Here is a 144179-nt window from a genome sequence, read left to right on the forward strand (position 1 = left end):
TTCTCTCCACTAGCCCAAGTGATCCTGGCATCACCCAGAGAGAGCTTTCTGCAGGGTGACCTTCAACCAGGCAGTTACTCTGTCACTAGAAAGCTGATCTGCCATGAATAGGGGCATGTTCTCAGAGTCCATGGGCACTTCAGTAAAATAAAAAATGAGAATGTATAAATACTCATGTCTTCTGATGCAATGATTCCAGACCTGGCAATTTGTCCCAAGGGGAAAAAAGATTATTTTGGCTCCGCCATGTGGCATGCAGGATCTTAGTTCCCTGACCAGACATTGAACCTGTGCCCCCTGCAGTGGAAGCAAAGAGTCAACCTACTGGACTGCCAGGGATGTCTCAAAATAACTTTTTTAGATATATACACTTAGGGCTATTTGTTGCAGAGGAAAAGAAGGAATCAATCTAATAATAGAAAATATCAAATCAGCAGGTATCAGCTCAGCAGACTCATGTGTTCGTGGGCTTTGATGCCACTGATATGATCACGTTTTTGCTCTGGGTAGTGGACACTGGAAGGCTGCCTTCACTCCCACTTCCCCAAAGCACTCTGATTTCCACCTGGGTGATCATTTTCCCGCAAAACATGGCGTCTCGGTAGAATGCGTGTGCCTACTTCATACCAGGAAACCCAAAGAGAGCTGTGGAGGTTCCTGCTGATCTCTCCTCTCAGGCCTGCCACTGCCAAAGGCTGGGCACGCGACTGCCCTTAGCCAACCACACTCTCTTTTCCAGGACTTTGACTCTTGAGCCTAGTGAAACACAGACCGGCTTTACTGTCTGTCCAGCCAAGAGTGTCGAAAGAGACCTGCTGCCTGGCAGGCTACCCAGCTTCTTATTCCCAGGATGGTTCTTCAGTCTTCCTTTAGCACCCCACATACTTTGCTTAAGTTGCCAAAATCAGGGTGTTTTTTTGTTTTGTTTTGTTTTTTTGCAACCCAGGAAGAATGGTATTTACCTACATTGGCAGTAGAAGACAATGGACCTTCAGGGAAATTGTAGGGCACTTGGAATTGGTTATCTGGCTGAGCTAGAATAGAAAACTGTTTGTTGTTTACTTGCTAAGTTGTGTCCTACTCTTTTTGCAACTCCATGGACTGTAGCCTCCCAGGCTCCTCTGTCCATGGGATATTTCCAGCAAGAATACTGGAGTGGGTTGCCATTTCCTCCACCAGGGGATCTTACCAGCACGGGGACAGAATTCTGGTCTCCTGCATTGCAGACGAATCCTTTACGGACTGAGCCATCAGGGAAGCCCGGTTATCTATTGGAGCATTTAATTCCTGGCGCAAGGCTCCACTGCACTTTCTTGCTCTGCCTTGTTATCCACAAAGCCCTCATATTCCAAAATGTGAAGCAATGAGATGACTGGGCCTCCACTAGCCTGAACCTCTGAAAGACTAGGAGAAGCAGATACACTCATTGACTTGCATAGATTAAGTAACTTGAGTAAGAAATAAACTCTTGTGGGGTAAGCAACAAGATTTGGGAGTTGACTGTTACCATGGTATAGCCTGTCCTATCCTAACACAGAAGAATTCCAAGATCCTAGGAAGGGGGAAGAATGTTGCTAATAGCATTGAATAATATATGCAAGAGAAGGCCAATTGTCAAAACATTTAGTTTTCCTTATTTAATGGGTACAGAGATTTGTTTGGGATGATGACAGAATTCTGGCAATAGTGATGATGGTTGAGCGAAATTGTGAATGCTCTCAATGCTACTGATTTGTACACTTTAAATGGTTTCAGTGATAAATTTTATGTTTTGTATATTTTGCCACAATTAGAAAATAACCCAAAATTTTTTCTTTCAAAATCTTCCAGTAATGCTATGGGTTGGAAATATAGGCATTCATATATTGTTATTGAGAAAATAATAGGTACTTCTTTCTGGATGAAATTTTGGTGATAAAAACAAGGCCTTTGATAGGAAGCCCTTTGATTCATTTATTCCTTTTCTGCAAATTTGACCTAAAATTAAAAAAATAACTTACAAAGTTTTATATAAAATTATCATGGCCCCAGCACAGTTTTTAAAAGTTAAAAATGTGAAACAGTGGGCCACAGGGAATTGGTCATATAATTTAAGGTATATTCATATAATTGAACATCTATTTCTGCTTTATTGACTATGCCAAAGCCTTTGACTGTGTGGATCACAGTAAACTGTGGAAAATTCTGAAAGAGATGGGAATACCAGACCACCTGACCTACCTCTTGAGAAACCTATATACAAGTCAGGAAGCAACAGTTAGAACTGGACATGGAACAACAGACTGGTTCCAAATAGGAAAAGGAGGACGTCAAGGCTGTATATTGTCACCCTGCTTATTTAACTTATATGCAGAGTACATCATGAGAAACGCTGGGCTGGAAGAAGCACAAGCTGGAATCAAGATTGCTGAGAGAAATATCAATAACCTCAGATATGCAGATGACACCACCCTTATGGCAGAAAGTGAAGAGGAACTAAAGAGCCTCTTGATGAAAGTGAAAGAGGAGAGTGAAAAAGTTGGCCTAAAGCTCAACATTCAGAAAACGAAGATCATGGCATCCGGTCCCATCACTTCATGGGAAATAGATGGGGAAACAGTGTCAGACTTTATTTTTCGGGGCTCCAAAATCACTGCAGATGGTGATTGCAGCCATGAAATTAAAAAACTCTTACTCCTTGGGAGAAAAGTTATGACCAACCTTCATAGCATATTAAAAAGCAGAGATGTTACTTTGCCAACAAAGGTCCGTCTAGTCAAGGCTATGGTTTTTCCAGTGGTCATGTATGGATGTGAGAGTTGGACTGTGAAGAAAGCTGAGCACCGAAGAATTGATGCTTTTGAACTGTGATATTGGAGAAGACTATTGAGAGTCCCTTGGACTGCAAGGAGATCCAACCAGTCCATTCTAAAGGAGATCAGTCCTGGGTGTTCATTGGAAGGACTGACACTAAAGATGAAACTCCAATACTCTGGCCACCTCACAAGAAGAGTTGACTCATTGGAAAAGACTCTGATGCTGGGAGGGATTGGGGGCAGGAGGAGAAGGGGATGACAGAGGATGAGATGGCTAGACAGCATCACCGGCTCAATGGACATGAGTTTGAGTAAATTCCGGGAGTTGGTGATGGACAGGAAGGCCTGGCGTGCTGCGATTCATGGGGTTGCAAAGAGTCGGACATGACTGAGCGACTGACCAGAACTGAACTGATATACCTATTTAGAACTGTAGTACAGACGAATGTTTAATGAGGAATACTGGAGAACTGCTCCAATATAATATTAAGTGAAAAAAATACAAATCTTTGTTCTTGAGCAGTGAGTTCCTAAATATAAGTTTAGTTTGACAGTATTGATTTTTGTTTGTTTTAATTTTATTTATGTATGTGGTTGTCTAGGGTCTCTATTGTGGCATGCGGGCTTCCATAATTACATGCAAACTCTTAGTTGTGGCATGTGGAATCTTAGTTCCCCAACGAGGGATTGAACCTGAGTTCCCTCCATTGCATGGTGATTCTTACCCAGTGGACCATCAGGGAAGTCCCAGTATTTATTTTTAATGAACGTATGCTGACTTTCTGTTCATGAAATTATTTTCCAAGATTGTTACCCATGGTAGCATGATTACAATTAAAAGTTCTCTAAATATCTCAGGATACAATTTATCTGGGAATAAAAACAAACTCATTAAAATACATTTTAAGAAGATCTCCTCCTATTTCCTACCTTTCTTGCGTTTTGGTTCTGTCCTGCCATAACTCGTTTTCCTCTTTCCATCTGAAGGTAATTATTAGAGAAGAATGGAGAAAAAGAGTGTTTCGTTAGTTCTCCTTCTCTGTTATCTTTTTCACATTACATCATCTTTCCCCAGAGTCTTCATGTTTTTGTTATTGCTATGAACATGACCTTAAAAGGACCCTTTCTGTTTTTCTGCTATTTTTCACATCTTTAGAGATGAAATGAGCTTAGGCTCATTCTGGATCTGCTTTTTCAGATATTGCTAGTTAAGGGTCGTGCTTAAATAACATACTGCTCACTGGTATTTAGATAAATGTACACATCTATCCATTATCTCCTATTTTTGGCGCAGTAGAGGAATGCGTCTGCACACACTCCTGGTTTTTTGAAGATATTGCTCTTTCTTTCCTGTTGCAGTTATTATGTTTTTAAGTATTCATTTATTTGGCTGTGCCCAGTCTTAACTGTGGCACGGGAACTCTAAGTTGTGTCATATGGGGACTGGTTCCCTGACGAGGGGTGGGACCTAGGCCCCCTGCACTGGGAGTGCAGAGTCTTACCCATGGGTCCACCAGGGAAATCCCCCTACTGGAATTATTTAAGGCAATCATCTTCAACTTGACTTACAGGAACCCCAAAAGTATGTAAAATTTTCCCAAAAATTACTTTTGGCAGGGAAAATTTTATTTCCAGGTCCGCAATTTCCATTTGGTCTTTTGCCTAAAATTGATCTGTTTGAAAAGCTATCTTACAAGTTCTTCTGCCCACCTCCCCATTCACTATAATCCTTTTCCCAAAGAAAAAGAGAAGGTATAAAATCATACTGCAAGTTCGTTCATCTGCATCCTTGTTCTGAGATGTAAGATTCTCCATGATAGCTGGGGAAATTTTCAAATATATTTTCTGGAAGCCTTCTGTAATGATTAACCCACCATAGTGCTTTTGTTTTTCCCTGTCTTTTGCACATTTCTGTTCAAAGTAACAGTGGCCTTAGAAACTGTCCCATTGAGATATTCTGAATATGTTGAGGTGAGGGGGTAGGAATGATGACAATTTTCCTTTATCAACTTGCCTCTCCCATCTTCAAATATAATTAGGGAATGCATGATCCTTGAGGGAGAAACACATGAATGCAAAGAAAATATACATAAGAAATACTGAACACTGGGACTTCCCTGGTAGTCCAGTGGCTGGGACTCTACTCCACTGCAGGAGGTGGGGGTTTATGCCTGGTGGGAGAACTAGGATCCTGTATGCTAGAAGGTGCAGCCAAAAATTAATAACAAAACAAAAAGAGAAAGAAATGTTGGGCAGTAAAAATGATTCTCCTCTTTGAACAGAAGCTTTTTTTTTCTCTCCTTTCGATCTCTCAATATTCCACTCTAGAATGTGTTGTCAGCTGGAAAGAATGGAAAGAAAAGCACCTTTGAGCAGATTAGTCATGCTGATTCTTTAAAGTATAACTGGAATGTATAATTGCTAAGATTTCTGAGACAAGATGAAAAAAGCCTGTGCAGAAAAAGTTCACATGATTTATTTCAAAATGTTTGCATTATTTAAAAAGGTAGTTAAAACTTATTTCATCAGTTCATAATAGGAAATAGTTATTGATTTACTGACTCAATCTTTCTGGACCTCAAGATTCCTCTTCTGTAAAATGGGGATAATAATCATATCCCTTCGCTGAGGTTTTTTTTTGAGATTAAATGAGTCACCCTGTAATCTCTGCAAAACACGGAGAAAAGTGCCCGGTGCAGAAGAAGGGCTCCCATGCTGCCCCACTCCCCTTCACCAGTCTGTACTTCCTCTTCTCTTGGTCTGTACTCACTCCCTTGGTCATCTCACCCACTCTCCTGGCTTTTAATATCATTTATGTGCCAATGATTCCCAATATATATTTTCAGCACCTGCTCACCCTGGAACTCCAGATTCATACTCAACAGCCTACTGGACCTCTCCACCTGGCTATGTACTAGACATCTCAAACTCACTCTCTCCAAATGGACTCCTCACACCTTTCCCCTGTTACTCGACATCTACATCATCCTTCCAGGTGTTCAGACCACCAGAACGTGGAGTTAACCTGCACTGCTTTCTTTCTCTCGTCCTCCACGTACCGTCTGTGTTCCTGCAGAGAGATCCAGAATCTGACCACCGTTCACTCCCCCAGCGCTGCCCCTTGCCTCAAGCCACTGCGGCCTCTCTCCGGGGTCACTGCCACAGACTCCACCTGGGTTCTGCCTCTGCTTTGGCTCTCTGATGGTCGGTCTTTAACAGGTCAGCCAGATTGCTCCTTCTGAAGAGAAAACCAGGAATTCCCTGGTGGTCCAGTGGTTAGGTCTCAGCGCTTTCACTGCCAGGGCTGGGGTTCAATCCACGGTTGGAGAATTAAGATTCTGCAAGCCACATGGAGTGGCCAAAAGAAAAAAAAATCAAGTTGTATCTTTCCCCTGCTTAAAATTCTTGAGTAGGTCCCCTCCCGTACAGAACACAATAACAACTTTTCAGAAACTACATATGTATTCCTGCACATACATATTCATTTTTTGAAAGACTGTATAAATATGCATCAAATTGTTGCCAGGGGTTATCTTAGGGTGGTAATATTACATGTGATGATTTAAAACTATTTGCCTTTTGACCCAACAATATTACTGTTAGTAATTTGTCTACAGGAAATATTAGGATATGCCCAAAGATACATGTTCAAGAATGCTAGTCACAACAATATTTACACTAGGTAAAAATTGGAAATAGTTTAAGTGGCTAACAATAGGAAAGTACAGTTGACCTTGACTAATTATGGGGTTAGGATTGCTGACCCTCCTTGCAGTAGAAAATCCGAATAAAACTTACTGTTGACCCCCCTCTCATGTGGTTTCTCCACATCCACGGTTCCTCTGTATCCATAGTTCGGTATCCTCAGAGTCAACCAACAGTGGATCAGGTAGTACTGTGGTACTTCCTGTTTGAAAAATTCTGCATATAAGTGAACCTGCACCATTCAAATCTGTGTTAGTCAAGGGTCAAGTGTAGCCTAATCAGTTCAGTTCAGTTCAGTTCAGTCGCTCAGTCGTGTCCGACTCTTTGTGACCCCATGAATTGCAGCACGCCAGGCCTCCCTGTCCATCACCAACTCCCAGAATTCACTCAGACTCACGTCCATCGAGTCAGTGATGCCATCCAGCCATCTCATCCTCTGTCGTCCCCTTCTCCTCCTGCCCCCAATCCCTCCCAGCATCAGAGTCTTTTCCAATGAGTCAACTCTTCTCATGAGGTGGCCAAAGTACTGGAGTTTTAGTTTTGGCATCAGTCCCTCCAAAGAAATCCCAGGGCTGATCTCCTTCAGAATGGACTGGTTGGATCTCCTTGCAGTCCAAGGGACTCTCAAGAGTCTTCTCCAACACCACAGTTCAAAAGCATCAATTCTTTGGCACTCAGCCTTCTTCACAGTCCAACTCTCACATTCATACATGACCACTGGAAAAACCATAGCCTTGACTAGATGGACCTTAGTCGGCAAAGTAATGTCTCTGCTTTTCAATATGCTGTCTAGGTTGGTCATAACTTTTCTTCCAAGGAGTAAGAGTCTTTTAATATCATGGCTGCAGTCACCATCTGCAGTGATTTTGGAGCCCAAAAAAGTAAAGTCTGACACTGTTTCCACTGTTTCCCATCTATTTGCCATGAAGTGATGGGACCAAATGCCATGATCTTCGTTTTCTGAATGTTGAACTTTAGGCCAACTTTTTCACTCTCCTCTTTCACTTTCATCAAGAGGCTCTTTAGTTCCTCTTCACCTTCTGCCATAAGGGTGGTGTCATCTTCATATTTGAAGTTATTGATATTTCTCCCGGCAATCTTGATTCCAGCTTGTGTTTCTTCCAGCCCAGCATTTCCCATGATGTACTCTGCATAGAAGTTAAATAAGCAGGGTGACAACATACAGCCTTGACGTCCTCCTTTTCCTATTTGGAACCAGTCTGTTGTTCCATGTCCAGTTCTAACTGTTGCAACTGTTGCTTCCTGACCTGCATACAGATTTATTATAGCAAATGATGGGTTAGCTGGCATGGCTAACCTTGTCTTTTAAATTTTAAATTTATCTGTCTATTATGTATCTGGCTGTGCCGGGTTGTAGTTGAGGCACGTGGGGTCTCTGATGCGTCATGTGGGATTTTCCACTGCAGGGTCTTTTTCGTGGCACCCGAGCTCAGTAGCCAAGGTGTGATCTCAATTAGTGACTCCACAGCAGGTGGGACCAGGGATCGAACCTCCGTCGCTTACATTTCCAGGTGGACTCTTAACCTCAGGACCACCAGGAAATCCCTGACCATATATATATATATTTTTTTTTTTTTAATTAGTAACACACTATTAATGAAAAAAGATAATGAACTAACAGTACAGTCTGAGATTAACTTTGCAAATTAAAAAATGTCTATGAAAAGAGAGAAAAAGACACTAAGGATATGCACCAAAATATCAAAGGGCATCATCCATGGGAAACAGACACAGGTGGTGGCCGTGATCTAGAGCTACACAGCCATGGAAGGACTGCTACTTCCTATTAGCAAGCCTGCTTGGAATTCACAAACTCAGAGCAAATGTGCAAATTCTAATCAGCACTTCCTGTACATTCTACTGTATCAGCTTAAGCAACCATCTCTTTTATGGCCTCTGCTGCTGCTAAGTTGCTTCAGTCGTGTCCAACTCTGTGCGACCCCATAGACGGCAGCCCACCAGGCTCCTCCGTCCCTGGGATTCTCCAGGCAAGAACACTGGAGTGGGTTGCCATTTCCTTCTCCAATGCATGAAAGTGAAAAGTGAAAGTGAAGTTGCTCAGTCATTTCCGACTCTTAGCGACCCCATGGTCTGCAGTCTACCAAGGCTCCTCCGTCCATGGGATTTTCCAGGCAAGGCTACTGGAGTGGGGTGCCATTGCCTTCTCTGTTTATAGCCTCTAGATGCATTCATACAGTATATCACATAAATAAGATATTTAAATCTGAATTTATGGTAACAAAAATGATTCTTATACTGCATACTTAGCAAGTAGAAAAAATAAATAAATAAATCCCCTAATACTTCAAGGAATTTAGGCCTTTTAAGTCTTGCCAGATTAGAACGGGTTAAACTTTTTTTTTTTTTTTGCAATGACTGATAAGAGTTTCCTAAGCTTCTTATCAGTTTTTAACCTGTTTGAAAAAACTAGTTGCAAGTGCAGGAAGTAAGATGCTTGGCAAGCTCGGTGACTAATATCCAGTTTCTAATTAAGGTGACTTTTAAACGTTGAGCTTAAAAGTTAGTTCTTAGAATTTTACGTTTCATGTGTCTTGTTAGTTATGGAATGAAGTGATCAAAGGAAAAGAAATTCTACATTCATAACTGCATTTCTTTTCTATTCAGCCTCAGAGATCTTCACCCAAGAACACATTGATACCATTCAGAAGTTTAAGAAGTCATCTCTCTTTCTTCTTTACATAACTGAAGCATAGGTACTATTCAAGTTACCAACGCATTTTCACTGAAAAGGAAAACAAACAAGTGAAAAGCAGAATACGAAGTTCCTAAGTAGCAGAAGAAACCACAAGGCGATCAGAAATGACCCGAAAGCCAAGCTTGCAATTTTTTTCGTGAATTAAGTAATAAGGTCAACCACAAAAGGTGTCAGGTATGCAATAAAATTGGCTGGCTTCAGCACATTCCTTTGTTTTAACACTTGGTTTCGACATTATGGCAAGGAGACTGCCCTTAAAAACCCACATATTGAATACTGAGAACATGACATTTCACCAGACTTTGTTGCAAAACTAGAATTGTGTGAGAACATTGCCACTTTGTTCTTTTGGAACATAAAGCAGAAATTTACCAAACAACCGTCTGCATGAAAGGCAGGAAGATCTGATTATGTGCTTATGAGCTTAAGGCTTTCTTCTTCTTTTTATTTTTTTTTTTCATCTGGCATTCTTTGAGAACAAACTAAAATTCTCTTGTTCTCTGGAGAGAAAGAGGGAGGTAGAAATTACCTAATGTAAAATATGAGCTTCTACCTGTATCAAAACAAGGAAATCCGCTCCAGGCTTAGCTGGAGTGAAGGTGTTCAGTAGGCTAAGGGTGCCCGTTTTGCTCATCTGCATGGGCGGGTTGAGTCTGTATACCACATTTGTTGCTTTTGCTGTTGTTTAGTCACTCAGTCATGGCCGACTCTTCGCAACCCCATGGACTGTCGCCCACCAGGGTCCTCTGTGCATGGGATTTACCAGGCAATAATGCTGGGGTGGGTTGCTATTGCCTTCTCCAGGGGATCTTCCCGACCCTGGGACTGAACCCACGTTTGCTGCATTGCAGGTGGATTCCTTAATGCTGAGCCACCTGGGTGTATCTAGCAAATAAAAAAATTAAAATGGTAATGACATCAATAAAAAAACCTCTCTAAGGGTATGAACAAAGAGAAAATCATTTGCTCCTAGCTGCTGCTGCTGCTGCTGCTAAGTTGCTTCAGTCGTGTCCGACTCTGTGTGACCCCACAGACGGCAGCCCACCAGGCTCCCCCCGTCCCTGGGATTCTCCAGGCAAGAATAGTGGAGTGGGCTGCCATTTCCTTCTCCAATGCATGAAAGTGAAAAGTGAAAGTGAAGTCGCTCAGTTGTGTCTGACTCTTAGTGACCCCATGGACTGCAGCCCACCAGGCTCCTCCGTCCATGGGATTCTCCAGGCAAGAGTACTGGAGTGGGGTGCCATTGCCTTCTCCAATTTGCTCCTAGATATTTAGTCAAATCTAAGGTGGAATTTCTCTCCCTGAATTTACTATGGTTCTCAGTTAGGAATTATAATGCTTTGGAGGGTGTTACAAGAAAGCTATCCTAAAGTCTAAGTTGCTTGTTTTCTTCATGACAGTTAATTTTATTTGCTTTTAAAATGTAAACAGTATTTACTTGTTTAATTTACCTGTGCCAAGTATTTTGTCCTGACATTTGAACTCTTAGTTGTGGCATGTGGGATCTAATTCCCTGACCAGGGACTGAACCTAGACACTGGAAGCTCAGAGTCTTAGCTGCTGGACCACCAGGGAAGTCCCAACACTTAATTTTAAAATTAAGCTTTGCACAAAATAGAGAATAAATATTTCACTGATTAAAAAATGAACAAATTCCAGCTCAAGTCTCTCATCCATTGATAATGGCAAAATTAACAGATCTGCACCCTCTGTGTAGGTAGGGGCTACTTCAGTGATATTTACAATCACAGAGGAGTAAAAGGAGCACCCGTCTGCCAATATACAGTCATCAAAGCCACACAAATAATCAACCCTAAACGAACTGAATAACTCTTATTTGGCCCCTAGATACATCCTGAAATTAAAAAGGCTTACTGTTGTCAAGTCGCTGAGTTGTGTCTGACACTTTGCCATCCCATGGACTGCAGCACCCTAGGCTCCTCTGTCCTCCACTATCTCCTGGACTTTGCTCAAATTCATGTTCCCTGATGCATGGACATGAATAGATAGAATCAGTGATGCTATCTAACAATCTCATCCTCTGCCACTCCCTTCTCCTTTTGCCTTCAATCTTTCCCAGCATCCCCTTTTCCAATAAGTACGCTCTTCGAATCAAGTGGCCAAAATATTGGAGCTTCACCTTCAGCATCAGTCCTTTCAATGAAAACCCAGGACTGATTTCCTTTAGGATTGACTGGTTTGTGCTCTGTACAGTCCAAGGGACTCTCAAGAGTCTTCTCCAGCACCACAATTCTAAAGCATCAATTCTTCAGTGCTCAGCCTTTTTTATGATCCAACTCTCACATCTATACAGGACTACTGGAAAAACCATAGCTTTGACTGTATGTACCTTTGTCAGCAAAGTGATGTTTCTACTTGTAATACAATGTCTAGTTTTGTCATAGCTTTCCTTCCAAGGAGCACTATAGCAGCAGCTTCTTTTAGGATTTTAAATAACTCAGCTAGAATTCCATCACCTTCACTAGCTTTGATCATAGTAAATGATTCCTAAGGCCAACTTGTCTTCACACCCCAGGATGTCCAGCTCTAGGTGAGTGACCACATCATTGCGGTTATCCAGGTCATTAAGACATTTTTGTACAGTTCTTTGGTGTATTCTTGCCACCTCTTCTTAATCTCTTTAGCTTCTGTTAGGCCCTTGCCATTTCTGTCCTTTATTGTGCCCATCTTTGCATGAAATGTTCCCTTGATATCTCCAGTTTTCTTGAAGAGATCACTATTCTCATTCTATTGTTTTCCTCAATATCTTTGCATTGTTCATTTAAGAAGGCCTTCTTATCTCTCCTTGCTAGTCTCTGGAATATTCACTAATGTATTGAAAATAAATTTCTTGGGGGCGGGGGGGCGCTTCACTGGCATGTCAGTGGTTAGGGCTCTGCACTTTAACTGCAGAGGGTATGGGTTCTATTCCTGATTGGGGAATTAAGATCCCGCATGCTACACTGGCAAAGAAAATAGAGAGAGAGAATTTCTTGGACTCTGTCCTTATTACTGCACTTAGTTGCTGAGTCCCCTTTCCACTTAAAAGCCTAAAACTTAACCTTTTGTGTGAACTTTGCAATTTACAGATTAAACTCAGTCAATCCAGGGCTTCTCCCCCTCTCCATTTTCCTTCTCTTTTCCAGGGATTTACATGTTGTTCTGACCTCAGAGGCCCCTGGTCCAGGATCTGCTGAGCTGGGTGATTCCCTGGTCTGGTCGCCAGCTCCCATCTTTGCTGCCCCATGTCTCCACCCACCTCTGCCAAGTTTGCCCTGAGTACAGGGCCCCTCCTGTTCTGCCATCCCTCTCTCAGCCACTCCTGGGTGCTTTGGGGAGCTCAGGAAACTGCTGGATGCTCACTGTCCTGCAGGGTGCGGGGAAATGTCTTAGTCATCCACGGAGGTCTGCTAGAAGCAAGCTGAGGATCCTCTCTACCCTCTGTATTCCTGCAGGGGATTTCTTGTCTTCTCAGTTGACTGAGGAGAGTGGACAGAGGGTACAATCTTTTCTTAGGCACCTAAGTATAAGTGTTAGTCACTTCAGTTGTGCCCCCATGGACTGTAGCCCATCAGGCTCCTCTGTCCATGGGGATTCTTCAGGCAAGAATGCTGGGTTGACATTTCCTTCTCCAGAGGATCTTCCTGACCCAGGGATTGAACCTGGGACTCCTGCCTTGCAGGCAGATTCTTTACCATCTGAGCCACCAGGGAAGCCCCTATCAGCTTCTAAATTCTAGTCACTTGCCCTCAGATTTTCTTCTTTTTGTTTCCTTTCCATAGCCAACTTCATACTTCCTCTTTGATTTATGATGTAAACGTCCTGAGTCCTCCCAAGTGTTTATTCATGTAGAACTCAAAAAACACGTTTCCTCTTTCAAGAAACCTGCCCTATAAGAAAAGCCTACTATTTCAGCTTTGATGTTAAAATCCTATTCTGAAACTTAGTTGTTCTCTTCATTCTGGGCTATGCGCACTCATTCTGGAGTGATGACTGCTATTGATTAAGTAAAGGGGGAAACGGTAATCAGGAGTGATAGGAGCCCCCTAGTGGGCATTTGGAAACGTGCAGGACATTTTTAGCGGTCACAGTGACTTAGGGATTTGGGGGGTGAGTGGGGTAAGGGCGGTAAATATCCTGCAATTGCAGGACAATGCCATGCAAAATACCAATAGTTCCCTGCTGAAAAATGCCAAGGACATTCTTTGGGGGCTTTTCCAGCCTAGGGCCCCATCTCTCTTACTCTACAGGAAGGCTCAGGGCCCTCTTTGCTCACCTCTGAGATCCTGACTCCTTTCCTGCCCACAGTCCATGGGACAAGCTTGAGTCCTCAGGTAGTCCTTGCATCTCTCCGACCTGAGCTGTTTGGGGGAGGAGCAAGACGCTGGATGGGAGGTCCATTTAGCTATCTCACCCTTTAATTTCCCGTTCCTCTTCCACCTGCGTAGTGCTTTGAGTTTTTGCCTCTGAGCTTGCTTCACCAGTCTCCTACACGTAAAATTTACCAACGTTCTTCTCTTGCTTCTCATCCCCACTCCTATTATTGCTATGTGCAAGAGAAAATGTGAAACAGCCTATATTTTAGTCTCGTTGCTAAGCATGATTTTGGGCCAGTCTTTTAACCCCACAGCTTAGTTTTCTCATTTGTAAAAAATGAAAGCATGAGGCTAAATGATCTCTAACGGCATGTCAGCTCTGTGCTTCTACAGAAAAAAAAAAAAATAGCATTTGTTCTGCATTTCGGACACCCTTTACATTTCTTTCTTGACAAAGGTCCTTTAGCCTCTTTTGTTCATAATTTAGAAGTAAGTGGACTCTTCAGAGGAAATGGCAATAATGAAACTAGATTACCATGTCATTTTGTGGCAAGTGTTGGTTAATTATTGAGCTATATATAGTAAAATATATACACATATATTTTGTTATTCTGTTTTTCACAAAGGATCAATCTCTCATTTTTCCTTGCTTCATTAATACATTCAGGAAATATTTATAATCATCTATTGTGTGTCAGGCGTTATTCTAGATACAACAGTGTTGAAAACATAACAGTAAACAAAATAAACTCAATGTTTTCACAGAGCTCACATTCTAGATTATCAGTTCTCAACATGTGGCCCCTGAAAAATATCTCAGTATCCAAAAGGTCAAAACATTCTATTAATAATACTAAAGCATTATTTGACTTTTTCGGTGTGTTCACATTTGCACTGATGGTAACAAAAAAATGGTGGGTTAAATTAAGTGCCTTAGTATGAATCATGGAGAAAGCAATGGCACCCCATTCCAGTACCCTTGCCTGGAAAATCCCATGGACGGAGGAGCCTGGTGGGCTGCAGTCCGTGGGGTCGCTGAGAGTCGAACACGACGGAGCAACTTCACTTTCACTTTTCACTTTCATGCATTGGAGAAGGAAATGGCAACCCACTCCAGTGTTCTTGCCTGGAGAATCCCAGGGACGGGGGGAGCCCGTTGGGCTGCCGTCTATGGGGTCGCTCAGAGTCGGACACGACTGAAGCGACTTAGTAGTAGTAATAGTTGTATGAATCAAGGTTGTGGTGCCAATTGCTAGAAGTTACTGTATTCTCCCCCACTGCACACTTGAAAGAAAAAAGAAAAGCCAGTTTCCTTTAAGCAGTCATTTACAGAGCAATACAGTTTATTATTTGTATTATTATATAATAATATATTTTATTATTATTATTATTATTATTATTGAGCTTCCCTGGTAGCTCAGATGGTAAAGCGTTTGCCTACAATGCGGGAGACGTGGGTTCAGTCCCTGGGTCGGGAAGATCCCCTGGAGAAGGAAATGGCAACCCACTCCAGTACTCTTGCCTGGAAAATCCCACGGACCTAGGAGCCTGGTGGGCTACAGTCCATGGGGTTGCAAAGAGTCGGACACGACTGAGCAACTTCACTTCACTTCACAAATTATTAACTTTTATATACAATGGTTGTCTTGAGGAAATCACATGTGATTATTTGAAATTGTATGCTAAACTAGTCAATTTTTTAAATGAAATCTCATCTTTTCTTGAAAGAACAGCTGAAAGATGAACTACGGTTTCCTAGACTTGAAAACAGGCAGACTTTTTTTTGGAAATGAGCCAAGTAATTCTGATACTTCCAGGAAAATAACTGGCAGTATTTGTTGCCAGTGATAAAATTCAAACTTTCAAGCAAAAAATAGAATTTTGAAAAAATCTGTTAGTTTGATAGCTTCCCAAAACACAAAAATTCTGATGAGATTGGTGGCAATATTAGCAAATGTGATTTTTCAATGTTGTGTAATGAAGTGTGCCAACATTTGGAAGATCTATATAGCTCAGTGAACTGTCTTCCAAATGACCAATGCATGATGCTACAAAATCATGTATATGTTAAAGATCCGTTAAAGTTGTGAGACAGACATGAAATTTTAATGTAACAGTATGAAAAGAACTTTTCAACATGTTTCAAATGTTCCAGTAACTTGATACTTCAGGCTTGGTTTTTTTTCAGAAAATAAACTTAGTAGTTCTCTGCCAAATAAAGAAACACATCCCCAGTTCTCATGTTTGGTAATTATAAGATTTTTAGTGAATATGAATACTAAGGTTTGTGTTGTGAGAAGTGAAGTGTTTCCTCTATTTTAAAATGTATTTGGTTAAGTGAAATTTAGTAAGCTTGTGCTTACCTGAAATTTTTTTTTTTTTTTTTTTGAATGTAGACTATTAAGAAACAATCCTGAGTGACGTAGAGACCAGAGAGAAGTAAAGCACCAACTGCAGACTTTCTTCAAATATTTAGAATGTAGGACTGGGTGAAGCACAGGCTGGAAGCAAGATTGCTGGCAGAAATATCAACAACCTCAAATATGCAGATGACACCACTCTAATGGCAGAAAGTAAAGAGGAACTAGAGAGCCTCTTGATGAGGGTGAAAGAGGGGGGTGAAAAAGCTGGCTTAAAACTCAACATTCAAAAACTAAGATCATGGCATCCAGCCCCATCACTTCATGGCAAATAGAAGGGGAAAAAGTGGAAATGGAGGCAGATTTTATTTTCTTGGACTCCAAAATCACTGTGGATTATGACTACAGCCATGAAATTATAAGACATTTGCTCCTTGGAAGGAAAGCTTTGACAAACCTAGACAGCGTGTTAAAAAGCAGACATCATCTTGCCAACAAAGGTCTGTATAGTCAAAGCTATGACTTTTCTGGGCTTCCCTGGTGACTTAGATGGTAAAGAATCCACCTGCAGTACAGGAGACCCAGGGTTGATCCCTGGGTCGGGAGGATCCCCCAAAGAAGGGAATGGCTACCCACTCCAGTATTCTTGCCTGGAGAATGCCCTGGACAGAGGAGCCTGCTGGGCTACAGTCCCTGGGATAGCAAAGAGCTGGACACGACTGAGCGACTGACACTTTCACTGTCATGTAGTTTCCAGTAGTCAGGTACAGACGTGAGTGTGGACCATAAGGAAGGCTGAGCACTGAAGAATTAGATGCTTTTGAATTGTGGTGCTGGAGAAGACTCTTGAGAGTCTCTTGGACTGTAAGGAGATCCAACCAGTCAATCCTAAACAAAATCAACTGTGAATATTCACTGGAAAGGCTCATGCTGAAGCTCCAGTACACTGGCTACCTGATGCAAAGTGCCAACTCATTGGAAAAGACCCTGACACTGACTGAGGGCAGGGGGAGAAGGGTGCAACAGAGGATGAGATGGCTGGACAGCATCACCAACTCAACAGGAATGAACCTAAGCAAACGCCTGGAGACAGTGAAGGGCAGGGAAGCCTGGCGTGCTTCAGTCCAGAGTCAGACACAACTTAGTGACCGAACAACAACAACTTGTATAACTGTGGTGAGCCAGTGAGAGGGGCCTGGCTGTCTGGAAACAAAAAAGTCATTGCTCTTTTTACATTTGTCCACTGACCTTATCAAAAACATTGAGCAGAAAACACAGACATAGGTGATTCATTCTTCCAGTGTTCCTTCTCAATGCTCTTTTTATAATACAGATGTGGTCACGTTTGGTTTCTCATGGTCTGACATTGTTTGGACAGTCCAGAATGTTAATCATATGGAGAATTCCTGATGTACATAATATATCCACAGTCCTGGATACATAATATATATATGTGTAAATTTTATTTCTGAATCTTCTAGAACAAAATAGTCAAAACTTTTCTCGGGATACATATTCAAAACATGAAAACTGTATTTTCAAGTATACAAATGGTGTATTTATCATTGCTGAATTTTTGGAAATACTTTATAGAATACATACTTGTTTTTCTCCTCTCTTTAAGCTTTGATGTTTTTATCAAAGAGCCTGTCTGTGGGACCTCCTTGGTGGTCCAGGGGTGAAGACTCTGTGTTCCCAGTGCAAGGGGCCCAGGTTCAATCCTGGTCAGGAAACTAGATCCCACATGTTAGTAACTAAGATCTGGCACAGCCAAATAAGTAAATAAATAAAAATAAATATTGTTTGTGGCTTATATTTGAGATTTTGAAAGCAGTTTTTAATTCTAAGAATTAGTTTCTTGTGTTCCTTCTCAGACTAAGCACCAAAGTGTTAGTTGCTCATCATGGCAACCTATTCCAGTATTCCTGCCTGGAGAATCCCATGGACAGAGAAGCCTGGCAGGCTCCTAAGTCACACAGAGTCGTACACGACGGAAGCCACTTTACACGCACACACGCAAGTACACACACATCCAGCTCTTTGTGACCCTGTGGACTGTAGTCCATCAAGCTCCTCTGTCCATGGGATTCTACAGGCAAGAATACCAGAGTGAGTTGCCATTCCCTTCTCTAGTGGTTCCCGACCCAGGTATTGAACCCAGGTCTCCTGCATTGCTGGCAGATTCTTTATTGCCAAGAGCCAGCGTGAGGAACCCCACCCATGGCAAAGGTCATGAGGAAGGAAGCCTGACAAAACGCAAGGGCGTGATCAGGCTTCAGGGGGAACCCCTGAAAATTCCTGAGCATCCACCCCCAAAACCAGAGTCTGCCTGCCATACTACATTATGCTTTTCATCCACTCTTCTAACATTAACAGGGGACCTATCCCCCCACCACATTTTTCTGGGAAAGGTTAATTTAGAGCTTTTAGATAATAAGTCTCCCAGACATAATACGAGTGTTTCAATCCAAAAACCCATCTGATGGCTTTCTAGCCTGTCTGCAGGACTCTTACAGCTGTGCATGTGATTATTTACAGTCTCCCAACCCCAAGAGGCACAGGAAGCTTAAAACATCCTAGGAATGCAGGGGCTTCAGAGGTGTCAAGATCATTAGAATAAAACTGATTAAGCATTTCATTGTTGAGCCAATACTTGCTGCCAAATTGTCATATCTTTTATTTGTTGATATAGTTGGTATACAGAAAAAACAAGTAGCAACATTAGATCTTTGAGTTAAGTACCTTCTTTGTTATAACGCACTGCGCCTTTGTTCTATAGAGATGTAACTTTAGTGCTCTAAGGAGATGCAGATTAAAGAAAAACACTTCAGGGGAAACGAGATTAACATTCATTAAGGAAGAGAGCCAAAAAGTGTTAGCAAGCCTCTTGGCCAGAAGATAAAGTAAATCTCCTGAGACCTTTTGTATACAAAAAGATATACAGAAAGGGTCAGGACTGCTGCCCCTGCATGACTCTGTATCTTCCATTATGTAAAATTTAGGGTATATAAACACTTTTTAAATAATAAAGTTGGAGGGGTTTTTGCACAAGCCTGGCCTCCCCCATGTCAATTCTTTCTCTTGCTCCCTCTTCTTCCCTCTCCTTTTCAGGCTGATCCCTTGGAACATGGAGGCTCACCGAGTCTACTTACTTGTCCGGGCTTCTGAGACCCAAGCAAGAGGGAGCCCAAGGCAGGGCACCCTCCGCTATTCACGTGGGCGCCTGTGGCCCAACGTAGACGGTGCAAGTTCCTTGTCTGGAACTTTATTGGTTTTCCATGTAAACCAAGTTAATCAGCCTCTTTTCTCCACTCATTTTCCTACTACACTATTTCTTCCTAATCTAATCTTATATTTCTAATTAAATAAATAAATAAGTTTTTCCTCGCCCATCCGTCCACCTTTTGAATCACCCTGGATCCACCGGGGCTGGACCCCGGCACTTTACCATGTGAGCAACCAGGGAAGCCTAAACAGGAAGGCAAAACTAGGCTTTCTTCATCAACTATACCAATAAAAAATGTAATGGGGAAAAATTTTCTTCACAGTTTTCCTTGGCAGAGTTTTCCTTTTCTCCTGTGTAGACCATTACTTAACTCTCTTGTGACATTTGTAAGTTTTTTGATGCAGAAGAATTATTTGTGTAAGTTCTTGATGAATAAAATAAATGTGTATGATTATTGAGATGATGACTGTTGCTTCTGACAGATATTTATTATAGTAATCCAGATATAACTATGCTAGTCACCTCAAATTACATAGTATGCTTATTTCTGAAATGATAATGGTTCTAGCCAGATGATTTTGTTTTTAAAGTTCATTGATCTATTTTCAGACTTCATGCTGTAACTAGCCTTAAGAAACTATTCCTTGTTGAATACTGTTTCAAAGAAAAATATCCTCAAATATACAAAAATGTTATTACTCTTCACTTTTATAGCAACATATTTATGTCAGACTGGGTTTTCTTTACAAAACTCTACTAAAGCAACATATTGCATTCATAAAATAGGAAGATATGAGAATGTTTGATTATATTAGATATTAATGAGATTTGAAAATGTGAAACAGGGACTTCCTTGGCAGTTCAGTGGTTAAACTCTGCCATTCCACTGTAGGGGGTGCGGGTTTGATCTTTGGTGGGGGAACTGAGATCCTGCATGCTTCACAGCAAGGCCAAAAGTTAGGGGGAAAAAAGTAAAACAATGCCACTGTTTTTGCAATTTCTTTGAAAATACAATTATTTTTCATAAAAATATGTTATACATGGTGATATTTAATGAATTTATCAGTTACCTTAAATGCATTAGTAAGTAACAGCATTTAATCCTGTATACATGTATATCCTGTATACATATATATATGTATATATAATCTGATTTCTTTGGTTTCATCCATTTTTACTAAAAATTTCATTATGGAATATAAATATTACTTTTTATACTTTAAAATATTTACTATTTTTAGGAGCAAAATGGACATGATGGGTTATCAAACAAAGCTCTATACTTTCTTTTTTATTTTTACTTAAAAAAATTATTTTTTTAAATTAGCAGATAATTGCTTTACAATATTGTGTTGGTTTCTGCCACATATCAACATGAATCAGCCAAAGGTATATGTATGTCCCCTCCCTCTTGAAACTCCTTCCCACTTTCTACCTCACCCCACCCCATAGGTTGTTTTTTTAATCGCCTCTTTCAGAGGGACAACTGTTATAGCTCTGTTTATATATATTTATAGTTTTTAATATTTTTCTAAAATTTTATTTGTATACCACATTCACACTCAAAGGTAATTTGATAGTTTTATACATCTGAACATCCAATAAAAATTTCAGATTCATATATATTAATATATTTATTTTATGCCATTGGAGAAGGAAATGTCAACCCACTCTAGTGTTCTTGCCTGGGAAATCCCATGGACTGAGGAGCCTGGAGAGCAGCAGTCCATGACAGTCACAAAAGTCAGACATGGCTCAGGGACTAAACAACAAAAAACAAATATGCCATAGAGAAAGAGAAAGACTCACTATTAAGCTATTCTTCTTACTGTATTTCCATTTGCTGCGAAGAACAGTCTGGAGTCTCTCTACTCCTTCCTTCTGTCAGTGTCCTCAAACATATGGCTTGAAACCAAACATGTTGGACTAAGAAGGAAACTTTTAAACCAAAATTAAACATAATTGATTCCTCTGTCTTTTTCTCCTCTTCTTTTATCAAAAAGCTAGATAAAGTATCCCATGAAGTTGTATCCCATCCCCTATTCCTTCTCTCTATCCCTTGGGACAGCACCAAGTGGTCTCATTATTTTTCACTGGGATAAAAACCACTCTAGAATTATCTCACCCTACACCACTAAATTATGCAACTAAAACAGCTCAAAAGGGAAAAAAGCACACTAAAATAATATAAAGTAATAATCACTTTCTGTGTGCCAGGTGCTTTATAAGAACACCTCATAAGAACACACAAAGTAGGGTTTATTATATTATCCATTTGTCAGATGAGGAAAGTGTTAGATGAGGAAAGTGTTAGTTGAGGAAAGTGTTAGATGAGGAAAGTGTTAGTTGCTCAGTCATGTCCAACTCTTTGAGACGCTATGGACTACAGCCCACCAGGCTCCTTTGTCCAAGAAATTCTCCAGGCAAGAATACTGGAGTGGGTTGCCATTCCCTTCTTCAGGAAATCTGGAAACCAAGTTTCAAAATTCTGCTTGAGTTCAGATTACTAATAAGTGGTAGACGTGGAATTCAAGCCCAGGACTCATATATCAGGTAAGGGATTAATATTCAGAATATATAAAGAACTCTAAAACTCATTAAAAAAAAATCCCCCCAAACAATCTGATACAATAATCAGCAAAGGACTTGAATAGATATTTCTCCAAAGAAGATAAATAAATGGCCAATAAGCACATTAAAAAAAGATCAACAACATTAATCATTAGGGAAGAGCAAATTAAAACTAAAATGAGATACCATTTCTCCCCCAATAGAACAGTTACTATCAAAAAACTAGAAAATAAAAAGTGCTAGGAAGGATTTGGAGAGATTGGAACTCTTGGGTGCTGTTGGTGACAAAGTAAAGTGGTACAGCTGCTGTGGAAAACATATGGTAGTTCCCCACAAAATTAAAAATAGAATTACCATATGATCTAGCAATTCCATTTCTGGTTATGTACGCAGAAGGACCGCAAGCAGGGTCTCAAAGAGATGTTTTGTATCCATTTTCATAGCAGCATTATTCAAAACAGCTAAAACATGAAAGAAACCCAAGTGTCCAGTAATGGATGAATACATTCTATGTGAAATATACATACAATAGAGTATTATTCAGCCCTAACACGGAAGAAAATTCTGACATATCCTACAACGTGGATTAATCTGGACAATATTATGCTAAAGACACACACGCAAAAACAAATATTGTATGATTCTACTTCCATGAGGTACTTAGAGCAGCTGAACTCAGAGAAGCAGAGAGAGAACAGTGGTTGCCAGCAGCTGAGGGGAGAGTGGAATTGGGTGTTATAGAGTTTAAAGAAGAAACAGAATTTTCTTTGTTCACTGATGACATGATTGTTTATACAGATCTGAAATAATTACAAAAAACATCTTTCCGGGACTAATAAGCAATTGTAGTAAAGCTGCAGGATATAAGGTTAACATACAGAAGTATATATGTACTAATAATGAACAAGTGGAATTTAAAATTTATAAAAATAGCACATATATTAGCATACCTCTAAAATGAAATACTTAGGTATAAATCTAACAAAATATGTGCAACATCTAGTTAAAAAAACTACAAATCTTTGATGAAAGAACTCAAAGACCTAAACACATGGAGAGATATTCTATATACATGGACAGGAAGACTCAACATTGATCTATAGAGTCAATGCAATCCTAATAAGATCTTAGGAAGTTCCTTTGTGGATATCAACAATTGATTATAAATGTACACAGAGGCCATCCATGGTGGTCCGGTGGATAAGAATCGTCCTGCCAGTGCAGGGGATCTCTGCTGCAGGAAGATTCCACATGCTGCGGGGCTGCTAAGCCCTGTGTGCTGCACGGCCGCCTGTGTGCCTAGAACTTGTGCTCTGCAACAAGAGAAGCCGCCACAATGAGAAGCCCATGTACCACAGCGAGAGAGTGGTACCTGCTCCCCAAAACTAGAGAAAGACTGCTTGCAGCAACGAAGACCCAGTGTAGCCAAAATAAATAAATGAAATAAAATTTAAGAAACTTAAATAAGTAAATGAATGTACACAGATAAAAGATCCAGAATAGCCAACACAATATTGAAGGAAAAGAAAAAAAAATCAGAGGGCTGACACAACTTGAACTTAAAGCTTAGTACAAACTACAGTAATCAAGATAGTGTGGTGTTGGTAAAAGGAAAGACGTGTAGATTGATGGAAGAGCCGAGAGGGCTCAGAATTAGATCTGTATAAATACAAGCAACTGGTCTTTGACAAAGAAGCAAAGACAGCACAATGGAGTAAAGATGAACTTTTCCACAGATGGTGCTGAAATAACTGGACATCGATATATAAAAATATGAATCTAGACACAGACATTATACATTTTATGGAAATTAACTAAAGTATATATATCACAGACCTAACAGTAAAACACAAAACTGCAAAACTCCTAGAAGATAACACTGGAAAAAATCTGTGTTACCTTAGGTATGGTGAGGACTTTTTAGATATAACACCTAAGGCGAACTCCATGAAAGAACTGATAAGCTGGCCTTCATTAAAATTAAAAGCTTCTCCTCTGCAAAAGACACTGTGAAGAGGAGGAGACAAGCCATAGAGTGGGAGAAAATATTTGTAAAAGGCAACTCTGTTAAAGGTCTTTTATCCAAAATATACGAAGAACTCTTACAACCCAACAACAATACAAAACTTGATTATAAATGGGCCAAAGATATGAAAAGATACCTTACTAAAGAAGATATACAGTTACCAAACAATCATATGAAAAGATGGTCAACATCATATTTCATCGGGAACTTGAAAATTAAAACAAGATATCACTATACATCTATTAGAATAGTTAAAATTCAAAATACTGAGAACAACAAAACATATCGAGGATATGGAGCAACAAGAACTCTCATATATTGCTTGCCTGTGTGCTAAGTCACTTCAATCATGTCCAGCTCTTTGCAAGCCCACGAGCCCATCAGGATGCTCTGTCCATGGGGTTATCCTGACAAGCATACTGGAGTGGGCTGCCATTTCTTCCTCCAGGGGATCTTCCTGACCCACGTCTCTTATGCCTCCTGCATTGGCAGGTGGGTTCTTTACCACTAGTGCCACCTGGAAAGCCCCATACATTACTTGCATGAATGAAAAATAGTACAGGCACTCTGGAAACATTTGGTGGTGTCTTAAAAACTAAACATAATTTTACCACAAAATCTAGGAATCATGCTTTTGATATTTAGCCAAAGGAGTTAAAAACTCACATTAACACAAAACCTGCACATGGATGTTTATATCAACTTTATTCATAATTGCCAAAACTTGGGAGCATCCAGTATGCCCTTTAGTTGGTAAACAAATAAATAAACTGGTACATCCAGAAAATGGAATCTTATTTAGCACTGAAAAGGAGTTATCAAACCAGGATAAGACAGAGAGGAAACTATCACATATTACTAAGTGAGAAAGGCTAATCTGGAACAGCTATATCTTATATGATTTCAACTATATGGCCTTCTAGAAAAGGCAAAAGTACGGAGACAGTAAAGAGATGAGCGACTGCCTGGGGTTAGAGGGAGGAAAGTTTGCATAGGCAGAGTGCAGAGGAATTTTAGGGCCATTCTGTACAATACTGTAATTTTAGATACATGTCATCATACATTAGTCAAAACTTATAGAATGTACAACACCAGGAATTAATCTTACTGTAAAGTATAGACTTTGGATGATAATAATTGTGTTAATTCTCCATTCCCTAGGATTTTTTGCTGTTGCTGCTTATTGTAGTTGCTATTGGTTAGTGACTTTTCTAAACAGACTAATTCTATAGTCTGTTCTTTGCTTTATGTGGCCCCTGGAGTCTCCGTTATATTATCTTAGTGGTCAGCTAATGATTGGGCAGAGCTTCCATGAATATATACACACCTTACAGATACTGCAGCTTTGGTTCCAGATCACTGCAATAAAGCAGATATCTCAACAGAACTAGTCACAGACTTTTTGATTTCCAGCACATATAAAAGTCATGTTTACACTACCCTGTAGTCTATTAATTATGCAATAGCATTATGTCTAAAAAAACAAAAATGTACATACCTTAATTAAAAACCTTTACTGCTAAAAAATGCTAACCATCATCTGAACCTTCAGGAAGTTGTAATATTTTCGCTGGTGCAGGGTCTTACCTCAGTGTTGGTGGCTGCTGACCTTTCAGAGAGGTGGTTGCTGAAGGCTGAGGTGGTTGTGGCAAAGTCTTAAAACAGGACCACAATGAAGTTTGCTACATTGATTGACTTTTCCTTTCATGAACATGCTCTGTAGCATGTAACGCTGTTTGATAGGATTTTACCCACAGCAGAACTTAAAAAATGAATCGAGCTTCTCAAACCCTGCTATTGTCTTATCATCAATGAAGTTTATATAATATTCTAAATCTTGTTGTTCAACAAACTTCATAGTTTGTTGTTCAAACAACATTTTCACTTGGAGGAGACTCCATCTCAAGAAAACTTGCTTTGTACATCTTTAGGAAGCAACTCCTCATTCGTTAAAGTTTTGTTGTGAGTTTGCAGTATTCAGTCACATCTTCGGGCTCCACTTCTAATTCTAGTTCTCTTGCTATTTCTACCACATTTGCAGTTACTTCCTCCAGTGAAGTCTTGAATCCCTCAGAGTTACCCATGACGATTGGAATCAACTTCTTTTATCTTCCTATTAATGTTGGCATCAAGACCTCTTCCCATGAATCACAAATGTTCTTAATGGCATCTAGAACTGTGAATCATTCCAAAAGTTTTCCAGTTTACTTTGCCCAGATCAATCAGAGGAATCAGTATCTATGACAGCTATAGCCTTACAAAATGTATTTCTAAAATAAGACTTAAAAGCCAAAATTAATCCTTGATTCATGGACAGCAGAATAAATGTGTTAGTAAGCACATTGTTGAAATCAATATTAATCTTTCCTGGTGGCCCAGTGGTTAAGACGTTTTTGCTCCTTATGCAGGGAGCCTGGGTTTGATCCCTGGTCAGGGAACTAGTTCCCACATTGCACAACTAAAGATTCTAAGTGCCAGCTAAGAACCATCACAGCCAAATAAATAATGGGTGGTGGTGCTCAGTCATGTCCAACTCTTTGTGACCCCGTGAACTGTAGCCCGAAAGCTCTTCTGTCTATGGGATTTCCCAGGCGAAAATACTGGGGTGGGTTGCCATTTCCTTCTCTAGGGGACTTTTCCTACCCAGGGGTCGTACCTGAGTCTCTTGTATCTCCTGCATTGGCAAGCAGATTCTTTACCACTGCACCACCTGGGAAGCTCATAAAAGTAAATTTAAATAAATTATAAGAATAAATAAATAATTTTAGGAATTTGTTGAAAAAGAAAGAAAATAACATTAATCTCATTGTAAATCCATACCAGAGACTCTTGGATGACCAGGTTCATTGTCAATGAATGGAATATTTTCAAAGGAAACTCTTTTCTGAGCAGTAGCTCTTACTTAACATTGGGCTTAAAATATTCAGTAAACCATGTAGTAAACAGATAGGCTGTCATCCAGGCTTCGTGGTTCCATTTACAGAGTACAGGCAGAGTAGGTTTAACATAATTCTTAAAGGTCCTAGGAGTTTCAGAATAGTAAGTGAGCATTGGCTTCAGCTTAAAGTCACCAGCTGTGCTGGCCCCAGGAAAAGAGTCAGCCTGTCCTTTGAAGTTTTGAAGGCAGACATTGACTTCTCTCTAGCTGTGATAGTCCTCGATGGCATCTTCCTCCAATTTAAGGTTTTTTCTTCTACATTGGGAAAAGGCAATGGCACCCCACTCCAGTGTTCTTGCCTGGAGAATCCCACGGACGGGGGAGCCTGGTGGGCTGCAGTCTGTGGGGTCACTAGAGTCAGACACGACTGAGCAACTTCACTTTCACCTTTCACTTTCATGCATTGGAGAAGGAAATGGCAACCCACTCCAGTGTTCTTGCCTGGAGAATCCCAGGGACGGGGGAGCCTGGTGGGCTGCCGTCTATGGGGTCGCACAGAGTCGGACAAGACTGAAGCGACTTAGCAGCAGCAGCAGCAGCATCTACATTGAAAGCCTGTTATTTAGTGTAACTACCTTCATTAATTATCTTAGATCTTGATGACTTGCTATAGCTTCTAGAACAGTCCTTGCTACTTCACCTTGCACTTTTATGTTATAGAGATGGCTTCTTTTTTAAAACCTTATGAACCAACCTCGGCTAGCTTCAAACTTTTCTTCTGCAGCTTCCGTGCCTCTCTCAACCTCCATAGAGCTGAAGACTTAGGGTGTGCTCTGCATTAGGCTTTGGCTTAAGGGGACGTTGTGGATGGTTTGATTCACTCACACTTTCTCCATATCAGCAATAAGGCTGTTTTGCTTTCTTATCATTCATATATTCACTGGAGTAGCACTTTTAATTTCCTTATAAGAACTTTTCCTTTGTATTCACAGCTTGGGCAACTGGTTCAAGAGGCCTAGCTTTCACCCTGGCATGATTTCCTCACTAAGCTTAATCATTTCTAACTTTTTATTTAAATTGAGAGGCATGTGAGGCTTCCTGGGTGGTGCAGTGGTAAAGAATCTGCCTACCAAGGCAGGGGCTGCAGAAGGCACGTGTTCAATCCTGGGTTGGGACAACCCCTGAAGGAGGGAATGGCAGCCCGATCCCTTATTCTTATCTGGGAAATCCCATGGTCAGAGGAGCCTAGCGGGCTACAGTCCACGGGGTTGCAAAAAGTCAGACAGGACTTAGTGACACAGCCTTCCTTTCACTTGAAAACTTAGATGCCATCGTAGGGTCATTCACTGTCCTAATTTTAAAATTGTTGTGTCTCAGGGAAAAGGGAGGCCCTAGGAAAGGGAGAAAGACAGGGAACAGCTGGCTGATGGGACAGTCAAAACACACACAGCATTTATTGATTATGTTCTCTGCCTTATATGGGCCTGGTTCATGGAGCCCCAAAACAATTAAAATAATAACATCAAAGATCACTGGTCACAGCTCACTATAAGAAGCATAATAATAATGAGACGGTTTGAAAAATGGTGAGATTACTAAAATGTGACATCAGGGTGCCTTGTGCTCAGTCATGTCCGACTCTTTGTGACCCCATGAACTGTAACCTGTCCACGGGATTTCTCAGGCAAGAGTACTGGAGTGGGTTGCCATTCCCTTCCCCAAGGGATCTTCCTGATACACAGAGACATGAAATGAGCAAAAGCTATTGGAAAAATGGTGCTGGTAGACTTGCTTGATGGAGGGTTGCCACAAACCTTCCATTTGCAAAGAATGTAATGTCTGCAAAGTGCAATAAAGTGAAACATAATAAGGTATGCCTGTACCTGGAACCAAACAATCTTCCAGCCTTTGCAGAGGACCCATAGGTGTTTATTGTGGCCTACTTTCAACACTAGCCTTAGAGCTGTAAAGTCAGTAGGAAGTGAGAGTTTCAGAGTTTTGTGGGGGTCTTCCTGAGCATGCAATCTTACGCATGCATTTGGCCTTTGACCTTCTCAAGACTTTGTCCTTACAGGACACTCATTCTCCTCACAAGCTTTTTGTTTGGCCTACTGTTTGCCCCAGTTATTTAATGATCACCTTGGCAGCAGCAACCTAAGACAGTAGACTATAAGGATTTTCAACAAATACCCCTGGGAAGGAGCTTTAGTACTAGGCTAGTTGCTGTTGTTCTTTAGTCACTAAGTTGTGTCTGACTCTTTTGCGACCCCATGGACTGTACCCCACCAGGCTCCTCTGTCTGTGGGATTTCCCAGGCAAGAATACTAGAATGGGTTGCCATTTTCTTTTCCAAGGGATCTTTCTGACCCAGGGATCGAGCCTGTGTCTACTGCATTGGCAGGTGGATTCTTTACCACTGAGCCACGAGGGAAGTTGTAGTTAGGCAGAATAGATATATGCCTTTGAGTCACCATTCTAGGGAGCCACCAGGCAGATCAGAACAAATAACTAATAACAACTTTTTACTCACTCTGGTACCAGAAATGCAGGCTATCATTTTCCCAACTATCGCTGATATAAGGAGTGGGTGATGGGACTGGAATCCCATTAGTACTTACTAGGAACTAGCTATTTTCCTTGAATAAATATTTTTGCCAGGTTGTTGCAGGCCTTTGGCTAATTTCCAGAGTTCAAAGAAAGTTGATTCTGACAGTCTTTTGTCTAGTTTTCGTTGTTCTTATGGAGGGGTGGAATTTGGAGTTCCTCATTTTACTATTTTCACTGATGTCACCTCAGCCCATTTTAAACCTTGATAACAGCTAATCTAGAGACAAAAAGCACTGTAGGAAACTAATAATTAAAAAAAAATCTTTGTTGTGATACAGCTGACTAGAGAGTTCAATTTTGTGGCTAGGACTCAATTGTTGATGGAACCTCTATCTTTGACATCTTAAGGAATCTTAGTTTATGGCAGCTGTGCAGCTAAGATGTCTAGAAAGAGTTTGTACAAGTGTTCTAGGCAAAACCAGTCCCTAAGAAGGTTTAGTCTAATATGACCCTCAACTTTTCGGATTCTTAAACTCTAAAGCATTACGTCCAATTCTCAGAAATGATTCATACTAACCAAACTCATAATAACCTAATTTATAAATAATAATATCAACAAATTATTTCATAATGTGAACTGTTACTGGCAAGACAATCAACATCTGATCATTTTGGAGTCACTGTTTCCCAGTGTGTTTGTACCTTTGGAAGAGAGCAAGCTGAAAAATTGCTTGGCAAGCAGGATAGGTAGAATAATGTTGTTGCTGTCGTTTAGTTGCTAAGTTGTGTCAGACTCTTTGCAACCCCATGGACTGAGGCATGCCAGGCTTCCCTGTCCTTCACCATCTCCTGGAGTTCGCTCACACTAATGTCCATTGAGTTGGCTGTGCCATCCAGCCACCTCATCCTCTGCTGCCCCTTCTCTTTTCGCCTTCAATCTTTCCCAGCAACAGGGTCTTTTCCAAAGTGTCGGCTCCACATCAGGTGGCCAAAGCATTGGAACTTCAGCTTCAGTTTCATTGTTAGTCCTTCCAATGACCATTCAGGACTGATTCCCTTTAGGATTGACTGGTTTGATTTCTTTGCCATTCACGGGGCTCTCAAGCATCTTCTCCAGCACCACAATTTGAAAGCATCAATTTTTTGGCACTCAGCCTTCCTAGGTGGCTTAGATGGTAGAGAATCTGCCTGCAATGCAGGAGACCCAGGGTTGATCCCTGGGTCAGGAAGATCCCCTGGAGAAGGGAATGGCAGTCCATTCCAGTATTCTTGCCTAGAGAATTCTGTGGACAGAGGAGCCTGGTGGGCTACAGTCCAGGGGGCTGCAAAGAGTTGGACATGACTGAGTGACTACATTTTTTTTTTCAGCCTTCTTTATGGTCCAACTCTCATATCCATACATGACTACTGGAAAAACCATAGCTTTGACTATATGCACATTTGTCAGCAAAGTGATGTTTCTGCTTTTTATTTATAATATGCTATCTAAGTTTGTCATAGCTTTCCTTCTAAGGAGCAAGTGTCTTTTAGTTTCATGGCTATAGTCACTGCCCACAGTGATTTTGGAGCCCAAGAAAAATGTCTGTCACTGCTTCTACTTTTTCCTCTTCTAATTGCTTCAAGTTATGAGACTGCATGCCATGATCTTAGTTTATTGAATGTCGAGTTTCAAATCAGCAGTTTCACTCTCCTCTTTCACCCTCATCAAAAGTCTCTTTAGTTCCTCTTCACTTTTTGCCATTAGAGTAGTATCATCTGCATATCTGAGGTTACTGATATTTCTCCCAGCAATCTTGATTCCAGCTTGTCATTCATCCAGCCCAGCAATTCACACGATGTGCTCTGCATAGAAGTTAAATAAGTAGGGTGACAATATATACCCTTGTCATACTCCTTTCCCAATTTGGAACCAGTCAGTAGTTCCATGTCTGGTTCTAATTATTGCTTCTTGACTTGCATACAGATTTCTTAGGAGACAAGTTAGGTGTTCTGGTATTCGTATCTCTTTGGGAATTTTCCACAGTTTGCTATGATCCACACAGTCAAAAGGCTTTAGCGTAGCCAATGAAGCAGAAGTAGATATTTTTCTGGAATTCCCTTGCTTTCTCCATGATCCAACAAATGTTGGCCATTTAATCTCTTGTTCCTCCGCTTTTTCTAAACCCAGATTACACATCTGGAAGTTGTTGGTTCGTGTACTATTGAAGCCTAACTTGAAGGATTTTGAGCATAATCTTACTAGCATGTGAAATAGGTGTAACTGCATGGAAGTCAGAATAATCTTTGGCATTGCCCCTCTTTGGAACTGGAATGAAAACTGTCCTTTTCCAGTCCTGTGGCCACTGCTGAGTTTTCCATATTTGTTGACATATTGAGTGAAACACTTTTAACAGGATTGTCTTTTAGGATTTTAAATAGCTCAGCAGGAATTCCATCACCTCCCCTAACTTTATTCATAGTAATGCTTTCTGAGGCCCATTTGACATCATATCCCAGAATGTCTGGCTCTAGTTGAGTGACCACACCATCGTGGTTATTCAGGTCAAGACCTCTTTTGTACAGTTCTTCTGCGTATTCTTGCCACCTCTTCTTAATCTGTTAGGTCCTCACCATTTCTGTCCTTTATCGTGCCCATTCTTGCATGAAATATTCCCTTGATATCTCCAATTTTCTTGAAGAGATCTCTAGTTATTCCTATGCTATTTTTTTTAATTTAATTTTTATTTATTTATTTATTTTTTATTTTACTTTACAATTCTGTATTGGTTTTGCCATACATTGACATGAATCCACCACGGGTGTCCTCTATTCCTTTCACCATTTATTTAAGAAGCCCTTCTTATCTCTCCTTGCTATTCTCTGGAACTCTTTATTCAGTTGGGTATATCTTTCCCTTTCTCCTTTGTCTTTCTCTTATTTTCTCAGCTATTTGTAAAGGCTCCTCAGACAAGCACTTTACCTTCTTGCATTACTTTTTCTGTGGGATGGTTTTGGTCACTGCTTCCTGTACACTGTTATGAGCCTCTGCTAATAGTTCTTTAGGCACTCTGTCTACCAGATCCAATCCCCTGAATCTATTTGTCACCTCTACTGTATAATCATATGGGATTTGATTTAGGTCATACCTGAATGGCAACCCATTCCAGTATTCTTGCTGGAAAAATCCCATGGACAGAGGAGACTGACAGGCTATAGTCCATGGGTTTGCAAAGAGTTGGACATGATTGAGCATGCACATTGTTGTTGTTGTTGAATAGCCTAGTGGTTTCCCCTACTTTCTTCAACTTAAGCATGAATTTTGCAATAAGGAGCTGATGGTCTGAGAATAATGTAGTTGGGTGTTATTGTAAAATATTTCTTCAAGATAGGGTACCAGGGAGAACATCCATCTCTAACTCTGGGACTCATTTGTAAAATGTCAATTATGGTCACTGCTTAAAAGTATTGGTGTTAGGATTAAATGGAATTACACAGGTGCATGAATCATGATTTCATTACAAATAACAGAAACAAATTCAGCTTTAGCTTAGACACAAAGGAAAACTTCATGATTCACAGGATCCAAGGAATGACTGAACAACCAACCCATAATGCCTTCCTCTTTGTCCCTGTTCAGCTTTACTCTGTTAGCTCTGTCCCCTGCAACTGTAGCCTAGTTTCCTCCATGTGATGAGGAACATGGGCAATGATAACTCCCAGGTTTTACATCTTAGAAGTTGGCTATCAGAGTCTACTTTTTTCCCCTTTCATTCTTACTTCCTATTAGAAAATGTTTGGGTTATACCCTCAAGCCTGAAGAAATCAATTATGGCCAAAGGATTGGGAACTTGAAAGAACATGCAATTTTCCCACAGGATCTACGGGGCTTAAGACAATAGAAGAAAGTGAAAGTGAAAGCCGCTCAGTTGTGTCCAACTCATTGCGACATGAATTCTCCAGGCCATAATACTGCCAACTCATTGCGACATGAATTCTCCAGGCCATAATACTGGAAAGATTCCCTTTCCCTTCTCTAGGGGATCTTCCCAACCCAGGGATCAAACCCAGGTCTCCCACATTGCAGGTGGATTCTTCACCAGCTGAGCTACCAGGGAAGCAAGACAATAGAAGAAAAGTGTGGTAAATTGTATTGTTGTCGCTTAGTCACTAAGTTGTGTCCAAGTCTTTTGAAACCCTATGGACTGTAGCCCACCAGGCTCCTCTGTCCATGGAATTCCCCAGGCAAGAATACTGGAGTGGAGTGCCATGCCCTCCTCCAGGGGATCTTCTCTACTGAGGAACTGAACCTGAGTCTCTTGCATCTCCAGGATTGGCAGGCGGATTCTTTACCACTGAGCCACCTGGGAAACCCAATAACCTGGTGAAAGCTAACACAGGTCCCAGAAAAAGAGAGGGAAGATGCTGATTGATGAAACATTAAATTATTTAAAACAGTCCCTACAATATAGAATGCATTCAATACAGACACCCCTGAGAAACATCAATAAATCCTAACTTTCTGGACTTTCCTGGTGGTCCAGTGGTTAAGAATCCACTTGCTAATGCAGGGGACACGGGTTTAATCCCTGGTCTGGGAGGATCCCACACAACATGGTCAAAAGCCCATGGGCCATGACTCTTGAGCTCAAGGTCTAGAACCTGTGCTCTGCAACAAGAGAAGTCATCACAATGAGAAGCCCTCACACCACAAGGAAGAGTAGCTCCCATTCACTGAAACTAGATAAAGTCCACATAGCAATAAAGACCCAGTGCAGCCAGGAAAAAAAATTCTAACTGTCCAACTCCCACTTTCAGTGAGTCACAAAAATTTCTCATTATAAAAGTAAATTACAATATACTGAGAAAACATAATTTATTCATATTCCTCGGATTCTATTTATTCTGTATGCTGCTACCCTAATTGGATTTAGGTGAGTCTCTGGCAGATAGGGTAGAACCAAGACTTTCTGGTCCAGGTATCTTTTCAGAGAAAATGCCTGCCAGCTCTTCCTGTGCTGTGTTTCTGTGCTGCTTTATTTGAGGTTGCAAGTACCTGGAAAGGAGAAGCAGATGTTTTTTAAGAATATTTATGAAACTTCTGTTTTTAAGGTACACATTAATGGGACCCAAACTCTCTTGCATTTGAAGCTCACTTCTTGAAATTATGTACATGTCCTCTAGAATCTGCTTGGGCAAATCTTTATCCATGGGTATTGGAAACCCCTTGGTTTCTGCATTGAAGCCATTCCAGTTTTGTCAATGGCAACCCACTCCAGTGTTCTTGCCTGGAGAATCCCAGGGACAGGGGAGGCTGGTGGGCTGCCATCTATGGGGATGCGCAGAGTTGGACACGACTGAAGCAACTTAGCAGTAGCAGCTGGTCCTGACAACTCATTGGAAGTACAGTCTTAGCCACTGGGCCACCAGGATAGTCCCTATCAGACATTTAATGACTTTATTAATTCTAGCTGTTATTCAGAATGCTTCAGATAAAGAATGAATAACGCATACTTCCCGAGTCCCAGGAACTCACTTTCTAGTCAACAGGATAAACACGTCACTTCATTCATACAATTGGGGCTTCCCTGGGTGGCTCAGTGGTAAAGAATCCAGCTGCCAATGCAGGAGACTCAGGAGATTGGGAAGAGCCCCTGGTGAAGGGAATGGCAATGGTATTCTTGCCTGGAAAATTCTATGGACAGAGGAGCCTGGAAGGCTAGAGTCCATGGGGTTGCAGAAGAATTGGACACAACTTAGCGACTAAAACCAAAACCAAATGTGCTAAAATTGAGTTATGGGTAGATGACTATGAGAAATCAGAGAAAGAATACTTTGCCTGAATTAGCAATTTGGAGAAGTGGAGAATTTTGCACTAAGTAAAGATGATATGGAGTGAGCAGAGTATACTAAGATGGAACACATTATATAAAGGCGTGGGGTGCGGGGGTGGGGGAGAACTACCTTAGCAAAAATGTGAATGAGGACAGTGAAGAAGGAAATGTAGGAGACAGGCTAGAGGGGTTAAGCGGGAGCCAAATCATGTAGCCTGGGCTTACTTAAGGAGCTTAGACTTAACCTTACAGGCGAGTGGCTTCAAACTGGGCTCAACAAAGCCCCTCAGGCTTTGGAAAAGGGCATGGAAGGCCAACTGGGCGTCATGGCTTCGGTTCTGACGTCTATTTCAATGGGACCAGCTCAGTTAAGCTTTATCCCTCTGCTGCTCTGCTCAGTTGCTTAGTCATTTCCGACTCTTTATGACTCCTCTGTCCATGGGATTTTACAGGCAAGAATACTGGAGCAGATTGCCATTCCCTTCTCCAGGGAATATTCCTGACCCAGGGATGGAACTCGACTCTCTTGAGTCTCCTGCATTGGTAGGCAGAGTCTTTACCACTAGCACCACGTGGGAAGCCTCCTAACCATTATCCCATCATATGCAAAATAGTTCCCTAAAGGTGTTGGGTGTTGATCAATATCTTACACATAAGGGGGATGGAGAGGGTATCTTTGGCTTGGAAAGCATGAGTCCTGAATGGTTTAAGCCAACTGCTCTGAAGACAGATCACAAGATGAGTTACTGTTTCCCCAGAGCCTGTAATAATCTGGTTCACAACCAGTGAGTACCTTGCACAAACACTAGGTTTTCCGTCACAGAAAACGGAATCTTCTGTGATCATTACTTTCCACCAAGTTAAAAAAACCTGTGGGTTTGTCACCACAATTTAAGATCTATCCTTTATATTGCACCAAGAAAAACACTGTATTTGCTTCCTTTCCTAAACTCAATCGTGGGAGAGAACTGAATTAAGCACTTACTGCTCTTAAGGCAGATGTCAGTTTATTTGGGAGGCAGTAGGAAGAGGAGGAAAGACTTCTTGTCTCCTTTCCCTTCTCCCCCAACCCCTGTTATAGGTCTCCAGGTCCAAGTAAGACTCAGGTAACTGGCAGGTGCTACAGCTCCTCTTGGATGGAAGCCTTGCTCCTCTGAGAACCATGAGTTCCCCTCCAGAGGAAGCTGGAGTAAGAACAAGTAACTCTTACTGAGGGCTTAACATGATCTGGGTACTATAACTGTGGGCTTCCCTGGTGGCTCAGAGAGTAAAGAATCTGCCCGTGATGGGGAGACTCGGGTTCAATCCTTGAGTCGGGAAGATGCCCCTGGACAAGGGAATGGCTATCCACTCCAGTATTCTTGCCTGGAGAATTCCATGGACAGAGGAGCCTGGTGGGCTACAATCCGTGGGGTCACAAAGAGTCAGGCCTGACTTAGAGACTAACATTACTACTACTACTATTAACTTATTTAATCGTTACAACAAAGCTAAGAAATAGGTACAGGATGATCCTCATTTTACGTATAAGGAAATTCAGGTCTAGAAGTTAAGTAACTTAACTTGTTCAAGATGCCTCAGTGGTAAACGGCAAGGCTAGGATTCAGATTCAGACAATAGCCTCCTGTTACGTGCCCTGACAATCACTGAGCTAAAATGCCTCCTTACAGAGAGCCTTTTGATGTAAAGGGTATAAAAAGCCAACACCAGAAAGCCTAGCCTGGGACCTGGGGTTGGCCTTTTTTTGCTCATGGGCTTTTCTCTAGTTGTGGCGAGTGGAGGCTACTCTTTACTTGCAGCGCATGGGCTTTTCACTGTGGTGCCTTCTCTCTTTCAGTCAGTGGTTGCAGCTCCTGGGCTCTAGAAGAAGTGAAGAGAAATCGCTCAGTCATGTTCAACTCTTGTGTTCAACTCTTCACGACCCCATGGACTGTAGCCTCCCAGGCTCTTCCATCCATGGGATTCTCCAGGCAAGAATACTGGACTGGATTGCTATTTTCTTCTCCAAGGTTGCTACAAAAAGAAGTCGAAACTGTGCCCTTATCAACTCATTTACTTCCACAGGTCTAAACTCTAATTGGGTCAACTATTTTATTTTGCTCAGGGAGGACACTATAAGTAGACATTCTTGGGGCTTTTAGCTACAAAGGAACCCCAGATCTTTAATGCATTTCCAAATAGTACATTCTGAGTGTGGAATGTACAATCCACACTTAGTACAATCTAGTACAATCTCAGTGTGGAAAGTTACACACTCAACATGACTCTTGCCTTTCCTCTCCTGAGGGAAACTTTTGATTAGCATTTAGAATTATTCTCCACACAACTTATTTGCTTAAAAAGTTTATAACACACAGCTCTAGGTGTTGGGGAGCCAATGAATTGTGAAATTTGCTTTCTAGATCATTTCAGATACAGCAATGAAGATGAAAGATGAATTTAAGAGGTGCATGACTGAAGCCTGGGGAATGAGAGGCCATTATAACAGACAAAGGGAAAGATTAAAAAGATGAATGCAGGCAAGGGCAGCAAGCAATCAGAGGAGGGGGGAGGTTTTTTTTAAATTTAGGAAGTCAAGAGGTAAAACTTGGTAATTTCACTGATTATCCTCCATTTGCTACAGAACCATTTTCTACCTTTCTTTGTCCTTCTCTGTGCCCTGGAGGGTGACTGACTCTCTGGACTGTGTCATCTAAGATTCTATACTATCTCGGTTTGGATTGGGTTTTGCTAGTAGGAGGCATCACTAAGAGATTGGTAGGTAGGGGGAGAAAAAGGTCAGGGAATTCTCTCCTCTGCTGACGGTGATACTTCCAGTTAGGTGGCCTCTGTTCCATACTTACAACTCTTCCTGGATTCGGGTAATGTGGTCCTCTCCTTCTGCTTCTTCAGGACAAAGGATGGCAGTAGCTTCCAGGTGTTGCTGGTCTCTGGACACCTCACAAGCTTTGCTGATTCCCTGAACCTCCCTGACCCTCTGTCAACAGTCCTTTGATTAAACTCTCTTTAATTGATAAGCCCTCTGAGTTTGCTCCTGCTGGGACCTGGACAAGTCATGACTGATGGGGAAGAGGGAGAGGAGTGCAAAGAGTTGAGGTGACTCCCAGGTTTAGATTTTTTCCTGTAAGTGGATTTTTAGCATTTTTCTGAATGCTTTGTCAGGACATGCTCTATTCAGATTACTTGGAATCCATCTCTGGCACCAGCATTTTGGTTAGTATTTCCAGCAGGAGACTCAGGCAGATTCTCCAGAACCAAGCATGGCTGATACATGGATTTTCTCTTTCACCGCCTCTGAACAATGTTGTCACACTACTATAGGCCCCTGTACACTCAGATTTTCAACTCAGCATTGGTTTTGCTGTTGTTAGTTTTACATCTAACTTTGAGTTCTAGATTTTGAAATGTACAGGGAACAATTAGAAAGGGTTATGTAAAACAACAGCAACAAGAATCCTAATTACAGTAAAAGCTTTTTAAAAAATGGAAGAAACTGGGAATATTTAGTGAGAATCCATTAATGCAAATTTTAATAGCCAAGCAGTTGTACTATGGCTGTAGTGTTTTGTTGATTCAATTATAAAATTTTCTCTCCAACAAATAATTCAATATGATGAACATTTTGTTTTTCATCATACAACAATCACTTCAACTTCAAAGAATTTAGTTGGCTCTTCACAATTCATGTTAAGCCATAAACAAATTATTTCCCACTCCCCAAACTGCATTTATGCCTATACTGCCTACACCACGTACTTCAAACACACCAGCAACCCTATAGAAGCCTTCCGCAAGGAACAGGAGAGTGAGATGAACTGGGAGAGTAAGACTGACATCTATACACTGCTGCTGCTGCTGCCACTAAGTCGCCTCAGTCATGTCCGACTCTGTGCGATCCCATAGATAGCAACCCACCAGGCTCTGTCATCCCTGGGATTCTCCAGGCAAGAACACTGGAATGGGTTGCCATTTCCTTCTCCAGTGCATGAAAGTGAAAAGTGAAAGTGAAGTCGCTCAGTTGTGTCTGACTCTTCGAGACCCCGTGGATTGCAGCCTACCAGGCTTCTCCGTCCATGGGATTTTCCAGGCAAGAGTACTGGAGCGGGGTGCCATTGCCTTCTCTGATCTATACACTACCATATGTAAAACAGATAGCTTGCAGGAAGCCAGTGCACAGTACAAGGAGCTCAGTTCGGTGCCCTGTCTCAGAGGTGTGGGATGGGGGTGGTTGGGAGGGAGGTTCAAGAGGGAGCGGATATATGTATATATATATAGTTGATTCACTTCGGTTTACAGCAGAAACTAACACAACATTGTAAAGCAATTATACTCCAATTTAAAAAAAGAAGACAACCTGCCCCATACCCTGCATTCCTGGTATGCACATTAGCCTCTCCAGGGAGCTCTTAAAAAGACTCATTCCCAGACTCCACTCCAGGCCAATTAAATCAGCATCTTTGGAAATGAGGCCCAGGTGTGGGTATTGTTTAAAAGCTGCCAAAATGACCCTAAAATGCACAGAGCTGAGAACAAGACTCCAAATCATAGAACATACAAGATCGTGCGAAAAACATACGAGTCTCCTCTGAAGATATAAACCCAAGATACCTTGTGTCCAGTTAACTGTTTAATCCCTTGTAAATGAAGTTCCTGTGAGCTTTCTTCCCTCTGTTAACCTTCAACTTCTGCACACTGGAAAGCTGAGAGCCCTTCAGTTGGTTTTGCTTCCTTGTTTGGCATATGTGGTTTGTTGACAAGCTGCCTAGAACATGGTGAAAGATAACCACAATTAAACCTGCTTCTGAGTCAGCAGTGGTTTTCCCCATCAGTGAGGTTTTTCTTAGAACCTTAAAAGAGGGTGCAAAAAAGAACATATAAATGAAGGAATCAGACTCTTAAGAGTCGTTAAAGATTACAGTTTTGGTTGGAGAGGAGGAAGGCTATTGTGAATAAAGGAATGATGCTTTCAATATTTTCAAAGAAACCTTTGACTAAGGACCAAGAAGTAAAATGTACATTGCGCATATGATTCACATCATACTTCAGGGTTCTTTGTGATCAAACATAGATTGTTCTTTCAAACTATGTTTCATAGTTCTTTCAGTTCTCTCAAAACAACTGAAAAGTAATTTCAATAAATATAGTTAGCCTTCAATAAACATATATCGCCTTGAGGAATTCTAACTCTCATGAATGAGGTAATAAAGGAAGAAAAAATAGCACTTAAAATATGGTTTCTATCTCAGTTTCTTGTGGTGAGCAAATGCCCCATGCGATTTGTGTCAGCTCCATTTCTTTCAAGTGACTTTCCCTAGTGTCTAAGAGAGTGTCTGAGTTAAAGATAAACTACAAAGAAATGCAAATAACCTGTGATTTCTCTATCTAGAACATTCAGTGTAAGTTGGACTTCAGTTCAGTTTAGTTCAGTCGCTCAGTCCGCAGCACGCCAGGCCTCCCTGTCCATCACCAACTCCCAGAATTCACTCAAACCCATGTCCATCGAGTCTGTGATGCCATCCAGCCATCTCATCCTCTGTCGTCCCCTTCTCCTCCTGCCTCCAATCCCTCCCAGCATCAGAGTCTTTTCCAATGAGTCAACTCTTCGCATGAGGTGCCCAAAGTACTGGAGTTTCAGCTTCAGCATCAGTCCTTCCAATGAACACCCAGGGCTGATCTCCTTCAGAATGGACTGGTTGGATCTCCTTGCAGTCCAAGGGACTCTCAAGTCTTCTCCAACACCACAGTTCAAAAGCATCAGTTCTTCAGTGCTCAGCTTTCTTCACAGCCCAACTCTCACATCCATACGTGACCACTGGAAAATCCATAGCTCTGACTAGATGGACCTTTGTTGGCAAAGTAACGTCTCTGCTTTTCAATATGCTATCTAGGTTGGTCATAACTTTCCTTCCAAGGAGTAAGTGTCTTAGTAGCTCAGAAAGTTATCTGAAGTTTTTCAGAAGGGACAGGAAGCATCCTTGCTATTTTTTTTTTTTTTTTAGCAGTAGTCACTGCCCACAGGTTGATACTATAGGAGATGACGAAACAACTGAAGTTGGCTTTTTTCTTTTCTGCCCTTTCTCACTTCCTGTCAAGTTTTCCCTCCATCTCAGCCTATATTGACTTGGTAATAATATGTCCACTTTGAGTTTCATGTGGTCTAAATGTTTTAAGTAGTTTGGTTATCTTAAAAAGCCAAACAGACCAAAAAAACAAAACAAGGCAAAACAAGAGAAAAGAAATCTTGCCCTGTGGAATGGGAAAGCATACCCTGGGGTACAAGATCATCTGTAAAATGAAGTCCTGCCTAATTCAGCAGAAGCAGGGACTCACGGAGCTGACAGAATGATAAAGTCTAAAGTGATTCCCCCAAACCAAAATCTCTGAAGAGAACAGTTAGGAGGTCTCCCTCTGCTTTCTGGAGAGAGAGTCCGGCCAATTATATTTGACTTTTTTTTTTTTTTAACCTGTGACACTTTTCTTAGTTTTAGCAATCATTTTTAAGCTTCAAGTGCTCTTTTTTTAAATTAATTTTTTGGCCATGCTGAGTCTTTGTCGCTGCAAGTGGGCTTTCTCTAGTTGTGGTGAGTGGGGGTTACTCCGTAGTGGTGGTGCAAGGGCTTCTCATCATGATGGTTTCTCCTGTTGCAGAGCACGGGCTCTAGAGCATGGTCCCAGTAGTCTAGTACAATGGTCTCTTAAAAGACATGAGTTGTCTAGACTTCTGATCAAATGCTCAAAGGTATTAGTGATCTAATTTTTAATAACCCAGCTTTGTTTTAAATGAGTCTATATAAGAATAATAATGCATAGCATTAAATGTATGTTATACACATAATACTGATACATATACCATCTCATTTGATGGTCCAGTCCATCTTGTGTGCAAAGCAGAAGCAGTTTTGTTAGGTCTTTTTTCAAATACTCTTAAGGAATGGTTCTTGAATGGGCCAGGAAGGACCAAGCTTGGACTAGAATGTACTTTTTTTTTTCAGTTTAGTAGTCTTTTCATCTTCTACCACATCCTGCTGGGACAAAAGAGCCCTTAGCATTTCAGTTGCATGAAGTGATGAAGGAAAAAATGTTCACATACTGAGGTATGGGGAAGTCATTCTTGCTTATACATGATTTAACTTAAACTTTGTGCTAACCAGAACAGCCTGCTTTCTGGCCTATTTAAACATACATTGTACATTTGCTGTAACCATTAAAGAAAAGGGGCCATTGTCCAGAAGAAAAATGTCCATTTTAAAGATAGAAATGCCTCTCTTCCTGGAACATCAATGGTCAGTATTTGTACTCTATTGATTATAAGGCTTCCTTCCCCGAGCACAAGGCCATACTGATTCACTGTGTATGTGCTGCTCTGTCTCTTTTGAAACCTGAAAGAATGCAGCTCTGTCATGTTTGATACTCTTTGTTCTGACAATATATAAAACTGTGCTGAAACCATGTTTCCATGAAACAGTTCCTCAGAGCTATCCAACAGCCTATTTGCCAGGCAGTTAATTCTCAGTTTGGTTCAAAAGAAAATCTCGTCTATTCTTATTATAGATCAGTTACGGATGATTCCCCCCATACACTGAAATAAATACAGTTCGATCTTAAATATAGTACAGAAAAGTAGCAATTGAGATTGAGAGAGAAATAAAGACTTTAAATGGTTGGTAAAGTCTTAAAGTGCAAAACCGAGGAGTAGGGTGATGTAGTTTCCACCAAAATTTTAAAAAATCTAATTCCTTACTTTGAGGCAGACCCTGCCAGGTACAAAGTTAAAAAATTATTAAAAGTAATCCTGTCCTTGAGGAATTTTCTGACTACCGCAGCAGGCCACAATCTAGTGACCTGGATTTTGAAGAATTGATTAGAATTTACCTGTGTGCTGTGAGGAAGGGTGGTTCAGACACCCAGGTTAAAAGAGAAGGCAAAAAGGCAAGTAAATGATGTATTTCTGAGAACTGGAGTCCCCAAAGTCTGTCAGTTTGTCATGTAAAATGCTTCCTTTTTTTGTTCAAGTAATCATTCACCATCTGCATGTATGAAACTAGGGGAAAAAATGGCTTTTTTTCAGCTATAATTCCTATGCATCACCCCCTCCGTTAAGGATGGATGTGAAAGTTGGACTATAAAGAAAGCTGAGCGCCGAAGAATTGATGCTTTTGAACTGTGGTGTTGGAGAAGACTCTTCAGAGTCCGTTGGACTGCAAGGAAATCCAACCAGTCCATCCTAAAGGAGATCAGTCCTGGAAGTTCATTGGAAGGACTGATGTTGAAGCTGAAACTCTAATACTTTGGCTACCTGATACGGAGAGCTGACTCATTTGAAAAGACCCTGATGCTGGGAAAGATTGAGGGCAGGAGGAGAAGGGGACGACAGAGAATGAGATGGTTGGATGGCATTACCAACTCAATGGACGTGATGGACAGGGAGGCCTGGCGTGCTGCAGTCCATAGGGTCGCAAAGAGTCGGACAGGAGTGAGCGAATGAACTGAAGTGAACTGACCCCCTTGGGTTTAAAAGTTCTGAATTTACCCCTTAGGGTCCACACTTGAATGCAGAAAAACTTTTAAAATGTAATAACGTACCCAGTATACAGTAGTGATAACTCCGAAGAGTTGAGATAAATCCTAAAATTGGTTTTAGAGAAAACTGAACAGGAAGCCAGGGACTTGAATTTGAGCCCTGCATGTGTGTGATTTTCTTGGGCAAATACTGTCTCAGGATATCCCTCCCAGTCTGTAAGACGAGAATAATCCAGAGGTACAGTTCACAAGGTTCTGTGAGGATGATTTTAAAAACGTCGGTGAAAGCATTTCCTCTACCCCATTTGGGGTGCTTTTGCTATTTCCGAGTTCTTTTCACTTTCGCCACTTCGCGATCTGGTGATTACAACTCAAAGGCCTTACACATCACCATAAACGCCTGACCGCTCTCCTTATACGTTATCACCTCCCTCGCGGGAAGGTGCAGCTTCGGCTTGGTTGGGTCGGCCGAGTTGGGGTGTCCCAGCTGAAGTCACGCACTCCTGAAGTCAGAAAAGAGGGAGAGAGCTATTATTGTTTCTCGTCAGACGCCCGAACAAGAAAGAAGTTATAAATGAAGGTCCCCTAAGCGCACGCGCGGTGGACGCCTCGCGCCTTATCGCCTACACGGGGGAGGGGGCGACGTGCTCACGTCGGGCGTGCTGACGTTCGCGCAGCGTGCGCCGCCAGCCAATGGGACCCGCCCTTCCAGGGCTTCTGCCTGGCGAAGGTGGGCGATCTTGTGGTGGCCCGGGAATAGGTTACCTGCGCAGGTGCTGGCGCTCCGGTTAGTTACGTGGAAGTGGTGTCATCGAGACTGTTTGCGCCTTCCGTTAACCAGAGCATCTTCCCTTTGGTGATACTGGCGCAGGTTTCGGTCGGTGACTCTGTCATGCCGAACTCGCGGCCCAGGCCCCGCCGGGGCGCCGGGAGTGGCGCCGGGGCACCTGGGCGGGACGAGCTGGTGTCGCGGTCCTTGCAGAGCGCAGAGCACTGCCTGGGTTCCCAGGACTTCGGCACCGCCTATGCCCACTACCTCCTCGTGCTCAGCCTGGCGCCGGAGTTGAAAGACGATGTAAAGGTGAGGAGGGCCCTTCTCTCGCAGGTCGATCCTCTGTTCTGTATAAGTAAATAAATACGTAAGTAGTTGGAGGAGGGAGTGTGGTCTCTAAGTGCCTGGTGGTGGTTATTGTTTACTGTTCACCGTTGACTCTTTTATTCGCAACCACAACCAGCCTATTAGAAAATGTTGTTTGCTCACCCTCGAAATGTACATCCAGAATCGTATTTCTTTTCACCACCTTCTTTTTTACTACTCTGATTCAAGCCTCAATCATCTCCTGTTGACTTTTGCAGTACGCTTTGGCTCGGGAGACTAGACTGTCTTCTGCAACACAGCCAACTGTGAACATTTCATAACAAAAGCCGGATGGTGTCGTTCCTCTATTTCAAAACTTTCACTTCATTCAAATTCCAAAGGTTATATTGCACATGAGGCCTTCAGTGATCTTCAGTCATCTCCTGTATCTAATTCTAGCAAGTTCCTGCCCCAGGGCATTTGCACTTGTCTTTCCTTTCTACTGTTGGATGGAGAGAATGCTGAATTAAATTTGGAATTAGCCTGAAGTAATCATTTGGTGATGCATTCTTTTAAGTTTCAATTATTAGATTATTTATGAGAGTTACTCTGTTGAAGTTGTGTACGTTCCCCACCCCCCCAGGTTATTTTAGAAAAATTTCAAAAAATGATTTAGCTTAATTTTGCATTCAGTTTTCAACCTGAAGCTACTTCACTTTATTTCATGCAAGGTTTCTCAACCTCAAGACTGTTGATATTTTGGATAGGATCCTAGAATCCCTGACTTCTTCCCAATAGATGTCAATGTTATAGAGACATTTATAGTTCACAAAAACTTAGTGTAAATTTCAGGACCAGGTAGCCTCAAGGAGGAGAAGTGTTACCTTAAGATTGAGTTTGCTCTTCTAGGTAGGCAGATGTAAAATAATGGATCCATCCAAGTGCTTTTTTCCTCAGTTCTTTGTTCCTTAGTTTCCTCTTGTAAAACAGGGACAGTGTGTTTTAAAAATATATATCAAGTTTGTATTTCAATTCCTGATGTTCAGTAGGGTTAAGTAACTAGCTCTATTTCCTGCAAAACAAAGCCCCATATTTCTTTTCATGGGCCTCTGTGAAAGATCTATTTCTTTAGTCTTATTTCCTTCTACTTCCCATCCTCACACTTCAGCCATACCAAGCTGCTTACCTATAAATTCCCCAATCCATTTAGTATAATCTGTGTTTTTTTTTCTCCCACTCCCTAGAGTCTTCATCCTATCCTTGTCTCTCTAGTGAATCCCAGTAAAATTCTGTTTCAGGTTTAACTCTCCTGTAGAAAATATGTGAAGACGATATAAATGTTGTCAGTGATAAAGCTGGAATGACTGCAGGCTTCTCTGTCTGCACTGGGTTGCAGCGTGGAGAATGTTGGGAGGGAGATGCAACTGGAGTGAGGGTGTCTGTGGGAAGGCGATTGCTGTTGTTGCACAAGTGGTCATAAGTCCCACATTGTATTGGGTGCAAAGGGGCATGAAGTATGAGTGAAAGGCCCCCACAGTGTGGGGAGAGGTGGTGATAGATTTAAAGATAATGAGAGAGAATTGGCTGGGTTTGAAATTAATTGTTTTGGAGTTAAGGTAGCATAATAAGGTGACTTCATGGTCTGAGGTTGGGTGGTACCTTAACCTTTGTGAGAAGAATGTTATGGCTTCAGTTTAGAACATTTTGAATTTTTTTCAAAATTGTATGTTGAATTTCTCTCTGGGAGGCCTCTGTTGGGATAGGAACAGGATTGATGTTCAGTGCTCTTCTCTGTGCACTCGTCAGGAAATGTTTTGGGTTGAGCTGAGTTTGAGATTGGGTAGGGGTGCAGCCCCTGGTTGAGATGACTACTAGGGAGCAGTATCTGTGGGCCTGAGGTTCAGAAGAGAGGGTCTTGATTTGAGATGTAGATGTGGCATCCATCAACATGTAGGTGGTGCCTTGGGGATGAATGAGAAGAAAAGAGGGTCAAGGCCTTACTCCTAAACTTGGGAATCTGCAAAAAAAAGGGGTCAGTGGAGAATATGATGAGGAGGCCAAGTATGGAGAGAGTTTGCAGAGTGTTCAAACTGTCTTAATTTTGCCTTTACTACCATGTAGGTGATAAAATTTGCTCATTTATGCATTTGTTTATTCCGCAAACAGGGTCTATTAAAGCCAAATAAGACTTTAGGTGATTTTCAATTGTCATTAAGTTTTATTTTCTGGGGACTCTTCAACCCATGTTGAATATTCTTTCATCATTTATGTTGTTGACTAATTTATGTTCTCTTTTGTGAAGGAAACTTTTCAGTATACGCTCTTCAGATGGGCTGAAGAACTTGATGCTCTCAGTCGAACACAAGACCTACTTGGCTGCTATGAGCAAGCCTTGGAACTGTTTCCTGATGATGAAGTGATTTGCAACAGTATGGGGGAGCATCTCTTCAGGTATGCAGTGGTTTCAGTATTACAAGTTCAGAACTACTCTGGATCTGTCTGGATTGGATAAATGTATAGTACAGTAATTTGAGCAGGGAAAGTTTACTCCAAAGAATTATTAACTTTAAAGGGATCAGACTAGAGAGTTGGCTAGTAAGAAGTAAAGAGAACTCAAAAGCATATAGAAGTAGTAGATATATTATATAATAATTTTACATCATATACTGTGTAATAGCTGCTGCCCTTGGGGCTGAGATCAGGTATCCATGAAAGAGTTCCTTTCCCTGGGCTGAGATATACAGAACTTTTTGGAGAGGACATAGCCTGATTCCCAGGGTGGCAGAGAAGTCACTGTGGTCCCTTGCTGGGGAAACTTCTTGTAAACCTGTTCTCCAGAGCTTCCTGGAAACTTGCCATTTCCTTTCATAAGAGTGCCATTCACTGTTTGGGTTCTAGAATGTTTTTTTTGCTTATACCATAAATGAATAGTCTGATTCCGTTTCTTTAAAATTGGTGGAATGCTTAGAGGTGCTTGCAAGGAAGTATGAGTATGAAAGGGTTCTACTAACTCAGTTCTCTTCATCATGTGGACCATACACAAGTGTGGTGTGTAAATTACCAGTCAGCTCAACATTCAGAAAACTAAGATCATGGCATCCAATCCCATCACTTCATGGCAAATAGATGGGGAAACAGTGGAAACAGTGGCTAACTTTATTTTTCTGGACTCCAAAATCACTGCAGATGGTGATTGCAGCCGTGAAATTAAAAGACATTTACTCCTTGGAAGGAAAGTTATGACCAACCTAGATAGCGTATTAAAAAGCAGAGACGTTACTTTCAACAAAGGTCCATCTAGTCAAGGCTGTTTTTCCAGTAGTCATGTATGGATGTGAGAGTTGGACCATAAAGAAAGCTGAGCGCTGAAGAATTGATGCTTTTGAACTGTGGTATTGGAGAAGACTCTTGAGAGTCCCTTGGACTTCAAGGAGATCCAACCAGTCCATCCTAAAGGAGATGAGTCCTGGGTGTTCATTGGAAGAACTGATGTTGAAGCGGAAACTCCAATACTTTGGCCTCCTGATGTGGAGAGCTGACTCATTTGAAAACACCCTGATGCTGGGAAAGATTGAGGGCAGGAGGAGAAGGGGACAACAGAGGATGAGATGGTTGGATGGCATCACCGACTCAATGGACGTGGGTTTGGGTGGACTCTGGGAGTTGGTGATGGACAGGGAGGCCTGGCATGCTGTGGTTCATGGGGTCGCAAAGAGTCAGACACGACTGAGCGTCTGAACTGAACTGAACAGTGAGGTATAGAAATAGAAAATGTGAGTCAACATTTAGAAGTTTGAATAGCAGTTTGCGGTAAATCCAAGCATGTGGTCGGGTAACTCACTCGTTGAGGAGAGTATGGGCCACTGTGAAATCTGGTGTGGGAGTAGCAGCTAACTCTGTGCAGTACAAGTGTATTGGTCTACAGATGGGGAGCTATTTTACAAAGAGAGGGAGTTTTTGGATGGTTTAAGAAGCAGGGTGGTTTGATAGTTTTTTCCTTCCTTCTTTTATTGTTGATTTGCTCACATACAATTCAGTAGTAATTTTTGGGTGACTCACCTTTGATTTTTATTCCTTCGGACACAATGACTCTCTTTTTGCAGTCATATTCACTTGGTTTCAGTTATTTTTAATTAAAATATATAATTTTAGTAACAAGTACAACAAAATATATAATTTTAGTAACAAGTGTAAATTGGTCTGGTTGCAAATATGGCTGACTCTTGATGACCATTCTGCTCAGTTGAAAGCACAGTAGAGAGGTGCTAGCCATAGGCATTAGTGTCTTTTACAGTGGAAGTGGTTTTTAGAATCCTGGTGTTCTAGAAAGTTGTTTAAATGGAAGATGACTAGGAGAGCTTCTACTACACGATAGTAAAGTAGTATTTCATAGTCAGGTCCTTGTTAATGTCCTGGAATGCATAAATATAATAGGGATTCAGAAAGGAAAGAAGTAAATGAGACTCAGTCCTCCCCGAAGACTTCCCAAGGAGACAACACTCGGGTTGGGTAGGATTTGGGGTGCTGGAGAGGGGTTCTCAGGCTAGATGAGTGACATGAACCAAGGCATTGATGGTGTAGAGTTGAATGTTTCATTTGTCATTTTTCATTCTAGAATGGGCTTTAGAGATGAAGCAGCTGGGTATTTTCATAAAGCAGTGAAGCTAAACCCTGATTTCAGTGATGCAAAGGAGAATTTTTATCGTGTTGCAAACTGGTTGGTGGAACGCTGGCACTTTATCATGCTTAATGACACCAAAAGGAATACGATTTATAACGCAGCAATCCAAAAGGCAGTGTGTTCGGGCTCCAAAAGTGTTTTGGATATTGGAGCAGGAACTGGAATACTAAGGTTTGTTGGAATTGTGTTTTAATTACATATAGATGTATTACTAATGTAAATTAAAGATTTTATCAAATGTGGAAAATTTTGACAGTGAAATTTAAAAATAGAGATTATTTCTCATAATCCTGTTATGATTATTCATGCAACTATTATTATTGTCATTTTCACTGTAACTTTTACTTTGTTAAGAACTTGACATAGCCACCAAGAAACATTTGGAGTTATTGAAATTTTGCATAATACTTTTACGAGTAGGTTTTACATTAACATTCTGGTTGAGTCTAGTTTTTAAAAGTCTGTTAGCATTCTGCATGACAGTTGTCTTAATAAGGTGGATGTTATGATTTATTGTCTTATTTGTTTCTTGGTGAGAATATTAGAGCTCTTTTTTTTTTTCAAACGCAGAGTGAATAATGGTTGTGGTAACGAATAAAAGGAAAACCCCATGTTTCACAATTTCACTGAAATTTGGAAGCAGTAGATTTTGATGGAGCACTTTTTCCCCTTGCAGCATGTTTGCTAGGAAAGCTGGAGCACATTCTGTGTATGCCTGTGAGTTGTCCAAGACCATGTATGAACTGGCCTGTGATGTAGTGGCAGCAAACAAGATGGAAGAAGGGGTCAAACTCTTACACATGAAGTCGCTTGACATAAAAATTCCAAAACACATTCCTGAAAGGTATTACGCCATGAACTTATTTTACTGTTTATAATCCACTATTTTATTTCTTAAGAATTAAGATGTTCATATTTCTAGCTTCCGGTCCAAATAGAAATGCTGAAACCTTTATATTGTGAAGGTACAGGTATAGGATAGTTCAGCATAAGATGGATTTTCATAATAAGGTCATATTCTTGACAAGATTTAAAGATCTTGAGAAAAATATGCAGCAAGGGATTTAATCAATAAACTTCAGCTTTAGCAGGTTACTTTATCTTTGTTCATGCTAGCATTTTAGTTGTGAAAATGGATCATACCTCCTGTGTGGTCCATAGCTGTTTAAAAATTGTAAACGTAATGCGTGAGTAGATTAAGCTTGATGGACTTAATCACATTCTTGGCTAAAATGAAAGCTTTGGAAGCATCAGCTGTCAATTATTTTGACTTCCCCTCTTCAGTTGCTTTGAATATTATGTTGTAAGTCTCAGCCTTTTAGTGTTACTCGTTTTGATCCATATCACAAGGGGATGGAATTTTAGAGCTAGAGGGGATTTAAACATCGTCTGGTCCAACAAACTATCATTCTTAGGCACAGTTTTCTCTGTGTAGCACTTGTGTTACTACTGCCCCTGGGTCGTCTCTCTTTCCATCTCACTGAGATTCAGTTCACGTCGAAACGGGGCCTGTTTACACTCTGTCATGCGTGGGACTATGATTTTGAAAAGTCTTCTTCCATGTATGTATAAGAATATTTAGATTTGCGTGATGGTTACGCTTTTCAGTTGTCTCTGGCTTTGTTTTCGTGAAGTCCTATTGGATTGTTTAGGCAGGTATTAAATACATTTTATAGAATTAGTGTCCTCAATTGTCTTAGACTGATCAGGCTGCCGTTAACAAAATACCACAGACTAGGTGGCTGGAACTACAGACGTTTATCTTCTCACAGCTCTGGAGGCTGGAAGTCCATGATCGTGGGTGCTGGCAGATTTGGTTTCCGGCAGGAGCTCTCTTCCTGGCTTTACAGATGGCCGTCCTGCTCTGTCCTTACGTGGCCTTTCCTCTGTAGCTGTGAGGAGAGAGAGATCACTGCTGTGATCACTTCCACTTTTATTAGGACACAGGTCCCGTCAGATTAGGACATGACCTCACTGAACCTTAATTAACCTCGTAAAGATCTATCTCCAGATACAGTCATACTGGAGGTTAGAGCTTCAGTGTGATTTTTGGTCGGTACCCAATTCAGTACATAGTGTTAATCAAAGTTTCATTACCGTAATCCACTTTTTTCTCACACATAGTATTATAGAAAGGATGTATTGGATTTGAATGAAGAGATATGGTTATAATAATAATTTGTTGTTGTTTAGTCACTGAGTTGTGTCCAACTCTTTGCGACCCTGTGGACTGTAGCCTGCTAGGGTCCTCTCTTCTTGGGGTTTCTTAGGCAAGAATACTGGAGCGGGTTCCCATTTCCTTTTCCAGAGGGTCTGCCGACCCAGTGATCGAACTCATGTCTCCCGCATTGCAGGCGGATTCTTTACTGCTGAGCCACCAGTGAAGCCCGATAATAATAATTAATAATGATTTATTTTTACCTTGGGCAAATCTAGAGACTTGAAGATATCAGATGATTTGAGATGCTTTTTGCATTCTAAATATTTGCAATCATAAATACTGAAAATCTTGTGTATGGATATACAATACTGGGTTTAAGCACAGTGCCATATTGTGCTTCAGTCGTGTCCAGCTGAAGTCGTGGCCCCATGGACCACAGCCTGCCAGCCTCCTCTGTCCATGGGATTCTCCAGGCAAGAATACTGGAGTGGGTTGCCATTCCCTTCTCCAGGGGATCTTCCCGACCCAGGGATTGAACCTACGTGTCTTATGTCTAACCTGCATTGGCAAGTGGTTCTTAACCGCTAGTGCCACTTGGGAAGCCCACGGGCACAGCAGAGGATACTAAAGTTGCTTTCTGTTATCAAGGCAGCTGTGGTCAAGATAGGAAGATAAGGATTATTCTTGAAAATATCTTTTTCTTGTAACTACAGAAATGAATGATACTGGCAGTGAATACTAAAGAAGTTTGACAAAGGGAGAGATTTTTTTTTTGGTGTGTTTTTGAGTGGATTTTATAGAAAGAATGCACAGAGACCAGAACCCTGTGGGTTAGGCTTTGGAGAAAACTCCAGGTGTGGGTAAAGCACGAGAGGTGACAGGAGAGGGACAATGAACATATAAGAGATAAACACGGATAATGGAAGTGGAGGAAGGGTTTGGAGGGGTAGGCTTTCTCACTGCACTACCTGTTGTCTGTAGGGAGTCATTGATGGTAGAAAGTATTTTCACAGAATATTGGGGATAGATGTCCAGTTACTCAGGGTTAAGGAGGGGGCTGGTAAAAGTAATGGATATGAACCAATCCTTAGGGTTTAGGCAATGAAAGAATAACCCAGGAGGCAGCAGGTAAAGTGAAGGTTGTCTGTGACCCCTGCCGTCCCCGCCAGGAAGCTGCCAGTGGAGAACAGAGGGGCCTTAGGGAACATCAGAGTTCCTTAGGATCCAAGGGTAGATGTTAAACATGAAATGTATGTGAAAATTTTATATTTGTGCTGTGTCTATAATATATTCTTCCTTCTCTCAGCTTTGACATCTTTTACATAAATAGCATGATATTTTACTTACATATATCTTTAAAAAATCATTCTATAGAGTGTCCCTAGTTGTAACAGAAACTGTCGATGCAGGTTTATTTGGAGAAGGAATTGTGGAGAGTTTGATTCATGCATGGGAGCATTTACTTTTGCAGCCAAAGGTAAGCAGCATGAAAACACTTAAATTTGATTAAGAATTCATTATTCAGTAGATGGCTCATTGAGCCCCTAGCATAGTTGCAAAGCAATGGGAGATGCGTCTCACTATTGAGGTACATACTATTTAGCTGGCAAGAAATCTGCGTGAATAAAAACCATTTAATAACATAGTGCAATGTATTCTTGTGTGCCCAAATGGGGTATACAGGCAAAAAATACTCCAGGAAGGAGTTCTTAGGAATTGACATTATGTGATGAAGGGATTGACTCTGGAATTCTTGAGTGAGGTTGAGAAATGGAAATATTTTGAGCTTTACAGCTTTACTGCTCATATTGTATATTTGGCAAATTTACCAAAAGGGAATGTAGTGGGTTAACTGGTGTGTTATGATTTTAAGGTACCACTTGGACCTAGGCTGGACATAATTGACTCTTATAATTGCCAAGTTGTATTTTACATTGAAATCCTCTACTTTTGGCCCATAAACTGTAGCTTTCATGTATATATTGATATATGTATTATGAAAGAAAGGATTTTAACATGTAATAAGAATCGACTACTTACAGAAAATTATTTGGATTTAAAATAGCTAATGAAAGGTTGAAAGAAGAGCAGTTTGTTTTTCAAGCAGGTAATGGTGATTTTGGCCTCTTCATTAAAGTCATACTCAAAGATCTTTTCTTGCGTGCAAACTTAGAGGCTTCTAGCTCCCACCTCCCTCCCTCCCTTTCTTCCTACTAGTACTTAAAAAAAGAAAAAAATTTATACGTATATATACACACACATGCACGTATATATGATATATGTATACTTACACATATACATTCATATATATATATAAATAAACTTTTTAAAGGAAAAAAAACCTTAATCTGCTTGTCATTAACTATTGTTTTTCTAAGCTTTCTGATAAATTTTCATAGCTTGCCATCATACACACATATTTTGACAAAAATATTTTGACATCAGTGTAGCAGAATATAATTTTTACTGTTATATTTTTAGACCAAAGGTGAAAACGGTAATTGTGAAAAATATGGGAAAGTTATACCAGCAAGTGCTGTTATATTTGGGATGGCAGTAGAATGTGCAGAGATAAGAAGACATCATAGGTAAGTGATTATTTAAATAGTAAATATTAAAAAATATTTCAGTAATTTTGAGGAGTTGCCTGTACTTAAAAGGTTATTTAGTGGACATTTGGATGAGAATGTATCATCTTCTGACCTTTAAATTCATGATATTTATTCCAGTCTTAATTTAATTTTTGCCTTTTTTTTTTTTTGGTTTTTGTGTCTTTAAAACTTTCTTCAAAAATAAGACTCTTGGATTAACAATCAGCTTTCAATTTTCTAGTGGAAAATTTAATTTTGATACAACATAGTATCCTTTTGATGTGTGATAGATTCCTGAGAAAAATACTAAGTTCAGACTAATTTTAGAGTGAAATAAAAATTTCCATGTGAAAATAATTTTACTTCTCCCAGTTTTCTGTTCTTAATAACTGTTGACATTGTAATGTTTTGTTGGTAGGTGGGATGAAATTTCATAATCTTTATACCCTTGAGATTCTGAGATTTATGCAGTGTGATACAGGTGAAAATTTTTTTTAGTTAGAAAAACTTATTGGTTACTTCTTTTTCTTGAACATTAATGAATTTTTTATTTTACTAAAGTATTGATCCATATTGTTTCAGGACTTTTTAAGGAGGCCCTCCATCTGATAACTCAGTAGTAGTAAATGTAACACATAAATATTTTAGGAAATACTGGTGATGGAAAGAAGAAAATAATCATCCTGAACGCCTCACTGGTAGATAACTAATGTTCATCTTTATAGTATATCTTCTTACACTCCTCAATGAATGTTACAGGGTGATAAACAAAAGTAGTTAGTGATTGGTAGGGCACAGGATGGAGAAGGCAATGGCACCCCACTCCAGTACTCTTGCCTGGAAAATCCCATGGACAGAGGAGCCTGGTTGGCTGCAGTCCATGGGGTCGCTAAGAGTCCGATATGACTGAGCAACTTCACGTTCACTTTTCACTTTCATGCATCGGGGAAGGAAATGGCAACCCATTCCAGTGTTCTTGCCTGGAGAATCCGAGAGATGGCGGAGCCTGGTGGGCTGCCGTCTATGGGGCTGCACAGAGTCGGACACGACTGAAGCGAGTTAGCAGCAGCAGGGCACAGGCACTAACCAAAAAGTGGCCTTTGCCAGCAGATTGGGTGAATTAGGGCAAGCTAGTTGGTTGGCAGCTCTGTGTAAGTAAATGTGTGTGTGTATAAATTTAATTTTGCTTCAGTAAAAATGATCAGTAGCAGTAAATATATTAAAATATCAGTAAATATATTAACTTTAGTGAGCCTCTTCATGTTAATAGATGTGCTTCATGATTTCTTAAAGTCACTTTCCTAGTGTTACAGTTCCCAGAGTTTAGAGGTTTTAAGTTTTAAGAAACTTGGTTTATTAGCTATAAAAACTAGAAATAAAAAAAATAGTAATTTATTGATGCAAAAATAGAAAACATAGATCAGTATAACACAATAAAGACTCTAGATACACCTTTGAATGTATAGGGATTTAGTATGTGATACAGATGAGGTATTTCAGATGAGTGGAGAAAGGATAAACTATTCAGGAAGCGGAGATGAAGCGCTTCACTGGGGTAATGCTGTTCTTCAGTTGCTCAGTTGTGTCTGACTTTTTGTAACCCTATGGACTGCAGCACACCAGCCTCCCTGTCCTTCAAATAGTTAAAGTTAGATCCTTACTTTTAATTCCAAGATGAATTAAGTATATAAGTGTAAAAAAATCCATTAAGTGGTGAAGGCTTTCCAAGCAAAACAGAGGGAGGATCTAGAAGCCACAAAAGATTGACAAATTTAACACATTAAAAAAAAAAATTGAGTATCTGGTGAAAGTATAAAGTTAAAAGGCAGATGACAATCTGAGGTAAAATTTCCAACTTTTAGAATAAAGGTAAGTTGGAGAAGACTCTTGAGAGTCCCTTGGGCTGCAAGGAGATCCAACCAGTCCATCCTAAAGGAGATCAGTCCTGGGTGTTCATTGGAAGGACTGATGTTAAAGCTGAAACTCCAATACTTTGGCCACCTGATGCGAAGAGCTGACTCATTTGAAAAGACCCTGATGCTGGGAAAGATTGAGGGCAGGAGCAGAAGGGGACAACAGAGGATGAGATGGTTGGATGGCATCACTGACTCCATGGAGTTGACTTTGGGTAAACTCTGGGGGTCAGTGATGGACAGGGAGGCCTGGCGTGTTGCAGTCCACGGGTTTGCAAAGAGTCTGATATGACTGATCGACTGAACTGAACTGAAACATATTTGCAATTGTCTATTAATGAGAGAAATGGAAATTAAATCAATAGGATAACATTTTTAACTGTTTACATTCTGAAACATTAAAAATGATTGATAAGGGGAATTCCCTGGTGGCCCAGTGGTTGAGACTCCACACTTACACTGCTGAGGTGCCAGGTTTGATCCCTGGTCGGGAAAGTGAGATCCTGCAAGCCCCACAGTGTGACCAAAAAAAGAGATAAGATCCTACTTTCTCATGTTGTTGTTTAGTCGCTGAGTTGTGTCCGACTATTTTGAGACCCCATGAACTGTAGCCCACCAGGTTCCTTGTTGGTGGGATTTCCCAGGCAAGAATACTGGAGTGGGTTGCCATTCCCTTCTCCAGGGGATCTGCCTGGCCCAGGCATTGAACCTGGGTCTCCTGCATTGGCAGATGGATTCTTTACCACTGAGCCACCAGGGAAGCCTGTTTTCTCTTAGATATTGGAGACTGTATACCCTGTTGGTGCAACATTTTAGTAGCTCAATTTGGCATTATCTAACAAAACTAAAGGTGTGCATAGTCTTTTATGTGATGTTTCTTCTTCTGATAATTTGTCCTAATAATAAACGTGTACAGGGATGCTTACTATAACACTGTAATTGGAAAAACCAAAACAAAAAACTATCTGCATACTTACTGCAGTCTGATAAAACATTCACCCAGTGCAGTACTTTGCAGGTGGCAAAAGGAAACAGTCAAGGTGCATATGTAGAGAGGGAAGGAAGTTAATGACCTTTAGCGAAAAAGACAGGCCATAATTCTGGGAGCAGTGAGCATACCTAGCCCTCAAATCTTGGCTCTTAAATACCATTCCTCACCACGTGGAACTATAACTCTGGAGAAATGGCTGCTTCCCAGACTGGGACAGAACAGACTGAAGATGGCTGTGAAATAACTTGGGGCAGAAATTTAAGGAGCTGCCGAAGAAAATGATGTGGGTGGTTAAAGGTCACAGGATCATGTTTGGAAATGTCTCCCGCTGGCCAAATCTTGGACAGTTTCAGCACCAAGATCTGTAAGGGCAGTTCCATTGAATAAAGAAAGAATCCATAAATCCCTATTTATAACAAATAGATTAATAAATGGAACTAAGATCCTGCAAGCAACATGGTATGGCCAAAACAAAATAAAACTCTCAGCATCATGAGAGACAAAGATTGAAGAGAATTAAAGGATAGGACAGCTAAATTGAAATCATGATCCTGTATTGGGACTGGTGGGCAGAAGTTAGTTTTGATTTATTGATTCAGTTAATATAGAATATGAACTATATTCTGATATGAAGATGAAATAACACTGCATTTGATAACTTATGATTAAGAAAATATCCTTGTTTATAATAAAGATACACTGAAGTATATCTATGAAAGGATAAATGGGTATGATGAATGCAATTTTCTCTCAAATGGTTCAGAAGAAAGAATATATGTGGAGAGAGAGAGAATGTGATAAAAATAATGTGGTAGACTATTAAAAACTTGATGAATGTGGGTAAAGAATGTGAGAGTTCTTTAGACGACACTGGAAGCCTTTCTATAAATTTGAAATCATTTTCAAAATAAAGAGTTAAGAGCAGAGGAAAATAAGTACAGTGGGTCTGAGGCAGTATACACAGATATTGCAAACGTAAAGAAAATGGTGGGAGGGGATAGACACCAAACTTCTAACAGGGAGGAGATGGATGCTGTGAAGGTGGACTTTCACTTTTTACTACTTTCACTTTTTTACTACATTGTTTGAAGTTTTGACAGTAAGTTTATATTCATGTATTTGGTAAGAAATTGAAAGGGAACTTGTCACATTCTTTTTGTTTCTGTAACTTGTGATTTCTCATTTAGTTATTGTTAAACTTGTTAATACTTCCATTTGGTAATCCATCTTTTTAGAATATAACAAAATAATTTCTAGTAGTAGACTGTTTAAAGTCCTGTAAAGACAGATAGGCTAATAAATGAGTGTGTATGAGAGGAAGTCGGAAGTGTTTCTTGTTACAAGATGGTGTTTCTAAAATACTCATGAAGTGTTTTTTTCCAGTGTAAATTTTTACTGACATCAAACATTGTTAGAGCAAGCACAATAAACCAATCCTTTATGATGGATTCATGAAGTTGATACACTGTGTCCCAGTGCTCAGATCAAGGTCCAGAACACCACCCCCACCCCAGCAGGTCCTTAGGAAGAAACCCCTTCCAGTTACCAGCGCCCCACACCCCCAAAGAGTATCTACTGTCTTGACTTCTGACACCATAGATTATTTTGCCTGTTTTGAATTTCATGCAAATGGTATCATACAGGATGAATGCTCATGCTTGCCTCCTCCTTTCAATACATCTGTGTTCTTGTGTGTAGTTTGTTGGTTCTCGTTGCTGTGGAGTCTGCCTGTTGTATGAATACTCCACAGTGCCTTCCTCCATTCTGCTGCTGATGGATGTTTAGGTCATATCCAGTTTGGGGAGTATTGTGTTTATAGCACAGCTGTAGTAAACATTCTTAAACATTCTTTTGGTGGTTGTGTGTATGAATTTCCCTTGGCCATGTTTCTGGAAGTGCAAATGCCAGACACCTTGAGGTTCCCATATTAAGACTGAATCTAAAATAATAGTCATGTTCCACTTGAATAGGAACTATGAAACTCTTCCAAAGTGGTCTTTTTAATTTTATATTCTTACCAGTAGTATATAAGACTGTATTCTTTTCAGTACTTGATATGGACTGTTTATTTTCCCCGTTCTGTTCATTGGGTAGCATGGCTTTAACTTCATTTCCCTCTTGACTGACTCTTCATATTGGCTATGTGTTCTTTTGTGAAGTGTCCGAGTCTTTTGCCCATTTTTGGATTTCTTTTATTGTGGGGACTAAAAAATATATTTTGGATATTTGTCCTTTGTTGAGTAGATGTATTACAAATCTCTTTTACTCAGTGGCTTGCCTTTAACATTCTTCCTGGGTGTCTTTTGATGAGTGGAGTTCTTAATTTTAATGTACACTTGTTATTTGTTTTCGTTTATAGTTAGTGATTTTGTATGTCAGTGTGTTTAAGAAACCTTTGTCTATGATGTTTTATTGTATTTTTATGCTTATTTTTGCTGGATTCAGTATTAGACGGTGTTACTTGATTTTTTTTAAAAGAAAGAAAGAAACAGAAACCAACCCACCTTTTTCCCTTTCCCTTTTCCCTTTCCTCTCTCATTCTCCTCACCAGGGTGGGTGTTAAGGACGTTGCTGGAATCTGTTTGCCAACCAATGTGAAATTTCAGAGCCCAGCATATTCTTCTGTAGATGGAGAAGAAACAATTGAACCTTATACAACTGAAAAGATGAGTCGAGTTCCTGGAGGATATTTGGCTTTGACAGAGTGCTTTGAAATTATGACAGTAGATTTCAACAATCTTCAGGTAAAAATAAAAATTTAGTTACTGGTTTTAAGTGTTAAATTTCCTGCATTGTTTAAAATAGTTAATACATAGGACAGTCTTATGCGTAGGCATGGAATTCCACTTCCTGTATGTAAGGAAAATGATTATTTGCTTTACTTTTAAATACAGAGGAAAAAAAATCCCTAAGGTTTTTGGGACTGTACAATGTACCTGGTGCTTTCGTATTCTTAGGTGGCTCGCTTATTTATTTGTTTGTTTTTTGGTTGTACTGGGCCTTCATTGCTGTGCGTGGACGTTTTCTAGTTGTGGTGAGTGGAGGCTACTCTCTGTTGCAGAGCATGGGCTTCTCATTGCTGTGTCTTCTTTTGTTGCAGAGCACAGGCCCTAGGACTTGGAGGCTTCAGTAGTTGCCGCGTGAGAGCTTAGCTGTCCCGCGGCATGTGGGATCTTCCTAGACCAGGGATCAAACCTGTTTCCCCTGCATTGGCAGGCGGATTCTTATCCACTGCAACATCAAGGAAGTCCTGAGGTTGCCCTTAAAACAGCATTGCAATACAGTTAGAATTATCCTTGTGCTGTTAACGTTAATTCCCCCCCCCCCAGATATGAATGCAAGGGCAGGAATTATAACCTAGGTCTTCCAGCCTTTCTCTGTGTCTTTCATCTCAGATTAGCAATATTCCTTGAAATTAAACATAACTCAGATCTCTAGGTTGTCTGTGTGTTAGGGTGACCAGCCACCTTGGCTTGAGCAGGACTGAGAGGCTCCTGAGAAACAATCTTGGGCAAAACAGGACAAGCTGGTATCATCCTGATGTATCTATGTGTGTGTGAGGGCCCTGCGCTGAGCAAAGAAAGAGCCCAGGGAGTTGGAGAAAATTACATTGAGTCCTTCTCTGCTGATCTTCTCTGATCATCTCTGGTGATCTGCTGCTGCTGCTGCTGAGTCGCTTCAGTCGTGTCCGACTCTATGCGACCCCGTAGGACGGCAGCCCACCAGGCTCCCCTGTCCCTGGGATTCTCCAGGCAAGAACACTGGAGTGGGTTGCCATTTCCTTCTCCTTCTGATCTAAGTAAGGCTGAATGTTTAAGTATATTAACCTTAAGTACATTAAGATTTTGAGGTAAAACTTGCCAGGGGACAGAAGACTTTGTGAGTGTCATTTTCGCCTATCTTTATAATTTAATAAAAGCTTTCCCCTATTAGTTGTTAATAGGTTTTTTTGTTTTGTTTTGTTTTGTTTTGAGGTGATTGGAACTAAATTAATACTTTGACATTGCTGAGGCTGAGCTTTGCCAGTATTTCTTTTCTGATGTAACAGTGTTACAGTTTTTTTTTGTTGTTCTTTTTAAGTCCTCATCCCTGCATGACTACACACCTCCCTTCCTCAGTCCTTAGCCCTCCCCCATCCCATCTCAGTCTCCAGACACAAACCCAGGTTAACATCTGTGCCTCAAAGTGAGTGAAAGTCAGTCATGTCTGACTCTTTGTGACCCCATGGACTGTGTTGTCCATGGAATTCTCTAGGCCAGAATACCGGAGTGGGTAGTCCTTCCCTTTTCCAGGGGATCTTCCCAACCCAGGGATTGAACTCAGGTCTCCCCCATTGCAGGTGGATTCTTTACCAGCTGAGCCACAAGGGAAGCCGAAGAATACCAGAGTGGGTAGCCTATCCCTTCTCCGGTGGATCTCCCCAACCCAGGAATTGACCTCTCCCGAACCGGGGTCTCCTGCATTGCAGGCGGATTCTTTACTAAGTGATAGTCCATAAATTGTTAAGTTCCAATGATCTGAGTTCTATTGATTTACTAGAGTGGCTCACAGAATCAGGGAAGCATTTTACTTATTAGGCTCTTAAGTGTTACTTATTACGCATTTTACTTATTAGGCTTATTAGACAAGGATGTAACTTGGGAACAGTCACATGGAGGAGATGCGTAGGCATAGGGGTAAGCGAAGGCGAGCAGGGCTCCCGTGCTGTCCCTAAGAGCATCATGCTCCTCGAATCTCCACGTGTTCCAATATTTTAATGTTTCTTCTCTGCAACAGCCCCCCGCCCCCCCCCAAAACACCTTATTAAGACCTTAAATTTGAAAGTAATATCTGCCTGTTTAGCATTTTCAAGTAATACATTAAAGAGGAAGAAGAAAAAGGGATACGTCTTGCTTTTTAAATCTAGGTCCTTCTTTCCCCGGGTCACCAGCTTGAAATATATCTTTTCGGACTTGCTTTTCTAATCACATACACACACGCGCACACACATGAATGCACACACACATTTTTTAGGATAGAATAATCCCAATTGCTTCACCACTTGCTGCCTTCATTCAACAGTATGTCATGGACTTTTTCTACATCAGTAATATGTATCTGCCTCATTGTAATAAGTCACGGTATTCACTACCATATACTGTATATCACGTTTTCCCATTCAGTATGCTTAGTTGGTTGCAGTTGTGCTGTGATATTGATCCCCTGAGGGTTCTGGGCAGGGCTGATGGGAAGTGATATGACACTGTGGCAGGCATGTATTAAATGTCTAAAATCCTCTTATTCCTTCTACATTTTTGTCAGGAACTAAAAAGCCTTGCAACTAAAAAGCCTGATAAGATTGGTGTCCCCGTTATTAAAGAAGGCATACTTGATGCCATCGTGGTTTGGTTTGTACTCCAGCTTGATGACGAACACAGTTTATCCACAAGTCCTAGTGAGGAAACGTGCTGGGAACAGGCTGTATACCCTGTTCATGATCTTGCAGGTATATCTTGTCTAATCTTTTGTTGTTTTTCTTTTTTTTTTTAAATGTTGTCTTAATCCTCTAAGCATTTGAGTCAGTGTCAAAAATTCACTTTGAATAGGAAGTTTCTAGTCAAGGGAGATTGGTTAAATCTTTCAGAATTTTCTCTTTGTTTTTTAAAAGTAGTTTAAAGTAATATGTATGGTTAAGAAGAGAGACTAAAATCGACATGTACAGACTGCTCTGAACTAGATACCCGACAGGGATCCACTGTAGTGCACAGGGAACTCTGCTGCATGCTCTGTAATAATCTAAATGGGAAAAGAACGTGAAACAGAACAGATAGGTGCATATGTATAACTGCTGTACACTTGAAACTAACACAGCATTGTTAATCAACTATACTCCAATATTTTTTAAAAAAAGGTGAAAACACAAATCTGCTGCATACCACTCAAAAATATCTATCATTAAATCATTTCTTCAGCTCTGATTATCTTGTTATGAGTAGATGAGAGAAATGCTAGTCCACTTTTTCAGAACACAGTGGAGAAATATTGCTTACAGAGCAGAATTTCTTATCGGTCACAGAATCTAACGGCATCTGTGGAGCCCCAGGCCCTAAAAATATGCACACTCATATAAAATACAAAATCTTGCAGTTTAGAGTTCATGAATCCATCGACTTACCTAGGGAAGTCTTATGTTAAAGATACTTTTTATTTACTTATTTAAAAAAATATTTTTTATCATGTGGGATCTCCTAGTTGTGGCATATGGGATCTGGTTCTCTGAACAGGGATCGAACCTGGGCCCCCTGCATTGGGAGCATGGAGTCTTAGTCTCTGGACCACCAGGGGACGTCCCAAAGATAACTTTTTTATAAAGAAAGTTTTTACTAGTAATTTGATGTGGTTCAATATAGTTTACAGCAGCTGTATTACATAGAAAAATTCTACTGTTTTATAACTGGAAGGTAATATTTACTTCTGTATAGTCTCTCAATCAAGGATCTAATTTGGCAAGGCTATTAAGTCATGGAATCAGTATAGTGTTGTGGCAGAGTATGGTTCTAGAGTCAATCGGGTAAATTTGAAATCAGATCTTTGCTAATACTGACTCCTTCGCTGGTCTTGCTGGTTATTTCTTAGAGCTTTTGTTATGTGATTTATAAAAATCGAAGGGTGCTGGGAATTCCCTGGTGGTCCAGGGGTTAGGACTCCCAGCTTTCGTCGTGGAGGAGCCGGTTTCAATCCCTGGTCAGGGAACTAGGATCCTGTAAGCTGTGTTGCAGTCGTGCTAAAAAAGAAAAAGAAAAGTGAGGGGGGGTGCCAGTGCTGTCTACTTTGCAGGATTGTTGTAGGAATTATTAGATATACCGCATGTAAAATGCCTAGTGCTAGGAAACTTCATGGACATACTGCGTGTAAAATGCCTACCGTGGTGACCAGCACTGAGTAAGTAACATTTAAACATTTTGTTTGTTTATTCTAACTCTCAGTAACTTAAGTGGCAAAACACAAGAATAGCAACTTGTATTTTCAGCTGGCTTTATGGCTGAGAAGGAAGAGCAAGTATATGTTTACACTTTAAAGTTTTGCCACGTGTGAAAGCTGATGGACAATACAGTCTTTCTATTATTATTACTTCTATTTATTTATTTTTGGTGGCACTGGGTCCTCGCTACTAGTTGTGGTGAGAGGGGGCTACTCTTTTTTGGCAGTGCCCAGGCTTCTCGTTTAAGTGGCTGCTTTTGTTATAGAGCACAGGCGCGAGACGCACAGGCTGCGGGAGTTGCATCCTGTGGGCTTAGTGGCTGCAGTTCACAGGCTCTAGAGCGTGGGCTCAGTAGTGGTGGACTTTAGAGCCGGCGGCATGTGGAATCTTCCCGGTTCAGGGATCGAACCTGTGTCCCCTGCATGGGCAGGCAGATTCCTAACCACTGTACCACCAGGGAAGTCCACGATATAGTTTTTATTGTAGGACTTAGTCCTTCCTTACATTTTCAAATTTCTAAACGTTCGAGGGTATCTAAATACTTACAGTTAAGAAATATTACTGATAAGGTGCTATTGAAGGCTGCCTTGTTCTTTCAGAAATTTCTCTAGAGAAAAGAATGTCCCTTTAAGCTAAAGTGAGGTTTGGCATTCATTTCTGAATTTTATTTATCTTTGTTATTTCTGGCTTCATTAACAAAGAAGATTGGGAGTCTCTTGTAGTCCTTCCCCCACCCTCTGTTTTGGGGTCATTGATGATATGTGGTGATTACAGTAAAAGCACAATAATGCTGTTCAGTTCAGTTCAGTCGCTCAGTCGTGTCCGACTCTTTGCGACCCCATGAATCGCAGCACGCCAGGCCTCCCTGTCCATCACCATCTCCCGGAGTTCACTCAGACTCACATCCATCGAGTCTGCGATGCCATCCAGCCATCTCATCCTCTGTCGTCCCCTTCTCCTCCTGCCCCCAATCCCTCCCAGCAGCAGAGTCTTTTCCAATGAGTCAACTCTTTGCATGAGGTGGTCAAAGTACTGGAGTTTCAGCTTCAGCATCATTCCCTCCAAAGAAATCCCAGGGCTGATCTCCTTTAGGATGGACTGGTTGGATCTCCTTGCAGTCCAAGGGACTCTCAAGAGTCTTCTCCAGCACCACAGTTCAAAAGCATAAATTCTTTGTTAGTTAGGGTCAAATGATGAGCTGTGGAATCTGTTTTGCTGTAAGTTAATTGGCTCTTCAAACCTCACTTTTTCCTTGTGTAAAGCTGAAGGTGTTTCCCTAGGTTTTTTTTTTTTTTAAACATAGATTAATTCACTTAATTGTAATTAAGTCCATAAATGTAGTCTTTCCTGTAGTTGTTAAAAAATGGGGGGAGGACCAAGGTGTTTGTGTGATCCTCGGGCTTATAAACACTCATAGTCATCGATTACATTTTTTTCTTTCTCTTTCTTCCTGTTTTACAAAGACTACTGGATAAAGCCTGGGGACCAGGTGATGATGGAAGTGTCCTGTCAAGATTGTTACTTAAGAATCCAGAGTATCAGTGTCTGCCATTCAGAACATGAGATGGAGGTCGGGAAAAGTTTTACCAGGAATAAAGACTTGCTGTCTTTCGGAAACGAGGCTGAACTCTGTAGTGCTCTGGCCAACCTTCAGACCAGTAAGCCAGATGTTGTGGAGCAGATATGTGTATTGGAATCCACAGAAATTGCTTTGCTTAATAACATCCCATACCACGAAGGCTTTAAAATGGCAATGGAGAAAGTGTTGTCTTCACTGACTCCGGAGAAGCTGGGTCAGGCCATGGACACTCGGCGTCAGAGTAACGAGATGAGCTGTGAAAGTGGACTGAGTAATTCTCACCAGAGCACCCCTGAGCCTTTGTATGTGTTAGATGTGTCTGAGGGCTTCTCTCTTCTGCCTGTAATTGCTGGCACCCTCGGGCGGGTTAAACCTTACAGTTCTGTGGAGAAAGACCAGCATCGTGCGACCCTGGACCTCATATGTGAAGCCAGTCACTTTCCTAAAGACACACTTGAGTTTTGGTTGAGACATGTGGAAGATGAATCTGCTGTGTTGCAAAGGCCAAAATCAGACAAGTTGTGGAGTATAATTATATTGGATGTCATCGAGCCATCTGGACTCATTCAGCAGGAAATAATGGAAAAGGCTGCCATATCCAGGTAAAACACCGAACTACAACCTATGGGTTATGTGAGCTCAGACTTCATGTGAACTCTTTTAGTTCCTTAATGGCGTAACTGCCATTAAGGAATGAGTCATGATCACTGCGTGTTCCTGAAGCTTTGCTTTTCATGACCTGTGACTTCATGTCTGTCTTTTTCTGTGCATGTTACTATTGAGTTTTTTTTTTTCCCGCCCTAAAGGAATCCCCCCCTGAATTTATAGGTTTTAACTTTTGTGTTATATAAATAGTATAGGAGCACTGGTGAGAATACAGACCAAATTGTGGCAGCAGAAGGCAGATTGTTAGGAAAAAAGCACTTGCTTATATAGTTAACTATATTTTAGGTTTCATATACATTTTCTTTCGTTAACCACACTTACCTTTTCATGTGAGGTAACCAGTAAAAATCACTACCATTCTCTATTCTTTAAAACAAACTTGTGCATACCCTAGATTATGGGGATATAGAGGTCTGACATACATGCACACAGAAATAGACACTCATTCTCTCTCGCTCAAAATTTTAAACAGGTGTACTTTAGATGGATGGTAGAACAAGGAGCTGAATGGGCTATAGGCTCGAATTTGTCCCTGAATTCCTAAAGTAGTAAAATTTTCTGTAAGCCATTTAATACCTCTTGTCTTCAGTTATAAAATGAGGGGTGCTGGACTAGATGCCTTTGAAGGCATTTTAGCTCTCTGAATTTGTCACACAAATGAGGTTTGACTTATTTGGCAGAATCACTGTGGAATCACTGTACTGTTTACCTAACGGTTTATTTTTAGTTTTGATTCTTTTTCTGATTTTTTTAAATTGTGGTAAAATGAACATAACATGAAATTTTTCATCTTAGCCATCTCTAAGTTCAATGGTATTATTATGAATATTTTAGTAATATTGTGCAGTCATTAGCTCCAGTCATTCTTGTAACTCTTTCCATCTTGTAAAACTGAAACTTTATACCCATTGAACAATAATTCATTCCACCCTCCCCCCAGCTGCTTACAACCACCATTCTACTCTCTGCTTCTGTGAGTTCGACTACTGTACATCATATGACTAGAATCATGCAGTTTTTGGTGTGTGTGTGTGTGTGTGACTGTCTTATTTCACTTAGCATAATATTCTCCAGGTTCATCCATATTGTAGTAGATATAAGAATTTCCGTCCTTGTTAAGGTCGAATAATGTTCCTTTGTATGTATTGTTGCATTTTGCTTATCCACGCATAGATGGACTGATGAGTTATTTTAGTGGGAAACAACTTATATGCTGCCTACAATTCCTGTTCGGTATGTCTCTCAGTAGAGGGAGGGGTCCTACTAGTGGTTTGGGTGGGATGGCTTTTTGGGAGAGGTGGGATGGGGACAGTGTGTTGGAGCAAGTTTGGCACCTCTGGTAACTGAGTGCCAGGAGTGAGCTTCCCTGGTGGTTCAGTGGCCAGGACTCCGCCTGCCAGTGCAGGAGACACGGGTTCAATCCCTGGTCAGGGAAGACCCCACATGCAGCAGAGCATCTGGGCCCTTGTGCCACAACTGCTGAGCCTGTGCTCGAGAGCCTGCGAGCCTGAGAGCTCATCCTCGGCAAAAAGAGAAGCCCGTTCACTGCAGCTAGAGAGCAGCCCCCACTGTCTGCAACTAGAGAGAAGCTTGTGCCGAAGACCCAGCACAGCCAAGAATAAATAAATCAATTAAAAAAAAGCTCGTAGCCCTTTGATCAGCGTGTTAGCCAATGTTCCCGCTCTTCCCTCGGGACACCTGAGTAGCAGGGCAGAGAACCAGTGCTCCACCCCTTTAGCCTAAGCTTGTGCACAGGTTCCTTACCAGCTCCTCTGGAGGTGGACATGGCTTCCCTTAGTCCTGGGGCCAGTGGTGTGCACACTCGGCCCCAGGCCTTTCATTATCATCTTTAGTTACTGACAGCAGAGAGGCCTCAGGACCGGGCAAAGAGAATGAAGTTCAGGGTTGGGAGGAGAGATTGTTTTTAGGATAAGGATAAAAGGCGTCTGTCACATCACTGTATACCAACCCTCCGGAAGAAAGGTCAAGGAGAAAACAAGCCATTTCACAAACTGTTAAGTTCCTTTGTTGTTACTGTTTTAAAATGTTTATTTATTTATTTTTTTTCAGTCCCACTAGATTAAAATACAGGAGACAGTTTAAAAGCTTGGTGAACTTTTTTAAAATTTAAACCCGTTTTAAAACACTTTTGTGTTGGATCACAAGGAAACAGTGAAGAGTGTCTTCAGAATTTTTGCCATTTATGGTTAGACTTTTGAGTTGGAACAATTTTTATTTTTTTCTTTGAAGGCACAGATGGTTCAGAAATATTATTGGCTTTGCAGAGGATTCCGTTGAGGAGTCTGGCAGCTGCCTTGGTGTGACGACAAAACAGTGTCAGTAAAGCCAAGCAGAGCTTCAGGGAGTTACTGTTTATCTACACATAACTAAGACACATTCCAGTTAGTAATGGCAACACTGAGTTAAGAAGGATTTGTACATGATTTTAGATTAAAATAGTGTGAACATGGCCTTTTACAATAATTTGCATACTTGCTTCCGTGGAGTCTTTATCCCTGGCGTGGCTTTTAGTACATGATCCAGCCTTTCTTTTTAGGTGTCGCCTGATGTATTTTTTACTTTGTTTAGCCTGGTTTTTTGGTTACTCCCCAAGTGATTTAACTGTATTACCCTCCCTCCTGTTCTCTCTCTTACAGATTTTATGGCTAGAAGGCTGGCTGTTATTAACCTGTGTGCTTTTTGTTTACTGATTTCATCGAACACTACCCTCTTGAGGCTGTATAAGGGGTGGAGGGAGTTAGTCAAGCATCGAGCAGTGCTGTGGCTTAGTATCTCATTTAAGACTTGGTGATCTTAAGAAAAATTAGATCTGGTTTCCTTTAAGTGGATCACAATTAGCACATAACTTCAGTTCAGAAAATTTAGTACTGTGAGTTGTCAGGATTAAACTTGATGCATTTGAGGGAAATGGGTAAGTTTTTTCAGTTCTTTAGGGAGATGTTAAAATTGTATATGATTTGGTAAAGGCATAGATTGGAATTTTGTTGTGAGCTGTGAGATTTTGTTGAGGTATGTATGTAATTTTACTAATTGTGTGAGATTTAGTTTCTACTAGACTTTAACCAAAATGCTAAAAAAAGTTGGTAGGACAGGAATAATGAAAATGAGTAAAGCATTGGGGTCAGTGGGGGCCACTTTTAGGCTAATTTATGTAAGAACTTATCACAACTTAAATGATCATGTACTTATTTATATTTAGTGAAGACAGATCTTCCTGATTTCTGATGAAGACTTGTCTCAGTCAGTCTGATGCCATTACACTCAGGATTCCTCTTTGCTGATTCTTTGCTCATGAAATGACCTAGTTATGACTTGACTCCCTATCAGCTAGTCTTTAGGGAAAGTTATTATGAGAGCAGCCTGTTTAACTTTTGTAAACTTCTGTCAATTTTTTACTTTGAAAAATTTCAAACATAAGGAAAATTGCAAGAAAAGGAACAGCAAACACAAGACTGTTTTCTCTGTTGAACCATATGATGGTTATTGGCCTCCTAACCTTCCCCCTTAATTTTAACACTTCAGCACATGGCCTCCTTAGAACACGGGCTTTCCCCTACCTATCATAGTAAGATGATCATACTCAGGAAGCTTAACATGGATCAAATACTGTTATTTAACAGATAGTCTGTATTAAAATTTCCCCTGCTTATGCCAATAATACTCTTTATTGCTTTTTTCCTCCCCAGTCGAGTTCTAATCAAAGGGTCTGTATTACATTTAGTTGCCATGTCTTTTGACTGTTATTTAGTTGATATTCTGGTTTTAGATCATTTTAAATGGTTGAGATAATCAGTTTAGTAAAAACAGAATATTAAAATAATTTTAAACTAAGAGCTGAAGTGCCAAAGTGTTTTTGAGGAATGTGATATTTTATAGTTTGTCAAGATTTTAATGATCTATTCAGGAAAACTGCATAGCAAACAATTTTAGAAACTTACAGGAACTAATTTTTTAGGTTTGCACAAATGTATTGGTCAAAAACTTTGTCCTGTATTTTTATAAATAGATCCTTGCTGACTAGAAATATTTAAGAGTAAAAGCTTACTACGAAAGGTATATATGATAGTATGAAGTCCAGCTGTCTGCAGTAGCAGCCTGTCTAGAAGTTCAAATGGAAACCAATTTGGATTGTTCAGTAAGAATGAGGGATTTAACGTTTGATTTCAAATGTGGCAAATGATTAAAGTGCCTTAAACCATCCTCCATGTCTGTTTCATTTGAGGGCAGGAGGTGACCACCCCCTCCCCACCCCTGGGCCCCCCCCCTGCCCCAGACCCCACCCCACACTGCTCTCACACCTCCCACAGAGCTCAGGGCTTGGAAACAAGACTGTATATGTGGGCGTGGGAGCTGCCTTGGCCTAAGAGCCTCCTATTTCAGATGGGAACTTCTCCACAGGCATAGCTTCCAAGCTCTAGCCATAAGAACATGTAGTTACAAGTTACCCCCCACTCAGGGAAGCCCAGAGGTGGTATCCTTCCCATCAGGCATCTGTAGTTTACAGTTTTCTTAGTCCACATGCATCTAACCATTAATAAACATGTAAAAACTTTTTAATCATAAGCAGTGTTTTAATAACTCAGCTGACATTCCACCTTTATAGAATTTCCAGGGAAACAGAAAGTGAATCCAAGATAAGTATAGGAAGAGAAGGTGTTTTGTTAGCCCTTTATTCATACACGTTACTCTAGAGTATTTGGATTTTTAATCACATTTTCCTTTCAGAGTGTTTAACTTTTTATTCTGAAATAATTTCAAGCTTACAGAGAAGTTAGAGCATAGTACAAAAAACCACACATGAACCTTACATCCAGGGTCACAGATTGTTACTACATTGCCACATACGCTTTAGTATTCTCTCTGAACACTTTAAGCTTCAGATACCGTATTCCTGTACCCCTCAATACTTCTGTGTGTATTTTACACTTACCAAAACGAGGAAATCTCTATGGACATAGTACTGATATCTAAGGGAAACAGTCTTACTCAGATATTCCACCATCTGTGGCAGGAATGCCCTTCATAGGTCCAGAATTCAGTCCAGGATCACACATTGCATTTAGTCTCCTTTATTCTGCAACAGTGCCTCAGTCTTTCATGACATTTACAATTTCTAAAAGTGGAGGTCTTTTATTTTGTGGAATGTTCCTCATGTTTCTTACTAGAGTCAGACTATTCATTTGAGAGACCACAGAAGTTTGGTCACATTAGGAGGCATATATGTTGCTTTATCCTAGATCTGTGGATGTGAATTTAGATCAGTTGGTTTAAGTTGTATCCATCAGGTTTTTTCCACTCTTAAGTTGCTATTTTTCCTTTGTAATAAGTCGTTCATGGGGGTGAAACTTTGAGACTCTTAAATATCCTTGTCCTAATTAAACTTCCAGCCTCTAGTTTTAATAGCCACTGATGACTCTTCCCGAACCTGAAAGCTTGTACTCATCCAGCTCACTGGTTACTTTTCAGGGGGTCTACCAGTCTGCCATTGTGAACTACCAGCCAACTACCAGTCTAAAGACCATTACACTGTATACTGTCTTAGATCCCCAATGATTTAGTTACTGATATAAAATGTAGGGCATCAAGATACTTTTTAAAGCGTTTGTCCTTCCTCCAGGTGTTTGCTACAGTCTGGAGGCAAGATTTTTCCCCAGTATGTGCTGATGTTTGGGTTGCTCGTGGAATCGCAGACTCTGATGGAGGAGAGTGCCGTGCAGGGCGCAGAACGAACTCTTGGCTTCAACATAGCGCCTTTCATTAACCAGTTTCAGGTGAGCCTTTAGAACAGAAGTTCAGCGCGGTGGCTGTCACCCACAGTCTCTCTCTCTATAGGTTTATAGTCACTGTGTTTAACTGGATTGCTCTGGTACTCAGTTTTCTAGAGCCAAGGAACTTACTAGTGGTAAAAATCAAACCTTGGGGTTAGTATAGCCAAGATTTCTGTTGTTCCTGACAGAAGTCTGTGACTCTTGTTCTGAACCACTGTTGTAAATGAAAAATAAGGTAGCGGGTTGAGTCTTATGAAAAATTATGATCCTTGTCTGAAAAAGCAGCCACCAGGAGACTTCTGTTCTCAACAGGAGCCCTTAATCACAGAGGCTGGAGGCTGGCAGGAAAAGGTGGGAGCAGCTCATCTCCGGGCATTCAGACCGCAGGGAGCAGGAGTGAGTGTAGGAGCGCAAGGAAAAGGGGTTACGCACTGTTTGGAAAACAAGGATATAGTGCTGGCAAAAGTACCAGCAGCAAGTAGAATTTGTCAGTTCTAACTGGAACAGATGGAATGTCTAGGGAAGAGGCTTGGGGTTGGAAAGAGGTGGAATCTGCTGAGTAAGCCAGAACAGCACTTTGGGAAGTGGGGTGTTGAGTACTGAATTAAAGGAGTGATATCTAGAGCCTGTAGGTGGTAGCAAGCTCTTGAATATGCATTATTAGATCTTCCATGAACAGTATTTGCTCAACAAATATAATTTTTTTGAGGAAATGATTTTTTTCAGAGCAGGCTAAAGTTTTGGAGTTTATTTAGTAATCTCAGTTTTTTGGAGAGTTTAATAAAGAAAATGTACTTACCAGAAGACATGTTTGTAGTCCAGAAATACCACCTTCTACTGTCTGTCTAGCTTTTCTTTGATCCTGATGTCAACAGTTCTTTGATTCCATCACAATCTACAATATTTTAATCCTGCCATCTTTTCCCCCTACCCCCCACCTCATATCCTCCTTTCCTGAACAGCTTATATTCCACAGTCGATATGTTTTTCATGTATCTTTCCCTGCTGTTTTTCTGCTGGCCTGGGGGCAGTCCCACCTTGGTTAAACCCAGCTTTTTGCCTTCTCTACACCGGTACCCCTGCAGCTGAGCATGTTGACGGTGGCCTCACTTCAGCGTATGACCAGGCATCTCAAGAGGCTCCATGAACTCGCTGGGCAGTTTTACCTTTCCTAGTCCACTCACTCATTTTCTGAGCTGTTGTCTCATCTTCTCCTCTGTGGTGTGCTCAGTCACTCAGGCTTTTCCCATTCTTTGCAACCCGTGGACTAGAGCCCATCAGACTCCTCTGTCCATGGGATTTTCCCGCCAAGAGTTCTGGAGTGGGTTGCCACTTCCGCCACCAGGGGATCTTCTCGACCCAAGGATCGAATCCACATCTCTTGCATTGGCAGGTGGACTCTTTTCCACTGAGCCACCTGGAAAGCCCCACTTACTCTATGAATGCGTTAGTCACTCAGTCGTGTCTGACTCCGTGACCCCATGGACAGTAGTCCGCCAAGCTCCTCTGTCCACGGAATTCTCCAGGCAAGAACTGGAGTGGGTTGCCATGCCCTTCTCCAGTCTGATGTGGTGATTAGCTGACGACTACACTGACAACCGAGTGAACCAATGAGACAAAATGAGAGGTTGTTAAAAAAAAGTGTTATACAGAAAACAGCAGAAATCTATTCATTCAATAGATGTCTTCTCTATGTGCTTTTTTAGGTTTGGGGAATATAGTCATGAAATTAAAGAGAGAAGTTTCTGCCCTCATGAAGCTAGTATTCAAATTGACTGTAAATAAACAAGAGACAGACAATAAACAAAGGAGTGAAAAGATTAGTATGATAGGTAATGAGAAGTGAGGTTAGAGGATAATGGGGTTGGAGGTATGGGATGTTCCATTTATGTAATGCCTAAGGAAAGGACTCATGGGTAATTAGTGATATCTAAGCAATGGCACCCCACTCCAGTACTCTTGCCTGGAAAATCCCATGGATGAAGGAGCCTAGAAGGCTACAGTCCATGGGGTCGCTGAGGGTCGGACACGACTGAGCAACTTCACATTCATTTCATGCATTGGGGAGGGAAATGCCAACCCACTCCAGTGTTCTTGCCTGGAGAATCCCAGGGACGGGGGAGCCTGGTGGGCTGCCGTCTTATGGGGTCACACAGAGTCAGACACGACTGAAGCGACTTAGCAGCAAGCAGAGATCAGAGAGAAATCAGGAAACAAACATTATAAAAGTCCAAAGATCTGCAAGTGCAAAGATCTGAGGCCAGAGCATGATTGGAGTTCTCAAAAATGGCAGAAAGCATGAGGAAGAGTCAGGTGAAGGATGTGGTAAGAAGAGTATCAGGAGCCCGGTCCTGTGGCGCCTCCTATAGGGATCGTGGGGTTTTGGCTTCTGCTGTGAAAGGGGTGGGGAAAAACTGGAGAGTACTGGCCAGAGGAGGGATAAGGTGTGACTTGTTTTGAAAGGCTTGCTGTGGTTGCTGTGTTGGAGACCACTGTACCCACCAGGCAAAGGCATGAGGTTACTGCCGTAATCCAGGGGAGAGGTGGGAGTGGCGAGTGGTAGCAGTGGGTGTGGTGTATAGTTCCGACTGCTGGCGTACTCTGAAGGTAGGTTTTGTGACAGACTGGACCTGGGGTATGAGAAGGCGCCTGGAAGGACAGTTAACGTATACTGATAAGGGGAAAACAGCAGGAGGGTCAGGCTGTGCTTGTGTTTTTATGGGGTCATTAGACAGTCGGGATAAGAATTCAGAGAGATAGCTAGCCTAGAGATGATGTTTAAAGCCATAAGACTGGGATGAAATCACTTTGGGGATGTGTAGAAAGACAGTATAGAGTCGAGAACTAAGTTCTAGAGAACTCACAGAGTGATGAGCTCTGGATTGGAAACCTAGGGCAGGAGTCCTGGCAAGGGCATGGGATTGCTGTGTGTTTTCACGGGTAGGGAAGGTGGGTGGATCTGTGTCCTGTTTCCCTGCAAACAGCTGTTCTCTAATATATTACTCAAAGCACACAGGGCCCTTTTATTTATTTGGCTGCACTGGGTCTTCATTGCTGTGCTGGAGAGTGGGGGTTACTCTGTAGTTGCAGGGTGTGGGATTCTCATTGTGGTGGCTTCTCTGGGTGCAGAGCGTGGGCTCCAGGGTGCCTGGATTTCAACAGCTGCTGCATGTAGGCTTAACAGCTGTGGCACACAGGCTCTAGAGCAAAGGCTCAGTAGTTGGGGGACACAGGCTTAGTTACTCCACAGCATGTGTGATCTTCCCGGATCAGGGATTGAACCTGTGTTCCCTATATTGGCAGGCGGATTCCTTACCCCTGAACCACCAGGGAACCCCTAAGAGGGCACTTTTAAAACAAGTTTCCTTTCTATTTCAAGTGCTACTGCTGCTGCTAAGTTGTTTCAGTCGTGCCCGACTCTGTGCAGCCCCATAGACGGCAGCCCACCAGGCTCCCCGGCCCTGGGATTCTCCAGGCAAGAACACTGGAATGGGTTGCCATTTCCTTCTCCAATGCATGAAAGTGAAAAGCGAAAGTGAAGTTGCTCAGTCGGGCCCGACTCTTCCTGACCCCATGGACTGCAGCCTACCAGGCTCCTCTTGTCCATGGGATTTTCCAGGCAAGAGTACTGGAGTGGGGTGCCATCGCCTTCTCTATTTCAAATGAGAAGGCTAAAAGTTAATAGGAAGGTTTCATTGTTACTAAGGGCTTCCCTGATAGCTCAGTTGGTAAAGAATCTGCCTGCAATGCAGGAGACCCTGGTTCGATTCCTGGGTCAGGAAGATCCACTGGAGAAGGGGTAGACTACCCACTCCAGTATTCTTGGGCTTCCCCTGTGGCTCAGCTGGTAAAGAATCCGACTACAGTGCAGGAGACCTGGGTTCGATTCCTGGGTTGGGAAGATCCCCTGGAGAAGGGAAAGGCTACCCACTCAGTATTCTGGCCTAGAGAATTCCATGGATTGTATAGTCCATAGAGTCACAAAGAGTTGGACATGACTGAGCAACTTTCACTTTCTCAGTTGTTACTAAAACTGATGCAAGATTTTATCGTAGTGTTAGTTGCTCAGTCATGTCTGGCTATTTGTGACCCCATGGACTGTAGCCTGCCAGACTTCTCTGTCTGTAGAATTTTCTAGGCAAGAATACTGGAGTGGGTTGCCATTCCCTCCTCTAGGGGATCTTGACTCAGGGATAGAACCCGGGTCTCCTGCGTTGTGGGCAGATTCTTTACTGTCTGAGCCACTAAGGAAGTGATTGATTTTTTTTTTAAATCATAATTTGCAAAGTTGAGAACCACTGTCTTCTAGATAATAAACAATTTTCAAAATGAAATCTATTAATTCAGTAGAATTTGGCATATTTTCTTTTTTTTGGCATATTTTCTTAAATACTACAATAATTAATGTTGTGCTGTTTGCTTATTAGTTCATCTTCACACATAAGCGCATCCTTGTTTAACAATTTTGGGAGCTGTTTAATCTGCTTTTATCCAAGCAAAGAATCTACAGATAACTGAAATCATAGAAAATTATTTAACAAACCTAAAACTTGGTTTGTTCATTCTTCCTGTAAAACTGGAATCATGGAAGTCTTTTTTTTTTGCTTTAAGGTTGATATGGCAATTAAGTGAGGTAATTGATATAAAAAGCACCGTATCGAGCTAAGTACAAAGCAAGAAACTTGGGTCACAAAAAGGACTGAATTAAAAGCAAAAATGTTATACTTTCTTTAGGTACCTATACGTGTATTTTTGGACCTGTCCTCATTGCCTTGTATACCTTTAAGCAAACCAGTGGAACTCTTAAGACTAGACTTAATGACGCCCTATCTGAACACCTCTAACAGAGAAGTAAAGGTAAAATGATTAATCTTGTCATATTCAGAACTATCAAATTATGTAATACTTTACATACTTAAAATAGCTTTAGCCACTTTCTTTGAATTTAAATGTTACTTTCTAAACAGTATCCAGACCTGAACTGGCGTAAATATCAGTTTCTAGAATAGGTTGGTATTAATCTGAATTGGGTGATTAAATGTATTTCTTTATATAATTTGGATCTAAAACTTACTAAAAAGAGAAAGACTTATTATCCAAGTCTACTCCATCTGATGAAATGCTTGCAATTTCTTAATTTTCATAGGTACGCATTTGTAAATCTGGACAAGTGACTGCCATTCCATTTTGGTATCATATGTACCTCGATGATGAGATTAGGTTAGATACTTCGAGTGAAGCCTCTCACTGGAAACAGGCTGCAGTTGTTTTAGATAATCCCATCCAAGTGGAAATGGGAGACGAACTTGTACTCAACATCCAGCACCACAAAAGCAACGTCAGCATCACCATAAAGCAATGAAGAGCAGATTTCTAATGAAAGAATGTGGAAGTAGAGCAGTGGTTTTCCAGTTCTAGGCTGAATTAGTAGTGGGATTGCAACCATAAGATGGAGGTGTATTTAAGTCCTTGAAATGGTCAAATATTTTTAAAACATTGATATTAATAAAGTGTATTTAAAGACCCTAACTTTAAAGAGTAGCGTTATTACAAAAACTTGCCGTAGACTTCCTTTCTGGCAAAGGCTGTCATTAATTTTTCAAATTAGGAACTTTTTATTGCTTGTTTTTACTTATTATAATTAAAATTTGCCAAAATTGTTAGTCTGTACTCCAGAACTGTAAAGATAAGGAATTTTGAGTCTCCTATTCATTTTTTAGACATTTTGGCTATTTTCCTTAAATCTGAACTTTTGGTGAGGATACCTCAAAAAGTTGGTTTCCACTGAAGATTGAGGGTTTATGTTTACCTGTAAATTCTAAGCTTGTTTCTTGTAACTGTTGAAATACTTCTGAACCACCTTCTCAGTTTTGTGTTTTGGGAATGCAAATCTGAATAAGATGTTTAAGCTACAGACTAAATGTAATTAAAGAGTAAAAGAAGGACAAAAAAAAATCTTGGGAGGCAGCATTTTTCCTGGTCTGCCTTTGGCAAAGAAAAATTTTAAAGCTGATAAATTCAGAAAGAGTTAAACCTAAACCAGTATTTTTCAAAGTTTTGATGTGAATACATAGTAAGAAAAAAAAAGTTAATCCAGACCTGAAATAGGGAGATTAATAAAGATTATCATGCCTTGTATATACTGTGTGCTCTGTAGGTGAGCCACGCAGAAAATAAGATGTACCTTCTCTCCACACTGCCTGTTCTCCTTGCCTTTAGGATTATGCTGCCCAACTTTACTTTCAGTAGAAACATTTCATTTATAATAAGACAATAAAAACTTTGTACCTAATTACTGTGTACCAGTGTGTGTGTGTGTGTGTGTGTGTGTGTGCGTGCTTAAATATATACAGCATAGATTTTGAGAAATAAATACTTAACCCTTGCTATTTGCCACATACTGCTCTGGCACTTTCTATATTTATTTTCAGTGTAAAATGTTAGGTGCAAGGGGTTGTGATTAACAATTAGAGGAACTCTATCTAACCTAAGCAGTAAATTTCTCCCAGAGAGTATCTGCAAATCTTGTGACTGTGGTTTGATAAATAGTTAGGACTACTCAGCCCAGATTTACATTTGCTGACACCTTTAGTCGCCCTAAAGAAAAGCAGACTCTGTTTCTATCACAAGTTTCTTATTCTTCCACTCTTGTCCAGTTTATTCTTTTCATCTCCAAGTCCTAGATAACCTATTAATCTGTTCGCTTTGGTGCAGATGATTTTTTAGACAGTAGTTGTTTTAAGACTAGTAGATTAGGTCCTAGACATTTCTCCTAGTAGGAATGTTAAGACACATGCATCTCTCACTGTAGGTATATGATTTTCAACCCTTTAATTTTGGGGGCTTAAGTTTTTCTGCTGTGCCTCTAATCACAAGAGACATAAAAGGTTGCAGAAAATAAATGATAAATTCTCATTTATTGAAAGACATTCATTTGAGAAATAGAGAAATAATTGTTAGGTAAGCATATATGGCACATGATTATGATTGAGGTCCACTAATTCGCATTTCTGAATTATACGTTCTGCTAGTTCCAGAGCATTATATTCATGCAGCAGTGGTAGGAAGCACTGATTTTTAAAAATGTCCTCCTCTTGATAAAGTACTGTAATGTCAGGAATGGTTAGTAGTCATTGTCTACCATTTGAGTGTGTGATACTCTGTAGTGTTAAGAAGTCAAGTCTAAGTCTAGGATATTTAGACTGATTATTTGTGGTATACAAAACCTAGTTGTATAAATCTGGTGGTTGTACCTGGTTTTTGCCGTTGTGTTCAGATTTTCCATCATTAATGGCTTGTCCTAAGCACACAATCCTGAGCAACGGGACACCAGGTAATGAAGTAACACGGCGGCAGCACAGTCTGCTTCTGCACACTGCTCAGGAGGCCGCGGACTCCTCTGATGGCTCTTCTCTCGCTCCTGCAGCATCGTGCCCTGGGTCGGCAGGTGCGTTAGCTGTGGTCGGTGTAGTCTGGGGGGTCACAGTGTGTCCAAACCCTTGATAGTGGCCCACGGGTGAGGGCGGCACTGAAGAGGCAACCGAGAGTGCGTCTTGTGATGATGATGATAACAAGCTTGTGTGTTCATTTTGATCTTGATCCTCAGGAAAAAACTTTTTCCTAGGATGTCCCATGACTGTCCTTCCTTTAAAGTAGAGTAAAAGTGTCCGAGTTAGCCAAAAGTTAGGTTATTTTTAAATTTACTATGATGTTGCCATGCTAAACGTTAAGCTCTTTTCCCCCCTCCCAATTTGGAGAGCCTTATTGTGGTACCGTTTTATACAAAATCTTTTCAAAAACTTCTTCTACAGACTGGACAGGAGAACTACAATAGGCTGTTCGAATAAATAAAATGGCTGGTACTTACCAACATGCCTTACTTGTTCAGAAATATCATCCCTAATGTCTGAAACGTCCCACATAGCAAGAAAGGAATCAAAGCATGAGCCCTCTTCTGCTTCTTGGACATACGGTTTATATGAGAAAGTGTAGTGATGAGCGATAGCAGCAAGGAACATCTCAATACAGATAATAAAGTCCTACAACAACAACATCAACATCATCATCAGCCATATTGGATTTTAAATCTAGTTTTGCAGGCAAAAGCACTATGTCTCTCTTCAAAAATACTTGAGTATCAACAGCTGTTTGTTCCCTCACAAGACTGTCCTCATATTTTCATTTTCCAAAATAATGATTTTTTACCTCTTCATAAAAACACAAAATGCCAGAAGTTCAACTCAATTTTGTACTACTTCAATCACCACAAGTATTTCTTGGCCAAGTACAATGTATTCTCTTCCACTATCCAAGGACTTAGAGGAGAAATGCAGAAAAGAGAAATTGGGTAGGAATAACAAAATCTAGGTTCTGTTACTAATTTGTAGAAGACCCAGGAAGTATGGCCAATTTTTGTGGGGTTCTCCGTTTCCTCACGTGTAAAGTGAGGTAACAGTAGCCCCACAGCCTGCATATGCCCATGCCGTCAGGCTCAGGAGATAAAATGTAAAAACACTGAACAAACAACAAAGTTCTGTTGGGAGTCAGAGAGCACTGCTTACCTGGAGTCCTGTGGCCACAGCTTCTACCGTTTGCCATTCCCATGTATGCTTTTCAGAAATAACGCCAACTTTTACCAACAAAGCAATAACTACTGCTTGCCTATATGTTAGGAAAAGGTAAACGCCAAATCTATATCAAGCATAAAACCAGCAGTTGTTTAAAAAATATGCCATTTAAAAAGTGAAACCCCAGCACAACCTGTGGACCATGACCACCCTGCCTTTACAGCATATTCCCGAAGAGACTGTATAACTGTATTAGATACGTCTGCTTTACACACTGACTCGTCCAGTACAGTTTCATCATACGAATTTTGATTATGTATTCTTAGCACTTCGGTACTTGGTTTATAGTCTTTTTTTGTTTTGAAAGTGTGCACAAGTCATTATATTTTAAGTTGGTCCCATACACAGACCATGCCTAACATCTTACACAATAGGAATTTAAAATGAAATAAAAGATACTTAAATGTTAATTTATACACATATTAATTGGTTATTTAGATTATTTTAAAGAACATTTTGGAACCAATCTTTTTTTTTTTTTTTTTTGGAACCAGTCTTGTTAAACAGCTAAAATGAGATAAGTTTTCATATATCTATATACAATAATATTCACTTCCATATTACTTGTAATCATAAAAAAAAAATTAGGAACAACCTAAATGTCAATAAGAAACTGATTAAAAAATTGTATCCATACATTAGAATACGGTGTGTGGCAAAAGCAAAAAACCCAGTAACAACAAAATTACATTCTCACTGTATTTACAAAGAACTATAACTACAGTATACTAAACATTGAGTTCTACAAGTTTTTATAGTATGACGCTCTTTCTGTGGTTTTATAAATGATGTGGACCACAATGTCATTCATTTTGGGTGATGGGATTGCAAGGATTTCCCCCTGACCTTTGTATTATTTGTATATTGGTATATTTGTTTCCAGGCCCCTATCACCCACCCACCCTTTACTAAACTGGGACCATGTACAGTTTTGTCGTCTGTTTAAAAATTTTTACTAGTGAATATTTTCTCACATTATTAAGTATTCTATATCATGTGTATCTTCCAAACTGTACTATATGAAAAAACCATGATTTATTTTAATGATTCCCTTAGTGTTGACATTTAGTGTCTCAAATTATTTTCTTCTTATAAATGTTATGTGGCCATTTGATTATTTCTTTATGAAAAACCAAGGATGGCTAAAAGAATGAACTTTTTAAAAGGGAAGCAGACATTTTAATTCCTCTTCCACATTAAGACTTACAAATTTTCATTAAACTGCCCTTTAGAAAATGGCAACATGCAAGAGAAAGCAACACTTACCAAAAAGAAACAAACACCACCAGCTTTACACAAAGAAATTTGCCAACAGGTTGGATTGGACTCAGCTCTTCCTTCAGCACTTTATAAAAGAGCAGGAGACAGTACATGGCAAACTGGAAACAATCAACCGACCAAGCATATTCAGTAAGGATAAATACGGTAACAGGGATGCCAAAGGCACAGAGTGATTTTTCAGGCAAAATTTTCTAGGCTTTATTATGCTCCTTTTAGATAAACAAGAGGCTTTAAACAGTTTACTATGGATGAAAATATCCAATATGAAACTTCTCAGAAGAGACATGTCACATCATCTCTGAAAATGATTTTAATTGTTCATTTACAGGGCCCACAAAAAACAGTAAGAACTGACTGCTGTGAATGGAAGAAAAGGCTCATTAAAGCAAAATAAAACATCTGTCTGCTCATTAACAGCTTTTATATACAAGTTACCATTCATTTTATAAGGGTCGAGCTTACTACTAACTGTACATGTATTATTTGTAAGTCAACACATTAAATAAGTACTATTTCAGTAAAACTATGCCCATGAAATCAGAAAGTAAGGAATCAGGGAGACCATTTTTCTTGAGGGCAGTATGTTAATCCTGCTGAATTTACTTTTTAAAGGTATGTGCTCAAGATAGTAATTATTTTTATTTTATTTTAAAATTTTTTAAAATTTATTTATTTATTTATTTTTAATTTTTACTTTACAATTCTGTATTGGTTTTGGCATAGATTGACATGAATCCACCACAGGTGTACATGCGTTCCCAAACATCGACCCCCCCTCCCACCCCCCTCCCCACAACATCTCTCTGGGTCATCCCCGCGCGTCAGCCCCAAGCGTGTCATATCCTGCATCAGACATAGACTGGCATTTTGATTCTTACACGATATTATACATGTTTCAATGCCATTCTCCCAAATCATCATAATTATTTTTAAAAATCAGTTGCAATTAGCATTGCACAGCAATAAACATTTTTCTAAATGTTTACATTTCCCCACTATAAAATGCTCATTTAAAATATTTTAGAATATGAAAGCAGTAAAGTATAAAGTTGTTCATAGTCCCATCATCCAACCATTCCTTTCTACACATAATATGGTTTTTAACAGGTAGACTTTGGAGTGTTTCCAGGCTTTTGCAAACAATAGGCCTTCTATACAAACATACTGAAAGCAAAAGTACTTCTGGCCATTTCTTGAGGCATTCCCCAAAATGGAATTATTGGTTCCAGAAATTACAAACGTGGAAAAGCTTTGAATATGCAAACATTTAATTTTTATTATAAATCTCTAATAACTCACGTGTGCCACTGTACCTAAACTATTATTTTGGAGAAAGCACTAAAGATTTTCAGCACACCTCACACCAATCAGAATGGCCATCATCAAAAAAACTACAGGCAATATATGCTGGAGAGGATGTGGGAAAATGGGAATCCTACTGCACTGTTGATGGGAATGTAAACTGATACAGCCACTACGGAGAACAGTATAGAGAATGCTTAACAAACTAGGAATAAAACTACCACATGACCCAGCAAATCCCACTCCTGGGCATACCCTGAGAAAAACCACAATTCAAAAAGACAAATGTATCCCAATGGTCACTGCAGCACTATTTACAAAAGCCAGGACATGGAAGCGACTTAGACATCCATCGACAGATAAATGGATAAAGATGTGACACATATATACAATGGAACATAACTCAACAATAAAAACGAAAGAATTTAAGTCAGTCGTAGTGAGCTGAATGAACCCAGAGTCGGTTATACAGAGTGAAGTAAGTCAGAGAAAAATGACTATCGTATATTAATGCATATATGTGGAATCTAGAAAAAGTACTGATGAACCTATTTGTAGGGAGGGAATGGAGACTCAGATGTCGAGAACTGACTTGTGGACACAGCAGGGGAAGGAGAGGGTAGGACGAACTGAGAAAGCAGCACTGACATGTATACATAACCATGTGTAAAATAATGAGCCAGTGGGAAGCTGCTGGGTAACACAGGGAGCACAGTATGGTGTCCTGTGATGGCCTAGGGGTGGGATAGGAGGGGGAGGGAGGCTCTAGAGAGAGGGAAGGTGTGTGTGTGCATCTAAACCTTACAGCGGATTCGTGTTGATGTATGGCAGAAACCAGCACAACACTGTAAAGCAATTATCCTCCAATTTAAAAAATCTCAATATTTACATGAATAGATTTTCAATAAAGTGCACATTCTTAAATTGAAAGGATTCATTTCATTTCAGTTTTTATAACATTTTAAAAAACTTGGCATTCTCAATTTTCAATTCCAAATATGAGAGAATTTTACTCTCCCACTTTTATTAAAACCCTATGCTCTCATATACCTAAGTAAGACATTTTTTTATTGAATATACTAGGATTTTTAAGGAGAGGCATTATGCTTTTATTAATGACATATCCATAGAACTATGCAATGAATACCAGAATCAATGAAAAAATACAATCAACAATTCAGTGCAGTTTGGGGGAGAATGTACACATGCATATGTATGGCTGAGTCCCTTCACCATTCACCTGAAACTATCACAAGACTGTTAACTGACTATACCCAAATACAAAATGTTTTTGGTGTTTAAAAAAAAACCACTGTGCCCTTGAGCCACGTTACATAAACAATTCAATATATAAGTCTCAAGATAATTAACATATTATATCTTTACATATGTATAAAGATTTATATGAAAGTTTCTTCAAGTTCTTCCTACAAATCAAATTCAGTATTAAAGTTACAATTAAACTTTATTCCAGAAGAAACTTTCCCTAAAAAATTTTAGTTATAGATGTAAATGAAGTACAATTAAGATGAATATTTACTTACCAACTGAGACATATTGTTTATGATAACCAAGTAAGTCCAAGCATTTGAAAAGCTAAAGTTCCCTTCATCATATATACCAAGTAACTCACAGATTCTAAAAAAGATGGTAAAAATGAGACTTTATGAAATAACTAAGTCAAAAATATATTTTAAAATACAACATTGACAGCAATACTTTGATTAATTAATTAATTTGGCTGTACCACATGGCTGCTGCTGCTAAGTCGCTTTACTTGTGTCCGACCCTGTGCGACCCCATAGATGGCAGCCCACCAGGCTCCCCTGTCCCTGGGATTCTCCAGGCAAGAACACTGGAGTGGGTTGCCATTTCCTTCTCCAATGCAGGAAAGTGAAAAGTGAAAGTGAAGTCGCTCAGTCGTGTCCGACCCTCAGCGACTGCATGGACTGCAGCCCACCAGGCTCCTCCGCCCATGGGATTTTCCAGGCGAGAATACTGGAGTGGGGTGCCATTGCCTTCTCCTACCACATGGCATGCGGGATCTTAGTTTCCTGACCAGGGACTGAACCCATGTCTCTTGCAGCAGGAGTGCAGAGTCTTAACCACTGGCCTGCTTAGAGAAGCCCCAAGACTTAAATTTAGAAGTAAGATTATTTCAAAGTTTCTGTAGATAATCACTTGATTTTGGCCATAGAGGTGGCTCAAAAATTAAACCATTTTTCTAGAGATGTTACCATATGATTATCCCTCCAATCTGAAATAAATCCAAAAGACAAAAACATTGAATTAGAAAGGGTAATTATTAGGTTAAAAAAAAATGATGCTGCCTAATTTTAAAAACATGTAATGCAGGTTTATAACTAAACTATAATTTTTTTCTGCCAAACTGTTTTGCAGGCAGCTTTTATGATAACCCAGATCTAAGTATTTACTTGTATGGTTATCCAATTTCTAAACAGCAGAGAAATAAAGTAGCCTTAAAAAAAAGGTAAATTAATCTTAATTCCAAGGCAAATGCTGCTAGAGAACTGCTAGCACAAAAGCAGAATAAAGAGCTGATGCTTCTTTCAGCTTTCTCCCCATTCTCGTGAGCGGACAGCATGCTAGCATGACAAGCAGATAAGACGCACAATCTAGCTGATGCTCTTAACTTCTTAGGGAATAGTTGTTACCAGGCAGCTTAATGACGCCCCATTTTACCTCAAATGCTAAGACTTGACAGAAGTTTTAAAAAGGAAAGATATGTTTTCTTATTTAAAATACAGTATTCATTTAGAAAATAAAGCCATGTAATGAATCTGAAGTGGCATACTTCAACTTCATATACTAGATGTTTCTGTAAAGCTGTGTGAATATTAATACTTGAAAAAGACTATTCTGAGAACGCTTTTGAGAAATCTCTACAGGGAATATTATTTAGAAAAATTATATGGTGATTCCTTGGACCATTCCTATGGTCACCTTATTTATTCTAACATAGTAGGGTTTATACATACTTAAGACTAGATGTGTTATAAACAAGTAACAAGTTTTATGTGCCTTCTACTCAGTTGTCTCACTTAGGTAAGAGCATGAGAATTAAAAAAAACAAAATACTGTAAGTTCTGTGTACTTACAAAGCAATGATGGTGGTGAATGGTCTGACAACTGTATATTGTAACACACCCAGTTTGCATCTAAACAGCAATACTCTGTCAAAGAAAAATAATTCAGCATTTGAATTACTCATTTCATACTATCAGGTTTTCTCCAAAGCCCCCAAATTAAAATCATTTTGACAAATGATGCCATATTTATATTTAATTTTTAAAATTATTTTTATTGTAGTATAGCTGATTTACAATGTTGTATTAGTTTCAATTGTACAGCAAAGTGATTCAATTATACATACAGATACGTCTACTCCTTTTTAGAATAATTCTTTTAGTCATTCTAAATGGCTACTGGGGAAGAATGTGGATGGAAGCAAACACATTATTTAAATACTGTTTTTTAAATTACGTAACAACAATATCTGAAGGATTTCCCTTTCCATGTCTAATTTCAAATTCCTAAGTAGTGCAGCACAGAACAGGAACAAAAAGAATGGAAGTGGGTCCCTGTGTGTTTCTGGAAGAAAAACCAAGTAACAAATAAATTACATGTAGGCTTGCATATATGGAAGTGCATTGAGAAAATAATACTTATATATAGGATTCAGTCTCCTTTCAAGCTTGGCCTTTATATATATGTATCATTCCAGACAGTATCACTGACTAGATACTCTGAAAGAACAAAACAAAGATCCTGCATAAAACAGTTTTTAATCACTGAGCTCACTTAATGTAGGGGAAAATTCACAAAGAAAAACAAACAAGTCCTCAAACAGCAACTACCAAAAAAAAAAAAAAAAGGCCAGCTACCTGAGAGCCTAGGGGAACTTTCTTAAAAAGACCAAGATGCTCTGAGGGCAAATGTTTATTTAACACTCCTTTATCAATTTTATGTATTTTAAGTCCCCTAGTTTAAGAATTACATCTAGACTGAGAAGAATGAGTCTGATACACACATCTTGAGGCCCGGGGCTACCAGGATTGAATTAAAAACTGAGGGGGTTCCACATGCTGAGAGCCTTCTCTGTGCCGAGGGAGTTCACTCCCACTGACAACCGAGTGCCCCCGTGGAGGCAGTCCGGGAGCTGCACTTGGGGGTGCAGCAAGAACTCTTGATGACAATGTCTGGGCCACACATGCTGTGCCCCCTACAAAGCTAAACCAAGCAGGAGCTGAGTTAAACCTGTAGTGCTCTGTAAACTGACTGTCAAACTTGAGACCACTAGGATGACTAAGCAAATGCGTCAGTCAATTAGATACCTTTGAAGGCTGTGCAGGATTAATGAACTGGAAGATGGGACCTGAAGACATTTTCCAGAGTGCAGTGATGTTGGCACAAAGAAGAGCACAGACTGAGAAGGTCTAACACACATGCAAAGTGAGGGGAGAGCAGAGGAAGAGCAAACGCAGAAGAGATCGTGGCTGAGAACTTTTCCAAACCAGTCAAAAGCACAAAGCTACAGACTGGGGCACGCTGGAAATTAAACAGGACTAAAGCCAAAAAACCCTAGATACTTCGTAGTGAAACGGCGAAATATCAAAGACAGGGTCTTAAAAATGCAGCTGAAGACAGGCCTCCTACTAATATAACAGAATGACAACTAGATTGAAAGTAGAGGCTTAACAGTAACAATTGATGCCAGTGTAGGGTGGAATAAAATCTCCACAATGTTAGTAGAAAATTCTTGTCAACCAAGAATTACATCCAGCAAAACAATCTTTCAAGAATGAAGGCAAAATAAAGACACTTTTGGATAAAGTGTATCTGAGAAAATTTGCCACTGCTATGCTGACGCTGCAAGAAATTTTAAGAACCATACATTAGAGAGAAGGAAATGATCCCAGATAGAAGATCTGAGATGCAAGGAGGAGTTATGAACAAACTGTTTCACTGCAGTTAAATCTATAAAAGCATTACAAAAGCATTCTATACAAGCTGGTACCTATTTTTTTTAAGATTAAAGACTAGAAACAGAAAGTGTAATTACCAAACTAGTCACGAGGGCAAAAAAAATGGCATAAGAAAAACATCAACAGAAACAGGTAAACAACTAGCAGGGGCATTTGGAGCAGCGCCTGTACCCCAACACTGCTAAGAGAGCCACATTCAAGCTACAAATACTCAAAGACTATAAAGTTTTAGATAAGCTATGAGAACGGAGAAGGCAATGGCATCCACTCCAGCACTCTTGCCTGGAAAATCCCATGGGCGGAGGAGCCTGGTGGGCTGCAGTCCATGGGGTTGCTGAGAGTCGGACACGACTGAGCGACTTCTCTTTCCCTTTTCACTTTCATGCATTGGAGAAGGAAATGGCAACCCACTCCAGTGTTCTTGCCTGGAGAATCCCAGGGACGGGGGAGCCTGGTGGGCTGCCGTCTATGGGGTCGCACAGAGTCAGACACAACTGAATCTACTTAGTAGCAGCAGCAAAGCTATGAGATAGCTTTGGTTTTTAAGGATATATATATATAATATCCCAGGTGGTGGTAGTGGGAAGGAATCCACCTGTCAATGCTGGAGACATGAGACCCAGGTTCAATCCCTGGGTGGGGAAGGTCCCTTGGAGGAGGAAATGGCAACTGACCCCAGTATTCTTGCCTGGAGAATCCCATGGACAGAGGAGCCAATAGTCCACAGGGTCACAAAGAACTGGACACAACTGAAGTGACTTAGCACACACACACATGCATATATACATATAAACAACTGGAAATAAGGAGGCACAGACCTGTAATATATTTTTGTTAAATGTGGGTGGTAGGAAATAGACTTGTCTATTATATTTTACTACATAGGTGTCCTGCACATGTTTGAAAAACTTCAAAATTATTTCTCAAAATCTTTATTAAATAATTAGAAGGATCTTCTCAAACTTCTTAAGTACGTTTTCAAAGAATTTAATGAAAATCTGTACTTTTTAAAAAAAAGGCTAAATGCAATCCACATTCCTGGGGTGCATTCTGGAACAGAAAAAGGACATTAGTGGAAAATGTGAGGAGATCTGAAGAGTCTGCAATTAATAGTATTATACCATTGTTACTTTTTCCTTTTAATGAACATACCAGAATTACATAAGATGTTAGGGGAAGCTGAATGAAGGGTAATAGAAAATCTGTTTGTCTTTCCAACTTTACTGTAAATTTAAAATTATTCCAAATTAAAAGTTTATTTTGAAGACGTAATCATTGAAAACAAGGAAATTAGAAAAAGTGAGACAGATATAAATAAAAAGTGGCAAAATTATAAATGAATACATTGATAATCACAAAAATACAAATAGTATGTCTTGTACAAGTAGTGGATTGTCAGATTAGAATTAAAAATAACACTAAATTAAAAAAAAAAAAAGTTCAGTTCAGTTCAGTCGCTCAGTTGTGTCTGACTCCTTGCAACACCACAGACCACAGCACGCTAGTCCTCCCTGTCCATCACCAGCTCCCAGAGCTTGCTCAAACTCATGTCCATGGAGTTAGTGATGCTATCCAACCATCTCATCCTCTGTCGGCCCCTATTCCTGTCTTCAATCTTTCCCAGCATCAGGGTCTTTCCCAATCGAATCAGGTGGCCAAAGTACTGGAGTTTCAGCTTCAACATCAGTCCTTCTAATGAATATTCAGGACTGATTTCCTTTAGGATTGACTGGTTTGATCTCCTTGCAGTCCAAGGGACTCTCAGGAGTCTTCTCCAACACCACAGTTCAAAACTCAGCTTTCTTTATGGTCCAGCTCACATCCATACATGACTACTGGAAAAACCATAGCCTTGACTACACGGACCTTTGTTGCCAAACTAATGTCTCTGCTTTTTAATATGTTGTATAGGTTGGTCATAGCTTTTCTTCCAAGGAGCAAGTGTCTTTTAATTTCATGGCTGCAGTTACCATCTGCAGTGATTTTGGAGCCCCCAAAAATAAAGTCTATCACTGTTTCCATTGTTTCCCCATCTATTTGCCATGAAGTGATAGGACTGGATGCCATGATCTTAGTTTTATGAATGTTGAGTTTTAAGCCAACTTTTTCACTCTCCTCTTTCACTTTCATCAAGAGGCTTTTTAGTTCTTCACTTTCTGCCATAAGGGTGGTGTCATCTGCTTATCTGAGGTTATTGGTATTTCTCCTAGCAATCTTGATTTCAGCTTGTGCTTTATCCAGCCTGGCATTTTGCATAATGTACTCTGCATGTAAGTTAAATAAGCAGGGTGACAATATACAGCCTTGATGTACTCCTTTCCCAATTTGGAACCTGTCTGTTGTTCATGTCCGGTTCTAACTGTTGTTTCCTGACCGGTATACAGATTTCTCAGGAGGCAGATAAGGTGGTCTGGCATTCCCATCTCTTGAAGAATTCTCCAGTTTATTGCGATCCACACAGTCAAAGGCTTTGACACAGTCAATAAAGCAGAAGTAGATGTTTTTCTGGAACCCTTGCTTTTTTGATGGTCCAACAGATGCTGGCAATTTGATCTGTTTCCTGACTTCCCTGGTGGCTCAGATGGTAAAGCGTCTGCCTACAATGCGGGAGACCCAGGTTCGATCCCTGGGTTGGGAAGATCCTTTGGAGAAGGAAATGGCAACCCACTCCAGTACTCTTGCCTGGAAAGTCCCATAGATGGAGGAGCATGGTAGGCTACAGTCAATGGGGTCGCAAAGAGTCGGATATGACTGAGCAACTTCACTTCCTCTGCCTTAAATAGCTCAACTGGAATTCCATCACCTTCACTAGCTTTGTTTGTAGTGATGCTTCCTCAGGCCTACTTGACTTCACATTCCAGGATGTCTGGCCCTAGGTGAGTGATCACACCATCGTGGTTATCTGGATCATGAAGATCTTTTTTGTATAGTTCTTCTATGTATTCTTGCCACCTCTTCTTAATATCTTCTGCTTCCCTTAGGTCCATACCATTTCTGTCCTTTATCGTACCCATCTTTGCATGAAACGTTCCCTTGGTATCTCTAATTTTCTTGAAGAGATCTCTAGTCTTTCCCATTCTATTGTTTTCCTCTATTTCTTTGCACTGATCACTGAGGAAGGCTTTCTCATCTCTCCTTGCTATTCTTTGGAACTCTGCATTCAGATGTTTATATCTTTCCTTTTCTCCTTTGCCTTTTGCTTTTCTTCTTTTCTCAGCTATTTGTAAGGCCTGATCAGACAACCATTTTGCCTTTTTTCTTTTTCTTGGGGATGGTCTTGATCACTGCCTCCTGGACAAAGTCAGGAACCTCTATCCATAGTTTTTCAGGCACTCTATCAGATCTAATCCCTTGAATCTATTTGTCACTTCCACTGTATAATTGTAAGGGATTTAATTTAGGTCATACCTGAATGGTCTAGTGGTTTTCCCTACTTCAATTTAAGTCTGAATTTTGCAATAAGGAGTTCATGATCTGAGCCACAAACAAAACCTTGTGTGCAGCAGAACCCAGGAGAAAGGAGCAGCAGCCCCACAAGACACTGACCCAGACTTGCCAGTGAGTGTCCAGGAGTCTCTGGTGGGCGTGGGTGGGTGGTGGTGAACAAGACCCAGTTGCCCCCCTCAGGCAGTCTCTACCATCAGGAAGCTTCCATAAGCCTCTTGTCAGTTCCTTCAGAAGGCAGACAGAATGAAAACCACAATCGCAGAAAACTAATCAAACTGATCACATGGACCACAGCCTCTTCTATCTAACTCAATGAAACTATGAGTCATGCCGTGTAGGGCCACCCCCCAAAAAGTAATACACCTAAAAATGCTCAAAGTTGTACACCTAATTTTCTCTATCTTCTCCTGAAAATAAAAGGTAGAGAAAGTTAAGCCAGGCAAATACTAAACAAAGGAAAGACAGCATATCTGTTAATATCAAAATAACTTTAAGACCAAAAAAAAAAGGTCCAGAACAGATAACTTGCATGCATGCTCAGTCCTGTCCGACTCTTTGCAGCCCCATGGACTGTGGCCCGCCAGGCTCCTCTGTCCATGGGATTCTCCAGGCAAGAATACTGGAGTGATAAGCCATTTCCTCCCCCAGGGGATCTTCCCAACCCAGGGATTGAACCCACATCTCCTGTGTCTCCTACACTGCAGGTGGATTCTCTACCCCAAGCCACTATGCGAGCCCTCCTGAACAGAAACAGCATCTAAATATAAAGCAAAAACAGACAAAAGTAGACAAAAAGACTGACAAATTATCCGTGTGAGAATTTCAACATCTCTTTCACTGACAGAACAAGTAGCTAAAGTCAACACAAATGTAGACAAACTGAATAATACAGTAAGATTGACCTCATGCACATAAATATAGAGCCACTCATTAGCACAGCATATACATTCTCCTCAAGCATAGAGACCCATCACAAAAACTATCATGTACTGCTGCTGCCAAGTCGCTTCAGTCGTGTCCAACTCTGTGCGACCCCTTAGATGGCAGCCCACCAGGGTCCCCCGTCCCTGGGATTCTCCAAGCAAGAACACTGGAGTGGGCTGCCATTTCCTTCTCCAATGCATCAAAGTGAAAAGTGAAAGTGAAGTCGCTCAGTCATGTCCGACTCTTAGAGACCCCATGGACTGCAGCCCACCAGGCTCCTCCATCCATGGGATTTTCCAGGCAAGAGTACTGGAGTGGGTTGCTGTTGCCTTCTCCAGATCATGTACTAGTGGGCATGAGATAAACCTTAACCACGTTTGAAGACTGTCTCATAGTACATTCTCTGACTACAATGCAAATATATAAAGTGAAAAAAAAATTTTAATCTTTATATTTGGGAATTTTAAAAATATACTTCAGAAATCCAAATGGAAGTTTAAAAACCTTAAACTGGATGAAACAAATGTTAAATATGAAAACCGATTCATGGGGCAGTAAGATTTTAAACAGACTTCTTGTGGTTGTCATTTCATTTATGGTATATGTTGTTGTTCAGTCGCCCAGTCGTGTACAACTCTTTGTGAAGTCATAGACTGCAGCATGCCAGGCCTCCCTGTCCCTCACCATCTCCCGAAGTTTGCCCAAGTTCATGTCCATTACAGTGGTGATGCCATCCAGCCATCTCATCCTCTGACTCCCTCTTCTCCTTCTGCCCTCAATCATTCCCAGCATCAGGATCTTTTCCAATGAGTCAGCTATTTGTATCAGATGACCAAAACACTGGAGCTTCAGCTTCTGTATCAGTCCTTCCAATGAGTATTCAGGGCTGACTTAAGATTGACTGATCTTGCTGTCCAAGGGACTTTCAGGAGTCTTCCCCAAAACCACAGTTCCAAGGAATGAATTCTTTGGCATTCTGCCTTCTTTACGGTCCAGCTTTCACAACTGTACATGACCACTGGGAAGGCCATAGCCAAGACTATACGGACCCTGGTCAGCAGAGTAGTATCTCTGCTTTTCAACACACTGTGTAGGTTTGTCACAGTTTTCCTGCCAACAAGCAATCGTCTTCTGATTTCATGGCTGCAGTCACCATCTGCAGTGATTTCAGAGCCCAAGAGGAGGAAACCTGTCACTACTTCGACCTTTTTCCCTTCTATTTGCCATGAAGTGATGGGACCAGATGCCGTGATCTTAGTTTTTTTAATATTTAGTTTTAAACTGGCTCTTTCACTCTCCTCCCTCATCCTCATCAAGAGGCTCTTTAGTTCCTTTTTCTTTCCGCCTTTAGAGTGGTGGTATCCACATATCTGAGGTTGTTGATGTTGTTCCCGCCTATCTGGATTCCAGCTTGTAACTCATCCTGCCCAGCATTTCTAATGATGTGCTCAGCGTACAGGTTAGACAAACAGGGTGACAGCAGACAGCCCTCTCGTACTCCGTTTTCAATCTTGAACCTGTCAGTTGTTCCATACAGGGTTCTACCTGTTGCTTCTTGACCTGCATACAGGTTTCTCAGGAGACAGATAAGATGCTCTGGTATTCCCATCTCTCTCAAGGGCTTTCCATGGTTTATTATAATCCACACAGTCAAAGGCTTTAGCACAGTCAATGAAACAGAGGGAGATGTTCTTCTGAAATTCCCTAGCTTTCTCTATGATCCAGCGAATGCTGGCAATTTGACCTCTGGTTTCTTTTCCTTTTCTAAACCCAGCTTGGACATCTGAAGTTCTTGGTTTGCATAATGCCTAGCATGCAAGATTTTATCCCTGGGTCAGGAAGATCCCCTGGAGAAGGAAATGGCAACCCATTCCAGTACTCTTGCCTGGAGAATCCCATGGAGGGAGGAGCCTGATAGGCTACAGCCCATGGGGTCGCAAAAAGTCGGACACGACTGAGTGACTTCAATTCAATTCAATTTACTAACATGGGCTGCTACTGCTTAGTCGCTTCAGTCATGTCTGACTCTGTGCAGCAACCCTATAGACTACAGCCTGCCAGGCTCCTCTGTCCATGGGATTCTCTAAGCAAGAGTACTAGAGTAGGTTGCCATGCCCTCCTCCAGGGGATCTTCCCTATCCAGGGATCAAACCCAGGTCTCCTGCACTGGAGACAAATTCTTTACTGCGGAGCCAGCAGGGAAGCCCCGACTAGCATGGGAAATGAGTGAAACTGTCTGATGTTTACAACATTCTTTAGTACTACCCTTCCTAGGAGTTGGGATGAGGATTGACCTTTTCTAGTCCTGTGACCACTGCTGGATCATCCAGATTTGCTGACATATTGAATGCAACACCTTGATGCCATCATCCTTTAGGGGTTTGAATAATTCTATCGAAATTCCACAGCATCCATTTGCTTTATTAAAAGCAGTGCTTGCAATCCTTGGATCAGAAGAATCAACAGAGTGAAAATGAGTATACTACCCAAAGCAATCTATAGATTCAATGCAATCCCTATCAAGCTACCGGAGAAGGCAATGGCACCCCACTCCAGTACTCTTGCCTGGAAAATCCCATGGATGGAGGAACCTGGTAGGCTGCGGTCCATGGGGTCGCTAACAGTTGGACACGACAGAACAACTTCACTTTCACTTTTCACTTTCATGCATTGGAGAAGGAAATGGCAACCCACTCCCAGTGTTCTTGCCTGGAGAATCCCAGGGGCGGGGGAGCCTGGTGGGCTGCCATCTATGGGGTTGCAGAGAGTCAGACATGACTGAAGCGACTTAGCAGCAGCATCAAGCTACCAACAGGATTTTTCACAGAGCTAGAACAAATAATTTCACAAGTTGTATGGAAATACAAAAAACCTCGAATAGCCAAAGCAATCTTGAGAAAGAAGAACGGAACTGGAGGAATCAACCTGCCTGACTTCAGGCTCTACTACAAAGCCACAGTCATCAAAACAGTATGGTATTGGCACAAAGACAGAAATATAGATCAATGGAACAAAACAGAAAGCCCAGATAAATCCTTGCACCTATGGACACTTTATCTTTGACAAAGGAGGCAAGAATTTACAATGAAGAAAAGACAATCTCTTTAATAAGTGGTGCTGGGAAAACTGGTCAACCACTTGTTAAAGAATTAAACTAGAACACTTTCTAACATCATACACAAAAATAAACTCAAAATGGATTAAAGATCTAAACGGAAGACCAGAAACTATAAAACTCCTAGTGGAGAACGTAGGCAGAACACTCTCTGACATAAATCACAGCAGGATCCTCTATGACCCACCTACCAGAATATTGGAAATAAAAGCAAAAATAAACAAATGGGACCTAATTAAAATTAAAAGCTTCTGCACAACAAAGGAAACTATAAGCAAGGTGAAAAGACAGCCTTCAGAATGGGAGAAAATAATAGCAAATGAAGCAACTGACAAACAACTAATCTCAAAAATATATAAGCAACTCCTGCAGCTCAATTCCAGAAAAATATACGACCCAATTAAAAACTGGGCCAAAGAACTAAACAGACATTTCTCCAAAGAAGACATACAGAAGACTAACAAACACATGAAAAGATACTCAACATCATTCATTATCAGAGAAATGCAAATCAAAACCACAATGAGATACCATTTCACACCAGTCAGAATGGCTGCTATCCAAAAGTCTACAAGCAATACATGCTGGAGAGGGTATGGAGAAAAGGGAACCCTCTTACACTGTTGGTGGGAATGCAAACTAGTACAGCCACTATGGAGAACAGTGTGGAGATTCCTTAAAAAACTGGAAATAGAACTGCCATATGACCCAGCAATCCCACTGCTGGGCATACACACTGAGGAAACCAGAATTGAAAGAGACACGTGTACCCCAATGTTCATCGCAGCACTGTTTATAATAGCCAGGACATGGAAGCAACCTAGATGTCCATCAGCAGATGAATGGATAAAAAAGCTGTGGTACATATGCACAATGGAATATTACTCAGCCATTAAAAAGAATACATTTGAATCAGTTCTGATGAGGTGGATGAAACTGGAGCCTATTATACAGAGTGAAGTAAGCCGAAAAGAAAAACACCAATACAGTATACTAATGCATATATATGGAATTTACAAAGATGGTAATGATAACCCTGTATGCGAGACAGCAAAAGAGACATAGATGTATAGAACAGTGTTTTGGACTCTGTGGGAGAGGGAGAGGGTGGGATGATTTGGGAGAATGGCACTGAAACATGTATATTATCATATGTGAAACGAATCGCTAGTCCAGGTTCCATGCGTGATACAGGATGCTCGGGGCTGGTGCACTGGGATGACCCAGAGGGATGATACGGGGAGGGAGGAGGGAGGGGGATTTAGGATGAGGAACACATGTACACCTGTGGTGGATTCATGTCAACGCATGGCAAAACCAATACAATATTGTAAAGTAATTAGCCTCCAATTAAATAAATTTATATTAAAATAAAAGCAGTGCTTCCTTTTGCACATTTGATTTCACTCTCCAGAATGTCTGGCTCTGGGTGACTGACCACACCATCCTATTAATTCAGTATTTTAAGATTTTTTTGTACAGTTCTTAAGTGTATTCCTTCCAGTTCTTGGTCTCTTCAGCATCTACTAGGTCTCTACCATTTTTGTCCTTTATTGTGCTCATCTTTGGGCAAAATGTTCCCTTGATTTTCCAGTTTTCCTGAAGAGATCTCTAGTCTTTCCCTTCTGTTGCTTTCTTCCAGTTTTACGCACTGTTCATTGAAGAAGGCCTTCTTGCCTCTCTATGCTGTTCCTAGACACTCTGTATTTAGTTGGATGTACCTTTCCCTTTCTCCCTTGCTATTCGCTTTTTTCTTTAGCTATTTGTAAGGCCTCCTCAGATAAGCACTTTGCCTTCTTGCTTTTTCTTTGGGATGGTTTTGTTCACTGCCTCTTGTACAATACTACAGACCTCTGACCATAGTTCTTCAGGCACACAGTTTACTAGATCTAATCTCTTGAATCTATTCATAACCTTTACTACATATTCATAGGGGATTTAAGTCGTACCTGGTTGGCCTAGTGGTTTTCCCCACTTTCTTTAGTTTAAGCCTGAATTTTGCTATGAGCTGATGATCTGAACTACAGTCAGCTCCAGGTCTTGTTTTTGCTGACTGTATACAGCTTCTCCATCTTCGGCCACAAGGGATGTAATCAATTTGATTGCAGTATTGACCATCTGGTGATGTCTCTGTAAATCATCTCTTGTGTTGTTGAAAAAGAGTGCTTGCTATGACCAGTACATTCTCTTGGCAGAATTCAGTTAGCCTTTGCCCTGCTTCATTTTGTTCTCCAAGGCCAAACTTGCCTGTTACTCCAGGTATCCCTTGACTTCCTACTTTTGCATTCCAATCCCCAATGATGAGTAGAACATCTCTTTTTGGTGTGAGTTCTAGGAGGTCTTCTAGGTCTTCAGAGAACTGATCAACTTCTCAACTGATCAGCTTCTTCAGAATCGGTGGTAGGGGCATAGACTTGAATTACTATTATACTGAATGGCTTGCCTTGGACGTGAACCAAGATCGTGTTCATTTGCTTTAAAATGAAGTCTATGTTCAAACATATGTCCATACATTTAAAAACTTCATTTAGTCTGCCTAATTCCTAAATGGTGTAATTGAGAAAATTTTTGTTCTAGAAACAACAGGAAGCCTAAATAGTTCTATACTTTGTCCTCCCAGAAAGAAAAGTCCAGGGCAAATCTTTCAAGGTATATAATACCCCATCTCTTCCTGTAATATGTAAGTAAAGGCAGTAACTCTTATGTAGGCAGTAAAACTTGGACATGAAGACAGTGACAGTATAAGAAAGGGAAATCATACCTTCATTTTGTTCATGAACAAAGATGTAAATATTCTAAGCAAAATATTAGCGATCCAAAACTTATAATGTAGAAAAGTTGATGATATACAATAACCACTTAAAATTTGTCTTTCAAATGCAAGTGGATTATAATTAGAAAAGTCATTAGTCTAATTCACTATATTAACAGGTCAAAAGCAAAAAATTATGATCATCTCAATAGGGATAGAAAAAGTATTTGATGATATTCAGTACTTAGGTATTATTAAAAATTCTTAACTAGGGATAAAAAAAAAGTTTATTTAAGCTAATAAAGGATGCCTACAAAACATCTTTAGAAACATTATATTCAAATGTGAGATTTTATAAGAATTCCCTTTAAAACCAGGAATGATACAAGAAAGTTTATAGGTACTCAGCACAGTGAGAAGAGAAACATGTATAAAAACTAGAAACTAATCCTTTTGAAGGTGACTGGTTACAGAGAATTTAAGATCTACAGAATAAGAAAAATTAACAAGATTTTTGGATATAGGCTCCATATGCAAAAACCAATTGCCTTTCTATACACTGGTAGTAATTAAACTAATTTTTAAAAAAAAGACATCATTTACAATAGAAATAAAATATAAGACATTTAAAAAGCCAGAAAAGATGTATAAGACTTTTATGAGAAAACTATACTTTACTGAAAGATAAATGAAGGGCTAGGTAAGCAGAAAGTAGACCATATTCATAGATAAGAAGATTCAAATAACCATAAAGATGTCAATAAATTGAAGACTGAATTCAATAAATTGAAGACTGAATTCAATTCCAATCAAAAAGTCCCAACAGGGTTTTTCAAGTAACCTGACAAGCTGCATCAGAAATTTATACATAAGAGCACCAAGTTAAGAATAGCCCATTTAAGACTTATTAATAAAATATAGTAGTCAATGTATGGAAATGGTCCAGGGATAGAAAAGTTAATCAATAAAACAGAAAAAGCGAAGATCACTAATAGACCCCCATGTATGGAACCTTTATATGACAGAGATGGCAACATAGAGCAGTGAGGCAGGAGAGAGAATGGTGCTAGGATAGCAAGTCAATCGAATAAAGTGAAACTGCATTCCTACTTCATATAACATATGAAAAAGAAATCAATATACGTTTACAAGTCTTAATGGAAAAGTAAAATGTTTAGAAGAAAAGCACACGAGAGTTGTTTTTATAATGTTGGGGTCAGGAAGAATTTTTTGAACCAGACAAAAAGTACCTGAAATAAGACTGATATATTCAACAATATAAACATCCTCAATAAAGTGCCAAAACATGCCCCAAACTAGAAAAAGGTATTTTTAACATGCATTAAATAATTAGTATCTTAATCTATAAAGATCCCCTATGGATAGACAACCCATTAAAAAATGAGGAACAGAAATAATCACTTCTCAGAAGGAAAACACAAATGGCTGATAAACATGAAAATTTGTTTATCCTCACTGCTAATCAGTAAAAACCTTTATGACCTCTTGACAGGCAAACATAAAGAAGTGCAGGTAATTATAAAATCTCTTCTACTGGTAATGGGAGAGTAACTTGGTACTGTCACGTCAGCAAATAATTTATCACAAAATCACACAAAAGCCAAAGATGTAGCATATCCACTCCAAGGTCTACACCCTACAGCAAATTTTTTCAAAATGTGGTAAATTCAACATGGTGGGCTATGACTCAATTTTAAAAACAAGAGGGTGGAAGGGAATACACAGTAAGAGTTAGTACTGTTTCATGAAAACATTTGTTTCCTAACAGTATTAAATCACTAGGTAAAATGTTCCCCTCGTCTCATAAACTCACATACATAAAATCTAACATTCATTAAAAGAAAACTCACTGTGCTCACTGCATATGTCACATAAATCACAGTCTAAAAAGCAGATGCAGTTTTACATCTAAAGACTGGAAGCTTGCATCTTAAATTCAGTATAATGCCTAAAACCAAAGCATCATACTGAATTATCCTCAACAGCAACAGGCTGATTAATGATCAGACATATAACACCAGTTATCCAACAGAAGGAGACTGGTAACCTAAACGGTATTTATGTACAAGAGAATGCAAAGTTTTATATTACTAAAACCAGATCCCCAAACTGCACGGCTTTGGTAATGTTTAAAGTCTTCAAAGGAAGGAAAACCTGGTTTATAGTTATGGATGCACTGCTAATATCATTCAGGTAGTAGCTGTCAGAACTCAAGAGTCTCAGGAACTTTTAACATAGTTTTTAAAAAAGAGAAAATGTGATTAAATATAAAAATTAAAATTTTGATGTAAAATTATCCCTGAATAAAAAGAAGCTTAGAAAAATGTAAACAAGAATAAATGTAACTGCTTGTGTAGTTAGGAACAAATAAATTGCACAAGCACAGAAAAGGGAAATTTTGGTCTACAGCCTTGAAACCTTCAAAAAGCCTCTGGGTTTTAGCTGACCACCTGCTAACTGAGATGAGCCAGCCTGAAGAGGCAGCTAGGACCACATCTCAGGTTCTGTATTAACAGAGTCCTGATCAAACCCAAGCTGCCATTGCCACCTCCACCACCACCATCTTATTTACTAGACCACTGCAATCTCTTGCATCTATGCCCGCTTCCAGTTCAGTACACAGAGTACAGTAATCTCTGAAAATGAATCTTGGATATCAGCCCTTTGCATAACACCCTATATTGGCTTCTCACTTGACAATCTCTCTCCTGGACCAAACTTTAGACAGGGTTCCTCTTAGCCTTCTTTTCAACTAGGCATCAGCTAGGCCCTGTCCTTGGCCTGGGAAACCAGTCTAAGCAAAAAATCCTGCTAAGACACCTATTAACCACCACCCCTCCCTCATCTCACCCTACCCCCCAATATCCGATTACCCTTGATATCGAATCCAGCTCCTCATCTGTCACTCTTGATGTCTTCTTGGTCTGCCTTAAGTAACATTCTTTTTAGGGCAGTTTAGAGAGAATTCCCCTCTTAGTAATTTTCCACCCAGTGACCACCGCCATCTCTTTGGTTATAAATCCCTGTTTGTTCTTATTGTACTTGGAGTTGAGTACAATATCCTTCCACCCCCAACCGTTATTCTCACTATCCTCTTTCATAGGCTCCAGTTGTTTTTCCTTCATAGTGTTTCCTGTAGTAACTAACTATATATTTGTGTCTTCATTTAATTCCTAACCAAGCTGTAAGTTCCATGAGTTCTACATCTGTTATATGTATTATGATATACCTATATACTAGTACATACTAGGTATTCAATACATATTTGTCAAATAAACATCTTAGGAATTTATTATTTCAAATAGCCAGGCAGCTCCCTGTTATTGCTAGGGTGTTAAGGAGAGACATGTTTGGTGCCGATGTCATCTAAGTGGTTCTGTATTGCATGAAAGGCAATGTAGCTAACCCTAGGGCGTATATCTACACTGATCCTCCGAGTCATTCCACCCACCTTGGCTTGCAAATTTCATCTACATCCCCATCTATCAGCAATCAAGTCTTGTTGATTCTCCATTGGATTCTCTTATTATTTTTCCTTTCTATTTCAATTCCACCCCCTCTTTTTCAGCTTATCTCACAAACGAACTATTCTAATAACATAATTTATTTCTCCTTCTGGACTCTTCTCCTAATGAATCTTGCACAGTATTTTAAAATTAATCTTCCTAAAATGCCAGTCTTCAAATGTTTCCTGCTGAAAAACATCCAGTGGTTCATTCAGAGACTAAATGAAATCTTAGGTTCAACTTAACTTTGCAGGCTTTATTTCCCTTCTGTCCTACATGAATGAATAACAAGGCCAACTAACTTACATATAACTAGAATAAAATTTGTTGCTCTTATTTCATGTCCAATGCTGTTTCCCCACCTAGACTATCTTCTCAAGTCTTAGATCTGATTTTGCCTTTAACTTGCTATGTGATTTGAGGAAGTTAATCTCTGCAGACTCTGGTTTCCAATTGTAAAAGAATGTTGATTAAATGATTTCTAAGGTTTTTTCCCCCCCACAACTTTACCAGTTTTCTATTTAGGGTAAATAATGTAAAAGAAACTAACTCATATGTGTGGGTTATAAAAATGTGTTTTTTAAGTATTTAAACTTGACTATGAACTACATGAGGGTAAGGACTCTGTGTTATACTTTTTGTCCTTAACACACTGCAGAGAAATGACACTTACATCTGTTTAAGTAAAACCAAACTTAAAGAGTTAAAACCAAATATACTTACTCTCCCATAGTCCATGGTGGACAGCAACACAAAGGAGGGAAATGTTTCTGCTGATCTTTGGCTTCAATGATTAACACCAGATTCGGATAGCGGTTAGTTAGATAATTGGTAAGGAATCCCATGAAGTTGTAAATGACATAAGCTTCATAACATTCTCTGCAGGTATCCACATATATTGCAATGCTGGGATATTTCAAAGCTATCCACTATGAAGAAGCACAGATGTTAAAAACAATAAAAGGAATTACCACTGCAATTCATGGCACTCGCAATAGGCCTATTTTAAAACTTGAGTTGTCTTGTCACATACTTATATCAAACTCACTAAATTTTATCGTTATGAGGGCTACCAGGCAATCGGTGAAATGAAATTTTAAAAGCAACAAACATCTTGCATATTCATAAACAAAAACATTTGTGTTGGGGGGTAAACAATGAATATGAAGAGAAAAGTTATATTATGTACTTGAGTTCTTCAATATGAATATAATCCAAAACTTCTTGACATGACCATAGAAAATGATGTTAAAGACATTTTCTTTATATTTAATCATATTAAAGCAGTTATTTGTAACAATTACATATACCAGGATCCACTGGGGAAGATTTCTGTTTTGGTCCAAATAAATATTATAATAAATAAAAAGGATGATAAGGTAATTTTAAGTATTATAATCTTTAGAGGAATAAGAACAACTCATTTGAAATTTTAAAACATCTGCCTTTTCTATGGTTATACTTTATCTTCTTTATTAACATTAAAAACACTTACTAACCTAACTCCTTACTGCCAAATAACATTACTTTTATTACGTTAATTATAGTTAGTATCATAAAACAAGTTTTTAGTTAATGAGTTAAAATGAAGCATACTTACACTATCCAAACTATATATGGGTACCATCCAAAGAATCCTATTTAGAAAGCAAAAAACATAAATTTAAAACATTTTACATGATTAAAAAAATTTTACATTTTATATAACACTTACATTTTATGAGATTAGCCAACACAACACTAGCAGAACCAACATGTACGGACTTACCTTATTATGGGTTTCTGTAGTTCAGGTTGTGTATAATGCACCAAGTGTTGCAGTATCACCCAAAGCGAGATAGGTATAGTCAACAGCAAAAAGATCCCAGCAATAAACCAAGCCTTGGTGTGTATTCCAACCTTTAAGAAGCAAAGAACACATCAGTATAATTCTCTGATATTAAAACTAAACAGGTAATATGATTTCTGTATTTTCTAAAATTTTAATTTATTACTGAGGCTCAGTATTTTCCAAATAACTAGTGGCTATTTTTATTTCTTCTTCAATAACAGCCTATTTGTGCTTTTATGGAAGGAGAGGGGAGATTTTTCCTCATATGGTCTTTAGTTATATAGCACTGCATAGATTAAGCATATTAATCCCATGTCATTTCCCTCAGATTGTTATTGGTCTTTTATATTTTTCTGATTAAGGATGTACAGAAATTTTAGAATTTTCTATAAGTCAAATCTAAAAATCTTCTAGTTTATTCCTCTGCTTTTATGTTGGGATAAAATTTACCAAGGTTTTCTGCAAATTTTACTGTTACTCAAAATATGAACAGAACACTTATTGAGTGCTGTTTGCCTGATAACTTTGCTAAGTTCTTTACATGCATTACGTCTTTTAATCCTCCCATTGGCTAAAGCACTGCCAGTGTCCAAGGGACCTGTCCAGAGGACCCATGCTAATACAGACTGCCCCTGTACAAGCACACAGGGCTTCCCAGGTGGCTCAGTGGTAAAGAATCTGCCTGCCAATACAGGAGGCACATGATATGCAGGTTTGATGCCTGAATAGGGAGAATCCCCTGGAGGAGGAAATGGCAACCCACTCCAGTATTCTTGCTTGGAAAATTCCATGGACAGAGGAGCCACGACCAAGCACACATGCATGTCTCTTATACACAATATTATCAACTCAGGACAAGACATTTTCAAAAGATCTAATTTCTTTTTAAGGTCAATATCTGATCAATATTTTTTTCCTTTAAAAGCTCAATGTCTAAAAATATAATTTGAACTGCTTCATCCTAAGGCAGAGCTAAAGTAATCCCCTCATTTTCTGGTAAAAAAAATTTTTTTATTTGAACCCCTGTTGTATCTGAGGAGCCCTCCAGAATAAATTTTATTCCTTGTACTCCTGAATGTGAATCCTTTTAATTAAAAAAAAAGCAAATGCTAGTTTTTAAAGCAAAAAAGCTGGGAATTTATTTTTAGTATTTGAGGAGTTTGAGCAGTTAATGGAAATAGAACTGAAGTCCACAACTTCTATCTTTTGCTGTTTTGAACAAGATTTTTTTTTCATCAAGAGTCAAAGATTACAGAGGTAGAAAAGTATAGAGAACAAATGTATTTTTATAACAATGAATTTCTACATTCAACTATGGAAAACTTGAAAAGCAGATTAAAAAGTCTTGCTGAATGCTGGAAATTAATAAAGCAGTAAGTCAAAAGTGAATGTGCAGAGGTGAAGATTCTAAAAAGAATGTCTGAGCAATAATTTTCCAGAGATTTTTGCTTGGCTCAATTTCATTTAAAATTCAGTCCCTGGTGGCTCAGTGGTAAAGAATCTGCCTGCCAATGCAGGAGACTCGTGTTGATCCCTGAGTCAAGGAGACACCCTAGAGAAGGAAATGGCAACTCACTGCAGTATTCTTGCCTGGGAAATCCCAAGGACAGAGGAGCCTGGAGAGCTACAGTCCATGGGGTCACAAAAGAGTTGGACATGACTTAGCAATTAAACAACAACTCATTTTAATGATGGCAATAATAGTAATATACCCTAGATTTTCTTTATTATAAGGTGATCATCAAGAACAGTGTTGCCAAGTACTTTTAATGCCTACATTTGTTTTCATGACTGCTTTAGTGCTAAAAGGTAGAACTTGGTGGCAGACTTGAGAGAAAACTGATGTGCTCATGACTTCCTCAGTATGCTGTAAAGAAGAAAGTTCTTTTTCAAATGATCATAAAACATGTGACTGGAGAATTGACTCATTTCAGTATGGTGATTCCAAATTTTAGAAATCTTGCATAGGAGAGTTAGTACTAGTTTTACACTGCAAGTGGTAATTTCGGTTTAGAAAAGCATCATGCATCCACATTAATGCTACTAATTTGAATCACTGGTCTTATAACTGTTTTGGTTTTTGAGCTATTTAAAAAGCTGTATGCCTAAGAAACTGAACCTATTGTATGTGTGTTCATGTTTATGTAATGTTATAATAAAATATAATAAAATTATATATGTTCTACTGAAGTAATATTATAAAATAAAATCTTACTCTAGGTATCTGCACAAATTATTAATGATTATTACATTTAATTTACATTTCTCTCTAAATAAATTGTTCACACTTGAGACACTGATAGAAGGATGTGATTAATATTAAACTTATCAGCCACTTTTGGGCTCAGAAAAAAGGAGACAAGTAGTGTAGATTTTTTCCTAAGGTAATTTGAAGAAAGCAGAGAGGAAAGAAAAAACCATTAAAGATCAGCATCCAGCAGTGAGTCAGCTGTCCCTCAGCCAGCGGCCTTCGGAGCAAAGTAGAGGGACACCGGAGGGTGTTTTCTGGGCTCACTTCTCAGGGAGAAGCAGGGAGCACTGCCAGAGAGTGGCTACTCGCGACACAGGACTAGCAGGGCAGTGCGGTGTCCCAGGGGCATGTCCCTTGTGTGACCTTTATATATGTAAATACACGCTCAGCCCAGCAAGAGTGCCACAGATGGCGGCAGAGGGTGGCCTGGCCGCTCCAGTCCTGAGTGTATTCCTCATGGGCATGGGACGGGCTAGCCGAACCCCCAGTTTTCTACAACCTCAGTCCCCACTGACTTCTCACAGTGTGAGCATTGTGACTGTAGTGTTTAAAAGGTAAGTATTTTTTTTTCATACAATACTGGCTCTAAACATGTCAACTACTTTTTCCAGTGCTTAATCAGATGCAAATAACTTTGCTTTATGTGCTCAGTTGTGAACCTAATCCCAATGAAAATGCTATCCAAAAACGCTATCACACTGCTGCCCCACTATAACAATAACAGCAGCAAATAAATATCAAATAAACAGCAGTAACAACAGTGCTATTTTTAAAACAACAGTGGTAATTCGGGGCTTAATGAGTACCTACTATGTGCTGGGGACAGTGCGAAGCATTTTAAAGACATAAACTCATCCAGTAAATAATGAGAATGAGTGATGAATATGTACTTAGCACAGTGTCACTTTATCCACTTATGAGTCTCAGTTTTCCCATCTGTAAAATGGGGATAATTCCCATTTCAGGGCTTTAAAGATTAAAGAAAATTACACCTTATCTTAGGGACATGCTGTAGTTAGTGCTTCTAACATTTTAACAACAAAACACAATGGCAGGGGAAAGTGAAAGTGAAGTCCCTCAGTCGTGTCCAACTCTTTCCAACCCCATGGACAGAAGTAGCCTGCCCCTTAATCCACACTCCTTTCTATCTACTGTGCCATTCATTCCCCTGAGTAAAAAAAATACTCAAAACAAACAAAATGAACAAAAACCTGTCTTCATATACTGATACCACTTCTTCACTCCACATTTATTTTTAGCTTTCGCCCGGATGCCTCCAGGGTTTCCTTCATAGCTCAGTTGGTAAAGAATCTGCCTGCAATGCAAGAGACCAGGTTCAATCTCTGGGTTGGGAAGATTCCCTGAGAAGGAGGTATCAACATACTCCAGCATTCTTGCCTGGAGAATCCCATGGACAGAGGAGGCTGGCAGGCTACAGTCCATGGGGATCGCAAGAGTTGGACACAACTTAGCAGCTAAACCACCACCACCACCGATGCTCCCGTCGAAACCAGGACGAGGCTCACAAAGGACCCTCTTACTTGTGAAGACCAATGGACAGCGCAGCAGCACCAGACTTCTCACTGTTTTGTCCTTCTGGAGGAGGGCACGGCAGCCCACTCCAGTATTCTTGCCTGGAGAACCCCCATGGACAGAGGAGCCTGGCAGGCTGCAGCCCGTGGGGTCGCACAGTCAGACACGACTGAAACAGCTTCGCACATGCAGATCTGACAAGCCCATGTGAATGTCTCTCACATACCTTAAACTGTGTGTCCCAAGCAGAACTCAAGTGCTCTCAAGTCTGAGTTTCCATCTTGGGAACTGGCATCACCATTTACCTTGTTGTTCAAGACTGAAACCTCAGAGTGGTTCTTGACGTCCCCCTTTCTCTCACTGCCTCTCTTCCCCAATCATATCCCCTGTCAAGCTCTGTTTCTTCAATTTCCATGATGCTTAAAATTCACTTTTCCATCTCTATTTCTGCTATCCTGACTTGGGCCATAAGTCATCATAGCCTGGGCACCCACTACCTCTGAACCACCTTGAGGAGCTTTCTAACTTTTTTCCACTTCCACTTAATTTTCCACAGGCCGGTAGAGTTGTTTTTGGAAAATGTGTAACAATGCTGCCCCACTTGTTCACTTTTTAGATCTTTTAAAATTTCCTCATAGCATTTCACATCATTTATTGATCTGTTTGTGTTGGTTGTGTTTGCCTCTATCACTAAGCTCCAGGAAAGCAGGAGCCAGGTTTTTCTCTCTAACCATACAGAATACAGCAGCACTGGGACTCAAACAATCAGTTATTAAGTATCAGACATTTGGGCAAAATCGTGTTAGATGCTGGTGAGTCCTAAGAAACATAAAGACGGGAAGAGGATATGAAGAGTTGAGGAAAAGAAGCTTGTTAATTTTTAAACAGGGGAGCTGGGTGGCACTGAAGTAAAAACCTGAAGGACACAAAGGAACGAAAATACTATCTAGGGAAAGGCATATTATGACATGCCAAGGCCCTAAGGAGGGAGCATGCCCTACACGTTTGAGCAAAGCAAGTATGGAGGAGGCTCAGGAACTAAGGAGAGCAAGTCAGATGAGATGGGGTGGGGGTGGGTTCAGATCATGCTGGGGCTTGGCGCCACAGTCAGGGACATAATGGGTTTTAAGCCGGGACTAGCAGTGACTGAAAAACTTCACGAGGACACACATAGCGTGACTTATGTTTTCACTAGGTAGTTTGGCTGGTGTGCTCAGCATAGTCCAGGCAATACAGGATGAGAATCTGGCTCAGGGTGTTAGCAGTGGAGATTGTAGATGAAAATATTCCTTCAAAGCTGGTACAGGAAAAGTAGAGTTGACATCAATGATGAAATAAGAATTTGCATTTTAAGGCAAAACAAGAAACACTTTCACACAGAACTTTTTCTCTGTCTTCTGGCGTCCCCCCGCCCCTCTGGGGTGCAACGTGCGTCTGCACTGTGTTAGCCAGACCTCTCCAGCAGCAGCAGTACTTGCTCAAACATAAAGATCACTTTCTCTCCTTCCGGCCTCTACTTAGAAGACAGCATTCCTTTCTCGATTCTGAAAGGGGTCATGATGACCCAGCACCTGACTTGTAAGTGCAGACATCTCTGGTGAGCTTTATTGTACTTGTTCAGTCGCCAAGTCGTGTCTGACTTCGCGACCCCATGGACTGCAGCACACCAGGCTTCCCTGTCTCTCACCATCTTCTGAAGTTTGCCCAATGTCCATTGCTGAGCTTTATGTACAATGCCAATGTTATCACTCCCCTTAAAAATGGTGACTGGAGCTGAAGAGTGGTCAGACCTGGGGAGATGTTGGGCTGTAACGAAGTTCAAACTTAAATACTTAACTTATAACCTTAGTAATGTTACTAACTATATTACTTGCATTCATGCCTGTTTACGGTTATTGGTTCTGGCACTACCAAACGTGTCTGAATCTCCAATTAAACTGATTAAGCCACTTGAAATGATTGACCCAATATATAGTTATATAAGATCGATGACTGTAACAGTATAACTTTTTCTTGTGGGAAGAAGCAACAAGAGGGAACCATTTCCTGGACACAAGACAGAGGCCCAGAGGCTTTTGGTTACTATTGACAGGACTTAGTTCAGTAACAGTACATTGAATGGCTTAACTTGAAAATCCTCATTTGACCTGAGAACAAGCATTCCCAGTCCCATGGGACAAATTGGTAGCAAAATGCCTCCCAAACTTTGGTCTAAATTAAGAGCGAAAGGGAAAAGACTGTAAAATAACAAATACTGCCCAACCAGTTGTTTGAAAATTTAGTCACTAGCCACTGTGGGCGCTGACCTACAATACACCCTGGAAGGAATTTGGGGTAAGGGGGGGCGGGGCACACTCTGAAAATTGGCAAAACTGGCCTTGAGACAGTCACCTGTTTTCAGGAGAAATTTTTTATGAACCTGGATTCTTGCATCTTTTCATACTTAGAAACTCACTAAACACACCTGTTCTTGAGACTAGAGATCTTCTACTGAGTACTTTACTGCACCTGCCTCCTTAGCCAGAATCACATATACACCGGCTTCCCCTGTATCTCTTCAGGACAGTGCTTCAGAGCTCTCTGAGAGGCTGTCTCCCAGGCTCTAATTCTCAGTTTGTCTTCAATAAAATTTTCCATCTCTTTCTTAGATTGACTACTATTTGTCACTGACACCAACAACTAAGAGAAGTCTTAAATTAGGTTATGATACAGAGAATTAATCTTTAAAATAGTTCCTATATTTCAGAGTAAGAAATACTCTAGAGAAATATTTAAAAGTAAGGAATCTCTATTAGTATTAAGATGTCTATACGTGAAGTTTGGTAGACAAATTATGGAAATAACCTAAATTTCTAACGGATGAGAAATACTTAATGTAGTGTAATATTCTAGTAACATTAAAAATAACTATATGGACTATGCTAGTATAGGAAAGTGAACAAAAAAACTGAGTTAACATACAGAAAACAAACATATATTGAATACAATTTGTTTAATTATATAAAAATATTTCCACACAAAAGGCCCCAAATTGCCATGGTCTTGTCATAACTCTTGTGAAACAGTTGTTTCTAAGTAAAAATAGTCCCTTGGGTTTTATTAACGTCAAACTTGAAAGTTCATTTCAACTTTTTTACAAAGTGCTTAGTTAAGTATTTACTTTGGGGGTCTTTCAGCTTATAGTACTTTCCTGATGTCATAATAAGAATATGACATCAAAAAACATACAAGGCATTTTCCCAGAAAACTTTGTTGGCTAAGAGTTCAACTTGAAAGTAAGAACAGTCGAACCAACTCAATCCTTTAATTCAGGAAGCTGCTGCTAAGTCGCTTCAGTCGTGTCCGACTCTGTGCGACCCCATAGATGGCAGCCCACCAGGCTCCCCCGTCCCTGGGATTCTCCAGGCAAGAACACTGGAGTGGGATGCCATTTTCTTCTCCAATGCATGAAAGTGAAAAGTGAAAGTGAAGTCGCTCAGTCGTGTCCGACTCTTAGCGACCCCATGGACTGCAGCCTACCAGCCTCCTCCGTCCATGGGATTTTCCAGGCAAGAGTACCGGAGTGGGTTGCCATTGCCTTCTCCAATTCAGGAAGCTAGTTAAATGCTAATAAAATTTTACACCTGGTCCTTAAGGTAGATCTAATTAAGTTCAGTATTTGAACAGATCAGATTTCAGGAATAAAGTTACTACTTTCCGGAAATGGATGACTGCCGGCAAAACAGCGCTCTCCGAAGCTGCTATAGTAATATATTTTATTTTCTCAGTCCTACCTCCACCAGTAGCACGCTCTGAAAAACCATGAACAACCAGAAGCCAGACATCGGTTCTGTTTATAGGTTCATTACATGACATTTTTCAGGATATCAAGCCTGGAGCATCCGGGTAAAAACAGGCTACCTTAGATGGACAGGATGGCAGAAAAAAGGGTAGGGGGCTGATGGTGCGGGACCCTCTTACCTCCAGTTTCTGTAGTTCCCACACGCAGAGGGGAACCGCAACCACTATGGACAACAGGTAGAGAACCACCGCTAAAGGTCGAATCCACTGTCTCCAGTTCCTCCAGGTACAAGTGCAAGGCATGTTTCCGCATAAATCAGCTCCGAGTAGGAAGGAAAAGAAGCTCGAAGTAGATGGTAACGCGGAGCCCTGTTCTTGGGCTGTTTTTTCGTCTCGCATATTACGGAAAAAGAGCCGACAAGCGACTCTATCAGCAGCTTGAACCGCCTCCTCGGCCCACGCTGTGCTTACTGTTGCTGCTGCCACAAACGCGGCCGTTCACGGGGCTACCGGGGAGCAGTGCGGGCAACATTCTTTCTTCCCCACAAAGCATCGACCCAGTTCTTCCGCGGTGGAATCCCCGGCAGAGCCGCTGCCCTCACCTGGGGATCGCCCAGAGCTCCGCCGGCACCATGGCCTCGAGGGGAGCGGCGCCGAACGGGACCAGCCTGGAAAGACCCTGCCCTCAGTTCCTTTCTGCCCCGCGGCTGCCGGCCTGCTCGCTCTTTTCTTGGGTGGTGGCGTCCCTTCCCTGCGGCGGCTGCAGGCGTCAGTGATGATTCCGCGGATAGATAACAGACGAGAACGCCAACCCACCAGCCTCAGGATTTCTTCACTTGTTCTTTCGGGACATTCCCCCAAGGCGGAACCCAAGGCCAAACCAGGGCTTCCGTTTCCGCCCTCGCTGTCTGAGGTTGGAGATTCGAGGACTGCGCAAGATAGGCCCGCCCCATCCGGCTCACTTCTCGTTCTGTGATTGGTCATTTTTCGGGGGCGGGGCTTCTAGGCATGTACCTAGCTACCTCCGTGGAAGAAGTCGAAATGTTCGGAAGTTGTGGAGTTGCTCCCGGCTGGCTCAGTGGCCTAGGAAGATTCTGCAAGCTGTACAAGTTTTTTGAAAACATTTGAGGAACTCCTACTACACTGTTCTGCTGACTGTATTCCAGCTTTAAGAAAGGCTGTGTAAGAAGCCATTACCTTAGAGCTGAACCTTTCTCTGACCCAAAGATCTGCGATTCTCCCTGGGAGTGGATAGGGGAGTCCGCTGGAATAAGAGGAAATGGGAAACGTCCGCCTAGTTTTGTGTCAATTGCTAAAATCTGGGGGTGGAGCCACTTAGTTATTTCGGTATCCTCTGAAAGAACATTCTAGGGATAGCTTAATTTTAGAAGCCGTACTGAATATCTTTTCCGCATTTGGAACTTGGTAAAAACTGGCATATATTTAAGTTTCAAAAGGTTTACGTTACTGCTGACAAAGAAGTTTTACGTGCTCAAAGCTTTGAGGCAAACAATGGTGGGATCTTAAAGTCTAAACCAATAGAGCAAACAAATTATCTACTTCTCAATTGATACACAAATATGTCTTGTAGCTGTTATTTTCTGAGGGTCAGGCACTGTACTAAGCGCTTTTCTTACATTATATCAGTTGATCTGTGCAAAATTACTAAAAGGTAGGCAGTGTTCCATGTCACAGATGAGAAAACAGATTCAAGTATTTAAGGATAAAGTTTGAGGAACTCGTTGAACTTGTTAGTGGTAGAGCCAGGATTCTAACCTTGGTATCTGACTCAAGCATTGAATCTGCCCATACCTACCACCTGAGAATTTCTGATAATGACCATCTATGAACAAGAAGGCCTACAGTATTGAATATACCCAGCCTAGGATTCTGACAGAGGCACTGACAGAATGTCGTCTTCCCTAGTGTCATCTGTCCTTTTTACAACCTGGCCTCTTTTAATACAGACTGCTTTTTTAAGGAGAAATGGGCCTTTTGTTTGTTCTTCCTAAGCTAACCCATAAAATTGAAATCATTACTTTTAAATTTTCTGATCATTAAATTAATGCGTGCTCCATTGTTAAATTTTGGAAAATAGAAAAATAAAAGAAAAGTAACCCTTACAACCAAGTATAATCACTACTTACTTTTTTGGTACACAGTATAGTTGCCTTGGATACATAGATTGTCCCTGTGCCTTTCAGCTACAGTCATTGGCATCCATAGTAATCTTTCCCATTCTTTCTCTTGGACAAATCTTTTTCACATAATTTGTGGAACTTTCCTTGATCCCCCCTTGCTCCTCATATGCTTATAGCGCTTGTTGTGTGTTATAAATCATTTCCTTATTTGTCTTTTAGATTGAATTTCTAGGAGCAAGCTGAAGTTCTAGAACTATTAGAATAAAGCAAGGGAGGGAGGGAAGGGACCGGAATGTCAGATGCACAGGTGGTTTCCACCCCAGTATGTGATCTGAGGTTCATCCACGGTGAAGTTTCTGCAGGTCAGCAGAAAAATGAGAAAAAAAAAATTTATGTAGTTTTTAATCTATTCTTTCTAAGGGATTATGCTTTATTTTGAAATTGTTCATTCTATTTTTCTTTCATGTGAGGATAGTAATAGAATAGTTGCTTTCTAAATATTTTTACTTTGGAAAATAAGAAGTTAGTAACTTTATTTGCTCCCATTTAGTTTACTTCTGAAATTATTCTTGGCCCTTGAAATCAGTGAGACAGGGAACGGCCTCTGATTTCAGCAACCATAGTGTTGGCCTGATCCTCATCTCCTTCCTTTACTTGCTATGTTTAGTTGCTCAGTTGTGTCCAACTCTTTGCAACCCCATGCACTGCAGCCTGCCAGGCTCCTCTGTCCATGGGATTCTCCAGGCAAGAACACTGGAGTAGGCTGGCAGTTTCTTCTCCTGACTTGGTATAGGTATTCTCTGTATTCTTTCTGGATATGATTTAGCCTAAGTTTGAGGGTGGATCTGAACTTGATTGTGTTTGAAAAGTAAATGGTTATGACTAGCAGGTGGTTCTAGGGTCAAAAGCAAGCTGTTAGTCATTCTTGATGCAGTGTACATAGAGAAAATGAATTTCTGCTGATATCTTACTGTGTCATATGAGAATAAGTAGGTGAAATTTTGCCATCCATGGAGGGTATGTTTGAATTAGTCTGATTTAATAGGTTAACAAAATTCGCTTTGAGGAATTCTGAGAGGTGCACATTGTTAAGCCCTTGGCCTGTATCCTCCCATTTCTCTATGTAAATATGTCTGTCATGGTTTTAAAATGTAGCTGCAATTTCTTTACTTGTCCCATAAAGATATAGACTCTCTATCCCGTCCCTTATGTATAGGTGGGGCATGGCTGATTGAACCACTAGAGTATAGTGAAAGGTGATCATAGTTATCATTTGACTTCAGGGGCTAGGTCACTCCACCTTGTCTGTTGGAACACTTGTTTTCCGAACTCTCAGCCATCATCTAGAAGTCTGACTGCTAGAGGCTGATGTGCTCTGAAGAGCCAAATACTCATCAGAAGGTCCCCTGAAGGTATGCTGAGTGACAGTCACAGCTGAGCCCAGCCCTCCAGGTAGCCAGCCCAGGTGCCTGCCACACGAGTGGAGAAGCTGATTCTGGCTCCCAGAACTGGAGTCACCCATCAGCGTTTTGCATCTTTCAAGCTGAGGCACTAAACCTGTGGACCAGAGGAAGCCATTCCAGCTCTGCCTTACCCTGATTCCTGGCCTGAAGAACCCATAAGCTCAAGAGAACTAGGAGAAAGGCACAGACTGGGAGAAAAATTTGGAGAAGGCACATCTGTTAAGGACTGTGATCCAAAAATGTACAAAGAACTCTTAAAATGCAGCAGTAAGGAAACAAAAGCTTAATTAAAACATGGGCCAACCGCCTTCACAGAACTCACCCAAGAAGATATCCAGATGTCAAATAAGCGTAGTGGGAAGATGCTCCCCATCATATGTTATCTGAGAAATGCAACTTAAAACAACAATGACGTACCACCACATCCCTATTAAAGTGGCCAGAATCTGCAACTGACAACACCAAATGCCGCTGAGGTTTTCACAAATATGTGAACTCTCACACACTGCTAGTAGGAGTGAGAAATGGCACAGCTACTTTGGAAGACAGTTTGGTGGTTTCTTACAAAATGAAATACACTCTTACTATACGATCCACCAATCACACTCCTTATTGGTTATCCAGAGATAGTTGAAACCTTATGTCCACAAAAAAAAAAATAAATCTGCATATGGATGTTTATAGCACCGTTGTTCATAATTGCCCAAATTTGGAAGCAACCAAGATGTCTTTCAGTAGATAAACAGGTTAATAAACAGTGATACATTCAGACAATGGAATATTATTCAGCACTAAAAAAAATTGAGCTATCAAGCAATGAAAAGACATGGAGGAATCTTAAATTCATATTTCCAAGTAAAAGAAGCCAATCTGAAAAGCCTACATACTATATGATTCCAAGTGTATGACATTCTGGAGAAGGCAAAACTATGGAAACAATAAAAAGATGAATAATTGTCAGATGGGATCAGTAATTGCCAGATGAATAGGCAGAGCCCAGAGGGTTTTTAGAGCAGTGAAAATATTCTATATGATATGATAATGATGAATATATGTCATAATTTTGTCCAAACCCAGAAGGTGCAAAAACCAAGAGTGAACCCTAAGGTAAACTGTGGACTCTGGATGGTTAACTATGGTCTTTGGGTGATTATGATGTATCAGTTTAGATTCATCCTTGATGAACAATGTACCATTCAGGTGAATGATGCTGATGATGAGGGGAGGCCATGCATGTGTGGGAGTGGAGGGGATGTGGGAATTCTCTCTGTACATTTCTTTCCATGTTATTGTAAACCTAAAACTGCTCTAAAAAAATGAAGTGAAAAAAAGTCCACGAGTAAAATGAAATAGTTTTCCCTCACTGAGTTTAGGATTCTTTGTTGGATTTGTTCCAGTGAATCAATAACTGAAACAATATCTTTTGTCGATGTATGTATATACTCTCTACCTAGTCTGAAAGTGAGTATTGATTTTTATTTTTTTTTTCCTTTGAGCTGACGTGAGGACTAGAAAAATTGCCTCAGGCTTTTCTCCTTTAGGAATATGTTGCCTTCACAGTCTGAGATGGTGCCAACCAGTCCAAGAATTAAGTGAGTTTTAGGTTTAAATGTAACAAGAATGCAGAGGGGAGCTCAGGGGAGATCTCCGGCAGTATGCCTGATTTTGTAATGTGTCACTCCCCCAATACCACGCCTCTGCCCCAGCCAGATGGAAGGAAAATGGTTTATTCTGCAACCAGGTGAGTGGGGAAGAAGGTAAAAGTGGTATAGGCTGTAATACCAGACTTTGAAATCTGAACTTTGAGACCGAGTATTTTCACCCATTGTTTCAGCTTTACCCACCACATCTTTCAGGCTAAGTTTTACGCTTTGTTGCAGACACCATAATTAATTCATCTCTACCTCTCCTGTACCTCCCTACATCTCTTAACAGGTAAAGCTGTGGATACTTGTGCATATCACCCTGTCTTTACACCCTGTCTTTACATACATTCTACCTCATCTTAAAGAGACTCAAGTATTTTTTGATCCATAAATACTGTAGTTGCATTTATAAGTTTTGACAAGTACAACAAATATATTAAAATGAAATAGTAACATGTTCATGTTGAAATAAAAATGAAGTATAATTACAAAAATTATTTTCTGTCATTTTGTTCATTTCATTGAGTGGCTTCATTTCATGCAATGACTTAGAGCAAACTATAGTATGCGACCCAGTTGTGGCCAGCAGTCTGCTTCTGTATGACTCTGACCTAGAACAGTTTTTTCATTTCTTTTTTTTTTTTTTTGTGGTAAAATACACATAACATAAAATTTACCATTTTGACTCTTTTTAAGAGGCTGCAATTCAGTGGTGATCAGTACATTCACATTGTTGCACAACCGTCACCGCTGCCCACCTCTGGGATTTTTTCATCATGCCGCTGAAGTTCTGTGCTCATTAAACACTAAGTCTCCATTCCCCTTTGCCCCAGACCCTATGCTGCTAAAAGTGACCACTATTCTACTTTCTCCCTCTTTGAATTTGACTCCTCTGGGTATTGATACTGCATAGAAGTGGAGGCAGAGAATATTTGTCCTTTTATGTCTCACTTCGCTTAGCATAATGTTTTCAGGGTTCATCTGTGTTGTAGCACCTATCAGGATTTCCATCTTTTTTAAGGCTGAATGAGATTCCCCAGTGTTCACAGAAGCATTATTCACAACAAGCAAAAAGTTGAAACTAAAGTTCACAGCCACATTATTCAAAATCGGCAAAAAGTGAAAAGAATCCAATTGTCCGTTAGCAGATGAATGGATAAAGTGTGGTTTATACATACAATGGAATATTGGTTTTGTTCTCAAAGAGTTGGACACGGCTGAGCAGCTGAGCACTATTGCAGTGTTGCACTGTATGTATAAACCACATTTTGTATATACATTTGTTTGTCGAGGGACAATGGGGTTCTTTCCATTTTTTGCCCATTTTGAGTAATGCTGCTGTGAACACTGGTGTATATACCTGGAGGAGGAGGTATGGATATGACCCTTCTCTGCTGCTTTTGACCTTGATCAGAGAATCCTCCCTCCTATCCACTAACAGTGTCCAATACTGCTGTATACATTGGTGTACAGGGGAAATGGGAGATTGTCAGTTCAGTGGGGACAGAATTTCAGTTTTGCAAGATGTAAAGTGATCTGGAGGTTGCCTGGATAATGTGAATAGACTCACTTCTTTTTGGCTTTTACATTTTTAAAGTTGTAAAAAAAATATTTAGAAATATTTACTATCTGGCCTTTTATAGTAATAGTCTTCCAACTCCTAATTTAGAATAAATTTCAAAAAGTTTATAATGGGCTGTTATGAAGTTGCTGAATGAATCTCAACATAAAGTTCTGCCATATCTTCACGAGGAGTGTATTGAAATTTCAGCAGACTTTCTCACACTTAATATTTAGGGAACTGTGTAGTTCTGTCTCCAAATCAACATTGAAAAATCATGTTCTTGTTGTTGTTGTTGTTAGGATTTGTTTTTGTGTTTAAGTAAATCCAGGACACAAGGTTTTGGGTTTGTTTGTTTTTTTTTTTTTTGCCACACCATGTGGCTTGTGAGATCTTAAGCCACAAGATCTCACAAGTAGTTGTGGCTGTGAGTTCCCCAATCAGGAATAGAATCTGGGCCCCTGCAGTGAAAGTAGAAGGCCTAACCCTGGACTGCCAGGAAGTCCCAACAGTCCCTTTTTTTCGAGTCAGGTCAGATGAATGAAAAGGCCCCACCATGTGTAATTATGTAGAAACTAATTCTGACCCTAAGCCTGAGACTGGATGGTGGATACTTTTCTGATTCTACTCTGAGCAGGTTTAAATGTCCTTTAAACCTCAGTTTGTCCCTAAATCTTCTTGTTTCATTGCACCCTTACAACTTCGTAATTTTTTCATGGTGTTCTTACGGCCAATGAAATTTCTAATAGCTCCATTTATTAAGGAATTAAAGTCCAAACAACCTAATTGTAGACATTCATATAGTGTTTGACCAGATATCTCTCAAAAATTTAAACTCTCCCATCACTCTCCCAACTTTTTATTTTTGTATTTGTTGTTGTTTTTGTTTTGCTTTGTGGTCACCCAGCATTTGGCATTTAACTTCCCTGATCAGGGATCAAACCTGTGCCCCCTGCATAGCAGGTGTGGAGTCTTAACTACTACACTGCCTGGGAAGTCCCTAATTTTCATATTCTTGATCCAGTTTTATTCCATCAGTACATTAACTTTTATGTTGGCTTTTCTTTATAAAGGCTCTTTATTTAAACTACTGAAATATTTAAATAGCACATTTGCTGTCTTCTTCAAAAGCATGTTACTGGAATTACTGGATTAATGACTGTCAGGATCTCCAATTACCTCACAAGAAAGGTGATAAAGTATCTTAAAGTGAAAGTGAAAGTGACGTTGCTCAGTTGTGACAGACTCTTTGCAACCCCGTGGACCGTAGCCCACCAGGCTCCTCTGTCCATGGGATTCTCCAGGCAAGAATACTGGAGTGGGCTGCCATTTAAGCCAGCTGGTAATCCTTAGTGTGGTATATATTGTTGTTTGTTGCTCAAGCAAAGAAGACGCTGTAAATGGTGCAAACGACTTGCTTGGTAAATAATACATTACCTTGTCTATAAATTATTACTCATGAGACGAACTTTCCAGTAGCTCTATCTGATGGGGAAGTTTTCTTTTTTAATTGATTTTTTATTTTCAGACTGGTTTAAGTGACACTTGAATATCAAGTCACAGGCTAAAAGCAGTGTGAAAAGTTTTAATAATTTGAGATTCACAGCTAGATAATTTAGGAGATTTGGGAGGAGAAAAGGTGTGTTTGGTTAGGAAGAAGATTCTGTGTATTAGAGAAACACATTTTTTATGGAGACAGATTCTTTTAGGATTTAAGCAAAAATCCCCGTGTCATTTAGTGTACTTTAGATGCTCGACTGTGCTGATCCCCACAGAAAGAAGGCTTTCTTCGTGAGGTAAGGAGCACTCGTGGGAGGATTTTGCCCTAGGGTGGGAGAAGTTTCCTTTTTCACATGTGAGCAGAGCTCTCTGTGGAGCTTTAGTTTTACCTCTTGCTTTTCTCGTGTATTTCAGGCTATATTGGTTCCCTGTGTAAACTCGTGAGCCCATGTTCTGCACGATTTTATGTGGGTCGAACATAGGGGTGGGGTGAGAGTTGATTCCTCTCCTGCACTGTAGAGTGATACTCTGTGCATATTAGTTACTCAGTCTTGTCTTTCTCTTGGAGACCCATGGACTGTAGCTCGCCAGACTTACTGGAGTGGATAGTCATTCCCTTCTCCAGAGGATCTTCCGAACCCAGGAATTGCACCTGGGTGTCCCATGGTGCAGGCCAATTCTTTACCAACTGAGCCACCAGGGAAACCCTTATTCTTCCACGCATAGCTCTGTGCGGAGTTCACCAGGCTACGGCCTGTGTAATTGGTGCTTCTATTGATATTTTTGTATCCTCTTTACTTTGTGGATGTAGTACTAGACTTTTTTTGGTTTTATTCCTAGAGTGTAAACCTTATGATTTGTACCTTTCAATTTTCTCACTTGAAGAGAGGAAAACAGGGGTGCAGTGTCTATTTTTTCCCTTCTTCCTTGACACTCTTTCTAGGATCCTTGCTAAGTCAGGATATAAGAATCAAGCAAGTGTCCCAGAACTAAACTTTTCAATTTTCCTTATTCTCGGGAACCCTGGGTGTGTGGTCAGTGCCCCCAGGAAGGAAGACTTAGTACAAAAATACCTTCCCTGACATATTTTCTGTTGCTGCCATAACAAATGACCACAAAATTGGTGACTGATGTAGAAACATGAGGCTTCAGGATGCTGGGTCATCAGGTTAGGAGTCCTTGGGCTGTCAATAACTGTGAAGGGTCTGAGATTTCTACCCATTTGGAAGTGAACAGGTTGCCTGCTACAGTTTCATAGATACAGACAAAACCTGAGACATCTGCAACAGAGACAAAGGACTTTTCTATGAACAGCGCAGCAGGCAGTCAGAGCTTCGTATTTCATTGGTTCCTCTTGCCTCCCAAGTCACCCAGACGTATGCTGTTCTGGAAGGAGTTTGCAGCTGAGGAACGTGGAGCTTAGTAAACCCTCATCTTTTATAATCATCTGAAAGTAAACCCGTCAACCTTTGCCCTGGAGAGAGACATTGTCTTTATCTTCCTAGTCAGAAAACACATGTGTTCTTTGCCCTAACAGGGAATGGTATCTCTACCCTGGTGGCTCAGACAGTTAAGCGTCTGCCTACAATGTGGGAGACCCGGTTTCAATCCCTGGGTGGGAAAGACCCCCTGGAGAAGGAAATGGCAACCCACTCCAGTACTCTTGCCTGGAAAATCCCATGGATGGAGGAGCCTGGTAGGCTACAGTCCATGGGGTCGCAAAGAGTTGGACACGACTAAGCGACTTCACTTTCACTTTCACAAGGCTGTTTCAAAGTAGAAGTGTTAATCGCTCAGTCATCTGACTCTTTGCAACCCCATGGACTTATAGGAGACTGTAGCCCACCAGTCTCCACTGTCCATGAAATTATATATATAGAGAGAGCTAGATTTCATTGGGACCCGAAATACGGCGAACTATCCTTAGGCAAGGAGAAGCCAGAGGAAACTCTGGTGGAGGTCCATGGTATTCCAAATGTGCAAGCCTGTTTGCTATATGAATATCCTTGAAAAGATATTCCAGAACAAAAGCATACAGAAATGTCATGGAGAATTGTCTCCCAGTAAAGATGAAACAAAAACAATACCCAGCTGTGGATGTGACTGGTGATAGAAGCAAGGTCCTGTAAAGAGCAATATTGCATAGGAAGCTGGAATGTCAGGTCCATGAATCAAGGCAAATTGGAAGTGGTCAAACAAGAGATGGCAAGGGTGAATGTCAACATTCTAGGAATCAGCAAACTAAAATGGACTGGAATGGGTGAATTTAACTCAGATGACCATTATATCTACTACTGTGGGCAGGAATCCCTCAGAAGAAATGGAGTAGCCATCATGGTCAACAAAAGAGTCTGAAATGCAGTACTTGGATACAATCTCAAAAATGACAGAATGATCTCTGTTCGTCTCCAAGACAAATCATTCAATATCACGGTAATCCAAGTCTATGCCCCAACCAGTAATGCTGAAGAAGCTGAAGCTGAACAGTTCTATGAAGACCTACAAGACCTTTTAGAACTAACACCCCCAAAAGATGTCCTTTTCATTATAGGGGACTGGAATGCAAAAGTAGGAAGTCAAGAAACACTTGGAGTAACAGGCAAATTTGGCCTTCGAATGCGGAATGAAGCAGGGCAAAGACTAATAGAGTTTTGCCAAGAAAATGCACTGGTCATAACAAACACCCTCTTCCAACAACACAAGAGAAGACTCTACACGTGGACATCACCAGATGGTCAACACCAAAATCAGATTGATTATATTCTTTGCAGCCAAAGATGGAGAAGCTCTATACAGTCAAGAAAAACAAGACCAGGAGCTGACTGTGGCTCAGATCATGAACTCCTTATTGCCAAATTCAGACTGAAATTGAGGAAAGTAGGGAAAACCACTAGAGCACTCAGGTATGACCTAAATCAAATCCCTTATGATTATAGAGTGGAAGTGAGAAATAGATTTAAGGGCCTAGATCTGATAGATAGAGTGCCTGATGAACTATGGAATGAGGTTTGTGACATTGTATAGGAGACGGGGATCAAGACCATCCCCATGGAAAAGAAATGCAAAAAAGCAAAATGGCTGTCTGGGGAGGCCTTACAAATAGCTGTGAAAAGAAGAGAAGCAAAAAGCAAAGGAGAAAAGGAAAGATATAAGCATCTGAATGCAGAGTCCAAAGAATAGCAAGAAGAGATAAGAAAGCCTTCTTCAGCGATCAATGCAAAGAAATAGAGGAAAACAACAGAATGGGAAAGACTAGAGATCTCTTCAAGAAAATTAGAGATGCCAAGGGAACATTTCATGCAAAGATGGGCTCGATAAAGGACAGAAATGGTCTAGACCTAACAGAAGCAGAAGATATTAAGAAGAGGTGGCAAGAATACACAGAAGAACTGTACAAAAAAGATCTTCACGACCCAGATAATCATGATGGTGTGATCACTCATCTAGAGCCAGACATCCTGGAATGTGAAGTCAAGTGGGCCTTAGAAAGCATCACTATGAACAAAGCTAGTGGAGGTGATGGAATTCCAGTTGAGCTGTTTCAAACCCTGAAAGATGATGCTGTGAAAATGCTGCACTCAATATGCCAGCAAATTTGGAAAACTCAGCAGTGGCCACAGGACTGGAAAAGGTCAGTTTTCATTCTAATCCCAAAGAAAGGCAATGCCAAAGAATGCTCAAACCACTGCACAATTTCACTCATCTCACATGCTAGTAAAGTAATGCTCAAAATTCTCCAAGCCAGGCTTCAGCAGTACGTGAACCATGAACTTCCTGATGTTCAAGCTGGTTTTAGAAAAGGCAGGGGAACCAGAGATCAAATTGCCAACATCTGCTGGATCATGGAAAAAGCAAGAGAGTTCCAGAAAAACATCTATTTCTGCTTTATTGACTATGCCAAAGCCTTTGACTGTGTGGCTCACAATAAATTGTGGAAAATTCTGAAAGAGATGGGAATACCAGACCACCTGACCTGCCTCTTGAGAAATCTGTATGCAGGTTAGGAAGCAACAGTTAGAACTGGACATGGAACAACAGACGTTCCAAATAGGAAAAGGAGGACGTCAAGGCTGTATATTGTCACCCTGCTTATTTAACTTATATGCAGAGTACATCATGAGAAACGTTGGACTGGAAGAATCACAAGCTGTAATCAAGATTGCTGGGAGAAATATCAATAACCTCAGATATGCAGATGACACCACCCTTATGGCAGAAAGTGAAGAGGAACTAAAAAGCCTCTTGAAGAAAGTGAAAGAGGAGAGTGAAAAAGTTGTCTTAAAGCTCAACATTCAGAAAACAAAGATCATGGCATCCAGTCTCATCACTTCATGGGAAACAGATGGGGAAACAGTGGAAACAGTGTCAGACTTTATTTTGGGGGGCTCCAAAATCACTGCAGATGGTGACTGCAGCCATGAAATTAAAAGACGCTTACTCCTTGGAAGAAAAGTTATGACCAACCTAGATAGCATATTCAAAAGCAGAGACATTACTTTGCCGACTAAGGTCAGTCTAGTCAAGGCTATGGTTTTTCCTGTGGTCATGTATGGATGTGAGATTTGGACTGTGAAGAAGGCTGAGCGCCGAAGAATTGATGCATTTGAACTGTGGTGATGGAGAAGACTCTTGAGAGTCCCTTGGACTGCAAGGAGATCCAACCAGTCCATTCTAAAGGAGATCAGCCCTGGGATTTCTTTGGAAGGAATGATGCTAAAGCTGAAACTCCAGTACTTTGGCCACCTCATGCGAAGAGTTGACTCATTGGAAAAGACTCTGATGCTGGGAGGGATTGGGGGCAGGAGGAGAAGGGGATGACAGAGGATGAGATGTCTGTATGGCATCACTGACTCGATGGACGTGAATCTGAGTGAACTCTGGGAGTTGGTGATGGACAGGGAGGCCTGGTGTGCTGCGATTCATGGGGTCGCAAAGAGTCAGACATGACTGAGTGACTGAACTGAACTGAACAGAAAGATGAAACTTGAAGCAGGCAATGGCACCCCACTCCAGTACTCTTGCCTGGAAAATCGCATGGGCGGAGGAGCTTCGTAGGCTGCAGTCCATGAAGTCTCAAAGAATTGGACACGACTGAGCAACTTCCCTTTCACTTTTCACTTTCATGCATTGGAGAAGGAAATGGCAACCCACTCCAGTGTTCTTGCCTGGAGAATCTCAGGGACGGGGGAGCCTGGTGGGCTGCCATCTATGGGGTTGCACAGAGTTGGACACGACTGTAGTGACTTAGCAGCAGCATCAAAGATTAAACTGGATGACCAGGTGATTTGTATCACGAAAATTACACATTTGGTGAATGGAAGCCTGACTTGAGTAGACCTGATGGAATTACTTGCTTTCCCTCCCCAAGGCAGTTTTTAGACCTAGAACCATTTTAATAAAAGTGAGGCCACATACCCCTGAGGATGGTCTGAGATAATATTGAAGATACATTCCGTGAATCTTGTCTCAGATTTATCAACGGAAGTATACACAAGGTAAAGGGAAACAGTCACACCTTTTATTATTATCAAACAATTGTTTTGAATTAACACTAGTTGGCAAATGAAGAATCTAAGCTACTCCATTTTGTTAACAGAAAAACTCCATTTTGTAAGGTTCCAGGAAAAGAGCCTTTGGAAATCCCCTGACCTCACCCCACCACCCAGGAACCAATTGGACTCCAGACCTGAATCTCCTGACTTAGCGTTCAGGAACTTGTGGTCTACCTAGGTAATAGGGACCAATCAAAAACCAACACACAACCCTTCGAAAGAAAGTGACCAATCAGACGTCCCTCTGCCTAGAAATTCTTTTTTTTCTTGAACACTCCCTATACAAGCAATGTAATCCAAAACCCGGGGCTCCTCCCTATAGCCGCTGTGTCGGTAACATTGGGAGCCCCAGCTCGAGCTTGGTAATAAAAACTCTTTTGCATCAGATATTGGCTCCCTGGTGGTCATTGGGAGATTTCGTGACTTGGGCATAACAAAATAATTCTACATAATGATTACCGTTGTGCAATTCAGTCATGGTTGGTCAAACTAGATAATCTGAAGAGTGTTAAATGGAGGGACTTAAAAATTTTTTTTATTGGTGTATAGTTGATTTTTATGGATGTCTGTGGTGGCTCAGATGGTAAAGTGTCTGACTATAATGTGGGAGACCTGGGTTCGATCCCTGGGTTGGGAAGATCCTCTGGAGAAGGAAATGGCAACCCACTTGAGGACTCTTGCCTGGAAAATCCCATGGACTGAGGAGCGTGGTAGGTTACAGTCTGGGATCGCAGAGTCGGGCACAACTGAGCGACTTCACTTTCACTTTATAGTTGATTTACAATGTTGTGTTAGTTTCAGGTGTATAGCAAAGTGAATCAGTTATGCATATTATATATTCACCTTTTTTAGATTCTTTTCCCATGTAAGCTGTTACAGAGTATTGAGTTCCTTGTGCTATACAGTGGGTCCATATTAGTTATCTGTTACATATATAGCACTGTGTATATGACAGTCCCAATCTCCTGTTGTATCCCTCCCCTTCTCTTATCCTTTAGTAACCATAAGTTTGTTTTCTACATTTGTTACTCCATTCCTGTTTTGTAGGTAAGGTCATTTGAGCCTGTTTTGTAGATTCCACATCTAAGCGATATCATATAATAAGGTCTTTCTATGTCTCACTTACTTCACTCAGTGTGACAATCACTAGGTCCATGTTGCTGCAAATGGCATTATTTCATTCTTTTTTATAGCCCTAGTGTATGATGGCACCCTACTCCAGTACTCTTGCCTGGAAAATTTCATGGATGGAGGAGCCTGGAAGGCTGCAGTCCATGGGGTCATGAGGATCAGACACGACTGAGTGACTTCCCTTTCACTTTTCACTTTCATGCATTGGAGAAGGAAATGGCACCCCACTCCAGTGTTCTTGTCTGGAGAATCTCAGGGACGGGGGAGCCTGCTGGGCTGCTGTCTATGGGGTCGCACAGAGTCGGACATGACTGAAGTGACTTAGCAGCAGCAGCAGCAGTGCATGCTCAGTCATGTCTGACTCTTTGCAACCCCATGGACTGTACCCTTTCAGGCTCCTCTGTCTATGGGATTTTCCAGACAAGAATACTGGAGTGGGTTGCCATTTCCTCCTCCAGGGGATCTTCCTGACCTGGGGATCAAACTCGCATCTCCTGTGTCTCCTATGTTGTAGAGAGATTCTTTGCCACTTGAGCCACTGGGGAAGCCAGGCCAGAATACTTGAGTCAGTTGCCATTCCCTTCTCCAGGGGATCTTTCCAACCCAGGAGTCGAACCCAGGTCTCCCATATTGGAGGTGGACTCTTTACCAGCTGAGAAACCAGGGAAGCTCAAGAATACTAGAGTGGGTAGCCTATCCCTTCTCCTGCAGATCTTCCTGACCCAGGAATCAAACCAGGGTCTCCTGCATTGCAGGCAGATTCTTTACCATATGAGCTACTAGGGAAGCCCTTCTTTTTTATAGCTGAGGATTATTCCATTGTATACATGTTCTACATCTTTTTTTATCCATTCCCACTCCAGGGACTATTTACAAAGATTTGTTCAAGGAGCATAGAAACCCCTTGAGATGGTGCAGTAATACCAAAGAGGAGGATGAAGTTACTGGAACACAAAGGTGGGGAGGCTGTGTGGAAGGAATGGGTCATCTAAAAAGAGCTATGAGATATGTTTGATACGTATGTGCCATATATATATGATACATATATGTATCTAACTCTATGACTTTGCTGTACATGTTAAACTAACCCAACGTTGTAAATCAACTATAAATCACTTAAAAAAAGATTGACCAAAAAAGACATGATAATAATGAAGTGAATCAGCTGTGGCTTTCATAATATCCCTTGGAGTATAAAATAATTCAATTATTTTGAAAAACTAGTTGTTCCTTCTAAAATTACTTTACTTCCCTATAAAACTATAACCCAGCAAGTATTAGGATTTTATTCAAGATCAAAGAAGACATATTCACAAAGAAACACATATGTTGGCAGATACATAGATAAACGATTGTGATATGCTAGGAATACTACTTAGAATAAAGAGCAAATTCCAAATCCACCTTAAATGAATCTCAAAAATGCTGTCCCAGTGAGACTGGAAGGGAGCAGGGCACAACCTTTAAGAGAATGACATAGCCCCAGGACATGGCATAAACTAATTAGAACCAATTAGGTCCACAATGGTAAACTCAGCTTCCACTTGACCTTGAGCCTCAGCATGCGCTCACTGTAACACACCCCAGGTGCCATGATTCTAGTTGTTGTTGTTCAGTTGCTAAGTCATATGCAACCTGGTGCACTGCTTCACGCCAGGCTCCTCTGTCCTCTACTATCTCCTGGAGTTTGCTCAAATTCATGTCCTTTGAGTCAGCGATGCTGTCTAACCATTCCATCCTCTGCCACCCCCTTCTCCTTTTGCCTTCAATCTTTCCCAGCATCAGAGTCTTTTCCGATGAGTCAGCTCTTCACATCAGGTGGCCAGAGTATCGGAGCTTCCACATCAGTCCTTCCAATGAGTATTCAGGGTTGATTTCCTTTAGGATTGAGTGGTTTGATCTTCTTACAGTCTAAGGGATGCTCAAAGGTCTTCTGTAGCACCACAATTTGAAAGCATCAATTCTTCGGTGCTCAGCTTTCTTTATGGACCAACTCTCACATCTGTATATGACTACTGGAAAAACCATAGCTTTGACTATGTGGACAGTGACCACAAAGGGTCATAAAGTGATCCCATGGTAGGTGGCCCAGTTCCTGGAAATCCCCACCCCATCCCCAAAATAACTAGAATATTCCTTCTGCTCATTAGCCTAATTAATTACCCATGTCCATAAAATCTGACAACCGCATACCCTGGGGCCTCTTTCCTTCCAAGATGGCCCACACTCTGTCTATGGAGTGTGTTTCCTTCCTGAATTAACCTTCTTTCCTTTACTATGGCTTGCTGTTGAATTCTTCCCTGTGTGAAGTCAAAAATCCATACTTGGGGGCTGTCCCAGAGACTTGGACATTACCGGGGATCTGACCATCCTTTTGCATCTCACTCTTTTTCCTGCAACATCAGAAGGAGGTTAACATCTGAATGACAAGAGTTATGGCTGTCCCAAACCTGCTCCTCCATAAAAGCGATAAAAACCCTGGCCAACACTTGCCAAAATTACCTTTTCAGAATTCTGGATATTAACTAAAGGCTTGCAACAATCCTAGGAGTGCTTATTCAAGTAAAAATGGCAGAATCTTGCTAAGAGTTAAAAAAAAAAAGTTATGACTGTGGAGGGATGGTCCCTCCAAGGGGAGCAGAAACCATTAGTGCTGGACCACTAATTGACCACATGATCTTGCATTCATGTCCCTTATTGACCCAACCCAACTGAGAACCAGAGGACAAAGGAGCCTGTCGGTGTAGTCCAAGCACATGAGCCTCCTAGGGCACAGAATGCAGCAAAGAAGGTTAGAGGATGGATTTGGAGTGACACAGCCAACCCAGTGTAACATAACTTGTGGTCTCCAACTTCCAGGATCTAATGCCTGATGATCTGAGGTGGAGCTGAATTAATAATAATAGAAGCAGAGTGCACAATAAGGGTAACACCCTTGAATCATCCTGAAACCATTGCCTCTCCTTCCTGGTCTGCTGAAAAGTTGTCTTCCACGAAATCAGTCACTGGTGCCAAAAATGTTGGGGACTGCAGCAGAGAAGGCGCGTGAAATAATAGCTTAAAATATCCTGACTCCTCAACGTTTCCATTACTTGGCTAACTTTTTTATTATGAGAGGGAATGAACTGGAAATCCGATGTTTGGGACATGAGTCTGCCTACATTTCTTTGATAGTAAACAGTGCTGTTTATTTTCATTCCACTCCGATGTAAGTGCGCCAGTCACATCATTTTACCTGCTAGTGTCCTTCCGAAATGGGCTGATACTTCACTAGCATCACTCCTCTTTTACCTGCAGAGAGTGATTTGTGATAATTTTTTAATATGCCCTCAATTTTATGTGACCACTGAATTGGCCCGCTGCAGATTTGACCCAATTATTTCAGCCATCTTCACGTCTGATTCTCATCACTACAGGTCGAATGAACTGTGTGGCCATCTATATTGATAACGAAGGGACTTGCATGCAAATGATAGGATCAGCGGTGCTATAGCCTGGTCGTGCTGCATGGAAACACTCTTCTCAAGAATCAGTTTTTAAAAATCAGCAGAAGGAAAGATGCTGACCCTCTACAATTCTTTTCCATTTGAGTTTTCAGCTACACTGTCACCAGCATTTTTTTTTTATAGCTAATACAGTAGGACAGGTGTCCTGAAATAAGTGCCCTGTCTTTGGAAAGAGCAAATGGGTGACAATATCTAGATCTGAAGTTTACAGCAACACTGAACTGACCATACTGGTTATCCTCAGGGAGCCCAGAACTACATGACATATATTTTCTGAAAAGAGGTTGAAATCAAGCAGAGTGAGAGCAAAATTTGCAACTGAAGACTAGTTAAAATTTTATGCAAAAATATATGATACTGAAATGAGGAGTGATGGTTTAGTTTTTTTTTAATTATATTTAACCCTTAAAATCCCTAATAAAGAACTATCATGGTATATTACAACAGCTATATCTTTGTCATCATCACTAATGGCCTTATAAAAAATTTCAGCTTTAAGGGGGGAGCTATAGTTTCTTAATCAGATTATTTTGACTTTAGGAGATTTGTGTGTGTGTGTGTGTGTATGTACAGTTACAAATTGTTATATAGAGCAGGATTTTATTTTTGTTTTTTCCTCATAGATGGTTTGTAAAGCTAGACACTGTCTTATGGAAGCCTACTGATATGAACTCATATTTCTAATATTCATATTATTTATTTATTGCAAATATGTTATATATTGTTGTTGTTTAGTTTCGAAGTCATGTCCAACTCTTTTGAGACCCCATGGACTATAGCCTGCTTTTGTCCATGGAGCTCTTCGGACAAGAACCCTGGAGTGGGTTGCCATTTCCTTCTCCAGGGGGTCTTCCTGACCCAGCAATCAAACCTGCATCTCTTGCACTGTGGCAATTCTTTACCACTGAGCCATCTGGGAAATTGTCATATTATGTATTACATGTAAGTAACATAGAATAATATTTATTGAGGAGGCCACATCATCCAGTTTAGTGCTGACTGAAAGAAAAGGATTTCTCTAGTCTTAACTGGCAACACTTTCAAGAAGAGTTTTCAGTGTTACAACTTATTACCTCTCAGCTGCTTTTCTCATTACTTTTTTTTTTTTTTTAACTTTTGCTCAAGGGGAACTTGTAAGCAGATAGAGCAAGGAATCCCTGGGATGGGGTCAGGGGGAGGAGGACCAGACACAGTTTTATTAACATAAGAGAAGCTATTTTAGGCTGAAGTCATTTTGTGATCTAAGACAATTCTTGCCATTGTAGAAGAATAGACCTTAAGAATTAAAAGATTTTAAGGGAACCAAAAAAAATAAAAACAGTTAATAGCAGGCTAGGGAGATAACTGTACCAGGAGACAATATGTCAGTTGTAAAGACTCCCAATTCTGTTCCAAAAGTAGAGATTGGCATGAAGCACTTTCTTCAGCTGTTTATCAGAATTCAAACCACTCAACCACCAGATTAACTGGAACCTAAGGAATGATGCTGCTGACCTTTCTGACCCTCGTGACTCCAGTGAACCCATGCCTGGACTCTGTCAACCTGGTACCCTAGTTCTATACCGAATTCTCCTCTGCTTAAGCCCCTTGATGAATATGCATATATCACCCACACCCCTCATGAATATTCATGTATCCTTAGCTTACAGCCTCCTAAATCTTGTAAGAGACCATGATGACCCATAACCTACTGCTCACTAGATCATATAAACTGTGAATAATACATTTTTTAGAATATTTATTTATGTATTAATTGAAGGATAGTTGCTTTACGGAATTTTGTTGTTTTTTGTCAAACATCAGCATGAATCAGCCATAGGTATATGTATATTCCCTCCTTTTTGAACCTCCCTCCCATCTCCCTCCCCATCCCACCCTTTCTAGGTTGATAGAGAGCCCTTGTTTGAGTTTCCTGAGGAAACTTTTAAAACTTTTAAAAAGATGAGTATATCTTTTAATGTACAGCCCTCTGTCTCAAAAACTTATATAATTGCTTTGACCTCTGATGGACAGAGGCTGTTCCCAGGTTATAATCCTCAAATTGGTTCAAATAAAATTTTCCATCTCTTTCTTTGATCAACTGATTAATTTTTGTTGACAAGTGGAATAATATCTTTTATGATTCTCTGATACCTCTTATCCAGTCTGTACACTGTTGCTATTTACCCTTATTGAAGTATAGTTGATTTACAGTGTTCTGTTAGTTTGAAGTATACAGCAAAGGGATTCAGATATATAGAGTACCTTTGGCATGTAGCATCTAATTCCCTGACCAGGGCCTGAACCTGTACCCACTGCATTGGAAGTGTGGAGTCCTAACCACTGGACCACCAGGGATGTCCCTATAGTATCTTTCCTGACTGTTTGGGCCTCATTGATTATTCTTTATTCTGTATCTTTCATTTAGTAGTCAGAATATGCTGTCATAAAGAGTTGGTTATATTCTGTGCTTGTATTCTAAATACTCAATCAAATTTTAAAAGGCTAGGACTGTGTTTTATACACGGACTCTTTCTGTTATACCTGGTGCAGTGCCTTATAATAGCATGCTCAATAGATATTAGTTGTTGTTGAAATTCTGGAAGGAAAAGAAACAATAAACTTCCAAGCCATTGTTCCACTTTGCTTTGACCTTTCTCTCTAGTTGAAGGTTCTTAAGTCTGATAGAGCAGCAATAGCACTTTGCATGATTTTATCAAGAGTGGGTGTTTGTTCTGATTTGTTGTTGTTATTTAGTCGCTAAGTCATGTTCAACTCTTTTGGTGACCCAGTGGATGGTTGCCTGTCAGGCTTCTCTGCCCATGGGATTTCCCAGGCGAAAATACTGGAGTGGGTTGCCATTTCCTTCTCTGGTGGATCTTCCCAGTCCGGGGATTAAACCCACATGTCCTGCACTGCAGGCAAATTCTTTATCACTTGCTTTATTATAAGACATAGGTTGCAAAAAATAATAAGCTATTTGTATTGTAAGCTGAAAAGAATGAGAATCATAGAGTAGATCTGCAGCAATCTTCTTCTGAGGATGGCAAGAAAAATAGACACTTCAACTGCGTCTTTAGATTTGTAATTAGGTTGATGGAAACAAATAGCCCCAGGTCATTCCCCTTAAAACCTAAGTAAAGAAACAGTCGGCCAAACCAGAGGTGTAGAATTGGCATAGAATTTAAAGGCTCAAGAGACAGTTTTCTATGACAGTTAACCTGGGCTATCCTCTAATGCACATTAATGTAAGTCTCCTTTATGTACAGTTGGGAAGGTCCCCTGGAGGAGGAAATGGCAACCCACTCCAGTATTTTTGCCTAGAGAATCCCATGGACAGAGGAACCTGGCGGGCTACAGTCCATGGGGTTGCAAAAAGTCAGACACGACTGAGCGACTAATATTTATTTTTAAACTAAATGTACTTGAGAGTGAACACAGATTATTCTCTTGCTACATGTAAGAAATTAGAAGGAGCTTTGACCATATTTACTGCCGTGGATGATCAAGGGCCAGTACTGAACAGGGAGGAGAACTCTGCCTCCGGTGTGGACTGGGTCATCATTTTGTGTATTTCCTAAGGTCTAGTCATTTAGGACATGCCAAGACATCCCTCTTAAGGTGAAGAGCAAGTTGTTGCATCTGTTTTCTGTTGCTAGGTAACAAATTACCAGAAATTTAGTGGCTTACAACAATCCAGACTGATTATCTCATGACTGATGTCAAAACTCAGCCACTGTGCACCAGCACTGAACTGAATCTGGGAGCCAGAGTTTAGGGTGAAGTAGAAAAGAACGGGTGTACTGCTTTGCCAGACAAAGGGGAGCACAGTGGGCTAACGCCCTCAAATAAATACATGTGTCCCACCATGGAGGTGGGGGGGGGGGCTTGGTGAGGAGTTTTATAGGTATGGTTCAAGGGGAGGGGAGGTTGCTGAGAAGGATCAGGGTGTGTGCAGGGGCAGCACTCCTTTAATCTGGACTCAGATGGTCTCCCGATGAGCTTCTGTGATTCTCAAGGTTATCAAACTGTGACCTTGTGTCTGGAATGAAGAATGCGTCATCATGTTGACATTTCCCATTTGCTGAGGGTTTTAGTTCTTCAGAGGGCTTCCCTGGTGTCTCAGAGGTTAAAGCGTCTGCCTGCAATGCGGGAGACCTGGGTTTGATCTCTGGGTTGGGAAGATTCCCTGGAGAAGGAAATGGCAAGCCACTCCAGTATTCTTGCCTGGAGAATCCTGTGGATGGAAGAGCCTGGTGGGCTACAGTCCATGGGGTCGCAAAGAGTCGGACATGACTGAGCGACTTCACTCTCACTTTCACTTAGTTCTTCAGAAGAGCTCAAAGATGCTGTTCTGTGTATCCCCTGCCGGGGAACCAGGACCTTGCCCCGAGGCTGCTCTAATGTTTCTTAGCTGCTCCTCCCTTGTCTCTGCATCTCCTCTCTTCCCTGACCAGCAACTGTTTGAACTTGCCCTTTGGCACTCAGGGAAGGTCTTGGAGGCTAAAGCCTATTTATTCCCTACCCACAGGAAATGGCCAGGGGTGGGAGAGGGACGGTGGAGACATAGAAAACTTCAGTGCACAGGAGCCCCACAGGTCCTGCTGGGTTTCATGGTTTCAGTAGGTCAGTTTCTCTGCTGAGCATTCACTGGACTGAAATCATGCTCTGGCTCGGACTTCCCTTGTCATCTGGATCTGGTTATTTGCTGCTCTCCTCTTTTTGGAGGTCCTCCTTTGTTAGTGGCCACATAAGGGAGGGTGTGCTCCTAGGGCCAATTTTAGATTTTTTTTTAAAGTAAATCAAATAAACTGGATGTGGGAGGCAGAGAGAAGGGAGGACTGGGTGGCCAAGTGTCAGGAGAGTGTAATTTCCTTGGTTCTGTCTCGTGGCAGCAAAGATTTGAAATGGCAGACCAGTGTTACAGTTTCAGTTACAGCTCAGAGTTTTGTTTGGCAAACAAAGGATAGTACACCCTCGAGGAGTGAGGGTGGACTAACCCCAAAGGAGAGGCCTCAATCAGTCTTGGCTTTCTCTTTTTATACGTTTTGTCTCCTCCCCACTGATCCTGCCCTGTGCAAACTGGGCTAGCCAAGAAGGGGGCATGTTTGTTTCACCTGAGGTTCTCACACTAGTCTGTGGATTTTCTTTTGTTCCATTTTTGCAGGCTTTTCCCTTTCTTTGTCTTTTAACTACCGCCATTTTGGACTCCTTTTTTCTTATTCTAACTACCGAACACAAGGAAGGTAAAATCATTTTTAACATTGTGTGGGCTGTTGGTGCAGACAGGATGCGTTTAAAAAGCTAATAAAATTCAGTTCAGTTCAGTCACAGTCTTAGCCCCATGGGCTGCAGCACGCCAGGCTTCTCTGTCCTTCACAGAGCTCGCTCAAACTCATGTCCATCCAACCATCTCATCCTCTGTTGTCCCCTTCTCCTCCTGCCTTCAATCTTTCCCAGCATCAGGGTCTTTTCCAATGAGTCTGTTCTTCGCATCAGGTGCCCAAAGTATTGGAGTTTCAGTTTCAGCATCAGTCCTTCCAATGGCTATTCAGGACTGATTTCCTTTAGGATGGACTGGTTGGATCTCCTTGCAGTCCAAGGGACTCTTAAGAGTCTTCTCCAGCACCACAGTTCAAAAACATAAATTCTTTGGTGCTCAACTTTCTTCATAGTCGAACCCTCACATCCATTCATGACTACTGAAAAAACCATAGCTTTGACTATACAGACCTTTGTTGGCAAAGTAATGTCTCTGCTTTTTAATATGCTGTCTAGGTTGGTCATAGCTTTGTTTCCAAGGAGCAAGGATCTTTTAATTTCATGGCTGCAGTCACCATCTGCAGTGATTTTGGAGCCCAAGAAAATAAAGTCTGTTGGTGTTTCCGTTGTTTCCCCACCTATTTGCCATGAAGTGATGAGACTGGATGCCATGATCTTAGTTTTCTGAATGTTGAGTTTTGAGCCAGCTTTTTCACTCTCCTCTTTCACTTTCATCAAGAGACTCTTTAGCTCTTCTTCACTTTCTGCCATAAGGGTGGTGTCACCTGCATATCTGAGGTTATTGATATTCTTCCTGGTAATCTTGATTCCAGCTTGTGCTTCATCCAGCCTGGCATTTCACATGATGTACTCTGCATATAAGTTAAATAAGTGGGGTGACAATATACAGCTTTGACATACTCCTTTCCCAATTTGGAACCAGGTGTTACACATGCTTATTTTTTGAGTTTTGCTGTTGTTCAGTTGCTAAGTCATGTCTGACTCTTTGTAACCTCATGGACTGCAGCATGGCAGGCTTCCCGGTTCTCCACTATCTCCAGAATTTGCTCAGCTTCATGTCTGCTGAGTCAGTGATGCTATCTAACCAGAGCCTTGCCTCACATTGGATCATTCATATTGAAGTGAATATTTCATGTGTGAATCAATGGATTTTATGTATATGATATATATATTTGCTATGGGCATTTTTAAATTAAATTCTGTTTTATAATTTTGTTTTTGAAAAGACTTATCTAGTAGTAATTCACTTCAATTAATTTTTTAATTTAAGAAGGTGAGGGGGCCATGAACTTTGATGAGAAGAAATCTTTATTTTCATTAATTTCATAGTGACCGAAATTTGGTATTTTCATTACTTATGGATATTAGTCAGATATTAACATTAACGTATCTCTGTTAACAATAGAAATCAAAGATATATTGGAATCACATTATAAAGGTTACAGGTATGTCAAAATATCATTCATACTCATTGTTGCTTTAAGAATAGTTATTAAATCTACTGCTACATCTCATTTAATGCATTAATAAATAAGCACATACATTGCAAATTAGTTTTTTAAAAAATATTTTGAAAACTTTATTTTTAAAATGTTGACTCCCTTGTAATATATTTTAAAAGATTTTTTTTGTAATGGGTTCTAGAAACTTCACCAGACGTCCAAAGGGATCTACGGCATAAAAGTTCTAAAGATGCCCTGAGAGTGCCTCATGGGTGGCACAGCCTCGGGTTGAGGCGCAGGTGACTCCTGCCTGATTTTACTTCTTTGTTCTTTTACGGAAACTAAGGGACACTTAGCAGGCTCAAAAGAGTATAATTGCATGCAGAAGCAAGAGAAAGTCAAAGCACGTCTAAACCCTGATGGAAAAATTACCGGGTGTAGAGTCGAAGGACTTCGGATCCAGTCCAAACTTATCTGTACCATCCCTGCAACAAGTGCATTTTCTATTGTCAGCAATGATTTACTGAGGGCTGACTGTCCAGACTCAGCATGGGTTCTGGAGAAGGGTCCAGCCCCTCTGTCACTCACCAGCTGAGTGACTTTGAATAAGTTGTTTCATATCCCTTACACCTCAGTTTTCTAATCTGTAAAACGGGCACACCGATCCTTAATTTATAGAGTTGTTGACATGATTAGGTAAGAGAATGAGTATAAAGTACCATACACACAAAAAAAAGAGGACAGATGCTGAGTCACCATTTTGCGTATCAGGCCCTGCCTCAGTGGTGTTGCTAGATGTGAAAGAGGAGTGAGGAACACTGTCTTCTCTTTTAGGGAAAAAATATCAAAAATACATGTTCTTTTAAAGAATGGAGATGAAATTAATTAACTAAATTCTTGTTAGCTGAAATTTCAAGGCTGGAGAAAAGTCTTATGACAAATGCATCTTTTTTTTCTTCTAAACGCGCTTATTGTATCCAAGGCCCAAAGGGGAAAAGAATCCTCAAAAGGCTGATAAACTATTTAATTTACTTTCCTTTATCACTCATTGAAGATATTTAGCCTCTTAAATGCTTCTGAAGTGTTGGTCATATAATTTCAAAAATGATGAGGATTATTGTAAACATAAAAGCCTGGTAAATTTTGGGTCACTCATCTGCAACCTTATAAATTACTTAAAAGGTATATTATATTAAAAAAATAAAAAGCTCTATTCATAATTATGATTTAAGAGAGCCATTCCACTGTTCTTTGTGTTGGTAGTTTATTTTCTAAAAGCCTAGATATAAGGTATTTTTAAATTTCTGTTCGTAATTTTGGCCTTTCACAGGCGTAAACCATGGTAATAACGATAATCACCACCAGGTTGCGCTGTAGTTCCACAATGGAAGCAGTCTGTGATCTGAGGATTTCTCGAGTTCTTCTTTAAACCGTATTATTTCTGTTTTTTGAAGCAAAGAAGGGTAGAGATAAATACTTAAAATGAAAAAGAAAAGTTTTTGCTGAAAATAAAGAATTCCAAATTCACTCTGATTGAAAACTGTGGTATTCAACAACAACAACAAAAAAAGAAAGTTCTGAAGACATTGTTATAACCCTTTTTAGAAAAGATTGCATTCAGTTTTATTAGTTAAAACTATTTTCCTGATGGCAAACAAAGCAAAGCAAAACAAAACAAAACTCTGTCGAAAGTTTTGTTTTCTATTTTCTCTAGTTGGTGATGGATAAGACTATTTTTTAAGATACCAAGATAAGGTATATCTAATTTAAAATCATAGTGATGTCTTTGATATAAATCAGGCTTTGGAAAATATATGAACATTCCAACTTGAAACAACTTAAAAAAAAAAAAAAGCACCTCCTCCTCCTCCTCCTTTTTTCTTTTCTGCTCTTGTTTTTCCCAAATGTCAATATTTATGAGTCAGGGGTTATGGGAACGCTACCTAGAGCTGCAAGGGGCCAGAGTTTGCCCTCTTATTTCCCCGAGGAGTTGAGTATGAGTGCCAGAGGGCAACGTTTGGCTGGAAGGACCCAATCTTTTCTTTCTTTGCGCCCTGTGCTATGTCCTTTGAAGTGACGGAAAATTCTGTACTCAGCTGTGCTTCGTAAGATGTCAACTCAAGCTGAGCAATGCATACAGGTTTTCTGTATAGCCTTTTGGTATAAAACAGATGCAGACTTACTGAAAACAAAAAAACCAGGATTATGCAAGCAATTTTGAGATTTTTGCGAACTCCTCAGATAACATATTTACAAGTCTAAATTTCTGAATATTGCTTGTCAAATTTATTCAGTTAAAAAAAAATTTTTTTTCCTGGATAAGATGTTTTTTGCCGTGTCACTGTCAAAACATCAGTCACTTTGGTTTAACTCCTTTTAGGATTTGGGTGGTATTAGTTTTAGACAGAAGGCAATGGCAATGAAATCCTCACAGAAATAATCTCAGAAAACATTAGGAAACTGGAGCTTATATTTATTTTAAAGTTGAGTTGCTATCCATCAAGACGATGAAAACAATTCTTTATTTAGTCCAATGCCTTCTTTTAGTTTGCTTCCTTTCAAATTGTCAGCCGTTAGGGGCTGAACAAGAACATAAAGCTGAAAATGAACAAGCTTTACTAGGCAGGATAAACTGGGGAATAAGCTGGAAAATTGGGGTCATTAACAAATGAAAAAAAAAATCAGAAACATTTTAAAAACAAAAATGTCACCAGTAAAATATGTCTCTAAGGTCAGTTGAAATGCCCTGACATTGATTCCCAACTTCCTCTTTGTTTTATTTGAAGGGTCATCTCTTTATTTATTTATTTTTTCTAATTTAAATCTTTTAACTTGTTACTTCCATAGGTGGTTAAATCTCTTAATATCTTTTAACTAGGGTTCATGGTGGTTTTTTTTTTCCCTTTAATCTATTTATTTAAACAGTTCTTTATTTAGCTTGCTTTATTTTTCTATGTCCCACCCAAACACTTAACTGGTTCAAGCACTTAACTGGTATCCAAAGACTCCTGTATAAATAACAAGATAAAAATTCATAGTACGTTTTGTTTTCCCAGATTGGGAGATAATTGCACTTTCATTTTGGGGAAAATTATGGCCAAAAGAATATTGAGATTAATGAAAAAAATCGTTAGGGGATATGCTAACATCAGTTTTTTTTGGGGAAAAAAAATGGCTTTCTGTGGGAAGATAATTGCATTTCATTCTCCAAAAGTCTTTGACTTTTTTCTCAGTGATTAGGTAATTCTGAATGCATTGCCCCCTCCTGCCAGTGGTGTGCCCATTGTTTAAATTTCCCATATCTCAGTTTCTTCATCCATAAACGGGGATGAGCTGTTTAGCTCAGAGATGTTGAGAGAATTAAATCAGTACCGTGTTCAGCTTTTTGTGCACAGTGGGAGCCCAGCGTGTGATAACTTCCCTTTGCCTTTCATCATCAACAAGAACACAAAGAGCAGAACACGTTTATCCACAGATTGAACATCTCTAAGGGGGTCAAATACAAAACTTATTTAAACTAATTTGCACAGTACCTGACATTCCAGGATGTGCCGTTCTGCAATCCAGTCATAGACGTGTTTAAAATTAGCTTTGGAAACAGGACTTTGAAACCAAAAGTATAAATTCTAGTAGGTAGATTTAGTATTTTAACATTTCGTTAATATTTATATGTACATATAGCATATGTTTATCTGTTTTGCATAGTATTCATGTTACTGAACTTAGGTTTGGCTGCTCACTGGTCAAAAGCCAGTACTAGAGTGATAAGTGCTGGTAGGAATGGAAAGTTTGCTTTGTTCAGGAGGCTGGCAACCTCAGTGTGAGGAGAAAGGCAGGTCCTAACTGGAGTCCCAAAGCTACTTCAAGCAATAGCAAAGTCCTTGGAATGTTGCTACCTATTTGAGGGGAAAGAATTTATTTGTATGGATAAATTCAGGAGTGTTTGTTAAAATCCAGTGGCCTTGTCTGTAGTCAAGTCTTTTGAATGTAAATATATATAGACTCAAACAGGGATCATTTTGGGTTTAATGGACCTTGCATAGACAAATGCTATTACATAAAAAGGAAGCATTGTGGATTTTTAACCGGAGTCCGTGTTCAGCTGTAGACGTCAGAGGCTTCTGAAAAGGGGAGTAATATAAAGGCTTTTGTGCCCAGTCCAGCGTACGGTCTTCCTTTTACCCTCATGTGGATTTGTGTATCGAGTTGCTGAAGCTCTGTGTATATGATTAAATCTAAGCTGGTCACTAGGGAATAAAATGATGAAGATGTGTGGTCCATATTTTGAAAGAGAAGGCTAAAAACAACTTGAACTCATTTTAGGATGACTCTAGACTTTAGTCTTAGCAAAAATATTAATAGTAACAGGATAGAAAGACTAAAAATATTTACAATCTCTTTGTGTTTGTTTATTAATAAAAATGCGGATTGGTTAAAAAAAAAAAAAAAGGAAGAGCTGAAAAGGAAAAGTGAAGCTTCAACATAAGTACTTAGGAACGTCAGATCATATAAACCTGGAGAGTCTACAGCACATAGAATATGTACCTCAGGCTGAAGCACTTGAGGGGGACCTCCAGAGTTTGGAAGTTTTCATTTTTTAAGAAAATATTTATTTATGTTAAAATTTTGCCAGCACCTTGCAGCCCTATCAGGGATTGAACCTGGGCCCCTAGGATTGGAAGCGCGGAGTTCTAACCACTGGACAGTCAGGGAATTCTCAGGTTTAGACATTTTGGACCGACTTCCCTAGTGGTTAAGACTGAGCTTCCGCTGCAGGGCACATGGGTTCAACCCTTGGTCGCATGCTGCCCTGTATGGCTAAAACAAAGAAAAGCATCAGGGGACACAGATGTTTTGAAGTGGTCCCTTGTGCCCTTCTGGCTGTCATTTTCAGACACTTTAGACTGAAGCCTGCCGAGTTGCTTCTTTCCCACAAGCAGGCTCGCAGCCTGGACTGGCTATCTGAGCAGGACAGTCCCCCACGCAGTAGAAACCAGCATCTCGGCAAACCTGGGGTCCTTCCACAGCTCCGTAGTTGTGCTGTGCGCTCTGGGGGTGGAGAAAGCCCGTAAACGGTATGCCTTTCTGCCAGACACATGCTTGCTTTTATTTTCCTCAAGACCTACAGTGCCGGGAGACAACATTTTTGTGCCCTTCAGGGATGAATGACCTTCTGACTCCATGGTCCTGCCGGTCTCTTTCAGGCAAGGAATAGGCTGATGGGGTGGGGTTGGGGTTGGGGAGTGGGCCCCCTGAAGTGTCTTCACATTTGTCCCGATGCCTCCGACTCCCAGAAAGAATGAATAACATGAAGCAGAATGTCTAGGGCACAGGCATCACAGACGGGTTTCCCAAATCTTAGTAAAACCACTAAATAGGGAGTTAAAGTGATTTTAAAGATACTTCAAAGTGTTAACATCACAAAAGATATTCTACTTTCCTTTTTTTTTCACCTTCCCTTAGCAAAGGAGGGAAGCCAGACACAAAAGGCCACATAGTGTATGCATCTATTTATATGAACTATCAGAAAAGGCAACTCCACAGAAAGCAGTTTGGAGGTTGCCAGGGACTGGGGGAGGCGGGGTGGGGAGGGGAGTGGGGGCTGACTGCTCAAGGGGTATGGGGTTTCCTTTCCGGGTGTTGAAAAAGTTCTGGCACTAGATAGTGGTAATGGTTGTGCAACATTGTGGAGGTACTGAATCCCACTAAACTCTACTTTTTAAAACGGTTAAAATGGCAAATTTTGTGCTCTGTGTATCTTATCACGATAAAAATTTTTTTCTTCCTTAATTAAAGGTCAGGTCAAAGGCACTAGTGAGGATAATTGCTAAGTCATTTGCACTCACCAATATCTTTGTAGTAATTTTTAAAGCAATCAAGCAGTGTCTTAGAAAGATTCTGATTATTGGACAAAATCAGAAAATTGTGATCAACAGCTAAGCTGAGCTGAGGGTTAAACTTTGAGCAAAAACAAGAAAGTGGGTCAAAGGAGATTCCACCTAGTGTAATGGTCAATCTGACGTGTCATTGTGACCAGACTGTGAGGTACCCAGATATTTGGTTAAATATTATTTGGGAGCATGTCTGTGAAGATGTTTCTGAAGCAGATTAAATTTGAATCAGTAGGCTGAGTAACGCAGATTGCTCCCCCCTGCCCACCCACTGTGAATGGCCTCATCAACCCACTGAAGGCCTGAATAGAATAAGAAGGCTGAGTAAAATAGAATTCTCTCTGCCTGACTATCTTTAGCTGGGACATGGGTCTTCTCCTGCCTTTGAACTCGGACTCCAGTGGCTTTCCTGGGCCTACAGCTTGCTGACTATAGATCTCGAGACTTCTCAGCCTTCATAATTGTGTGAGTCAATGCCTTATTATATGTATATAAACATATATACACATAGGATATATATATATATATATTCTATTCTATTTCTCTGGAGAACTCAGACCAAGTGAGATTTTGGTACCAGTACTGAGAAGTGGGGTGCTCTTGTAAGAAAAACCTAAAAATGTGGAACTGGGTGATGGGCAGAGGCTGTAAGGCTGGAGTGCACGCTGGAACTGTGGACATTAAGGGCAATTCTGGTGACATCTCAGATGGAAATGAGGAACATATTATTAGAAACTGGAGGGAAGGTGATGTTGGTTATAAAGTGACAAAGAACTTGACTGAGCAGTGTCCTGGTGTTTTGCGGAAGGTAGAATTTGTGACTGATGAAACTGGAGGTTTAGCTGAGGAGATGTCTAAGCAAAGTGTTGAAGGAGTGTCTTGATTCCTTCTGACAGAGGAAGAGAGAAGAGAGAGAGGAATCGAGGAAGAGAGAAGAGAGAGAGGAATCGAGGAAGAAATTGTTGAGTAAAAAGGGACCTGAACTTGAAGACTTGGAAAATTCTCATACTGCCCATATTGAAAAGGGAGAAAGCTTGTCCTGAAGAGAATGCCAAGGGTGTGGTTGCCCTACCACTCAATAGAGGAAAGTCTGTGGGATTACAGGGGCAGGGACAGTGCCAGTTGAACGGAAGGGGACATGGATGGGACAAAATGAAGGAAGGCTGTTGGGCTTCTTGGATTCCACAGGACAGGACTATGGACCTACAGGGCTGTGAGCTTGTGCTATTCCTAAAGAAAGGGAAGAATGATACCAAACAGGATTCTGAGTTCTTGAAGACTGTGCTCCCACTCCTGGGGGCAAGGCTGTTTCTTCCTCAGTTACCAAGGGTAGGACCTCCTCTCCTGTTTCTGTGGGTCAGGAAGGTCTCACACAGTGCCTTAGGAGTAGAGTTGCCTGGAGGAACCTTAGAGGCCAAGTTTCCTAGAGCCTTGATGGTGTAACTCCTGTCTGTCAAGGCATTGAAGCTGGAACCCCAGCAGGTCTCAAAGGCTTCAAACCACAGAGGATGTTTCTCAAGCTTTAATATCTGACGGAGTCTGCCTTGCTGGGTTTTGGACTTGCTTAGGACCTGCTGCCTTTTCCTTTTTTCCTGTCTCTCCCTCCCAGAGGGCTTCCTTCATAGCTCAGTTGGTAAAGAGCCTGACTGCAATGCAGGAGACCTGGGTTTGATCCCTGGGTTGGGAAGATCCCCTGGAGAAGGAAATGACAAACCATTCCAGTATTCTCGCCTGGAGAATCCCATAGACAGGAGCATAGCAGGGTATAGTCTATGGGGTTGCAAGAGTTGGCTACGACTGAGCAACT

The 144179-nt window shown here is 40.5% G+C and overlaps 2 protein-coding genes, 1 long non-coding RNA gene and 1 other non-coding gene across 5 annotated transcripts; 2 read left to right on the top strand and 2 right to left on the bottom strand.

Moving 5' to 3' along the window:
• Positions 1-6100: 6100 nt before the first annotated feature.
• On the bottom strand, positions 6101-39719 carry LOC120871456. Its single transcript, XR_005723019.1, has 3 exons — positions 39580-39719; positions 6594-6702; positions 6101-6133 (listed from the first exon to the last, which is right to left on the bottom strand). It is a non-coding gene; the product is annotated as an uncharacterized LOC120871456 (long non-coding RNA).
• Positions 39720-44183: 4464 nt separating this feature from the next.
• Positions 44184-78193, top strand: PRMT9 (protein arginine methyltransferase 9). 2 transcript variants are annotated; one of them, XM_040251357.1, is made up of 12 exons: positions 44184-44572; positions 46872-47020; positions 49185-49421; positions 49927-50094; positions 52786-52888; positions 53893-53999; positions 59458-59650; positions 62208-62391; positions 65331-66048; positions 71751-71904; positions 76636-76758; positions 77048-78193. In XM_040251357.1, exons 1-12 carry the CDS (start codon positions 44384-44386, stop codon positions 77261-77263), a joined length of 2541 nt encoding a protein of 846 aa, XP_040107291.1. In that variant the 5' UTR covers positions 44184-44383; the 3' UTR covers positions 77264-78193. The 2 variants fall into 2 exon arrangements, with proteins under 2 accessions (XP_040107291.1, XP_040107292.1); XM_040251358.1 differs by having other exon boundaries at positions 44204-44572; positions 52821-52888.
• Positions 78194-78717: 524 nt separating this feature from the next.
• TMEM184C (transmembrane protein 184C) lies at positions 78718-112159 on the bottom strand. Its single transcript, XM_040251359.1, has 10 exons — positions 111458-112159; positions 103651-103781; positions 103483-103519; positions 102606-102811; positions 86231-86305; positions 84656-84749; positions 81795-81907; positions 80463-80562; positions 79769-79940; positions 78718-79546 (listed from the first exon to the last, which is right to left on the bottom strand). The coding sequence occupies exons 1-10, from the start codon at positions 111674-111676 to the stop codon at positions 79281-79283; spliced, it is 1413 nt and encodes a 470-aa protein (XP_040107293.1). The 5' UTR covers positions 111677-112159; the 3' UTR covers positions 78718-79280.
• Positions 90684-90755, top strand: TRNAC-ACA. Its single transcript has one exon. It is a non-coding gene; the product is annotated as a tRNA-Cys (tRNA).
• Positions 112160-144179: the final 32020 nt, after the last annotated feature.

This window comes from Oryx dammah, unplaced genomic scaffold (assembly GCF_014754425.2).
Source record: "Oryx dammah isolate SB20612 unplaced genomic scaffold, SCBI_Odam_1.1 HiC_scaffold_12, whole genome shotgun sequence".
Classification (NCBI taxonomy): Eukaryota; Metazoa; Chordata; class Mammalia; order Artiodactyla; family Bovidae; genus Oryx; species Oryx dammah.

Bases quoted from the DNA above. Each gene is read 5' to 3' on its own strand.
- PRMT9 (XM_040251357.1), top strand. From the start codon at position 44,384: ATGCCGAACTCGCGGCCCAGGCCCCGCCGGGGCGCCGGGAGTGGCGCC. The intron at 50,095-52,785 runs GTATTACGCCAT...ATCATTCTATAG, and splicing joins CCAAAACACATTCCTGAAAG to AGTGTCCCTAGTTGTAACAG. The intron at 71,905-76,635 runs GTGAGCCTTTAG...TACTTTCTTTAG, and splicing joins CTTTCATTAACCAGTTTCAG to GTACCTATACGTGTATTTTT.
- TMEM184C (XM_040251359.1), bottom strand. From the start codon at position 111,676: ATGCGAGACGAAAAAACAGCCCAAGAACAGGGCTCCGCGTTACCATCT. The intron at 102,812-103,482 runs GTAAGTATGCTT...GCTTCTTCATAG, and splicing joins CCATATATAGTTTGGATAGT to TGGATAGCTTTGAAATATCC. The intron at 86,306-102,605 runs GTAAGTATATTT...TTTCTTTGACAG, and splicing joins CCACCATGGACTATGGGAGA to AGTATTGCTGTTTAGATGCA.